Source organism: Macrotis lagotis, chromosome 3, assembly GCF_037893015.1.
Source record: "Macrotis lagotis isolate mMagLag1 chromosome 3, bilby.v1.9.chrom.fasta, whole genome shotgun sequence".
NCBI classification, from domain to species: domain Eukaryota; kingdom Metazoa; phylum Chordata; class Mammalia; order Peramelemorphia; family Peramelidae; genus Macrotis; species Macrotis lagotis.
Genome location: NC_133660.1, coordinates 245356315 through 245500493, shown reverse-complemented (window position 1 = coordinate 245500493; position 144179 = coordinate 245356315). Strand labels below are relative to the sequence as shown.

Genomic DNA, 144179 nt, shown 5'->3' with positions numbered 1-144179 from the left:
GCCCTGGAGTTCAGGAGTACCTGAGTTCAAATCTGACCTCAGACATTTAGTAATTGCCTAGCTGTGTGGCCTTGGGCAAGCCACTTAACCCCACTACCTTGCAAAAACAAAGGCAAAAAATCTCTAAACTTCTTTTATCTGTTGAGGATACACCATTCTTCTAATCATCTAGCTTTTATCAATCAATATATAGAATGCTGGACTTTGAGTCATTAAGTCCTGAGTACATTCAAAACCAGTCTCAGATACTTACTAGTTGTTTGATTGAGGACAAATTACTTAATCTCTATCTGCCTCGGTTTCCCCAACCATAAAATGGAAACTATAATAGCCTCTACCTCAAGGTATTGGAAGGATCTAAAAAGATATTTGTAAAATGCTTAGTGCAGTGATAATTAGGTGTTTAATAAATACTTCCACCTCATTACAAGATCTCAGGATTTTAATGGACTACAAACTCAGTTTGAAGCAGTATTGTCATGGAGCAACTAAAAAAGTCTCAATTCAACTACTATAGAAGTCTCCTAATTAGATTCAAATCCATCCTCTAATGAACTGTCAAAGTGACTTCCTAAAGTCCAGATCATGGGATAGTAAATTTAAAATTAAAAGTAACTTTAGAAGCCACTTAGATTAATTGCTCCATTTTATAAGTAAGGAAAATGAGTTCCAGAGAAGTTATGATCTGTCCAAGTTCACATAGTGACTTAGTCTGATCATACTCATTTCTCTGCAAAAGAAATCAGTCCCTTCCTCAAGAAGTTTCAATGATTCCCTATTGCCTCTACAACAAAAGACAAATATCTCTGTCTGGCAGTCAATGTTTTGCCACAATCTGGCTTCATACAAAATGCTTCTGGGCTTCCTTTCAAGCACAGCCTGTTCCCATTCTGTTTATCCTATTTGTCCTACCAATGGAGAAGCTGTCTAACCAAAGCACCTATCCAGTTCTACCACCTAGAATGCTGAGCTTCCTTCAATACTCAATTGTATCCACCATAAGTATCCTCTTCTCAAGTTATCATGTGTATACATGTGTGTGTTTATATAAATATACATACATGCATGTATAGCTACATATGTGTGTATGCTTATATATGTATATATGTACATATATATGCAAACATCAGTCTGGGAATATGGTATCCCTCTCTCAGCACCCAACACCCAAAGATTTGTAACTGTTTTTCATTTTGTCTTTATAACTCCAGAGTTAGACTCAGATTCTTCTACAAGATAGATGCTCAATTTATGCCAATATCCTTGCCAAGAAAACCCCAAATGGGGTCATGAAGAGTCAGACACAATTGAACACAACAAGATTGAACTAGATATAGGGAAAAATTGATCTTTGGTCATTAGTGCAGGAGCTCAGAATGATTAAAGAATTTCTTCAGGGTTCCAAGGTATATTTATACCTTAAAAGGGTACAGATACATTGGAGATTCAAAATACGTCTAGTTCACTGACCCAGCTATGTGAATTGACAGGGTAATAATGGCATTTTAAAAAACCTTTCCACACCTTTTGCAAGGTATCTTGCCAGAGTTACCTGCCAATCATTCCTTATTGAACTCCTCTACACCAGTAAAACTTCGTCATGTTTTCCTAAAGAAATCTTATGGTTTCCTTAATTATAGTTTTCACTCAGCCTCAGATAGTTCGTACCCCCTTTATTCTATACCCCCCATCCCATACCTGCTCTTACTACCTACCTACTCATCCCCAAGAACTCCTTCAAACTCATCCTGCTCTGTGAAGCTTCCTAATGTCCTCTAAACTCAAGGTAATCACAATATCACAGAACATCAGAGTCCAAAGGACTTGCAGAGGTGTTTTAGTCCAAATCATACCTAACTGGAACTCTCCTAATAAATGGTTCTCAAAACTTGCTTAAAAGACCTTTAGTGAAGGAGGAGTTAGGATTAGGGAAACACTTCCAAGGCAATTTATTGTGCTGTGGGCTCCTCTGTTTTCGGAATCCCAACAATAGCATTCATTGCAACTGTTCCCTTGGCATTTTTAAATTCATTTTTGTTCATCACTTCTTTAAGGCAAGCAAACAACAATTAACATGCACTTGCTAAAGAGCTCCTGTGTGTTGGATGAAAGAATACAAAGACAAAAGTGAAATAGTCCCTGCTTTCATGGATCTTACAAAGGTCAGAGAAGTTCATATGTTAGTATATGCAAAATCAAAACAAGATCATTTATAGGAAGACACAAGCAGTTCGGAAGATCACATAAAAGGTAGTGCTTTGTCCATAACTGGATAGTAAACTGATTGAAGTCATTGAGCTATTAGATTATCTAATAATCTTGTTTTATCATTCCATCCTACTTCCAATACTTAACCATATAGAATTTGATTATATTCAGCAATCAACAAAGATCTGCTCACTCATTGGTTGAATTGTAAAATAATCATTACAACAACATTTTTTAAGGTATCAGTCACTTAGGGAGTAGGCGCGAATGGATTAAAGTCTCCTGCTCTTATGTTGAAGAGCCTCCAGATGGATCTTAGAGAAGTGATAAGGTAAAATTGATCCTTTTGCAGGTTTGGCCTTATCTTTAATTTAGAGTGTTCTATTTTAATCAGATAGGAGCTAGGAAGCAGGATGATGGTCCAAGGGATGGAGCTGTGTCAAGCATGTGGTTTTGCTAAATCTATGCATAAAGAAGGACCTACCAAGGCCTCACAATGGAAAATTGCAAACTTCTTAATCTGAAAGAGGAAAAAGGAGAAAGTTCTAAAGTTATCTCCTCATTTTCCCTCAGCCATGTCTCTGTGCCCCTTTCCCACAGAACATTTCCCTCTATATCCATGCATAAACACAAATGAAAAGAATATAAATTATACCTTTGTGGCACATTATAGTTTTCAAGGCACTTCCATTTATCATTTGAATCTCACAAAAACAAATGAGGACAATGAGGCAACAAAATTGGCCAACCGAGAAAAAAGAAGTACAAAGCTCACTGAAGAAAATAATTCCTTAAAGATTAGACCTGGGCAAGTGAATGACTCCTTGAAGCATCAAGAATAATAAAACAAATTCAAATGTATAAAGAAATAGAAGAAAACATCAAATATCTCAGTGGAAAAACAAATGACCTGGGAAAGACTGATGAGATAATTTAAGATTTATTGGACTACCTGAAAACCATGATCTAAGAAACAGCCTCAACATCAAAATTCAAGAAATTATAATAAGAAAATGTAGACTCCAGAGAAAATGGAAAGTGAAAGAATCCAACAACCATATCCTTAAAGATATTCCAAAATTTAAACTGCCAGGAATATTCTGGCCAAATTCTAGAACTCCCAAGTCAAGAGGAAAATACTTCAAGAAGGCAGAAAGAAAGCATTCAATTATCAAAAATACTCAAGATCATATAAGATTTTAGCAGCTTCCATGTTCCACAAGGGGGGGCTTAGAATAAAATATTCCAGGAGGCAAAGGATCTAGTATTACAATCAATAATAACTTACCCAGTAAAACTGGGTATAATCCTTTGAGTGGAAAAAAATGAATATTCAATGAAATAAAGGACTTTCAAACATTCCTGATAAAAATATCCCTGCTTAATAGAAAATTTGACACTCAAGCAAAAGATCAAGAGAAGTACAAAGACATAAGCATGAAAGAGAAAATGTAAGGGACTTAATACTGAACCACTGAATTCCTATATGGGAAGATGATACATGTAACTCCTAAGAATTTAAGTATTATTAGTACGATTAAAAGGAGTCTGCATTGACAGAGGGCTTTGGTGTAAGTCAATAATATTGAGATAATCTGAAAAAAATGAAGGGGTAAGAAAGAGGAATGTACTGGGAGAAGGAAGAGAATGAAGGAGGAAAGTGATCTCACAAAACAAGGGCATTCAAAGAAAAGCTTTTAGAGAAGGCATGCTTGATTCTCATTGGAATTGAAACTGGTTCACAGAGAGAAGAGTACAAACACACACACACACACACACAGTTGGATATAAAAATCTATTTTACCTAAATGATTAATAATGGGGGGGGAGGGATAATGAAAGAGGGGTAAAGAGAGGCCAGATTAAGGAGGTAAAGTTCAGAAGAAAGCAGGTTTCTGAGGAGGGACAAGCTAAAGGAAGAGAAAGATGAGATAAACAGAAGAAAACAGATTGGGGAGGAATGCACAGTTAGTAATCATAACAGTGAATTGGAATGGGATGAATTCACCCCATAAAATGGAAGCAGAGAGTAAAATGGATTATAAATCAGAATCTAACAACCTGATTTTTAAAAGGAGAAAATGAGGCACAGAGAGTTAAACTAAAGGACTAAAGCAGAATCTATTATGCTTCACCTGGGGTAAAAAGAAAAAAAGAAAAACTAGAGATGGGGATGGAAAATGCATATAAAAGGTATAGAAATAATGAAATAATATCAATACTCAACATATATGAACCAAATGGTACAACATCCACCGGGAACATCTATCACAAATAAAACCAATGTAACCAAAATCAGAAGAAAAGCAAGAAATTGGAGGAGGGGGGAGATTTACAGCTAGTTTCTCTAATTAACATATATATACATACATATATATATATATATATATATATATATACACACACACACACACACACACATATGGAACTGAGTCAAATTTATAAAACTACAACCATTTCTCAAATGATAAATGGTCAAAGGATATGAACAGGCAGTTTTTAAAAGAAATCAAAGCTGTCAACAGTCATCAAAATGCTCTCAATTATTACTGATTAGAGAAATGCAAATTAAAACAGCACTGAAGTCTCATCTCACATTTATCAGATTGGCTTACAAGACAGAAAAGGGAAATGTCAAATGCTACAGGGATGCACAATTGCTGCAGTTATGAACTAGTCCAACCATTCTTCAGAAAAGTTTGGAACTAGACCAATAAGGCTATAAAACTGTGCATATTAGTTAATCTAGAAATACTTTTCATGGGCTGATATGTGAAGATTGAAGAAAAAAATTGTATCAACTCTTTGCGATGGCAGCAAAATGGAAATTGAGGGGCTACCCATCAATTGGGGAATGGCTGAAAAAACTATGGCATATGATTGGCATAGAATATATTGTTCTAGTAAAAAATGATGATCAGGATGGTTTCATGAAAAAATCTGGACTAATATGAACTATTGCAGAATGAAATGAGCAGAACCAGAAGATGATTGTACATAATTACAGGAATAGTACAGGAATACTACAATGATGATCAACTGAAACTCTTAGCTACAAATATTCAAGACCGTTCCAAAGGACTCATGATAAAAAATGCTATCCAACTCCAGAGAGAAATCGTGAACTCTGAGTACAAATTAAAGTATAATTTTTCACTTTATTTTTCTTGCTTTTTTACAAATAGCTAAGTATATATATATATATATATATATATATATATATATTATATATATATAGCATGATTTCACATATATAATTTATATTGCTTCTCTTCTCATGGAGTGGGGAATGGATTCAAGTAAGACATATAACTTGAGAGTCAAATTTTTAATGATATTAAAAATAAATAAATGATAATTTTTAAATAATCAATTATGAATCTACCACCAATGATGATAGATTCAAAAACCATTTTAAAGGGCTCTCCTCAGATCTCCACTCCTCCCTTGTACTTCAGCTATAAAAATTCTTTGTAGACCTTCCCAAATTGACTCCTTTTGAACTCAGGGATACCAGAATTTAATAAATACAGCTCCATTAACTTCATCAACCTTCCTCAGGCTTCCTAGTTCTAAACTGAGTAGGTATCATCATTTTTCATGTGTTGTCATTCAGCAATATCTCATAGTATCCATTTCATTTAGATTTCCATGAACTTTCTCTAGTTTTGTTATAGGATCACAGATTAAAATTCAAAGAAGTCTTAGATGCCTCTCATTTTCCAAGACAGGACACTGAAGCCCAAAGTTAGGTGACTTTCTTAAGATCTCACAGTTATTAAGTATCTGAGGTAGGATTCAAATTCAGGTATTACTGATTCTAATCCAGTACCCTAGTCACTACACTATGTTACCTTTCACTTTTGTTTGCCATACAAGTTTTTATTGTTACTGAATAGTTTCACTTATATCTGACTTTCTGACTCCCCACTTGGAATATTCTTGGCCAAGATACTGAAATGGTTTGCCTTTTCTTCTCAGGTTAATTTTACAAATTAGGAAACTGAGGCAGTTAAATGACTGGCCCAGGGTCACAAAACCAGTACCTGTCTGAGACCAGATTTGAAATCAAGAAGGTGAGTCTTCCTGACTCCAGACCTGGCACTCTATCCACTCTGCCCCTTAGCTAAGTAGCAGAACTAGGATTTAAACCCAAGTCTTCTGATTACAAAATGAGCTCTCTGTGCATTGCCCCATGCTGTCTTTAGTCTCCAAATACATGTACTGTTTACCACCACTGTACCCTAAATTCCCTTGGATCCCACTCACAGATTTCCCTATCCCCACATACTGGCACATACTTTCTCTTTTCCTCCTTCCTTGTACTTACCTTCTCAAGATTACAGTTAAAAAAAGAGGAAAAAGTGAATAATTCAGACATGACAGGAATAAACACTTAGAGCTCACAGAATAAAGGACATCCATGGAATGCATGCGCCACTTGGCTAGAGGGATATTGGGAACACTGAGATGATATGGGGTTGAAATATGGGCCTCTGAGGTAATCAGCTGATAAATGAAGGAAACTTGAACCCTCCAAGCATAAAAATAGGTAGAATTTCGTGAGTGATGATCAGAGTTTTTTAAGATGAATTTTCCCTACCCCAATTCTTTTTGCTTTTTAAATATGATCCATTATTTTAAAAGGTTTTAGGAATGTTTGGTAAGGAAATTCTCTCTGTAACACAGATTAGCATCTGCTCCACAATTACATAGCCTTAGAAAGTTATAATCAGGAGAGGTTAAGTGATTTCAGTTCACTTTTAAGCTAGAACAAGATCAATTTACTGGGGTGAAATATATTCTAATTTAAGTACAATTTTGCTTTGCTTTTCATTCTAACTCTCCCAAAAGTTCTGAGAACCATAAAACACACACACACACACACACACACACACACACACACACCAGATGTCAATTAGAATGGGGAGGCAAGGAGAATAATCTGCCATGTTTTCTTTGTAGTATATCAATCTTAGGGTGATGATGTGTGATGAGTAAGAGATATGTAAAGGTACTTTGTAGCTTTTTCAGTTATGCCTAACTGCTACTGTGACCCTCTTTTGGATGATGGTCTTACTTAATAGATACATGTAGTCTTTTAAGATGAATTCCAATGGAACACAGTACCAGAGACCCAAACAACCATAAACAGACTATGAATAGTGAATCACGGTGTGAAACTTTTTAAATGAATTACTTCAGAGATTTAATTTCCCCCAAAAAATGTCACAATAATAACTGTTTTATCTTTTTTACACCATAATTATGACTTGGAGCCTTGCTTTTCTTATTTCATCCAGGCTCACCACAACTCATGAATAAAATATGACAAGTTTGATAGCATCCATTGCAGTGGGTTCATCCGTAGCAGCAGACGTGCTCAGGATGCAAAAAAGCTTTGGGGCTGGATGGCTCTTTGTTTCTCCATGGGGCTTTTATTTAAATAGAACTGCCACATGTGCTTTCCAACTCTCTTCTTCCCATCCCCCAACACGACTACTCTAAATACCTTCTGCCTTTTCTGGCAGATTGATGGTTTTTTTTTAAATTAAGACGTGTCCAAATTATCAGAAAAAAAATTTTTTAAAAAAGAACCAATCTGAAAGCCAGAGTAGAGATCCATTAAGACATTCAAAGACAGAGCTACAGTCACAGAACAACAGGCAAATGTGTAGTTAAGAGAGTATTTTACATCCTAATATGAAAACGTGCTCATTCACACCTGGTGACCAGTGTTAATGAGACTGGAGAAGTCTATTTCTAGAATCCTCCTTTCCCCCAAAAGCCAGTATGACCTTTTGAAGTTTGATCTAAACACCATCAGCAGCAGCAGTTCTTTTTAAGGAAAGTCCATGAGAAGAAAGGAAGACTAATGGGGTTCAACCCAGCCATTGGCATTTATCAAACAAAGAGAGCTGTCTGCCTTCACGTCTCCAGGATTCATTTTAAAAGCCAATCCATGAGCATCTTGTGCCTTCTCAAACACTAACCCAGCTGGTGAGTGGTCCTTCCCCCAAATAAATCCAGATGTTGTTTACCCCAGAGTTTGAATTCCAAAACATGTGTGAAATTAAGTGGCAACAGGACAAAAAGAAGTAATTCACTTTTGCTATTTCAGCAACTGAGAACTTGACTGAAAAGTTAAAAGTTCTGATTTTGATCTATGATGGAGAACAGTACTGGCCTAAGAAGTCTGTCAGATTATTCTGATGATGGGTTTCATTACAGGAACATGACAAGCAGATCCAAGAGCCTACATGAGATGGAGACATCCAAAAATGACTCTCACACTCCTCATGAAAAAGATGCCTGATCACTAAAATGCAGAAGCCTGAACAGATGCCATTGTTTACACTTGCTGACTACAGATGTGCAGTCTCTATTATTTAGGGAAAGTGCAAAGTTGCTTATGAATTTTTCCCTACTGCCCGCCCTACTCCAAATCTGAAAAAAAAAATTGATTTTCCCATATCCTCCAGCCAACATGTCTAAGGAACAGGGGAGGGACTGGCTGTGACTCCAGAGTCATCATTTCTGAAGCTCAGTGCTTTGTCACCTTGTCTTACCTTGAGTTATGTTAGATTAAACAGTCACATGCCACAAACCGACACAACATGGCACGATGCTACCAAACAGAGTAGTTAAGTTACAAAAGTGTAAAATAAAAACTCCTCTTCTCCCCGCCCTCCCCACTACCACCACCACCACCACCACTCACACACCAGACGTGCTAGCAGTTTGGATGGTGAAATAAGTCTGAATTTTTGGCAGACAAACAAGACAGCAGCTTGAATACTTGTGGGAAAAAAAGAGCTAATTTTCATTCCCTGGGGATGGTGCAAGATAGCAGCTTTTCTCTCTCCAAGAAGCTGCCCATTTGGAGTTGCTACTCAAGGCCTGCTTTCCATCAGCTCAGATTTTCAAAGTGGCAAAAAGGGGGTGTGGGGGGAATTTAAATTTTTTAAAGAGACACTGTCAGATCTGACTGCAAACTAAAACTGGGTTTCTAAAGGAATGTTAGATTAAAACACAATGAAAGAATTCAGGAGCTAACTCCAATTACTCTTTCATTAAGGGAGCTCTCAAATCTGAGAAGAAGCTACACTAATATAGAAATTTTGAAGTTTTATCTGTCCCATCCCTCCCCACTCTAGAAGATACTCCCCACTCAACTTTTACAATCACTTTGTCTGACTCTCAGAACTCCATTTGAGGCTTTCTTAGCAAAGTTACTGGAGTCATCTGCCATTTCCTTCTCCAGTCCATTTTACAGATGAAGAAACTGAGGCAAACAGGGTGAAGTGATTAGGATTACACAGGTAATTAGTGACTAAGGCCAGATTTGAACTCAGGAAGATTAATTTTCCTGACTCACTTTATTCACTTTGCCATCTAATTGGCCCCTTAGGATCCTGCCCTCCCTTCAAAGTTAAGATTAAGCACAGAGCATTCTTGTGATCCTTCCTGATAGATCTACAAGCTTCTAGAGCCTCTCTCCCACCAAAAATTAACTTGCATTAATTTTGTGTGTACTTTACATATACTTGCATATGTATGTTATCTCCCCCGATTAGAAGGAAAACTTAAGAGTAAGGATTATTTCTCTATCAGAGTTTATCTGTTTCTAGCTATAATAGCTACTTAATAAATTCTTGATGGATTTACTAGATCTCTAAGCAGACTGACCCTTCCCTACCTTGCCTCCCTCTGATTGATTTTCCAGGAGGGACTTCAAAAATCAGCACTCACTTCCTCCTCACTTCCCAACCCCAAGTCATCTTGGGTCTCAGCATAGTTTAGGAGATTAAGTTGTACACACACACACACACACACACACACACAATATCAACAGCAGCATGGGGCCATAATTTTCCCAAGTCATTCCATCAATCTGATCAGAAGATAGTGATACAGAAGGTCCAGTAAAAAACAATCTCTACTCAGAATTTTAACTGCTTTATTCATTGCTTATATAGTCTAATCCTCTAATAGCTAATGAAGGGAATGTCAAAATTTCTCCATCCAAATGTTAGTTCTTTTCTATCAGCAGCATTTTTAAGAAGACTGTCTGAACTACAAGGACATAGCCAAGTCTTTTTCCTCCCACAAAATACCTTAAAATTCAATGATTACACCCATTCACTGAAGCTCCCAAATTGATCACAGCCCTATAAGCAGAAAGGACCCCAATCTACATTTTTTGATGGAAAACAGACTTGGAAGTTCATTATTCACTCTAAATGAAAAATTATAAATGAAACTATACTCAAAGGAAAAGAGGAGTTTCATTATATGTAATGGGGATATGTTACAAGTATTCTCAGTAGGATCGGGGGATCAGATATTCAAGAACAAAGGACAAACATCATCAGTGTAAAACAAGGATGCCTATTATCATCACTATTATCAATATTGTTTTAGAGATGTTAGCTTTAGCAATAAGAGAAGAAAAAGAAGTTGAAGGAATTAGAATAGTCAATGAATAAAACTCTCATTCTTTACAGGTGATATGATATATTTAGAGAATCCTAAAAAAAAATCAACCAAAATGATCAGCTACTTGAAACAATTACCAACTTTAGCAAAATTGCAAGATATAAAATAACCTCAAATAATTCATCAATGTTTCTATGTATGACCAATAAAGTCCAAGAGCAAGAGATAGAAATTCCATGTAAAGTAACTGTAGACAAGATAAAATATTTGGGAGTCTACCTGCCAAAACAAATGAGAAACTATATGAAAACAATTACAAAATGCTTTTCACATAAAAGAGATTTAAATAATTTGACAATTATCAATTACTCAGGGAAAGGCTGAGCTGACATAACAAAAAGGACCATTCTACCTAAAATTATTTATTTAATGGTATACTAATAAACTAAAAAAAACTAACAAAATTCAGGTAGGAGGAACAAAAGGACAAGAATATCAAGAGAATTCATGAAAACAATGCAAAGGAAAGTGGCATACCATACCAGATCTAAAATTATTTTATAAGGTGTCAATCATCAAAACTAGTGGTAGTGTCTAAGAAATAGAGTGGTGGATCAGGGAAAGATTAGATGCAAAAGAAATTAGTAGTAAATGACTATAGAAGTCTACTATTTGTTAAGCCCAAAGATTCTAGCTTCTGGGATAAGAACTGGGATAAAAACTGTTGGAAAAACAGGAAGAGAGGTATGCCATTAGGTATCCCTTCTCCCTCCCACCTCCTAGTATGTATTACCTGAAGATGCTTCAACGAGTTTGAGGGGCCTCCTTTCAAAGATGAGTTATTTGAAGCAAAGAAAATTATTAGGAATGGTTCCTAGTGGTGAGACTGTCTATTTTAAGAATAAGAAGTTAAAGAAAATACCATGTGATAGGAGTATTTTCTTAGAATATTGAATAACTATTACCTCCCATTTATATTCTACATAACATATGTTTATAGTTGGCTGCATACTATCTCCCTTATTAAAATATAAACTCCTTGAGGACAGGTATAATTTTTTTACCTTTCTTTGCATCCCAGAGCAGAGTTCTGTTTGCTGTTGTTTTTAGTCTGTTTTTTCCAGTTACATCTAACTCTTTGTTTTTAATGATGTTAAATAGGAACATACCTTCTCTCAACAATTTGAAAAACATATTTTTATAATTCTAAATTTATAGCACTTACTTCAGACAAAAGAATAGTTTAGATGTGGGGTGAGGAATTATAAGTTCATTACAACTTTGTAACTGATTTTTTAGGTTCTGTATTAAGAAAAGCAAGGTATCCAGAAAGAGAAAGGGGACATTCCCAATGTATTCTGCCTCATCAGACCTCATCTTGAGTGCTGTCTTCAGAAAGCTATTGATAGGGGCAGCTAGGTGGTGCAGTGGATAAAGCACTGGCCCTGGAGTCAGGAGTACCTGGGTTCAAATCCTGTCTCAGACACTTAATAATTACCTAGCTGTGTGACCCTGGGCAAGCCACTTAACCCCATTTGCCTTGCAAAAACCTAAAAAAAAAGCTATTGATGAGGACAAGGGAGAACATAAAAAAATTGAAGAAATGGGAAATTTAGCCTTAAAAAAAGATGAGATTCGAGGAAGACATAATGATTAGCATAAGCTTATTGAGACCGGGAAGAAACTGAATTTTTTTTTAACCAGAACATTGGGGGGGGGGGTCAGACTTGCAATTTCACTGATTTGTGGAATTCTTGATGAAGGAATTCCCAGTTCTGCAATTAAAACTTAAAGAGATGCCAAGAGAATGAGGGGGGGTCTTAACATATAGTGGCGCTAGAACTCAGATTTTTCTCATTCCCAAACCATTGTCTATATTCAAAATCATGCTTCCCCTTACTTGGTATAAAGTTGGTGCTAAAGAGATGCTGATTAAATTTGAATGAACAGTTTTTATGGGAGAGGAGTGAGAATTGAACTGTTTGTCCCTATCGGATAAGATTAGAAGTGGGTATATACAAACATATATTTCAATGGTCTCTTCACAAATAGAATATAATGTCCTTCTTTATTTTTTTTAGTTTTTTTTTCTTTTGCAAGGCAATGGGGTTAAGTGGTTTGCCCAAGGCCACATGGCTAGGTAATTATTAAGTGTCTGAGGCCATATTTGAACTCAGGGCCGGTGCTCTATCCACTGCGCCACCTAGCCGCCCCTTATAATGTCCTTGACAAGGATGCTATGGGGGTCTTTATTTGTATCCTTAATGACTACGGGTGATTAAGAAATACTTATTTGTTAGTAACAAAGTCAAACATTCATTGCAATCACTAACACAAAACCATTGTAGCAACACATTTTATAACCATCCTCTACCTAGTTAATACAAACCATCCAAAGTCCTCGTGATCCCAAGAGCAAGTTTCCTTTAAAGCTTCAACTTGTTTACTGAACCAAGGACAGTTACCTTTTTAGGGCTGTCAATGCTCTGAGGAAGCTAGAAGTCATTTCTGCACACCAATGGCTCGATTCAAGAGCAGGTACATGCTGTCACAAGCTTCTCATTAAGAGCAAAACAGTCATGAGCATCCACATTTGGGTTTTCCAATCATTTGAATCATGTCTAACTGTGTTGGTACCTCACAGAGAAGAGCAACTTGGGGATTATGCTACTGTCAGTCCTCATCTGGGTTGATCCAGAGTATGTGGAGCATATTTTTGCCCAGATCTGAAACAATAGGATGCACCTCATAGAGAGAAGAAAGGTGTAAAATTGGGTGTCACTGAAGCTCCCCAAATTCAGTTCAGGTCTCTATCTACTCCGTGGATCACAAGTGACTCCAAATCGGGACTGACAATACAAAGGTTAAATAATCCTCAAACTCCAGGTGTTTAGATCCTACTGGGAAAGCAATACATTCATAGATGGGCAGGGAGAAAGTGGGGGGGGAGTAGACTAACCACTAAGGAATCAGAAAAGACCTTTAGAAGGAAGTTGGATTTGACCTGAGACTTGAAGGAAACCTGAACAAGAAACAGGCAGAGTTGAGAATAAAAAACATTCTAGTAGAATAAGGGAACCCTGAAAAAAAGTTCAACCCATCTCTCATTCTTCACATTTTAAATGCTAATAAGGAATTAGAAGTGCCTAATAAGGCACCTCATCCAGGAAATAAAAAAATATTCTCAATTATATGTTTGCATCCTCCCACATTTCAAAATGAATGGATGAGGAGAGTGACTTCAAATTCAGTGACTTCAACATATATTCTAGGTTTTCCCTTTTAATACTCTCAAATCTCTTTCATGTGCCCCATATAACTCTTTTATATCCAAGATTCATGTTGAACTAAGCTCCATTACAATAGAATCTTAGTGTTTAGGATTAAAATTAACTGTATTTGGGAACTTTGGACTTTTTCTAGGACACTTTCATAATTCCCCACTTTGAGTAATTGCTGAACTTTCTTTCCAAAATCTAATCCTTTGTCTATAAATCAAGTACCCCCTCTTGGGAGCACTTTAAAAATTGAGGGGAGGTCAGTTCTCCCATTTATGTTTACAGAATGGCTGGGTGGAACTTCCATTATCCTTAATGGCAATTACCAACTAGAATCCCACTGCGAATCGATTGGGCAAAGAGCCCCCATGGCTTTCACTTTCCCCATCACCAGCAAAAGCTTTGTCAACTGGGATGACAGGAATGTTCAAGAGCTTTTAGCATTCCCCACAGTTCCACTGACTGCCTTTGAGCTCCCACCACCTTCACCCATACTAAAAATGTAAATATAGGCAGACAAGAAGTGCTGCTGAGAAGACATAAAAAGCAAGTGAGCATCACAGAAAATAAAGAACCAAAATTCTCTTCTATTCTCTTACAGGGATATTGGAATGACCCAGGAGCATTTGCGCCCTTAAAAGCAAATGGACGATATCTTATCCCCACCCTAAACCCTTCTGAAAAGAAACTTGATGGTATCTAAGAAAGTCCACTCTACCAGAGGGATCTGGTTACCTATAGGTCCTACCCAGGAATCCCAGCAAGTCTTGCAATTGTATGTTAAGATATAAGATACTGGTTTTCTTGAGGAGAGTCCTGGTCTCACCTGCCTCCACCCTAGTAAGGGAAAAGAGAACTTACTAGGTAGAACACCAGTATCCTTTAGGATGTGGTGAACTTTAGGGGATGAGAGAAAAGGCAAGATACTATCAATAGTAACATACAAAAAACACTCCAACCATAAAGCATGATATAAATGTTAACTATCATTAAGGTTAGAGATCAGGTCTGAATTATTATTACATCCCTGGTATAGGGAACTAGGGCAGCCAGGTAACACAATGGAAAGAGCATAGGGCCTGGAGTCAGAAAGACCCTCATTCAAATCCAGACTCAGACACTATGTGAACTTGGAAAGTTACAAGTCCATTTGCTTCAGCTTCCTCCTCTATAAAATGACCTGAAGAAGGAAATGACAAACCACTTCAGCATCTTTGCCAAGCAAACTCCAAATGGGGTCATGGAGCGTCAGACATGGCAACCAAATGAATATAGGGAACTCGGAGATAAGAAAGCTCCCTCTATTAAAAAAGGTCAGAACATTCATTACAGCTTTAGAGTCTTAGAGAGTTGTCTAGAGAAGTGAAAAGGTTTAAGTGATTTGGTCAAGATTATACAGCCTATATGTGTATTAGAGGATGAATGTGAATCCAAGTCTTCCTGGTCTTGAGGCTGGCTTTCTATGCACTAAAATCTGCTGTTACCTTTTATACAATAGTGCCTTCTTCTCTTTTTGTGAGACTCAATAGTCCCAGTAATAATGTGCGCAACCAGAGTAAGGAGGGCCCGAGTTAAAATCTTGCCTCAGATTTACAAGCCTTCCTGGTTAAAAGGACAAATTACTTAACCTCTCCCCCAACTCAATTTCTTCATCTGAAAAATGGAAATAATGATAGCATCTCTTTCACAAGGTTGTTAGAAAGATCCAATGAGATGCTATATGTATTTTGCAAATTATGAAGCCATAGGTCAATCTGAGGTATGAAATCTATAAAAGTAGGTTCTCCAATTGCAGAGTTTTCTATCTACCATTTCTTATTACTATTCGTCTATTATTATTGAAGTAATTGATAAACCAGAGAATATCCAGAAGGTGGTAGCCAAGATGGCAAAAGATCTTCAAATCATGTCACTTGAGAATCAGTAGGAAGCAGGCATATTTAGGAAAACTGATCCAGCAGGCAATGGAATAGCAGAGTTCAAATATTAGAAATACTGACACATGGGAAGCAGAATAGACATATTCCATTTGGGCCCAGAAGGAGAATAAGCAGAAGAGGGTGGTGTTGCAAAGTACCAAATTTAGACTTGATAGGAAGAAAATCTTGGTAATAGCAGTTGCTCAAGAGTAGAGATGGCAGTCTTGAGAGTTGGTAGCTTCCTTACCACTTGACATAACTGACAAGAAGATGAATGACCAAGTAAGCTATGGTGAGGAGTTTGTTCAGGAGAGCATAAGACTAGATGATCCCTGAAGCATCTCCCACCTCTAAATACTGGGATCCTAGGACAAAGTAGCAGCACAAAATTGCTGTATTGTTACTGTTTGTCCTTCATTCTTTAAGAGGACCTTGACATCAGGGAGGTGATGCCATGACATGCAACTGAAGGAGATTTAAGTAAGAGAGGGTTGAGCAAAAAGCTAACAGTTTACTTTCTTCTCCAGAGCCACCTGGGTCCAGTGAAAAGATATGGATTAGGATGTCTAGAGATGGCTGTGGATTCAGTGGGAATTATGGATTAAAATAGCCAATAGTCAATCAGTGTCCTGAGGGGTAAATAAGGTTCTCTTTCCCAGGGCAAACAATGTTTCAGGAAACATTTTGACTTAGACTGGGATAAGGTATAAAATTACATAGACTAATAATATGGAACAAAACAGTATCAAAGAAAATTTTATTGTGTTCATCCTCCATTGGCACCATGTTTCATTTTTCCAGTGACTGTACAGATTGACCTTTTGAATTATCTGACCAAGTATTTAGAACATCTGCCCCAACTGAGTTTAATGAGCAGAAGTTACTATGGCAAGAATCCAACTTAACATGAGAGCACAAAGGGTATAAAATGAAAGTAGCACAAGATGGCATCCCTCTTTCTGGCATAACTATAGATTACATGCTCCCAGACACTCCCACTTTACCAAATATTGGTGATGACTCTTTCACAACATGGACCCAAGATAATTTACTACAGACCCTTCCTTCTCCTCCCCAATGATGTGGGAGCAAAAAGGGAGAAGGAAATAATGAAACAAGAGCAGGACTTCAACTATTTTAATATCATGAGTTTATTCGGCAGGTTGGTAAAATCCATGTACCCAGTTTTAGAATAATGCTTATAAAAGCCTCAAAGTAATACATAAGAATTCAAAGAAAACAAATTTATCAAATTTTTAAAAATCAGTTTACACTTTAAACCAGGTTAAGAGTTATGATTTAGAGGGTACAAGTCTAAGAAGATGGACTCATCTTAGCACTGCAATAACAGGATGTATTTGGAATGAAGCAGGTAATATAGCACCCTAAACCCACCCCTTCTCTAAATCTCACCATCACCATCACAATAATAATAATAATAATAATGATAATTTTTATTATCACTAGGTTCAAACATTGTGTCAACCACTTTAAAAGTATTATCTCAATTTATTCTCACACTACTCTGGGAGGTAAGTCCATCCCTATTTTACAGTTGAGAAAACGAAAGGAGATAGCAGTTAAGTGACTTGCCCAGGTCACAGTCAATAAATGTCTAAGGCTAAGTTTGAATTCAGGTCTTCCTGACTCAGTGACCAGTTCTCTATTCACTTCACCACCTAACAGTCTGAAAGCAGTCAGTCCTTCATTGAGGTAGATGGCCCACTGAACATTGCCTCCATTAGAAACTGAGTGAGCATTTTCTTCCTCCAAAAATGTTAGTCATTCCTCATCAAAAAGGCATTTCCCCATTTTGGCTAAGCATTAAGGTAATGACTAGACCAAATCAACAAACTGCTTAAGCTTTTTTAAGAAAAAATTAGTATATTACTCAAATTGATGGCCACTTTTAATCCAGCTAATTCTGAAAAATGGAATCCCTGAACTACTGTCAAATCATTGTGAGATGGAGCAGTCTAAACAGCATAACTTAATTAGGAGTAATAGTGACAAAAACAGGTCTTCATAGTATAGTAGAAGTGTCCTTTAGGTTCAAATCCTGTCTTCAACCAAGGATTACCACATATATGACCTTAGGAAAATCATTTAAACTTCCCTGTTTTGGGGGTGACTAGGTGGCACAGTAGATAGAGCACTAGCTCTGGAGTCAGGAGGATCTGAGTTCAAATCCTCAGACACTTAATAATTACCTAGCTGTGTGGCCTTGGGCAAGTCACTTAACCCCATTGCCTTGCAAAAACCTAAAATAAGTAAATACTTGATAAATTGAAAGAATAAACTTCCCTGTTTCTCATTTCCCTCTCCAATAAAATGAGATAATTAGACTAGAGAGCTTTAAGATCCCTTTCAGCTCTGATTCAGTAACTTTATGATGCTATAGAGCCCTTAGACATTTAACCTGGTTCAGTCGCCACCTAGTTCATTTCTAATCAGCAGTAAAGGTACCAGTCACCTGAGTCAAACAGCACCAAGTAGCCAATAATCGCACTAGAGTCTCTGTTCTCTATCATGTTGTGGGTAAAAGTAAACTATAGGAATTCTTAGCATAGTTATGTCAGTTCTAGCCAAATTGGATCACAGGAATAAGAAATACAAAGAAATCACAGGAGCCTCCTAGCACAACACTCTCATTTTACAGATGGGGGAAAGTGATGCTCTTAGAGGTGATTTTCCTAAGACTAAACAGAGTCAAAAGTTTCAGTAGAGAGAATAGTGTTCTGATCCCAAATTCAGATTTTTCACCCACCTTGTTTAATGTTTTCTAAATCAACCCTTTCAATTATTTTAAAAATATGTGGATACAGAATTATATAGATTTGGTTTAGTTACTGTTGTACATAGCTCATAATTGTAAATACTCAGCCCAGAGTGATTAAAGTAGCTTTTATTAATAAACTTCTCTTCAGAAGAGGGTCATTTCTCCTAGTGAGAAAGGCAGAAAATTGTGACAATGTCCAGTCTAATATGCAGTTTGAAAGACTTGTTCCTTCCCTTTGTGCCAATCACTGGTCAGGGTTACAATTTAATTAATACATTCATCCCATACCACTCTCTAATAATATGCTTTCCCTACCCTGGTCATTATGCTAATGAGCACAGAAGAAGATGTAGTAATACATCACTTGTGAAGGACAAAGACCCTAGGTTAACTCAGAACCACAGAAGCAGACCTGATCTAATCTCAGGTCTGATCAGGTTGGATCAATTCTTTTGCCTTATACTCACATAGCTTTAGGTAGGTACCAACAACCACAAGCAGACTCCTGTCTTTGTAATGTGGATGGAAAGATAGATAGATAGATAGATAGATAGATAGATAGATAGATAGATAATTAGATTAATGATTGATCAACTGGACTGATGATTGATTGATTATATAGATTGATGGTTGAATGATAGATGGATTAGAAAGATGGATAGACAGATGGACGGATGGATGACAGACAGAAAGACCAACAAGTGGACAGGCAAACAGATGGACAGACAAATAGATTGATTTAAATTAATAATCTCCTCTTACATTCTGTGGAAGTCAAACATCCTGCATTCCTTACAGTTACTCAATCTTTTTAAGGGGAAGATAAATCAAGGCTATTTAGAGTCCTACTGATTAACAAACAAATTAGTTAAGAATCAAGTTTATGAACCTCATAGGAAGAAGCAATACTCCTTCACCCTCTCCATGCTAAAGACATAACAAAATTATCAGTATAAGGATAAGAGACTCCCACCAGATTCAAGAGACCTCCTTTAGAAATAATCTAGTGTTGTTTCTCAACAAACACTTAAGAACCTATGTACCTAAGAATTATACTGAGTGTTAAGGATCCACAAAGACAAAAAGTATTTGGTACTTGTCCTCAAGGAGTTTACCCTCCATTGGGGGAGAAAACATGTACAAAAGTGCATCTACAAAATAAATGCAGGGTAAGAAAAGACATAATACAGAAGGGTTATGCCAAAAGTTTTTAAGTTGACCTTTGAAGGAAACTCACTTATGAAAGGCATAGCTTAGGAAGGAGTTCATTCCAAGCTTAAAGCAATTTTAATTACAAATGAAAGATTGCAATTCTATTATCTTCCAGCCCAAGTCCCCAGCATCTTCTGGATTGTGTCCAGCTAATCAATTTAATGATGGGAAACAGGAGGTGACAAGTCTCATCAAACAGGAGCACAGACCTCAGGCTGCACCCTGAGACCCCCCCTACCTCAGCATTTTTGCAATCATCAATTATACTTGAGGTTGTAGAGACACCAACTCCCATTAGGCCAGGCACAAGTTTCTAGGTTCACCAGTTTCTACAATCCTGAATAATCAGTGATCCAGGGACTCTTGATAAGGAGGTTCAATCAACTGGGCTATTCCTTAAGGGAGAAACAATAGTCCCTTGAAGTCCTAGAGGCCAGGGTCAAGGTCATGTTTTCTCAGGTTCTATGGATTCTTTGAGTCCCTGAGCCTCCAAAAACCACCTCCCTGGAAGACAGACAGTCTACCTTCACCCCATCAGGGTGGGGAAAGCATATTATTTGAGAGTGGTATGGGGTGAATGTATCAATTAGACTATAACCTTGACCAGTGATTGGCACAAAGGGAAGGGACAAGTCTTTCGAACTGCATATTAGACTGGACATTATCTGTCACTAAGATATGGATAAATGTTTTTTATTCTCTTGGTCTTAGAATTTAAGCTTCTGGAAGGTAGAAATTGTTACTTTTCTTTCTTTTAGCACACTGACTGATACTTAGAGTATTGTTGACTGACTGACTGGTTGTTGACAATAAATGTACTGGTGGGTTTCCCATTTTGGATGTGGACATTGAATGATGTAACCTAGTCCCGAAATAATAGAACCTTTGTGGAAGTTTGAATGAATAGCCTATATGGTTTAGTGTTCTTCTACATGTCATGTATGACTGCTTGCTGGCCAAGTATCACTGGATCATAGATTTAGAACTAAAAGAGACTTTAGAAGGAATTAGGAAATTCAACAGGTAGAAGCAACCTTTTCTCTATTTTAGCCTTTTACCTTATTTAACAGTAATGATAATGAAGAGATACTGTGATATAATGGGAAGTGTAACAGACTGGGCAGACTTGACTCTGTGACTAGCGTAAGTCATTTAACTGATGAGGTAAGTTTTTTCCATCCATGAAGTGCGAATAATCATTTGCTTCCTGACCACCTCATGGTTACTATAAGAATAAAATTGTGTGTGAAAGCTTTCTGTGGTATGAGAAAATCAAATATCGATTTAGTATTCCGTATCTGGCTCATTCTATAATTGATTCTATTCTGCAATTGCCTGAACCATGTTTCTTTGTCTTTGAGTTAAGTTCAGAAGTTCAGTTTTCCTCTCTAAGTTCAATTTAAAAGTTGTTTCCCTATAAATCATTTAAACTGAAAGAAAACAGTTATCTCCATACTATAAGTGCAATTACCCTTGTACAATTAGGAAAAAAGTCTTTTATCAGTGGGATTAATATCAGGAATTCTAAACTTGTTCTATATTAGGAACTATCAAGAAACTATCAGGGGCAGCTAGGTGGCACAGTGGATAAAGCACCGGCCCTGGAGTCAGGAGTACCTGGGTTCAAATCCGGTCTCAGACACTTAATTAATTACCTAGCTGTGTGGCCTTGGGCAAGCCACTTAACCCCATTTGCCTTGCAAAAACCTAAAAAATAAAAATAAATAAAAAAGAAACTATCAGAATAATTGAACATATCAATAAAAAAACTAAAAGAAATCATGATTATCTTTATAGATACAAAAAAGACTCTTCATAAAATATAATTCCCAAGTCTATTACAAATATTGGTGCACAAAAGGATGAATGGAGTTTTTCTTAAAGATGACAAATATAATATCTAAAACCATCAGCAAGCATTATTTGTAAAAGAGATAAGCTAAAAACCTTTCCAATAAGATCAGGGATGAAGCAAGGATGCCCATTATCATTGCTATTATTCAATATTGGACTAGAAATGTTAACTATAGCAAAAAAAGAGAAGAAAAGGGAATTAGAATTGGCAATGGGGAAAGAAAATATCACTCTTTGCAGATTATATGATTATATAATTAGAGAACTTAAGAGAATCCAAATAAAAAGCTACTGAAAATAACATTTGAAAAGTTGCAAGATATAATATAAACCCACCAAAATCATAAATATTTCTATATATTACCAACAAAGTCCAGCAGCAAGAGATAAAAAAGAAAAATTTTATTTAAAATAACTGTAAACAATAAAAATATTTAGGAGTCAAACTGCCACAATAAACCCAGATCTATACAAATTACATTTTGTGATACAATTTACAAACATAAATTTATAATTTGTATTATAAAAATAAAAAATACAACACAAATCTAGATTTAGATGAATATCATACACCATATGCCAAGAGAAGATCAAAATTGGTCCATGATTTATATAAAAGAGTAATTAGGGAGCATGGAATAGTTTACCTATAAGATCTATAGAAAAGGGAAGAATTTATAATCAAACAAGAGATATGGAGGATTATGAGTTGTAAAACACACAATTTTGATTATGTTAAATTAAAAAGGGTTTGTGCAAACAAAACCAATGCAACCAAGATTAGAAGGAAAGCAGAAAGCTGGTAGGGGGTGGAGGAATTTATCTAATTCTCTGATAAAGACCTCAATTCTTAAACATATAGAGAATTGAATCAAATTTATAAGTCATTCTTCAAATGAGAAATGGTCAAAGGATAGGAGCAAGCATTTTCAGATTTAGAAATCAAAGCTATCTATAGTTATCTGAAAAACTGCTCTAAAACAGTTTAGAGAAATGCAAATTAAAACAACTCTGAGGTACCTCCTCAACCCTAAAAAACTGGTTAATATGGAAGTATGGGAATATGATTAATGTTGGAAGGAATGTAGGAAAATTAAAACATTAATGCAGTATAGTGTTGTGAACTGATTCACATTCTGGAGAGCAATTTGCAATTATATTCAAAGGGCAATAATTTGATCCAGTAATAGCACTACTGGGTCCATATCTCAAAGATAATTATTTAAAAGGTAGAGGGTGGGAGGGAAGACCTATCTGTACAAAAATATCTACAGTAGCTCTTTTTGTGATTGCAAAGAATAGGAAATTGAGGGGATATTCAAAGATTGGGGAATGACTGAACAGGATGTGGTATATGATTATAATGAAATACTCTTGTGCTATAAGAAATCTCAAGAAGGTGGATTTCAGAAAGACCTGGAAATACTTACATGAACTGATACAGAGTGAAGTGAGCAGAATCAGAAGAACATGGTATACAGTAGAATCATATTGTATGATGATGAACCATAGATGAATTAACTATTCTCAGTAATATAATTATCCAAATAAAATCCCAAATAACTCATGATTTAAAAAAATGCCATATACCTGCAGAGAAAAAAAACTGAGTCTAAATGCAAATTAAAGCATATTTTTTTATTTTATGGGTTTTTATCAGTCTTTCTTCACAATATGACTAAAATGGTCATATATTTTACATGATTACATATATATAACCTACATGGGTAGATTTGTATAAGAGGGCAGGAGAGGTAGAAAAGGGAGGGAGAAAATTTGGATCTCAAAATTTTTAGAAATATTGTTTTAAAAAATTTTTAATGTAATTGAAAAAATAAAATTCAAAAAAATTAAGAAGAAATTTGTTATCCTTGAAGGATATAGGCAGATGATTGACAGTCTAGTCTGTTATCTCTGAAATGCTGACTGTCTTTCAAGAAAGGTTTTTTGGGGGTGGGGTGTAGAGCCAAGATGACCATGTGATGGCAGGAATTCCCAGAAACTCATTCCCCCAAAACTCCAAAAACATCAAATTATGACTCTAACAGAAATTTGGAGGGGTAGAACCCACAGAAGGACTGAGTGATATAATTTCCCAGTCCAAGACAACTTAGAAGTTCTTCAGAAAAGGTCTGTTTCACCAGGACCCTGGGTCAGAAAGAATCCAAGCTGCAGCACAACACAGCCCAGGGATCACCAGGAACAGCTTGAAGGGGTAGGGAGAGAACTCTGCCACACCAGAGTGAGTTCAGAGCAAGCACTGGCCTCACAGCAGCCCTGCATTGAGAACCTGCAGCGGGAATCAGGGAAGCCAGCCTGCACTTCCAGAATGCAGCCCACAGATGGTAAGGGGGGTCAGGGGGAACTGCAGGGGTCTCTCTGCTCTCCCTGGGGAAGGACTCTGCTGTTTTTCCCACACTCAGATCCAGGTTACAGTTTGGGCTTCCCTACTATGATAGACAAAGCAGGGATCCTCCTCAAAGCTCCAGGGCAGAGAGGAAGGCCTGTGGTCATCCACATATCAAATCACAGGCAAAAAAGCAGTCAGAGCCATAAGACCTTGGAGGAATTAAGGTCCCAAAGGGCTGTCCCCAAAAACCCCCCAAAGACACGGAAGTGTAGTAAATCAGTCATAGGCTGAGGAAATGAGCAAACAAAAGAAAAAGAAAATTCTGACCATCGAAAATTACTTTGGTCCCATGGAAGATTCACAAGATGACAAACTCGAAGTTTCTGCATCCAAAGCCTCAAAGAAAAATAGAAAATGGGCTCAGGCTATGGATAAGCTCCAAAAAAAGACTTTGAAAAGCAACTAAGGGAGGTAGAGGAAAAATTGGAAGGAGAAATGAGAGCAATGCAGATAAATCATGAAAACCAAATAAGCAGCTTGGTGAAAGAAATACAAAAAATACTGACGAAAATAATATGTTAAAAACCAGTTTAGGCCAAATGGAAAAAGCAACACAAAAAGCTAATAATGAGAAGAATGCCTTAAAAAGCAGAATTGGCCATCTGGAAAAGGAGATAAAAAAGCTCTCTGAAGAAAACAATTCCTTCAAATGCAGAATGGAACTAAAGAAAGCCAATTACTTTGTGTGAAATCAGGAAGAAATAAAATTATACCAAAATAAAATTAGAAGAAAATGTGAAATATCTCAATGGAAAAACAACTGGCCTTGAAAACAGATCCAAGAGAGATAATTTCAAAATTATTGGGCTACCTGAAAGTCATAACCAGGAAAAGAGCCTAGACTTCATTTTTCAAGAAATAATACAGCAAAATTGCCCTGAGATTCTAGGAGCAGAGGGTAAAATAGAAATTAAGGTAATTCACCAATCACCTCCTGAAAGAGATCCCAAAAGAAAAATTTCCAGGAATATTATAGCCAAATTTCAAAACTGCCAAGTCAAAGAGAAAATACTAAAAGCTGCCAGAAACAAACAATTCAACAACTGTGGCTCTATAGTCAGGATTACACAGGATCTGGTAGCAAATACATTAAGGACTTGTAGGGCTTAGAATATGATATTCTGGAAGGCAAAAGATCTTGGTCTACTACTGAGAATCAACTGCTCAGCAAAATAGAACATCCTCTTTCAGGGAAAAAGATGGACTTTCAATGAAAGAGGGACTTTTAGACTTTCCTACTGAAACAAACTAGAGCTGAACAGAAAGTTTGATCTCCAAGTACAGGACTCAGGTGAGCCATAGAGGGGGTGACTGAGAAGGACTAATTATGAGGAACTTATGATGTTTAATTGTTTGTATTCCTGCATTGGAAGAAGATACTGATAACTCATATGAACTTTCTCATTTATAAGAGCAGTTAGAAGGAGCATATGAAGACAAAGAACAGGAAGGAGGTGATATAATGGTATAATATAGTAATAAGATGGAGTCAATGGGTAATTAAAGAAAGTACTAGGAGGAAGGGAAAGGAAAGAAAGAAGGGGCTAAGATATTTCACATAAGAGTCAAGATAAAGCTTTTACAATGGAGTGGAATGGGGGAAGGCAAGAGGGAATGAGTGAGTCTTCATTCTTATCAGAACTGGCTCAGAGAGGAAATAACATACACACTTAATAGGGTATAGAAATCTATCTTACCCTAGAGAAAAAATTAAAGGAAAGGGATGGGATAAGGGGGAATGTGGAGAGGGAAGGGGGCATAGGTGATATAAGAGAGGGAAGATCATGGGAGAGGGTACTCAGATACAATACACTTCTGAACAGGAACAGGATGGAAGGAGAGAGAGAATAGAATAAATGAGAGTGGGAGGGGAAATACAGCTAGTAATAGCAACTGTGTGGAAAATATTGAAGTAACTTCTTTGGTGGATTTATGATAAAGAAGGCAACTCATCCCAGAGATAGAACCACTGGAATCTGAACACACACTAAAGTACACTTTTTTCTCTCTCTCACTTTTCTTGAAGTTTCTCATCCTTCAGGGACCGGGGTGGGGGGGGGGTATGTTTACTCTCACAACAAGATTATTATAATAATATAAAAGAAATAAACCAAAAAATGAAAAAAGAAAGGTTTGCCTGTTATCACTATAACACTAATTAGCCCTCCAAGCAGACATCAATAATGAACTTCCCAAAGCAACAAGATGTCACTACTCTTTCACTTCAAACTTCCAGTCAATCATCTCATTTTCCATGACCTATGGCACATTAAACTTTGTAACCAATCATATTGTTGTCCATCTCTATGCATGCTGTTGTTTGTTTTGTTCTTCTTAAAAAACTATACAATGTCTAGTGAGACCTACTTTATCAACTTTTAGATTACTAAGGAACTGAAATTACTAATACTGAGTATTAAGTAGAATTTAAACCAAGGTCTTCCTGACTCTGAGTCCAGTGCCCAAAATTGCTTCTCTAAATCCCCCATGGGTGACCTAGGGGCATTGATACATAGGAAATGAAGTACCTAACATGCTGTTCTACCTGATGACACCCTTTCCCAAATCCTAACTGCTGTTAGAAGAGAAGTACCTTCAAGATAGAAAAACTAACTGCTTTCTTTGGTTGTCAGTTAGTATCAGAAGCGGCGGGGGGGGGGGGGTGGCATAATATGTCAATATTCAGAGATACTTTACATAATATCTGGAGAATTACATTGTCCTGAGAGGGAAAAATTGTTATTTTTCTCATATTTAAAAATGTGACATGATTGTAGATGCATAACTTATATCAGATTACTCACTATCATGAAAAAGGAAGAGGGGAAAAAAGAGGTAGAAAAATGTGGAGCTCAAAAACTCACAAAAAGATAAATTTTGAAAACTTTGTGTATAACTGAAAAAAGAGGACCAAAATTTATGAATACCTTGATTGACCAAAACTTATTAATTGATTCAGTGCAGATTTTTGTTTTGGTTTAGTTTGCAATTTTGTCAATAAAATTAAGACAATAGAAATAGGATGCATAAATAATTTATTTCAAAGTTACAATAATTTTTTTTTAGATTTTTCAAGGCAATGGGGTTAAGTGGCTTGCCCAAGGCCACATGCCTAGGTAATTATTAAGTGTCTGAGGCTGGATTTGAACTCAGGTACTCCTGACTCCAAGGCCAGTGCTCTTATCCACCGCGCCACCTAGCTGCCCCTATAATAAAATTTTAATAGTAATTGATGTACCTGAATTTCTCCATAAATCCCAGGTTTCCCTATTTTCAATGGAATAATCGATAAATATCATCTTTGGTCCAGGCTGGTAATCCAGAAGATCAAGTTCATGAAGGCTCAAAAAAGAAAACTTTGAGAGGTGCTCATGGTTAAATATAGCCCATTCCTTTATATTCTCAGTAAATCTAGAGGTCAATTGGCTGGAACTATATAACCCAGCATAGACATCCAAGTCTCTCTCTGAAGACCTTCAGTGATGGAGGTACTTTATAAAAGCTCATTGTTATGTTGGGGAGTTTTCTTATATGTGGAGATAGAATCTGCCTGTCTAGACCTTCTACCAATTATTCTTCCTCATCCCTTCTGAGACTACACAGAAGGAATAAATCTAATCCTTGCATATGGCGGACCTTCAATTACTTGAAAACAGTTATCTCCCCTTCTCCACCAAATCTTTTCTACTTCAGACTAAGCATCCCCAATTTCCTTTAATAGATCATTCTATGAAATGAACACTCACCCCTACTAGTGTCCCCCCTCTTTGAGTGTGTTCCAGGTTGACAATATTCTTCCTAAAATGTGTTGCTCAAAGCTGAAAGCAATATTTCAGACATAGTCTAATCAGCAGAGAGTTCAATGGGTTTAACACCTCCCTCCTTCTGAACATTATCCCTCTCTTACAATCACATCACTTTTTTCCAGCTGCTATTTATCTCACTGTTGTGTCCTTTTAAATTTGCAGTTCATTGGAACTCCCCAGATATTTTTCACATGTGCCACTGTCTAGCAACACTTTTATGATCTTGTACTTGTACAATTGATGTTTTTAGCCTAAATATAGAACTTCATTTTTTCCAGCTATGGTTCTATATATCTATATAGAGAAATAGATCGATAGATAGATAGATAGATAGATAGATCGATAGATAGATCGATAGATAGATAGATCGATAGATAGATAGATAGATGGATAGATAGATAGATGGATGGATGGATGGATGGATGGATAGAGAGAGACAGACACAGAGATATAATCTAATTCAATTCAGTCCATCATTGTAGCAAGTTCTTTCTTTGTGGACTCTTTTATCTGATGTGTTACTTATCCCTCTCAGCTTTTCTTAATTCCAAATTTGATCAATATGCCATCTATGCTTTTATCAGAAACATTAGTTTAAATGCTGATTCGTTTGATATCTAAGACAAGGCCCTGGGGACTTCCCTCTGGTCCATAGTGTATCAATGACCTTCAGGTTTGGTCAGTCAACTAGTTGTGACTGTCTTACTTCCTAGAATACATTTCTCTCTTTAATCTACAAGGACAGAATTAAATATTCTGTCAAATGCAATGCTGAAATACAGACATATTAAAATGATCAAATTTATCTCCTCTATCAGTCTCAAAATTTGTAAGGAGGACAAAAATTTATGAATACCTTCATTGACCAAAGTTTATCAATTGATTCAGTGTAGATTTTTGTTTTGGTTTAGTTTGGGATTTTGTCGATAAAATTAAGAATAGAAATAGGATGCATGAATAATTTATTTCAAAGTTATAATAAAATTTTAACAGTAATTGATGTACCTGAATTTCTCCACAAATCCCAGGTTTCCCTATTTTCAATAAATATCATCTTTGGTCCAGGCTGGTGATCCAGAAGATCAAGTTCATGAAAGCTCAAGAAAGAAAACTTTGAGAGATGCTCATGGTTAAATATAACCCATTCCTTTATATTCTCAGTAAATCTAGAGATCAATTGACTGGAACTATATAACCCAGCATTTGCCTGAGAATTGAAAAGGTCACCTTCTGTTTCCAGTACTGGCAGATACCATGCCTAGACCAGAAATATACCCTAACCAGGCTTTGAGCCAAAACTCTGCTCCCTCCCCAAAAGCTGTCTTACTGAAAAGTGTTTAGCAGAGGATTTGCTTCCCATAGCCTTTCTGATGGGAGGTCAGCTTAGTTCCAGGAGCCCTACACCTAGACAGTGGAATCTTCTCATTGACCAGACAAGAGATGAATGACTAACCAGTAAGAATCTGAAAAAAAAAAAAGAATTCATCTAGCTTTTCATTTTTCCCATCAAAATCTTAGTGCAATCCATTAAAAATAAAAGTAGTAAACTGAAAATCTACTACAACAATGGCATCTGGAATCTCTTAACTTGATCTCTAATCCAATAGAATAGTTGTTCAGGGTTAGTAATATTCAGTAATATTCAGGGCTAGCAATTTTCCAAGAAATATACCTTGGTCCAAATGCAAAAAAAGCTATAATTGGAGGATAGAATTCCAAAGCCAGCTTTGAGTTCTTAAAATTGACTGGAAAGGGCAGCCAAAGTGGACAACCTACAGAGCAACTGATCCAAGGATATGAACCTTCATATCCTTCCTTTAAAAATAATCTTGCTAGAATTTCAACCTCATCATTTAATAATGTAACATCTCAGTATTTATCTCAAAATAATCGAAGACATTTATGTAGCACTTTTAAGGTTTCGAGTCTCATAACAAATCTGTGAGGTATACAGTATTAACTAGAACACACCCCTCTCATCATCATCATCATCATTATCATCATCACTGCAATAACCTCCTAATGGGTGACCCTGCATTCTTCCTCTCCCTTCTCCAATCATCCTCCCCATGCCTGCCAAATCAATAATGCCAAAAAAATTCTAACCATGGCATTCTCCTACTCCCAAAACTTCAGTGGCTCCCTATTACCTCCTTATTGTCAAACAAATTCATTCTCAGTTGACTCCAAACCACTTTTGTATGCTCATTGCTTGACTGTTCCATCCCTATACTCTTCATTTCAGCCAGACTAGCTCATTTTCAGTTCTTATTTATTGAAGTGTCCTTCTTGAGAATGGGGGAAGGGAGGGGTTAACTTCAATATTTCTGCCCTTACAACCTAGCACAGTCTGCCCACGTAATAGTTGCTTATCAAATACTTGCTGATTTATTGATATCCTAGACTGATCTTTGAGTGACATTGAGGAAAGGCATGATAGGAACAACACCCAAGTCTCATAGGGAAGAAAGAGTCATTATTAACCCTCAACAAACTGGAAGCTCTGATTTTCCAGGAATAATGAAACTTCACTGTGTTATAAGTACTGCAAGCTTATTCCCCATAGCTGTTAACCAGAATAATCTGAACCAATAAAGAAAAACACAATCCTGAAAAAAATATGGTAGTCGAGGTTAGAAAATGCAGCACAGTCTTTATGAAAATTGACTGGGTTATAAGGTTTGGTTCCTGCAACCTCCCTATAGACCTCTAGAGATGTATAAATTCACCATTTCAAGAATTACTGAACTATAGTCTCTTTGATACATACTGAGTAGATCTGAGCTATCTTCCAATACCTACACAGTTCTAGTTCTCTGAAAAAGTAGACAAATGACTATTTGAGAAAGAAAAGTAAGAGTTCCTGAGAACCAAAAAGACTGGCCTAACCACAGCCAAGTTACCTCTACCTTCCACTAAAGCCCCCTTAGCTTTGTAGGATATAGCCATCACCAGGTCTTCTATCTAGTGGTTTTTCCTGTGATAACACCCAAAGACTTTATAGTGGAGATCAGAGATAGAAGATATGTTTTCATCTGGATGAAAATAATGGAGGAACTGGTCCATAAGGGCCTTTATAACACCTACTATGTACCTGACAGGTATCAACCAATGTGAAGGTAAAGTGAAATCTATTCTCAAAATACATGATGGAGATACCTTTCCCCTCTCCTCTTCCAAGTAGTGACAAGATGCCTTTTAATTTATAACTAAGCCAGAATTGCATCTAGATATCAAAAAAATTATGCAGATTAAATCTCTCTTTGTGGGTGGTGAGGGCCAAACTGCCAAAGACCTCCAGATTCAGGGAAAGGTACTAGAAACAAATGAAGCAACCACCTGCTGCCTGCCAATAACTTCCTTGTATGCCCACTCAGATGTCATGTGAACATGAGCTCATGTGCCACTGTCTTCTATTTCTGCTGTATTTTTTCCTGATTTTAGTAAAATTGATACTAAAGACAAAATGGATCACATTACTTATGACTGAATTTCAAAAGAATCATCCAAGTTTTCCTCAGAAACCAGAGCTAATAGCAGCAGTAACAAAGTAACAAATCAGTCCATCTCATTCATGAATAACCCTGACAGCCAAGACACCATGTTCTATAAGCATAGAAATACCCTGTCCATCAGTCATGTCACATTTAGAAGTGAATCTGGTGGAGAAAATATTTTGAAGAAACCACTTAACAGATGAGCCTACTCTCTGCAGGAACTTAGATGATAAGAGAAAAGTGTGCTCCTAGTTTTGTCACATTTTAAACCTGGATCTTTACTATTCTTTCTCAGTAATTGATAAATGATAATAATTGGTTATTTTTTTAGAGAAAAATTAATCAATTGATTGATTTTAGGAAAACACACTAGGTGGGAGTTCATGAACAAGAAAGTACTAGAAATCAATAGCTTTAAAAAAAAGGCAGACCCTCAAGGTTACCTCTAGAATTCTAAGGATAGTGAGGTTGAAAATATTTTTAGGGAGCAGCTAGGTGGCACAGTGGATAGGGCAATAGCCCTGGAGTCAGGAGTATCTGAGTTCAAGTCTGGCCTCAGACACTTAATAATTACCTAGCTGTGTGGCCTTGGGCAAGCCACTTAACCCCATTTGCCTTGCAAAAAACTAAAAAAAATAACTTGCTAATCTAAATGTGCATTGAAAAAATGAGGCACAATATCACAAAATAGTAATAATAATAATAATAGAAATAACTTACATTCAGATAATTTAAGGTTTACAAAGCACTTTAAATGTATTATTTCATGAAGTTCTCCTGAACCCCTCTCCAGTATATCCTGATCTTTAAACAGAACATGACTAAAACTGAAAAATTCAGTATTATTGTAAAAGTCATCTTCTTATGGAAAGTCATGCCAACATGCTTGAAGCATGAGCATACTTCCCACATAAGATGACCGATGCAAAAAAGTATATAGTCTAGGAAAATGAATTGCTAATAATCAGAGCCATATTCCAACCTAATCCAAAACAGAAGGCAATGATACTCTGCTGTATTCTGGAAATTCAGATACAAAATGAAAAAAAAAATGTTCATACAAGTTAAGATGTTTATAATATACAAAAATATAGTTGTGTGGTTGTTCAGGCATGTTTAATTCTATGTGACCCCAACGACTTTGTTCATGGGATTTGGGGGCAAAGATACTGTAGTAGTTAGCCTTTTCTTTGTCTGGTGTGTTCTCTTTTTATATCTGAGAAACTGGAGTACAGCACGTTTAAGTGACTTGTCCAGTCACTTTTATAGCTAATAAGTGTCTGAGGCTAGATTTGAGCTAACATTTTCCTGATTTCAGGCTCAATGTTTTGTCCACTATCCCACCTCCTACAGAAATATAGTGTAAAGGTTTCTGTTGTTAGGATGTTGTTGCTCTTTTAGGAGAATATCAACAATTAAATAAATATAAAATAATTGGATAAGGGAAGATGACTTTAGAGACCCATAAGAGTAGATGCATGAGCTGAGGTTTAAAGAAAACCAGAGATTCTCAAACACAGAGAGGGAGAGAGCATGCATTTCAAGCTGGTGGGACGCTGCCAGTGCAGAAACAGAAACAGAAGAGATGGAAAGCCAAGTTTGGAGAACACCAGTGAGCACTTGAAGCCCTCTGGTGCCCTCTCAAGGTAGGGTAGTAAGTACTCCATCACCACCCACAGTGACCTTTACAACACACAACACTTTAAGGCAGGTGCAGTCACTCCATCAATGCCACAGCTGCCGAGTGCTATTTTTCAGTTGATTTAACTTTACTATGACTTATGCTTTCAGACATCATAATCTGCAAGCAAATTTTTTGTCAAGAAACCACAAATTTGGACAACTGATGGATCCTTAGCCCTGGCAGACTTCTCTACAATTATAAACTTTGCAGCCTCTGAAATTCAAATAGAGGTTTGTGGAGTATATTGTTTTAAGGAGCAGGGCAACAGAAGAGAAAAGAATACTGACTTTGGTCTGTGAGAAATCTGTTTCAAATCCAGCCTCAGTCACAACTTGTCTGAACTTGGATAGCCCCTTACTCTTCTCCCAGTGGTCCAGGTGAGGGTTGGAAATGTGCTCTGAGGTCCTTTCTGGCTCCAGATGCATGATCCAAAGTTCACCTGCAAATCAGAGTCTGGCATGCCTATCCCAAGACCCAACTGTCTACTCCAATAATGCCTACACCAAGTTCCACACCTCTGCTCAATTGGACATCCCTCCTAACAAGCTCTGATAAAACATGTTTCATCTCATCCATGACAACCCTGCATCAGATCACTGAAGGATAATTCAGGATTTTGCATATGGTCACATCCAACAGTTTTGTGGTCAGCTGCCAATATAGTCAGTCACATGAAGAACAAGCTCTGACAAAGGCCAAAAGGATTATGGTAACCCTTGCCTTCTCCCCCCTTTTATCCCTCATAGTGATAACATCAATATCAAAATTCACCGATCTCTGGTACTAGGGTTTTGATACAAATTTGTGGGATATAGATCATAAAATCATACATTTAGCTGACTGAGACATCAGAGGTCAGTTAGTATAACTTCAGGTGATGACACTGAATCCCGAAAAGGTTACATGACTAAGTGACTTGATTTCATTCAAAGAGAAAGATGAAAACCCAGGTCTTAGAACTTCATGAGCCAGTATTCTTTCCACTAGATTATAATGGCTCCCTAGGTGGTGTCCTGATCAACTGGCTCATTTCTTCTCCTGTGCCATGCTATCCACCATTACCAAGGCTACACACTTGTTCCTGAAGGAAAATTTCTCACTCTCCAACCTTCATTCCTGTATTACTTTCAATACAAGTTCCAGCTGTAACCTATCGTTCCCAGCCTCACTTATCAAAACCCTTTGGGTTTTCCCCAGCCTTCAGGTGAAGAAGCTACATCTTTCTTCCCCCTAAAACCAATGGTCAGAAAAAGAACAAAAAATGACTCCTGGGAATGTAACTTTCAGTGCTAATCATCCTATAATCTATTCATGTTATGCTAATTTGGCTATATGATAAATTTTGTTATGATAGTTATGATAACTTAGGCCATCTATCCTCCTAGAATGAATCATCCTATAAAGGCTATGGCTTCTACCCTTAATTTTGAACTTTTTGGTTTAGTTCATCAGCATATAAAATCCTGATTCCAAAAAAAAATTCTCTCCAATTAACCTGAAATGTACGGTCACAAAGAATTTCCTGGGGCATTGAGACCTACTTAAGGTTACATGGCCAGGGTATGTCAGAGGTAATGTTTGAATCCAGATCTCCCCAATTCCAACACTGGGCTTCTATAACTAGTGCACCATAAGCCTCCTCAATCCTGAACTTGCCCTGTTCAATATAGTTCCCCAGTCAATGACTACTGGGGTTGAGTATGGGTTCAGAGAAACAAAATAGGAATTCTGTTGACACGAATTACTTCCAACCCAATGAAGACACAAAATGGTGAATGGTTGGGAGGTAGCTGCCACTGCAAGTTGCTCTCACTCCAGGAGCCATTAAATACAGAGACACAAATCTAAATTTCTTCTTATCTCCTCCAAACCAAAAACTTCCCCATCACTCAGGAAGGGAGTCCAATGACCTACAGACTGGAAGTACCTTCCTTATTTCATATCCACCAAGCATTTTACCAGTCAGTGTTACAAAAGAATTACATCAACCCTGAAACTCACTCTCCAAACTTTCATCCATCATTCCTAATGAGAAGATCAGGATGAATAATTAATAACTGATATTTATTTGGCACTTCAAATTTTGTAGTGGGCTTTCTATATATTATCTCATTTAAGCCCCGTAGCAGTCCTGTGAAATAAGTAATACAAATACTATTCACATTTTACAAACAGGAAAACTGAATCTAAAAATGGTTAAGTGACTTGCCTAGGGGGCACAGGTAATAAATGTCAGAGGTATGATGTTAGATTTCTATTCCTAAAAAACATCCCTAGGAGACAACACATGATGCAAACCCTTTTGAACTAGTAAAGACCTTTTCCCAAGGCCATTTCACTAAAGTTACAGCCTCAAGGTCCAATGAAGCATTACAGGGGAAAGGATGTAGTACCTGAGCTCAGAACTTTACCAAAGTGGAATGAAAGCTCCCTGAGGCTAAGGACCTTTTTTTTCTTCAAACCTTTGTTGACTATTACCTTACTCACAGAAGATATTCGATTAATGCTTATTGAGTTGAATAGATGTAAATCAAAAGAATGAATGGCAGAATTGGACATGACTATTAGGCATTATCAACAGGTCAGCTGAAGGTAAGAGAAGAAAATATAGCCAGTATAAAAGTCCAAAGACTGAGTCAGATAACCAATCTACCCCTGCAGCACCCCCCATCTTGCCTCCTAAGTACTTGTCTACATGCTGTCTGCCCCATTATATTAAAAGATTCTTGTCTTTTGCCTCTTTATGTATCCCACCTGCTCTTAGCACAGTGCCTCACATGCAACAGGAACTTCAATGTTTATGGATTTCTGGGTCATTTTTACTGATAATAGATCCTCTTTCCCCAGAGGGAGATGACTTGCCCAGCTCTCTTAATGAGTCAACTATGATGTCTCCTTTGCATGGGCTATAAGCATTTCATTTCTGGATTCCCTTACAAGAATATGTCTTTATTATACAACACAAATGTGTCCCTTTTATCTATTTTCTTCCTATTGGAAAATGTGTGCCTTTTTATAACTATATTCTAGTAATGTCATATCCTTTCTATCAAGTCTCATTGTTATTTATGAGATCATATATACATAATATATGTATGTGTATACATACATATATGAAGTTGCCTCATTTATCTTGTTTATTATGCAACCCCTATATATTTGTACCTGTATAGACAACTGAGACCATGGTTTTCATTTCCAACCCCATCCTTAAATTCTGTCTCCCAAAAAAGTCTTGATATTCTTCTTTCTATGCTATAACCTCATAGATTCTGGGAGATCTGACTTATGGAAATAAGTGTGTGTGTGTGCGTGTGTGTGCGTGCTCATGTGTGCGCATGTGTGCGTGTGTGCATGTGTGCATGTGTGTGAGAGAGAGAGAGAGAGAAATATGGAGGGATAAAAAGAAGGGGAAAAAGGAGGAAAAAGAAAGAATATCTTTCCACCATTCTATCTCTTTGCAACTCCTAATCAACTACTTTTATCCATCTTTCAAGACTCTAATCCAGAACAATCCACATTTACCAGCTTTTTGTAAACTCCTTCAGCAACAAACATAGGGAAGGGACTTAGGTTAAATACCATTCCAAAAGGAAAGGAACAGGATGATAACATAAAGGATAAAGTGTAATGAACCCAGTTCCTCCCTTCCCTTCAATCTTTGGCTACCTCAGTGGTCACTCTGAGCTGTTACCCTTTCCCGCCCCAAGGACTAGAACAGCAAAGAAGAGAGTATTTTCTGAGGAATTCTACTTCTTTGAGGAGCAGCCCTTTTAAAAACAGAATGTTCCAATTTGTCTCAACATTTCCATGTCTAAGTTCTCACTCTAACTGCTCCAAGAGAAATAGCTTTCTACATAAGTCCCTCCAAGCCACCTTTGGCTCAAAGGTCCTGTACCTACACAACCCTCTGTTTTACCCAACACCTAGGACATTCTGATTAATGAGTTGGTTCATGCCCATCCCTCCAATCCTGATAGCTCTGCCAATCCAAATCAGACCCATCCTTCAAGGCCCAGGTCTACTGCCACCTCTTCCATATGAAGCCTTCTCTGATAACTCTGGGCTAGAATGATCTCTCTCAGCTCTGAAGATCTAGACTACTTCGCGTCTGACTTATTTCTTTGACAACTGACAATTCTTTTGATACCTGTATATAACCTTTTCAATGTGATACCTTGCTGGCATAGTAGATGACAGGGCCTAGAATCAGAAAGACCCAAGTTTCAGCCAACTTCAGACACTTACTAGGTATGTGACCCTGGGCAAGTCATGTAATCTCTGCCAGACTCAGTTTCCTTATTTATATGATGAAAATAGTAGCCCTTGCTTCACAGAGTTATTGTATCAAGTGAGATAGTAAGTACTAACTAAATCCACTTGATATTTGATTGCAATCCACTTGATAATGTAGGTGAGAGTTGTAACCATTTTCAAATTTACGGAATCTAGGCCAAATCAAAAGCAGGCAATCTAAAAGCATTTTAAGTGCCTACTAGATGCCAACTCTATTTTAGGTGCCAAGGATAATACTACTATTGTTAATCATTTTTATTATTATTATTATTATTACTATTATTATTATTCTGCGGCAGCTAAGTAGCACAGTGGATGGAATATCAGGCCTGGAGACAAGACCAGAATTCAAATCCAGTCTCAGATACTTACTAGCTCTGTGACCCTGAGAGAATCACTTAATCTTTTTTGCCTCAGTTTCCTAACCTCTAAAATGAGGCAGAGAAGGAAATAACAAATTACCCCAGCATCTCTGCCAAGAAAACTCCAAATGGAATCACAAAGAGTCAGACACAACTGAAAATGACTGAACAATTATTGTAAGAAGCACTTTAAGGTTTGCAAAGTGTTTTGCGTGATGTCTCATCTGATCCTTGGAATTCTGTAAGGACTGTCCTGGGACATAGGTGCTATTATTATTCCCATTTTACAAATACACAAATTAAACAACAGAAGGATCAAGTGATACAATCTGGATCAAAAAAAACCTAGTAAGTATTTGAGATAGTTCTTCCTGACTCCAAATCCAGTGGCTTTTGCTACCTAGAGAAAAGAAGGGGGGGGGAGGACAAAAGAAAGAAAGGAGGAGGAAGGGATCAAAAGGAGGAATAAAGGAAGAAGGAATAAGAGAGAAAATGAGAAAAGAAATAAAAAGAGAAATAAGAGAGAGAAAGTGAAGGAGAAAGAATAAAAAAAGAGAGAAAAGAAAGAAGGAAGGAAAGAGAAAGAAAAAGATAGGAGAGAAAGGACATAATGGGGAACATGCCAAGTACCTATATAAGTTTTTCATTTAAAGTAAAAAGATATTAAATTCAGAACCAAATGAAGGATAAGCAACAAGACAACTACTCATACTGCAACTGTAAACCTCAAAAATTTCTGGAGAATTCAATAACTCAGTGGGATTAGAACTGGTCCCTAATTATTGACCCACCACTGCCCAGGAGTAACATTGACTTATTTAAACCTGAAAACAGTTTTGACAGAAATGTCATCAGGCCAAATACTGAGTTTCCAACTTCTCTGGAAGCTTTCAAAATAGAGAGACATAGCAAAGATCAAAATTGCATAGAAACAGCACAAGCGACATTATCGTTTTTAGTGCTTTGCCTGCTACTTGAATTGTCCTGAGGCATTCAGAGAACCTTAGAGAAAGATGTTGCATGGGAGCCCTTTTATTCATCTACAAAAAGCAGTTCTCTATCTATTCATCAATCTACAGAACATTAAGAATAAAGGAATAATAGGAAGAGTGACTTGTCCTTGGACCACTTCTATTTAAACCCCCATCAAAAAGATGAAAGGAATAAGTAAACTGTAATAATAGTAATAATAAATAGCAATCATGGACATTCAAGTGTGCATGTAATAGGTAATACATAGTAGTAAGTTGATGTTTTATAAGGCGCCTATCATTTGCCAAACAAAGTGCTAAGTACTAGTCAATTATTATCTCATTTTATCTTCACAGCAACCCTGGCAGGTCAGTGCTATTTATTATCCTCATTCTACAGATGAGGAAACTGAGGCAAATAGAAATTAATTGACTTGTCCAGAGTCACACAGTTAGCAAATGCCAGAAGCTAAATTTGAACTCGGATCTTTATGACTCCAGGTTCAGTACTTTGTATAATGGCACCACCTAGCAGCCTATGAGGTACTCTTTAATTTTTTTTCAAATTGCTTTACATATAATCAATAGTTTTTAACCAGCAGGATGTGACTCTGAGACCAGAGAGTTCTGATGGACACCTAGTTGGATCCAGACTTGAACAGGAGGAAAGCCTCTGGATTTTGGAAATCACCAAGTTCCTTTAATGAACCCAGGTTTCTCAGGGAATTAAAGGTCTGGTGTTTGGTTATTCTTTTGTTTTGTTTAAATTTTGTTAGTTCCAATAAAGAGATGTTTGACCTGCTTGTACATGCACAAACTACCTCAGATTGATTATGGAAGATGGAGAGAAGGGGAAAAGGGAAAAAAACTGGAAATCAAAATCTTACAAAAAAATTTTTTTTAAACCTATCCTTATGGGCAGCTAGGTGGTACAGTAAATAGAGTACCAGCCCTGGCATCAGGTGGAGCTGAGTTCAAATCCAGCCTCAGACACTTGACACTAGCTGTGTGAACTTGGGCAAGTTACCCTGTTGTATTACCAAAAAATTTTAAAAATAAAGCAAAAATAAAAACTGTAAATTGAAAATGTATAAATATTATTAGCCCTCTTTTTGCTTAATTAAATACCAAAGTCAACAAATAATCTAAATGATATTCATTTTAAGGCATTTGAAATATTATTAATATCTATGAATAACAACAATTTTTGACATTTTAAAAATCTTATCTAAATAATTCCATTCAGTAACAAATAATACTCATTGCCTCCTCTGTGCATAATTTTCTGCTAAGTGATAGGATGACAAAGACAAACAAAAGAAATATCTCTGTCTCGCCAATCAAGCATCTTATATGAAAGATGTATTTATATAATTCCTCAGACATCCAGACTAAAAACTTGCTTCTAAAATTCTCAGCTCTATACTTTGTTTTTATACAATTATGGATTCTATTGAAAATGATGTCTTTTTTTGTTTAATTCATAGAAGCCAAACCTTGCCTATCAGCTAAGATGTATCATGAGATAATTTTTATTACAAATAAAAATGGATTGATTGAAAAATAATTAATGGATGGCTGATAAATATTGTTCAGTCCTTTTATAAGCTTTCCCAGTCTAATAAGTTAGCTCCCTGAAGGAATGAGCTATCTGTAAGGGCTGCCAGTGTTTGGATCAAAAAGGGACAAAATCTTGAAGTCACACTGTATTGGGGGTACAAGGAAAGTGAAAGCTGGGAGGTGGCCAAGCTGCTAACTACAGAGCCTGGGAAGCAAGAAAATAATTAGGGTTTCCCCTGATATGGCTTGTGTCATGGTCAACAATGGATAAATGAGATTGGAGTAGTTCAATTAGAAGAAAGACCTGAGCAGTCTTCCCCCCTCCTTTCTGCTATGAAGCAGAAAAGCTGAGATTCATCTTTTTTCTTCTTCCTGCCTCCCTTCTTTCTAATTATTTAGATAGAACAGAAAGCAGCTGTATCATATATGACTACCACACTTTGAGACATTTTATGAGTCTGATTCTTTTTACAAATTAGTTTATTCCCATTGAGCTAAGTGTTCAAGGAGGGACAGACCTGCAGGGTTTTGTATTTCACAGATTATTCACATCATAAACAAATTAGAAGCCAAGGAAAAAACTACCTATCATTTCTGTGGATAGGGAAAGGTTCATGAATAAACAAAAGATAGAGATTACACAAGATAAAATGGACAATTTTAAGTATCCAAATATAATCAAATAAAAGAATATATACCAGTAACTGAAGGATAAAAAATCCTTGCAACATTTTTCTCCAACAAAAGTTTTGTGCCTAAGACATATCAGGAACTGATTCAATTTTATAAGACCATCAGTTATTCCTCAATAAATAAAGTCAAAAGACTTTAATAGATAGTTTTTTTGAGAAAGAAATCCAAATTATTTACAATCATATGAAAAATCACAAAAAATTAGAGAAACACAAATTAAATCAATTTTGAAGTTCCGAGTCACACCAATCAGCCTGGCAAAGATGACAAAATAATTCAGTGATAAATGACAAATACTGGAAAGACTGTGGGAAAACAAATACAGGTGCACTGCTGATGGAGCTGTGAATTATTGGTCAAGATAGCTGGCATACAATTTGGAACTATGCCCAGAAAGTTATCAAAGGGCAGATACCCTCTGACAGTATATACTTTAATAAGACCCAAAAAAAATCTCAGAAAGAGGAAAAGAATGTACATATACTAAAATATTTATAGCAGCTCTTTTCATGGTAGTCAAATAATATTTAGAGTGCCTTCTTCATAAGGTTGGAGTGAGGCTCCAGTGAGATCTGTGCAAACAAACTAAGGTGGTATCCTCTAATTGAGGAATAGCTAAACAATTTGCAATATATATATATATATATATATATATATATATATATGTGTGTGTGTGTGTGTGTGTGTGTGTGTGTGTGTGTGTGTATGTACATATATATAAAGAAAGAGAAATATTATTATACAGATCTCACTGGAGCCTCACTGCAATCTTATGAAGAAGACACTCTAATAATATTTAGACTATTTTTTGACTTTAGTATTTAATTAAGCAAAAAGAGGGCTAATAATATTTATTTTCAATTTACATGTAATGAGTTTTTATTTTTGTTTTTTTTTTTAATTTTTTGGTAAGGCAACAGGGTTAAGTAACTTGCCCAAGGTCACACAGTTAGTGTCAATGGGGCAGTTGGTGCAATAGATAGAGCATCAACCCTGGAGTCAGGAGGACCTGAGTTCAAATCTAGTTTGGTCTCTTGGAACTTATTAGTTGTGTGATCTTGGGCAAGTGAGTAATTGCCTCGCATTCAGGGCTTTATCCAGTCATCCTGATTCACTTCTGGTCACTGGACCCAGATGGCTCTGGAGGAGAAAGTAAGGTTGATGACTTAGCATAGCCCCCCCTCACTCAAATCCAATTCACTTAACTTGCCATGGCATCACCTTCCTGATGCTCTTGATGAAATAGACTTTCCTGTGGATTATCAAGACTTCCCTATGGTAGAGAAAGTCATGGTTTAGCTTTATGAATGATACCTTTTATGAAAAAGATGACAGATTGGTCACATATTAACCTGAGGGAATGACAAAGACAAAAAGCTCCACTAGCCCCTTGACCATATCAGGAGAAAATGAGTGAACCCATCAGCATCTTAAGTGGACTTTCCCTAGCAAACATAAGAACCAACAAGGAGAAGAGTGGCACAGGAAGGGCAAGTATAGATGATCTGCAATGTGCATTGCCGGGGTGGGGGGATGGTACTTCTGGTAGGAGCACAAAACCTTTGGAGTGTTTGCACACATCTCACTGGAGCCTCACTCCACCCTTATGAAGAAGGCACTCTAAATATTATCGCCATTTTTCAAATAATAAAAATAAACCCACAAAAGCTACTTAAGTTAATGGGAAGGATCATTGAGAGCACCTTATAAAAAAGCAGAAAATCCACATATATTCAATACATTTTATCCCACTTGCAAACCAAGTAAGCCTACCCACTGCTCAAAGGATGACATTCAGGACAATCTAATGACAAGAGCCCTGATCTGGAGTTAAAAGATCAATATTTGAATTTCATTTCTGCTATTTACTATCTGTATAACCAGGAACGGTCATTTAGGCAGCCTCAGACATTAGCTCTGTGACCCTGCAGAAATCCCTTCACCTCTGACTGCCTCCATTTCTGTAAAATGAGTATAATAATAACTTTTACCTTCCAGGGTTGTTGCAAGGATAAAATGAGATAATATTTGGGAAAATTCATTCCAAAACTTCAACCACTATGTTAATAATAATAATAATAGTTATTATTATTATTATTACTATTATTAGGTTTCACTGAGTTTCAACCTCTTTATATATAAAATGGGGAGAAAAATATAGGCCCCATAATAACAAATGGGTTAGGATAAAGATGAGATGAAAGATCATATTTTTGCAAATGCTTAGTAAACAACAAAGAAATAGATAAATATCAGAAGTTTATTATTAATGTAGTTGACACAACCTACAATGGATTGATTCATGGAAGATTTCAGAACGTGTTTTGACTTTAAGAAACGATTCCTAATGCATTCTCCCTCAAACCTGGTTCATAAGGAAATATGGCTCAAATAGCTCCCTACAAATGGACAATGAACTAGACCCAAATTTGAATAGAAGTGGAAGGAATAGACTACAATTAAGGAAAGGCAGTAAATGAACCTAAACTTTACTCTATTAAGAAAAGTTCATATTTAATCCTTAATATTCTTCCCAGAGATAGCTATCACTAGAAAGCATAGAACACCCATGTCTTGGAACAATTAAAGTTTCCAAAGGGCACTGTGGGAATAAATAGGACTACAGTACCAAGAAAACGACACAGAAGCCACAAATATTACCAGACTTGCATAGGAGAAAAGAAGCAGGCCATTCGGATAAGGAGAGTGAGGGATTTCTGTGGTGTTGTTATTTAGTTGTTTTTTCAGTTGTGTCCAACTCAACATTTGGGGTTTGCTTGGCAAAGATACTGGAATAGTTTGCCATTTTCCTCTACAATTTATTTTTCAGGAAATTAAGTGAGCTATTCAGGGTCACACAGCTAATGAGTGTCCAAGTTCAGAATTCAACTCAGTCTTCCTAATTCTAGGCCTATTGCTCTAACCACTGTACCATCTAACTGCCCTCATCTACATAATAAAGAGACCTAAAGGGGAAAAAACCCAGCCTACTCAGTAGATGATCTGTGGAAGATGCTTGGGAGAACATGTACCCCAGGATGAAAAGACACAGATAGACTGAAATCTCCAATGGTAGAAGGAATACTAGATGGGGAGTATGGTGGACTTGAGTTCAAATCCCAGTTCTGCTACTTATTAATAGAGTGACCAGAATTACAATACAAGTCCTAATTCCTCATTTGAGGAAGCTCAAAGGTCCTTCAGCTTTAAAAGCAAGGTGCCCCAAAAAGTCCCATCCTGTACTGACTTTTCTAAAATGGGGATTAAAATATTTAACCTATCAAACAAATGGATTAGTGTAAGCTTCAGAATGAGCTAAAAGATAGTGTATTTGAAAATGCTAAATAAAACACAGAGAAATACATAGATTACTGCTAATTTTACTAAATTAGCAGAATGGTGCAAAAGTCTTAGTACAGTTTTAAGCTACTGAAGCTTAAAGATGACAAAAATAGAAATATCAGTGTCAGTCAACAAATGTGTTGTTCCTAAAACTTAAAAATGCTCGAAGATTTTTTCTAAGACTTTGTACATATGACCCAATAACCTAAGATTCAACACATTTTAAGTAAGAATTTTAGGGCAGAGAGTGCCAGACTAGGAATTAGGGAGGCTTGAGTTAAAATTACACCATTGTCTGGTCCTTCGATCTCTCTGAATTCTTGTTTTTTCATCTGTAAGATTTAGAACCTAGCAAATAGGTTTATTATGAAGCTCAAATAAGTGTGTTAAGGATTTTCCAATATTATTGATGTCATTCAATCAGTTTTTTAATTGTATTCAATTCTTCATTACTACATCCGGGATTTTCTTGGCAAAGATACTGGAATGGTTTCCATTTCCCTCCCCAGATCATTTTACAGACAAGGAAACCAAGGCAAACAAGGGTTGAGTGACTTACCCAGGGTCACACAGTTAGTATCTGAGATCAGTTTTGAACTAAGAAAGATCAACCTGACCCTAAGCTTGGTGCTCTGTCTACTGTGCCACCTAACTACCCAAAAAATGTTACTTACTATTACTACCATCATCACTCCCCATCATCAACATCTCCTGATTTGTCTCTTTACGTCAAATTACCATTCATTCAGTTATCCAGCTTAGAAACTTTGGTGACATCCATTCCTTCCCACACTCAGTCATTTACTGAATCCTATCCACTGTCCCTCTAAACTCTCTCTTGAAGTCTTTCCTGAAAGAAGAGATCACTTACAGAACACCCTAGTAGCAAAAGCCCTAGATTTGGAGTTATGGGATTTTTGAGGCCATCTTATCCAGTGCTTTCATATTATGGATGCAAAAGCTGAGAATTATAGAGGTCAAATGACTTATGCCAAATTATTCAGGATTAAGACATTAAAAGGGCATCATAACTTAGGTCATGTTAGTCAATTAGTGTTCATTAAGTACTTATTTTGTGATAAGAATCCTGCCAAGACAGGGGTAGCTAGGTGGTGCAGTGAATAGAGCACCGGCCTTGGAGTCAGGAGTACCTAGGTCCAAATCTGACCTCAGACACTTAATAATTACATAACTGTGTAGCCTTGGACAAGCCACTTAACCCCATTTGCCTTGCAAAAACCTAAAAAAAAAAAACAATCCTGCCAAGAATAGAAATGGAAGTGGAAATATAGTCCCTTCCCACAAGGAATTTCATTGTAACAGGGGGAAGAAAATACATAAAGTAAGGGGAAAAGAAGATTGGGGGAGGAGAAAAAGAGGAAGGGGGAAGCATGGTGGTAGAACCTAAGTGTAGACTGAAGAGAAATGGGTCATGACTAGCCTCAGTACCCTCCTTAAATGAAAGGGAAAGTTTGCAGGAGGGGGGGGACTTCCCATGTGTGAATTCTGGGGCTGGAAGGAGGCTTTAGGATGGTAGAATTAATCCTGAATACAACCTGGAGAGGTCCCCACTCTAATTCCCACTGCTCGTTCTATTACTCCCTCATTTCCTTTCTATTGTCATTATCATCACCCCCATGGGAACCAATATACCACTTTTCTGAACTACTCCTAAGTGGATTTTTCTCCCTCAAATCCATCTTCAAATTGCAGCTGGTTTGTCTTCCTTATGCATAGATTCATTTCATGGTTTACAGATGCAAGGCAATAGAAATTCGCATGGTGGAGAAGTGAGCTGAAGTACATTACCAATAATGGCTTTCCCATAAGCGGTGGAAAAAGACTTTATATTAAAGATACCTGGGTGACCTGAAAAAGAGGTAAGCATGTAAAGCAGCTAAAATGACTGATGGCTCATTCAGGTGTTTCACTGATATTTGTCGATTATTAAAAGACTAGAAAATTCTCTGTCATAGCTAAATGGCAAGACATGCCCATTTGAACTACTTGAAATTTAGCCTCAGACACTTACTAGCTATGTGATCTTGAGCAAGTCACTTCATCCTAACTGCTCCCATTCAGGGACATCCCTAGTCATCCTGATACATATCTGGCCACTGGACCCAGAAAACTCTGGAGGAGAAAGTGAAGCTGTTGACTTAGCACAGAACCCCCCTCTCAAATCCAATTCATTTCCTTGCCATGGCATCACCTCCTTGAAGGCACAGTCTTTTTTGAGGACAAAGGACAAACATCATCATCATCATGGCAATACATGAACAATTGCACAGGATAAGAAAGCAGGATGGCAAGTTAACAAAACTGATCAATGAGGAAATAATCAATGTCAGCCAATAAACATCTATTAGGTATCTACCAGGTGTCAGAAAAAAGGCAAATATGATAAAAATAAAAACATTCTGTGTCAACAAATATGTATTAAGTTTATACTGGGGGATAAAAACAAAGGAAAAAATCAATTCCTGCTCTCAAGGAGCTCATAGTCTGTGACCAACTGTGACCAACAGAGGAAAAGACAGAGGAAAGACACTAGTTTTGAGGAGAATCACAAAAGGTTTCCCTAAAATAAATGATATTTTAGTTGGAATTAGAAGGAAGGTAGTCAAGTCAGGAGACAAAGATGAGGGAGATTGTTGTCAGAAAAGAGAAGTTTAGAGTTTATGATGTTAAGGTTAAGTACCCCAATGAGTGACTGAAGTGATATATAGAGACATGGAGGTGGAGAATCATAAGAATAAGGGATTTAAGAAACTGAGGCCAAAAATGTTGGAAGATCAACAATGGGCTTATTGAAATACCTGAGGTGATAAGAGAAGGAATGACAAATTCAGGTCCAAAATCTTGGAAAGTCCCATTTAGAACTGAAAGAGGCCTTGGAGGACCCTTTCCTTTCTGGATAAGGAAACTGATCATCATGTAGATAAAGTAATTTAACTATTCCACACAATAGCTGAGTCCGAATTCTGCTTGCTACAAATCCACTGTACCATAATACCTCTCAGATCAGGATGTGACGGGGCAAGAAAAAAGGATAGGAAAGTAGAGTCATAGAGGCTAAGGAGAAGTGGTTCCATGGTGGTGTTGGTAGAGTGAGAGTCTAGAAATAACTATAGAGAGTGAAGAATATGTTGACTTTAAGCAGTTTTGAAATGTGGTAAATGAGGAAAGTAATGACACTCATTAGAACAGTAAAGTACTCTGAAACCTAATAGCTTTCAATTATATGAGATGTTGGAAGAAGTGCATTAGGAAGAGACCCAGGATAAAGGGGAGTTTATTAATAAAGGGGCAGAGGGGTAATACCTCTCAGAGTAGATAACTTAAAGTAAGTCGCAGTTTGTATGTAGAATGGTATATTTGAATAATAGAAATTAAGAGAATAGATCAATAGTATGTCATTGGATGCTATTTGCTTTCACAGCTGAGATCCTCTTAGAATTTTACTCCATAATTTCCTGAATAGTCTGTCTACAGTAGGGTTATCAATGGAATGATCCTTGTTCTATAGGCTAGTTCTCCACAGGTGAAGGTGACATTGGAAGCAAATCTTTGAGACATAGGTCAAATATCCACCCCTTCATGAAACCTGTCCTAACCATCCCAAACTACAGATCTATATTCTTCTTAGCTCCTATAGCATGTCCTATGTATGGAAATCATTTGGAAATTGATTGATAATTCTTTGTGACATCTTTGCTCTCTCTTCTGTCATCATCCTGAATGATTCTTTTTTAAGCTTAGGGATCTTTTTCCCCAAAATATCCTATACTTAAATGTTAGAAATTACATAATACAGGACACTGGCTCTGCAGATAGAAGACCTGAGTTCCAAAGCCAACTCTGATGCTTATAACTGGGAGAACCTAAGCAATTTCCCTGGTCTTCTTTTGGACTAAATGTGTCTCAATGTATAATCCTATGATTTTATGTTTTGGCTCAGCTAGGGAATAAAACTTAAGGATAGGTCCTTATAACCTTGAAGCACTTGGTCCATTGTAATTTACTCAATAAATATCTGGCAATAGAAGTAGCATGGGTAGGGCAAGGAGGGTCATATTTGTAATAAAAAGGACCTCTGTTTGAAACTAGGATCTGCAATTTGTTACTTATATTATCTGGAGAAAATCACCTTTAAGAGCCTAACTTGCCTTAACTATAAAATGGGAAATGCCAGAACAGATGGCTCTGATGATCCTTCAGTTCTAAATCTATGATCCTATGATCTGTGCTAAGAGAATGGAGTTGGGGCAGAATAATCCAAGAATCATTCACATTTCACTTTCCATTTGGACTTTTGTTTTCCAGTAGATTTGGCTTCCCTCTTCACACTTGCTAATGTTATTAGCTGGCTCAAAGTAGTTTGCATTCTCTGAGAACTCACCAACAGGCAGAGCCAAGCATAATGCAGTCTACTGGGCAGCAGCGGGGAGCCATCTAAGGAGGAAATTTTGCTGCAGAGTCCAAAGTAGTGCATACACACACACACACACACACACACACACACACACAATTTGATGATGAAATATTTCATTGATTAAAGAGATAGGAACCTGAGAATTATCACACATTACTAGCCCCATAGTCCATCCAAGCCAGGAACCTGTTTCTAATGGCAACACCAAGCAACTGGAAGAAGAAGATTATCCTCCTACAACATCAGCTGAAAAGTTTGGGTATCGACCTACCATCTGGAGAGAGGGATGGGGTGGAGGCCAGCCACATAAACAATTTGCAGATGGGCTCATTCCATCACACTTCTGATAAAGCAAGAATTCTCTAGAATCTAGTAAAAGTCTTTAACTGATTAACCAAACTTCCCCCCCACTAACAATCTTCATAAACAAAAGTCCTTTTAAACAAGGATAGGATAGTACTTGTGTTTTAATTTTTATAGAAAGCTCCCAAGTAAGCACCTTTTCTGTAATTTATGGTGTTAGAAATTTGCTTAGAGACCTGAGAGCTTAAATGATTTACCTCAAGTCAATGAATCAGATGCAAGTCTTGAATACAAATCTTGCCAATATTGAGGTCAACAATCTATTCATACTATACCACCTTTATAACAGAGTTCTTTATAAACAAATCTTTTGTTCACGAAATTAGATCTAAGAACTGAACATGTCCTTAGAGATTATCAAGCTCCCCTAGGATTCTCAAGACCATTTAGTCCAAATCTCTCATTTTTTATAGATGAGAAACCTGAGGTCCATTATCATTAATTAACTTACTCAAGGCTACAGATAAACTAAGATCAGGGCCAAGATTTGAACCTTAATGATCTAGATATAAAGACTATGCACTTTGACTACAAAATAAGGCAGGGTAGGTGGCAGAGTAGACAGAAAGCAGGACATGGAATCAAAAAGTGTGAGTTCAGATCCAGCCTCAGATATTCCCTAGCTGCTTGACCCAGTACAAGTCAATTAATCTATTTATCTCAGTTTCCTCAACTACAAAATAGATAATAATGGCAGGATAAAATGATGTGATATTTGTAGATTTCTTAGTATTGCCTGGCACAATTTTAGTAGTAGTATGTCAGATATGGGGCTTGTACCCAGATCCTCTGACTTCATGTTCAGTCATCTGTCTACTAAACCTCAGATCCATCTTTCAAGACTCAGTTTTGAACTCATCTCCTTTAGAAAGACTTCCCTGATCACCCCAGTCAGAAATACTCTTTTCCTCCTCAATGCCAACACATAGTATTTATATCATTCATTTGGCACTTGGCATTACTAATTGACAAGGGATAAGAAGACATTGGTCTGCACCATCAGAGATGGCATATGATCACAAAGCTCAATTGAAGTATCAGAGAATAAGTCCTTCCTGACCTGCATTGTTATTCATTTATTGTGTACAAGTCAACCATACATCAAACATTTATTGAGCACTGTAATTAAATCTAATTTGTAACTAGACTGTAAATTTCTTGACAGTGCATCAGTTATTGTCTGTAGACCCTACAGCACTAGAAAAATAGAATAGAAGGGTTCTGAAGCTTACTGATGAATGAGAAATTTAGAAAGGACTTGTGCTTATCTGAGTTCTTTAAGCCTCTAGCTCTAAAAGGTAAGAGTTTCTGCTTAACATAAAACAGCCTATACATATATAAATATATATACAAAAGTTAGCATATTCTATAAAATTTCCAAAGGCACTATCAGTAACAATTGCTCCCCATGTGTAAAAGTAATTCCTGTGATAGGGTAACACAGATGGGAGTACATATAATAAGGAAGAAAGAGTTGGAGAGAAAAGGAACCCAGGCACCTGCTTCTCTCCTCCTTTCCTCTTTTGTCCTTGACTATGGGGCTTGTTAAGAAATAATAATTCTGGGGGAATTTATGGCCTCAAATAGAAGATTATAAATCACCTTCCCTGGTCTTTCTTTCTCCCATTTTACAACAGTAGAATATTTCTGAAAACCACGGTCAGCCCTGTGGGCTTGATAAGTCAATTGGGGAAAGCCTTTTGTTGGACTGCTAAGATTCCATATGTTCACCACTATAAGTTTTCCACACTTTTCTCACTTCTTGTGCTCCTCAAATCATCACATAAACAAGCAAGCTCATAATTTTACGTGTCAGGAAGAATGAATCAACACAGAAAAGAAGTGAATGGAAGACTCAATAGAGAAGACCAATGATCAGAACAAGCAATGGAGATAAGGCAGCCAATGGTTTTCTGACAAGAGAGAGCTGGAAGGGCTTCCTGCTTAGACACTGAAGGGGGTCGGGACAATTTCTCGGTACACTCCCTGTTCTCTTGAAGCCATAGGGAAGGGAAATTACTGAGATAGCCATTTCACTCAAACTAGATTCAATTCATAGGATCAGACCATACCTCTTATTACCTCACCCCAATTAGCAGTTCTAGTTTTTATGGATCTAAGTGCTAACAAGGAAACAAAATTAGGATTATTAATGTTGCTGATGTTGTCCCAAGAGTCTGTCCTGACTGTCTCTCTCTCAAATTATGGACTTCTTCCCCCTTCTTCAAGAACTCTCTATCAATCAGTCCCAACCAGCCATATACATAGCTTCCCAGAATTTCTCTCCAAAATGTCCAGTGCTGTATATTCTGGGATAACAGCCAAAGCAGGGCTACATAACAATTTTGTTATATGGCCAGATGCAATTAAGGGAGTTCTCATGATTTACTATTGTTTGAACTTTTCATCATTTGTAAACCTTTATTTCATCCTAGAGTCTCTGAAGTTATGTTACTGACATGATCTAACATCAAAAATGCAACCTTGACTTTTTTTCTCCTTTCTGTTAAATCAGAAATCCTTAACCTTTTGTACCATGGATTCCTCTGATTCTTAAGATTCTTCTTGGAATAATATTTTTAAATGAGTGAAATTTTTTAAAAATGGGATTACAAAAAAACCCACTTTCTCCACTGTGCTAGGTTGCCCTACTTCCCAAAAATAATGGCATAAGACCAAGGTCTTTTACCATAACCATCACCTTCTTCTGGATATTCTCCAACTTACCAATGTAATTTCTAAAATATGTTATCCATTACTATAGATATGGTCTTATCATAGTACTATACAGAGTGAAACCCTAGGAGCTGAAGGTCACTAGCCTGCCTAAGAAGGGGTTAACGAGTCCAGGCCAGAAAAATGGAGCAGATCAAAACTTTTGTGCTTAATAATATTGGGATTAGATCCCTAACTGAATCTTGTACTTCTATCCTGAACAAAATGGGAAGATCCAGTCTCAAAATTAATAGGATATAGCGGATTAAAAGGAATGTATAGTCAGTTGTGAAATACTTAATGAATACTCAATTCAACAATACATCAAACAGTTATTAATAACCTACTGTGTATCAAGTACTTTGCTAGGTGCTAGGGATACAAAGGAAAGAGATGCTTCGTTACTACTGGGAGAGTAAAACATTTTCAAGATAGGTAAATACAAAGAATATATATATATGAAGCAATTTCCAGAAGTAAAAAACAACAAATCAAGGAATTAGGAAAAGCCTTATAAGATGACAGCTTCACTTTAAAGGAATCTAAGAATAATGTATACTGACATGTATAATATATTTCATATATATTAAACATATACTGTCTACAATCCTAATATTTTCCAAAGAGATTGAAATGGCTACATTTGCTGTATATCAGTTTATTTTTCCACTGCCCTGCCAACATTGAATTTTAGTGTTTTAAAACTGTCTTTGATGATTTAATACCTATAAAATAATATCTCAGAGTTGTTTTAACTTGAACTTCTCTCCCTATTGGAAGGATTAAACAATTTTTCCAGCTGGCTAATTTCTGTTTCCTCCTTTACAGGCTGCCTTTGCATTTCTTTGGCCATTTATCGACTGAAGAATTCACCTCACTCTCATAAATTTCTCTTAATTCCTTACACCCTTGTGGGTGTAAGATTTTTATCTCATATTTAAGCTTCTTAAGTAACAAAAGCTAAAATAATACAGACTGTAGAATCTCAGAGCTGAAATAACATCAATGATTCAGTCTAACCTTGTAAAGCATAAATCATCTCTTTAAAAAGCATCTTCCAGCTTCTGTTTGAACAATGCAGCAACAGAGGAGTCACTACCTACCAAGACAACCCATTTCATTTTTTAAAAGTTCTAATCAATCAACATTTACTTATCATTTGTAAGTCCTTGCCTATATCAGACTAAAATCTGCCTGGCAGACAAAAGGCATTCATTCATTCATTCACTCTGGCAATGACTTCTAAAGTCAAGCAGAATTAAAGGTTAGAGAATCATAGATAGAGTTGGAAGGAGCCCCAAGAGGTCATCTAATTCAATTCTCTTCATTTTACAGATAAGAAAAATGAAACTCAGTCTATGTTCACTCAGATAAATAACAGACATAGGATTTGAACCCTCAACTACAGTGCCAGTGTTCTTTCCATTATATCACAAATGAGTTATTCTTTATTGCCTGCTGGGATAGATTGAAAAGAGAGGTCATAGAAATTTAAAAGTTTAACAAAGTGGAAGTTCCATATGTTTGAGGACACAGTAATATAATATAAGTTGATATTATTAATTTATAATTAATAAAATATATTAATATTAATATTTTTCACCAAGTAGAAGGCAGGGCTAGAGTTGGAGAAGAAAGCTATAATTTCTGGAAATGTTATTGTGCACAAAGAAGCAATATCTTCTATTTAAAAAGCCCCCCCATGCAAATGAACAGTTGTATTTACCTTGAAACAAAAATGCTTTACTGGTATTGTGTAGTCCAGAGACCTGAGTGACTCCAACAGTCGTATTTACGAGATCAAGTTCAGTGATAATATCAAGTTGAAGGTCAGGGTCCATCCCAAAGCCTACCACTGCAAAGAACAAAATGATTACTTAGCTTAAAATACAAAATCACATTGGCAATATAGAAGACTACAGTCAAGTGTGAAGAGATGACTACTATTACACTCCCAAAAGGAAAAATATCTTTTTCTCCTTATTGCTATAATTTTCTTTACTCGAGCTTTTTAAATCAGCATCCCCCCCTCCAAGCTATGAGATTCTGAGAGAGACAAGAGAGCTCCTCTGCTTCTCCACCACCAAGGATGTCCCCAGAGTGCTCCCAATTAATCAAAACTTAACTGCCTGTAACAAAGGGGATAAAGGAAGTTTTGCCTGGAGAAAGAAGCAGAAATGGAACAGAATAATAATAATGACTGTCATTTCTATAGTGCTTTCAAGTTTGCAAAGCAATTTGCATCCATTATTTCATTTAGATCTTACCACAATCCTGAGTTCTAGAAGTACAATCATCTCCAATTTTTTAGATGAAGAAGTTCAGTGACTTGCCCAAGGTCCCACCACATTCAACATCAAAGGCAGGATTTCCAAGTCTAGTGCTTAAACCCTAAACTGTTTCTTTCTCTGGGAAGACAAGTTGAACCTCCCTCATGAGCTTTTAACCAGGATGACTTCCAGTTGGAAGCCAGAGTACATACCCCAATCACTTGGACTGAGGTACTTGGGTACCATTTCCACTCCTCTTGGATCCCTAAGCCTCCATTTCAATGCAGAGGAGAGGAAGCAACAAAGAACAACTGCTTAGAATCAGGAGGTGGGAGGAAGGAAGCAAGGTGGAATAACTTGCTCCTGATTGCAAAGTGATTCCCAATTATCAAAAGGAAAAAACCAAAGAAAACCCTAATAATGTCCCCAGCACATTCTATCCAGTTGACTATGCTAAATCATTCATTAAGTCTGGGTCTACACTTAGCATCTCAATAGTGCAATTTTGGTGTCTCTGTTGGAGATGCGTTAATCAGCTTCAGCTGTCAACTTTTACTTAATGGTAATATGGAAGCTTTGAAAATTCACATTGAATTTGTCCAGTGGAGACAGAGAATGAAGGTCACTTAAAGGAGGTGAACTTTGATTAATACATTTATTTACATATCTCCTCCTCGATCCTACATATTTGGAGAAAATCATGCAAACAAAAACACCTGCTACCAGATCATTCCATACTCTCCCCCTGCCCCAAATAATTGCTGTCAGCCAAATCTCCTCTGAATAAAACCTTTTTTACAATGTTCAAATAAAGGGTTAAATTAAAGACACAGCTGGTCATTGGCTGACCTGGGAATAGGGGAAAGGATTTGAGTAATTACTCCTCTGCCCCTACCAAGCTGTTTCTAAGTTACTTCCCTCCCTATCTCTGCTTGTCTCCTATTGTAATGGGCTGGGGGGAGGGAGTGAAGGGATTTCAGTCCCCAAATACAGAGACACCAGCAGTTTTCAGGTTGGTCTTCTCCAAGTCCCAATGAGCTAATCCCCATCCCTGGAAAGGAAAGAAAATCCTAAACCATTAAATTATTTTCAAATCATTGCTTTCAATCACGAATACATATAAACTTCTTTTATATTAATATTCCCTCTAAAAGAGGGGGAATCCATGGAAGAAAAGGAGAAATGATGAAAAAATCTAGATGTCAATTAAATTTGTTATTGATCATTTTGTAACCCTGGATCAGTCACTTTATTCATGGGAGAGAATAGCAGGAAATTTATTTCAGATAGGAAATTAAGTAAATGTAGCTATTTTTTCCCAGGGTGCTTCAGTTGAATAATAGTAGTTACCAAGTGGTTATGGACTTGGATACTGAGCACACAGGTGATTGGCCTTGAGTGGGGAGGGTGCACCGATCATGCTTTCATTCTAAATACTGCATCACATCTGAATTAACTCTGTGTTATATCCCTGACTTTGTTCTGTTTCAAGAACAGACTCTTTGATCTCAGATTCAGGTCACAATGCCTAACGCCGAGTAAGCCTAGTACATAGTAGGCATTGCCTGTCCTTGAGCATCTGAGTTTGATCTTAGATCTACCACCCATTTTCTGAATTTGATATTGAGATTATTTGTTTCCCAAAAATGAAAGACTGGGTTGAACCCACATCTCTTTTCCTCCTAATTCTAGACTTTAAACTTACCTTTTAATTACTACTAATGCTCTACAGTCTTATACAAATTACCCATATCAGTTTGCCCATAAATATTTTAAAAATCAGTGGGGAAGAGGATGGAAGATATATTCAGGAGAGAACTCTAAATTTAATTTGCTATATTAGCATTATCTTTATTACTTAAGTCTAGAAAAGCAAAAAAAAATTTAAGCAATAAATCAAGCCCCACTTTTTCACCTCACCATTGCCAATTTAAGAGATATAAATGCTCACACTGGAAATTTAACAATCGTTCTCTCCAGATGCTCTGAGCTGGCTCCAGAACACCCCCTGAGAATACTCCCCTCTCCCACCCAACTCCCAACCTTTCCAATCCAATCTAATTCCTTCTTCAACCTTGTCTTGGGTGAAAATAGGGCTGAAGGGGTAGGATTCTGTGAGGAAACTGAGAGGAGAGAAAAAGATTTCAGGATTTCTCAAAAAATTTTTAATTAAAATAGTCAACTTACTGCAATATTTTAATATAATATTAATTGGATAAGAAAAAATCCAACATAGCAATTAAAGGGTGAATCCTGGTGTCAAGAAGAAGATATGAGTTTAAGCCTTACTTAGGTTATGTGCTAGCTGTGGATTCATTTGCAAGGCATTTTATCACTCACTTTCTAGTGTTCCAAACAATTCTCTAAAATTCAAACTATTGGGAAAGGTAGTATTCATAACTTATATTTTGTTACTCCATTGAATTCATAGATCTGGAGTTCCTCCCCTCCCTTAAAAAATGGGTATGGAAATCTGATCAAATAAGTTATCCATCCTAATTCATTTGGAAGATTCCATTATACATTTCAATGATTGATTAACAGAGTAATAAGTATAATCCATAGTAATAACTGTCCTTCATGTTCTAAGAGGATTATGATGTCATTTACATGATGACATGAGTGGCAAATTCAATTTATTATAGTAAAGGGAGTGCCATACAAAGATATCCTTCTCACTGCCTTTTCCAGAACTTTTTTGCCCCTTGTCCTGATCTGATGGGAAACAGGACTTCTAGTGATGTCAGGATGTTGTGGGAGTCCTTGACCTTATGAATATGGTTTTCCTGTGGTAGAGACCTAAAGCAAGTCTAGAGATAGATGAATATAAGAAGAAATGCCAACATTTCTTTGTAATTTGGGCCTCTACTCTAAAAAGACTAATGCTATCAATACCTCTTTATAACTCATAAAGGAAAAGAATACAAACTGTCAGAAAAGAATGACCACTAATGTTTTCAGCAAGAAAGAATAATTAGCAAATTCATCAGTCAAGATTCTGTTCATAAGTCAGGACCTCTTTATCTCTATCCCTGCCACAGGGTGTGAATGAGTCACAGGAGACCTGACCCATTGCAACCCACATCACCACTTCAGAGAAAACCTAGGCACCCAGCCAAGCTCACAATCTAGAAAAAGGATGAAGCTCATTCCTAAACCTTTAACAAGAATGCTGTTTTAAATGAGGAAGAATTTCACTCAGGAGAAAGCGTTCAAGTCAATAAGTGTTTATTATGAGGTTTCTATGTACAAGTACTCACACTGCTGATGCAAGAATATCCCTTGTCCTTTGCAAGAATGCTTCCAACTTATAGCCTTGAACTGGTTCCAGTCTGCCTCCAATGGGATAGGACCCCTGATCCTACCAATTTACCCAGAGTGACCTGACAAGTCCTGTCTCCTCGAGTCCAGTGAATGCAAGGAGGAGTGAATCAAGGTCAAATGCCAAATATTCACCTTGAGAATATAAGACAAAGAATTCATATGACCATTTGATTTTGGTACTCCCTGTGCATATTTTCCAGAAATCAAACCAAAAATGAACTCAGAGAATCTTCAAATCAACCTTTTTTTTTAAATAAAGAATCTTGGGAAATGTGACCTTAGCTGAAAACAATAGAGTATCTCCAGATAGAGATGATTTTCTGAAAGCAAGCAAGCTGCTCATTGCCTTGTGTCTCTTACATCTAAAAGTAGCTTCCAGAATCTCAAAACATTGTTGCTTCTTCTCTTTTCCTCCACTACCAATGTATAGAAAAAATACACGCTCTCTCCCCTGAAGGTCAATACCTTCAAAAAGTGCCCAGATGCCCTTTGAAGAAATTCCACCATGTCTTTGTTTTACTCTTTAAATGTATGATATGGATACTCTTACCAATCCTCATTCCTACTTTTGTCTCTGAAGATGGAAATTCATTTCTGATTAACAGATAACTAAATTTTTTTTTCAAAAGTATTGTTGCTAGGCATATAACAAGGTTAAAATTAGATCAATAGACATAAGAAAGGCTTTTTTAGGTGGTAACAATGTATAGAGTACTAAGTCTAGATTCATGAAGACCAGTTTCAGGTCCTAGTTGGGTGACCTTGGACAAGTCACTTAAACTCTCTTTGTCTCAGTTTCCCCAGCTGAAAAATTACCTACCTTCTAGAACTGTGTGTGTGTATTTGGTTCAAATGTGATACCAGTAAAGTGCTTGTCACAATGACTAGCACAGAATAGAGGCTTAATAATTGGGGTTTTTTTTCTTTTCTTCCTTCTATACACTAACATAGTCATGGCAGCACTTAGGTAACAAAGAAATTAAAAGAAAATCCAAACCTGTGAATTCAATGGTATAGACATTCCAAATGTGGAAACTCAATCCACCAATGTATAGTCACTTATTGTCTTAGAAAATTGCCTGTAATTTGATTACTGAATCATTAAGAGATGAGCTAGTTACCCATGGTCACACAGACAATCCATTAGGAAATGGCTAAACACTTGGTAAATGATAAGTGAATATAACAGACTATTATTGGGCTAAAAGAAACAATGAATATTAGCAGTTCAGAAAAGCATAACAGACTATTACTGTGCTAGAAAAAACAATGAATATTAGCAGTCCCCAGAAACATAAGAAGGTTTGAATAAATTGATGCAGGATAAAATAACCAGTAATAGGGAAAGATATAAAATCATTATAATAAGGAAAATTGAAGTAACAAAAAAAGAAAAAAAAATTCTTTAATTATATTGGTCAAGCTTGACCCCCCAAAGGGATTAAGAAAATGTCTCTCCATTATAAATTTGGAGGAATATAGATGCGGAATATTGCAAAAATTATCAAACATAGTTTTGCCAAACTGCCAGTTTTTTCACTACATTTTAATATTTATTACAAAAGATGGCTCACTAGGGATGTGGGGGGGATAAAAATAAATGTAATAAAAATAAAAAATATTAATGAAGATCATATTTTCAAAAGAAAATATAATATATAAAACTGTATTATAGAAAATATGATATAGCAGATTTTTTTAAAGAAAATGTAGCATAAATTGGCATAGGATAATAGTGTTGGATTGGTAACCAGAGGGAACCTGAGTTTGAATCCTGGCTGTGATGCTTATTAGCTATTTGACTTTTTTTTATGTTTTTTGCAAGGCAAATGGGGTTAAGTGGCTTGCCCAAGGCTACATAGCTAGGTCATTAGTAAATATCTGAGACTGGATTTGAACCCAGGTACTCCTGACTCCAGGGCTGGTGCTTTATCCACTGTGCCACCTAGCCGCCCCATTTAGCTGTTTGACTTTGAAGGAACCTATCACCCTCCTAGGTGTAAACTAAGATCTTTCGCAACCCCAAATCTATGATCTAATGAATTGAGGGGAAAAGAAATCAATTATGCTCCTAAACGCTTTTTTTCCCTCTTCCTTTTTATTTTCTCTAAATTGGTCCCCTACAAGATAAAATGCCTTGTGCCAAGAAGAGTACTATACAAAGCATACAATTTCACACATGGCCCAGGGAATCATGAAACCTATTAATGAGGCAGCATTTGCCTGGCCTCCTTTAAACACAGTCTGAGAGAACTAGCTTCATAAAAGAAGAGGAGGGGAGAGAGAAATGCTTTCTGCTTATAGCCTGAGTGTGGAGCCTCTGCCCTTCTCAGGAAGCCTATTAAACTCTTAAAAGTTTTCCCACTTAGTATATAACTGCTCTACAAATGTCACCAGCTGGGGGATTTGAATTACTCAGAATAAGCAATTTCCAAACAACTTGGAAGAAAAGAGTGTAAATATCCCAGAGGCCCTAGGGCCAGTCCCTAGCATTGGGAATCTCTGCCTTAATTTCCTCTGACACCTACTGCTGACCCACCTCTCTCTCACCCTGCCCCACTGGGCTGGGATGTTTCAAAATCCATTGAGTTCACTTAATCCACAAGGGCCAGGGCTCCCACCCAAATCCACTTTAATTTAACTGTCACCGTGGTCATGCTTTTCTTAGTCCAAATAGTTCAAAACAAAGGTAGACTAGTTATTTTACCTCATCTCCCACTTGAACACCTTTCTGGAAACAAATTTATTTAAGCCACTGAATTTCAACTGCACTATTAAAGGGAAATTTTACTTCCCTTCTCAGCACCTCTTCTGCCCAGCTATGTTCCTTTAGATGTCTGTTCACAGCAGATGCTCACAACTCTCTTATTCAATAATAAATTAATAACAGGTGTATGGCATCATGTACAAGATCTTCTCCCTATCAGGCAGCCCCCTGTCCTCTAGAGCAGTGGTATCAAATTCAAATAGAAATGAGGGTCACATACATAAATATCCCCAAAGACCTCATATTGACATAGTTTTAAAATATGGTGCTATTTATGTTGTATTGTATTTTATTTTGTTAAGTATTTCCCAATTACATTTTGATCTTATTGGAAATACTTCTGACCTATTTTTGAACCCTTTGCCCTAGAGCTTTGGAATGACAAAAGCACAAATGAAGTATTCCTGTAATGCAACAACCTGGGCTTGAATAATAATAACCATTTGATCCTTTCTGAAACTCAGTTTGTTGGGTTTTTTTTAATCTGGAAGATGAGAATGAGAGTCAACTTGGTTTCAAGCTCTACTTCTGATACAGACTGGTTGTGTGACCCTAGACAAGTAGCTTAACCTCTTATAGCCTAAAATTCTAAACACTCTAAATTGCAGAGTATGTGTCCATAATGAGCTCCATTGGCACTTCCCTATACCAAGAAAATGATAAAATGAGATTAAAGATAGTAGGCAACCGTTGAGCTCTTGTTCAGGCACCAACATGTTGAGTCCCTTTCTGGACTTCTTCAATCTTTCCCCAGGGGAGCATTGAAGAAGGGGAGACAAGGAAGACAACAAGGTCTCTGTTTATTGAATCAAATACCAGTGCTTAAATACCTCCCCAGTCTCTAATCCACTCCCTCTTCCATGGCATTTAGTAAGATAAGGCTCTGGTGCTCCAGGATTCCAGGTGAAGATAATTTACAGTGCTCCCATGCACAACAGTCCCTAACAGGCAACAATACGGGGTGGTGTAGTAGACACGGTGCTGGACTTAGAGGAAGAAAACCTGAGTTCAAACCCTATCTCTAACACTGAACTACCTGTATGGCTCTGGTTAATTCACTTAAAATTTTCAGCCTCAGTTTCATCTTCTGCAAAATGAAACTAATTATAGCACCTACCACCCAGCACTGTGGAGAGGATCAAATTAAATTCTATGTATAAGATGTTTTGTAGTCATTTAAGTGCAACCTAAATGTTAACAATTGTTCTCATTTCTATTACTTATTTCACTGGGTTGTTGTGAGGATCAATATGAATTTTACCATTAGTTAATTTTAACATTAATTAAAGTGCTTTGTAGACCTTTTTTTTTCTTTTTTGGAACCATTCCTGTGATTTCATCAGAGAGATCAAGAGAATCCTCTTAGTACCTGAGCACTAGAAGAGAAACTAACTTAATTACACAGTAAATAAGGATCAGGGAAAGGACTTTACTTCTTCATTCTATGATCACCCTATAACCACTTAGCTAAGCTGATCTATGTACAAACTTAAGAGGTTATATAAATGTCAGTTAGAATTATCCTCAACTCTAAGCATCCTCCCTCTTTTCCCCTTCTCCCTGGAGGAGAATCCCCACAATGTAGAAAGTCGATGTGTAAATGCTCATTATTTCTCTTGGATTCCCATGTTAATGCATGGGAGGTCTCTGGGCAAAAGTGCTAATAAAAGTGTTATTGCTATCACAGTCTTCTAAAGTTCCTAATACAATGTTTTAAACTCCTGGTTTATTTATGAATTCATCAATACGGATGTTCCCTTCAGTGATACAGATTGCATCCAATCCATATCTTCTCATCTCTTCAGTTTTTGTCTGTGTCTTACCAATATTTCAGAACAGTTGCCATGATCTCCCTATTAGACTGTGGATCTTCTTCGAGGTCCTTTGACCATAACAATACCAGAAAAAGACAGACTGTCCATCAATTCTTTCTCCAAATGTTCATGGTTACTGTCATTTTACTGAATATCACAAAATTACCTCTTTTTTATTTTCACAGTACTGACCAGTCCAAAGAACAGCATCTCTTATCTCTACTGCACATGTGTTTTGTTTTGTTTTTTATTTTTACTCTGACCTATGACTTTATTAGTTTAGGGAACTATCAGCAAAGAGAAATCCTCTAGCAATGCAGACCTTCAACTATTCTTTGATCTCTCATCTTGAAGGGGTCCTGAAAGTTTCAATGATTTGCCCAGCATCATACAGTCAATAGGTTAGGGGCAAGACTTGAACCAATGACTTCCTGACTCATACTCACTCTCTTCGTGTGGCTGCCTCACATATTCCACATTATCCTTTGAATAAATGTCATCTGAATTAACAATTCACTCCACATTTCTGTGTGGCACCTATCATTAGATCTCTCATATGTGAGTTAAGTAACTACTGTTAGCCTGGCTGCTCTGAGTCCCACTTTAATTAAAGTATGCTTGATAGGATCTATTCATTTCCACTAAAAAGAAATGATATTTGAGTAGCTCACTAAGCGAATGGCATGTTTGTTTCATCCTTGACTGTTAACAACCCAAAGAAACAATTGTTAGACCAGATAAATAAACTTTCCAAGTGGGTGTGCAATTTCAGATAAACTAATTGCTAGGCAAGCTTTTTTACCTATTGGGAAGACTGATCTATAACCCTGAGATAATGGGTTCTTTGGAAGAATTTTTTTGGAAGAAATTTTTCAAAAAACCTTACATCTCATATCCTAAAAAATTGAAAAAATCTGATCAGAATCCCTCCCTGCCCCAACTGTCACCACAGTCCCTTGTTGACTCTTTCTTTGAAAACCAAGAAACAATTTGAAAACCATGTGCAAGTAACACATAAAACCTAGCAGTTTTCCAGTGATATTCCAAACCATCAGCCCTATATGTATAACTACCATGAGACATCTAGAACTTCATCTCAGGACAGAAAATTTAGGAGAGACAGAGAAAATCACAGCATTGAGTATTCCTCTCTTGCAAGTCCTGTCCACTTGGAAGGAACCCCCTCTAAGGGCTCTTTCTGCCCTACCATGTCTCTATCCCAAGTTCAGGGACAGTTGTTCCAACTGTCAATTTCTTCCCTTTACAACAAGAGATCTTATTCCATCCTGAACTGATTTTCTTCTCCCAAGGACTACCCTTAAACACATGTGAGCCTCTACAAATCAGCCCCAACTGTAAAAATCAAATAAATTCCAGATTAACATCTTTCCGTATTTGTACTTTATTCATGTGGTTACATTTCTTTCACCAAGGCTGAATGAATCCTTAATAGACAGCTAAAGATTTACCAACACACACACACACACACACACACACACAAACATATACATTCACACAAGAAAAAACTTAAACCCCAGTGGCCAACCCCTATGATGACTCTCTCAAACTCAGACTAATCTTCAAAAAACAAATCTCTCTCTCTCTCTCTCTCTCTCTCTCTCTCTCTCTCTCTCTCTCTCTCTCTCTCTCTCTCTCTCTCTCTCTCTCTCTCTGTGTGTGTGTGTGTGTGTGTGAATTTGGTAGCACCTTAAGAACCTGAAGGCACAGCCTTCAGAAACCTAAGGTTGTTTCCAAACAATAATAAGATTTTCAGGAAAGGAAATGATAATTCACTTTTTAAGTTAGGGGTTAATTTTTCCTATTTAAGTAGTGGAGGACATGCTCTCTTTCATCAGGTAACATATATAGATGGATATTTATGGAAATGGCTCAATCTTAAGTGGTTAAGCTGGGTACTTGGTGTTTCCTATGTTCTGTTCTTGGAATACTTGGTTTCCTGGCATCTGAAAAAGTTAACTCAGTTCAAACTGAGCTCTCCCTTGGATGTCTGGGAAAGGGTGATGTCAGAAGCAAAGCCAGAGTTCTTGGGCATAGCCCCTGAGCCCTGGGTAAGGTTAGAGTTAGCCAGGCTGCCCGAGGCTTTAGGCTTAGTGCTGGTGGTTCGATTTTACAAAGAATCACCCCTCCTGGTGGGCATTGACTCAAAAGAGAGCTGAGGAAAGCCAGAATGAGCTTTGCCTTTCGAGGCTGAAGCCTGGAACCAGGGTGAGATTGGATAGGCTGACAAAACTGTACTGGAAAAAACTCTGACTCCAAAGAAGTTGTAAAGGGACTGCTTTGTGTGGGGGGGGGGGGGGGAGAATCCATTTCTCATCCTTTAGGGAAACCTTGCCTTGAATTAAGACTGAACATGAATCTTTGGACCAAGACAGTTCCTATCACTCTGGTTGGAGAAAGGAGAAAGGAAAAGATGGAATTGAGGGGAATGGGGTTAACAGAGACTGGTAAGAAGACAAGAATTCCTTCTTGTCTCTTAGAACCCAACTCTGATTCAGTCAGCAAGGTGTCATGATGGTGGGGAAGAGCTATAGGAACTTTTCTCTCCTAGAAACCTCCCCTGTCCCCCTGCAACCTTTTTTCAGTGCATCTGGGTTCCCCCAGGTGGACAAAAGAAGGGAATGAGAATCTGCGATGGTGACAAGAGAAAGAAAGGGAAGCTCATCAGACTTGTAGTTTGAGGCTGTGGAGCAGCTTGGGCTCAAGTGGGGTATAGTGAGAGTCGTTGCCTGCAAAATCACCAGGAAAGGCAGCTGAGCTTCAGAGCGACAGGAACTGAAAAGGTCCACTGGTCAGGACCACTTTGCAACTCCCTGGGAATGGGAAGAGACTTAGTTTCCCTCTCACCTACTATCCCCACTAATCAAATGGAGAGGAAAAAGCAGAACTGTTCTTTTCCTTGCTCTGCCCCACCCGTCAGCTTCAGCCTCCGGGACGCTGAGTGAAGGGAGAAGAGGGCGAAAGGCAAAGAGTGGGCTGCAAGCATTTGACAATGAGCCCGCGACTTAAAAGACGAAGTGAAGTGGAGAGTCGGGGTCATTATCCTGAACTAGAAAAGAAATCTGTTCTAAGGAGGCGGGGGAAGGGAGGTGGGGATCTTTCAGATCGCCCGGACCTTCTCCATTGCTCAGATTCTCCGATACATTTGATACATTTGCTCAAGTCGCCACTTTGCGAGTGGGGCCCCTGCTCTAATCCCCACAGCCCGGGAGGGTGGGGGCTCTTGGTTCTGCCGGTGACTGTGGGGGCGGGCTGGGATGCTTCGCCCTCTCCTAACTGCCAGCCTTGCCACTCAGCCGCTCTCAGCCCCAAGAACAGGCTCTGCGTGATCTAGTCAGGGCTCCCTTTAGACTCCAGGTTTGCTTGGATCACTGCTCCGGCGGTGCCCGCTGGGCTACCGGCTGGGAGGGCGGTGTCCAAAGAGCCTCTCAAGTTTAGGGATTGAGAAAGGAAGGAGGGGTCTGCCCATCGGGCGCCCCTGCACTGACCCCCGGGGAAGGCAGGCTACCGCTTCCACCAGCGAGTCTGTGGGGAACCTCGCCTAGTGGGAACTCCCAAAGAGCGCCCGCTCCTCTTCTCCGGCACCCACTCCTCGCCGAGTCAGGGGCTGCCTTTCCCGGCCCTGGCTCCCCTCCCCTCTCCCCCCGAGGCTGGTGGGTCAAGGAAAGAACAGGCGCCTGGCAATCCACACCGCCCCCTACCCCCGGTTAGAAGTGCTGAAATGTTGGAGAGCTCCCCGGGCGCTCGGCCCCGCTGCCCGCTCTCCCTGCCCCGGCTTCCCTCCCCACGCCCCCCTCCAGTCGCACCCCAGACTCCGCTTACCTGACCCGGCCGCGCTCAAACAGACCCACAGGACCAAGATTGCATCCATGGGCACTGGCTCCCGGTGAGTCCCCGCGGGAAGGGGCGCACAGGAAAAAAACCCAGAAATAAAGGAAGCTCCTGGAAATCTTGTGGCCCGCGCAAGTTGGCGGCGGGAAGGTGAGCAGTGGGAGCCCCCGGGGAGCCGGAGGCGGGGAGAGCAGGCAGAGCCCCGAGCCCGAGCGCCGGCGAGAGGAGACTCTGGCAGCCGGCAGCGGCCGGGGTGGTGCGTGCGGACTGCGCTGCGCTGCGCTCCGGGATCAGTCCATGCGCCGTGCCGGGAGAGGGTGCGCCGTGCCCGGGGAGGGTGCCCGGGCCTCCCTGCCCCGCCCTCCCCTGCCCTCCCACCCACCCACCCACCCCAGCCCTCTGGCGGCCCAGCAGGCGGCGGCTCCAGCCGCTCGGGATCAGAAGCCCGGGCGCTGCGGCTCCGCTCTCCTCCCGGCTTCCGAAAGGCGTTTAGGGGCTTGGCGACTCCGGCAGGTTGCGCTCCCCTCCTGAGCCTCTTGGATCCGCCTTCTTCGCCCAGCAGCGAGGAGGAGGAGGAGGAGGAGGAGGAGGAGGAGGAGGAGGAGGAGGGAGGAGGAGGGAGGATGGAGGGGCAGAGGGAGGATGGAGGTTAAGAAGGAAAAGGAGAGCAGCAAAACCTGGTGGCTTGACGCTACGTCTGCTGCTGCTTCTACTGGGCTGCTGGTGCTGCCGCCACCATCGCCTCTCTTCCAGGACTCATAGAACAACGAGTCCGGGAAGAGAAGAAAATAAATAAATAAGTGCACGCCGCCTCGTGGAGGCGGCTGAGAGCCCCTCTCTACTTTAAGCTCAAGCGCCCCGAGGCGCTCAGGTCGCCCCTGCCAGCCCTCTGCTGATCTGGAGCTAGTGGAAGTTGTTAAAGTTCATTTTACCGAAATCCAGGAGCCTCCAAAACACACTTCATTCCAGGGAATGCAATAACCTGGAACAGCAGTCGAGTCAGCCAGCCGGGCCCCTCCCCAAAGAACACCCAAGAGAACACCGGTTTTCGAAAAGAGAGGATTCGCCCTGGCAGCTTAAGGGGGGGGGGGGGAGGGCAGTAGAATAGGGAGAGCAGCGGGAGAGAGAGAAACAAACAATTGGATGCTGTCTATCCTCTTCCCATCACCACCATCTCCTGATTCCATTCATCTCTGAGCAACTTCCTTTCACCTCCTCCTGAAGACTTAACTTTGAAGAGTTTGGCATTGAAGGAAATTCCAGAAAAGGAAAATTGTGAAAGGTAAAAAGACAACGGAGCCAGTAGTCTCTTGAGCAGGATGGGGTACTGAGGCTGAGAATGGAGATATCTGAAAATCTGATCTTGCCTTTCTTCAAGCCAAACACCACTTAAAATTACGTCTACTTTTTAGTTCTCTCTAAAAAAAGAGCTATCGAGCATTTGACACTCGTGGAGAATGGGCAGCAACCCCGAATATGGCCCTAACCAGATTAAAATGTTGACTGGGAAATAATTACCAAAATAAACAAAAATACAATAAAACAGAAATAACATTACATTTCAAATCAAATCAGTTTGCAATCGGCAGGGATCCTTACTTAAAATACCATCCCTCTCACAATTAAATTAGACATCACTGTTCTAAAGAATAAAACTGAATGAATAACAAAGGGCGGGTGGGAGACCTGCAGCAAAGATGACTTGAGCATGAGAAATGGGGAACAAGTTATGATCCAAGAAAAGTTAGTTTATAAATAGTGTGCAAGTGATGTAGCTGAGGAGGGATGACAAGACCAGGACACTTCACTATTTCTCACGTAGGTTTAAAAGACTGAGAGCAAACCTCCAGCACCTTGGAGAGATACTTGATTCATGGAAGGCCAGAAGGAGCAGCCCACATAAAGAAATGTGTGGGTGTCCATATTAAGGAGATCACAGATATCTCCAAATATTGACCTTTGGAGTGGCAGCTCCCTGCCTACTTCTCAGAAACTTTATGATTTTTTCTGTTGTGATGCAGAATTTCTGAATCTCCTTATGAGAAGGGCCATACTTTTCCATGAGAAGGCAAAAGCGCATTATTCCCCATGAAGCATTTCTCTGGTCCATGGCCCTTCTCCACAGAGAATTTTGACCTTTGAGATTTCCCTGCAAGTACCATTGTTTATCTTCACTTTCATCTTCATATATATTACTTGTCTGTAACCTATTGTTTCTCTTCACTTTCACCTATATATATGCGCGTGACTGGATGCAGAGTCATGAAAACTGAAACCATAGAAAATATGATTTATACTAGATTAGTCCCTCATGATTTCAAGCTCCTGATTTAGCTCTTTTTCTCATACTTCCCTCTCTGGACCTTAGAATGATTTCCCATAACTATCCCTTATTTCCATCTTTTAACAATCTTTCTACCAAGCCCACTAGCCACCACTACAAGGGACCAACTATTGACTTTCCCTGTTCCCATTCCACATTTATTTCATCTGTATTCTGAGAGATAGTTTTGTTCTGGGCTGCCAGATTGGAGATATTTAAAAAGGAAAGTTTTTGACTACATGGTTTGGTCCTTGCCCTATTTTTCCTGTCATTTTTCCTTCTGGGTTTGTGTCCCAATTTGTGCTCCACATTTGGGTTCCCTTGGCAGGCAGAAGGGATAGTGAGCAAACAGGTTAGTTCTGGATGCTGGCAGCTTTACTAAAAGGAAGGAAAGTGAACACACAAATCACAAGGCCCAGTACACTTCAAAACTGAAGTTGGAAGATGAAGAAGTAAACTGATGTCAAGACTCAGGCCTAATCTCATTTCAACCAATTCTCCTTCCATCTCCAAGGGGATTCAACTCTGGCCCTGGGGACAGCAGACTTCACTATTTTCATTACAGAGCCAGGACTTTTTTCTTTTTGCCTGGAGGTTTGTATTTGTAAGTCTAACATTAAAATAACACCTTGCAGAAACTAGAAGGAAGAATTCCCCAGGTCCAGTTAAGTCTTCTGGAATAGAACATCAAAAACTCTAAAATATTGTGTGAGACATGTTTACTCTCTTCTCAGTATTTTTCAAATAGAACTTGATGAGAATGGGTGCCAATGACTTTAGTCATTGCAGTGATTTGCTAGAAAACTTCAAAACTCCAATGTAGCTTGAAATCTGTAATGACTCAATAGGATCGCAAAATTTGAGAGTTGGAAGGGACCTCAGAGACCCAAAAGCTGATTCAGATCTGAGAAGAAACCCCCCCAAAACATATACCATAATTGGTCATCCAATTTCTGCTTAAAACTTAAAAGGAAGGGAAAACAATCACCTATTAAAGCAGTGCATTCCACTGTGGGACAGCTTTCATTGTTAGGAACTTTTTTCTGTTATCAATCCTAAATTGGTCTCTTTTCAGCTTCTACCCAATGCTGCAGGTCTGGTTAGAAGCAGCACCAATTCTAACAGAATAAGTCTTATCTGACCTACTTCTTTCCTCAGGGTCAAGGATTTGGGTGAGACACCTGAATCTATCCATCTTAAAGTCTCTGTAATCAATAATCCCTGTGAGACTAGACTTTTAGCTTATTAGGCATGTTTCATCAGAGCAATGTAACATTGCATCTTTAATAATAGCAAAAGTTAATAAGTTATTAATCTTTCCTAGGTAGCTGGGCATTTCATTGTTTTTGGAAAGACTGATTCCCAAGAAGAGTTTTTGAATATGGGAATCAGTTGACTCCATGGAGCAAACCATGAAAATTTGCATAAAAAGAATCAGTGTTCCCTCATTTGGGTGTCCAAAGAGCTTGCATGCCAGTTTATCAAATACCATGCTCTTTATTATTTACAACTACATGAGTTCTCATTGTAGACAGTATGATGTAGAGGAAAGAGTGATGGATTTTACAATCAGAACTGAGTTTGAATCTCAACACTCAGTGATCTTGGTTAAGTCATAGTACTTCTCTTGACTTTGGTTTCCTTACCTATTAAATAAAGGGTTTAAACTATACAATTTCTAAGGTCTCTTCTAACACAAAATTCTATTATTTCATTCTATCAGGAATTTAAAGTTTTCACAGTCCTGTGCAGATTATTCTCTTCCTTGTTTCCTTATCTCTATCATCTATTCTCCATCTGGCCAACTCAAGAAAAGATACTTGGGACAACTCTAGCTACTCATTAATAGCTGTTGAACCATATTTTGGGATGCTGCTTCCCTCTGAATCATCTATAGTATCTTCATTACCATTTTGTATGGATCAGAAAATCTCAGAGGGAGATGGAGGAACATAGATATCAGAGAATAATCAATGTGAGGAAGTCTCAGAGGAGATGAGAGAATAAAGATAATAAAGATTAATAAAGATAAGGAACCAAGTAGAGGTATTGAATTTGTCAAGAAAGGTTGCTTCAATCTCTAAGACTGAAGCAAAGGAAGAGAGTAAGTGGGGAGTTTTTGATGTATGGAGGAGAGGAGAGGATGGGGCCCACATTTGACTCTATCTGTTTTCTCAATAAGGTAAAAAGTAAGGTCATCCAAGAAGGTAAAAAGGGGAGAAGTTGGTGGGTTTGTTTTTTCTTTTCAGAAGAGATTTGGAACAGTGTCAATAGGGAATATAACTGGAAGACAATCAAAGATGGTTAAAAGACATTTTATGCAATGATAGACACTCAATTAAGTTTAGATAACAATGTTAAATGACTTCTTTTAGCAGGAATTCAACTGCAGATAAAGAGAATGCAGATGGTGATGCTATCTACTGCACAATCCCTTTCTTTCTTTCTTTCTTTCTTTCTTTCTTTCTTTCCTTTCTTTGTTTTTCCAATTACATGCAAAGGTAGATTTCAACAATCATTTTTATAAGGTCCAGGGTTTCACATTTTTCTCCCTTCCCTCCCTTCCCTCCCATCTCCCTGTACAAATCAATATAATATAGGTTATAACATGTATACCTATATTAAACATATGTTCATATTAATCATGTTGTGAAAGATGGATCCAATTAAAAAGAGAAAAAACACCATAATACATAAAACAAATTTGAAAATTTGAAAATAGAAAACTTTGGCTTGCATGCAGATTCCATTATTTCTTCTCTGGATGTGGATGGCATTTTCCATCACAAGCCCTTTAGAATTTTCTTTGATTATTGTCCTGTTGAGATGACCAAATTCATCATAACTCAATGTTGTTGTTAGTGTGTACAATGCTTTTCTGGTTCTGCTTACTTCACTCAGTATCAGTTCATGTAAGGTTTTCCTGGATTTTCTGAATCCTGTCCCTCATGACTTCCTAAAGAACAACAGTACTTCATCACATTTATATACCACAATTTATTCACTCATTCCCCATTTGATGGGCATCCCCTCAATTATCAATTCTTTGCCACCATAAAAAAGTTCCTCTATTTCTTTATCAGCTATCTATCTATAGATAGATATCTATAAATCTATAACATGATGTAATATAAAAAGACATAGACTTATCAAAAGACCTGACTTCTGTTCCATTCAATTTAATAAACACTTCACAGAATCCAGTCCTCTCACTGTATGAATGAGGATATTGATGGCTAGTGAGGTTTAGCGATTTGCCCAGGATCACACAGGTAATAAGTGTCTAAAACAGACTACATTCTCAGGTCTTAATTATTTCCTATTTATTCTGTGTATAATTTGCTTTGCATCTATTTGTTTGCATGTTGTTTCCTCCCAATAATCTCCTGAAGGACAGGGAGGCTAGGACTGTCCTTTGCCCCTTTTTGTATCCCCAGTACTTAGTACAATACCTGCCAGATAGTAGGTGGGTTTTTTAATAGATTCCCAACTCTGGATCCAATGCTCTATCCACTACATCACAATGATATGCCAGACATTGTGCAAGATATAAGTATAAGACAAAAGCAAAACAGTTGCTGCCCTCAATGAATTTACAATTTACAGAGAGAAAGTAACATGTATAGAAAGAAAGGAAGGAAGGAAGGAAGGAAGGAAGGAAGGAAGGAAGGAAGGAAGGAAGGAAGGAAGAAAGAAAGAAAGAAAGAAAGAAAGAAAGAAAGAAAGAAAGAAAGAAAGAAAGAAAGAAAGAAAGAAAGAAAGAAAGAAAGAAAGAAAGAAAGAAAGAAAGAAAGAAAGAAAAAGAAAGAAATATACAAAGCGAATATAAGTAACTGAAATAGGGTATTAAAAACTGGGGGAATCAGGAAATTCTTGCTGACTGAGTAGCATTAGAGTGGATACTTGATGAAAGTTTAGGGATTCCAAAGTGGGGGAGGTAAGAAGACAAAGAAGACACAGGGTATTGACTTTACTGTTTTCTAGCTCTGATTCTGTCACTACTAGTTGTAGGACATTAGGTATGACCTTTAAACTCTCTAACTTTCCATTCTCCCATATGCAATAAAAGAATTGCACTAAATTATCTCTGAGTCCTTTCCAATTCAAAAATTCAATGTCTCCCACTCTGATTTCTTGAAACACATCATTGTATCACCTTGCTTGTTCTCATTCCCCAAACAGTGAGGAAACAAGAAAATATTGGTACTCGAGCTTTCTACAACAGTGGATCACTAAGGGCTTCTCACTTCACAAGTGGAAAGTTACAAAAAGAAAAGATTTCCCTCATTTTGACCTTCAGAGAAATTGTCAACTGTGTTCTTTAACTTCATCTGAGGGAGTTGTGTTTTGTTTTGTTTTGATTTGCTGATAGGCATCTGTGGATGTATTTGAATAGTATGTATTTAAATAAATTAAATTCAGTGACCCATTTGGTATGACCAGTTCTAATAATTACAATGTTAGTTTCATCCATGTTTTTGTCAGAATTTTAGTCCTTCATACAGAGCCATTGTAATTAGTCAAAGAAGCTTAGAATTCAATATACCTCAAGATGAAAAATAAAACATTTGAACTTCTCAGGTTTTTTGAGGGTTAAGAAAAGATGGTAAATATTGATAGGCAAACAATGATTTTCCAGCACCTCAGGTGGTAACATCAACCCATCCACCATACAAGCCCTCAGAAAAAAATCAAAGAGTTGAGAGATCTAAGTGATCTTAGAGTGCATCTATTTGAACTTTTTAATCCTATAAATGAGGAAACAGGTCTAAATAAGTGAAGGGACTTGGTTACATGATAGATTCAAGACAAGTATCCAAGTTTCTTGATATCCTTTTCAGTCCTATCTCTATTTATTCTTACTGAATAAGAGTTTTTCTTTTATTTTTCTTGTTTAAACTCTGAGACTCTTTTTTTCTTAATTAAACAAGAATATAGATTAAATTATATGATCTTTATGCTGCCCAAATCACCCACTGAGCTTCTTCCTCTCAGTTCTATCTCACGCAAGCAGCAATCATGGCTCAGACATTGCCCCCTTTTCCTCCCTCCATTAAAACTCAATGGCAGGGGTAGCTAGGTGGTACAGTGGATAGAGCACTGGCCTTGGAGTCAGGGGGACCTGAGTTCAAATCTGACCTCTGACACTTAATAATTACCTAGCTGTATGACCTTGGACAAGTCACTTTACCTCATTTCCTTAGGTGGGGGGAAACAAAAAACAAACCAAAAAAACTCAATGGAAGTCAGCATATCTGCATCCCTAGCTATTGGGGAAGCTAAGGTGCATGAGTTCCAATCTATAGTCATGCTAAAGAAAATCAAGAGAAGGAAGGAAGGAAGGAAGGAAGGAAGGAAGGAAGGAAGGAAGGAAGGAAGGAAGGAAGGAAGGGAGGGAGGGAGGAGGGAAGGAGGGGGTAAGAAGGGAGGGGGAGGGAGGGTGGGATTTGTAAATAAACATTTTTACTTCATCCAGAGTAATCCAGATAATCTCTCAGAATCCTTCGGCTCTACAGCTATGAGATATGGTTAGGTCAAAATTATTTCCTCTTAAACCTAAAATGATAGTAGTTTACTCTTCAAGTGAAGTAAACTTTCCATATTATGTCCTAGTCATTACTTTTTCTCTGGGGGGGTAGTTTTGGGTTGGCGGGGGGCTTTGCAAAGCAGTGGGGTTAAGTGACTTGCCCAAGATCACACAGCTAAGTAAGTATCAAGTGTTTGAATTCAGTTCCTCCTGACTCTATCCACTGCACCACCCAGCTTCCTCCTTGTCATTACTTCTTTAAAAAAATCATGAAGACCAATTAAGTGGAGAAGAAGCATAGTATGATGGATAAAGAGTTAGTTTTGAAGTCAGGGGGGTTGGTTCCAGTCCTGTCTCTGACATGAAATGGTAGTGTGATACTGGGCAAGATACATAGCTCTAAACAACTGAGTTTCCTCATTTGGGAGTTCTCCACATCAAAGATATCACAGATCCAGACCCTGTCTCCCATGTCTCATCCCTATTTAAAAGTTACAAAAAAAAAATAAGCCTGAGAAATATATTAGGAGAATGTAGGCCGAATTGAAGACCTAAGAATTGTTGGACATAATCAGTTTCTCAACCAATATCCCCTGCCTCCTATCTCTACTATCTACTCATTAGGATAGTGAATTATGCTTAGTTTCAAGTCTGCTGAAGGAGTTTTCTCTTCCAGTATCATTTATATGTCTACCTCGTTGGTATACGTGGATCTGATCATTAGATACCATTTCCAGGGTTAGTCAGAGTAACAGTAATAAAACTTCAGGTTTAAACAGCTGTATTTTAACCAGGTTGGTAGGGAATGAGGGAGGGTTGTCTTCCTACTTTGATCAGCCCAAGTCATTTCAATACTGGAATCGTGACCCAAAGTCAGTTCAGTATGGCAGTTTTATTCCAATACGAACAGGATCAAGCTTTGGCTCACCAGATAGCAAAGTCTTATGTCTTACTTCTAATCCTCCTGTCTAAACCATCTGAAAAGCTGATAAAGTGATAGTTAATCCAAACCAAAAGATTTTACTACTTCTCGCCAACATTCACACATATACCCTTATACCACATACACCCACACACACACACACACACACACATACTATGCTACACACAGCCCTATGAGGAAGTAATTAATAATTTAGCAAGCAACAAAGCATTCTGATGGTTAAGAATATAAACGTTTAATTGATATTTGTTTCTACAGTAGCTTGATATTTCATTTCCCCAGGAGGGTAGTTTTCCCACTGCTCTGGGTTTCCCACAGTAAAATGGATCAATCCTGCAGATACCCAAAGGCAGTTAGTTAAGTACGAATGATGTTGGGTGATGGGTTTCTAGCAGATACAACACAGTAGCCATTGTATTTTAACCACTGACATTTATTTAGTGTTTTCAGAACTCATACATTATAGGATTAATTCTAATATATAACATCATTATATAATAAGCAAATATATAATACAATAAATTGCATTTGTACACATAAATACAAAATTTGAGGTAGGGCCTCAAGAATAATGACTTCTTAAATAAACAGTATATAATATGCACTATATAAGATATATACGATGTATCATTTGTAACATAATATATTTTCTTCATGTATAGCTAATGAAAAAATATAACGACCTGATTAGGGAGCATATATTTATTTTTCACAGGCAATAGTTTCCATAAGAAGAGCCTGTATTCATGACATTACGCATGAATGTAATTACCAATTAACCTATTCAGTGATAGGTCCGTAATAAAGTGCCAAAAAAGACACAAAAGACACAAGACATTATGCATGACAGACAACAGATTCTAGTTAAACACTAATTCTTATCCTAATGATGAAATACACCTATAAGGCAAATGGTAACCTGAAGATGTATTGAAACATGGCAGGAAAATCAAACTATTGAAGTCATAAGATTCTGCTTGCTCTCCAATGACAAGTTAAACCCCAGATCAAAAATGGACTCTTTCTTTGGTTGCAGGCTGCTTTGAGATGGCAAAGACAGAGACCATGAGATAGCAGAAGCACAGGATCCTGGACCTGGAAAGTCAAATCTCAGGATCTCAAGAGGACAGAAGTTCCAATATTTCATGATAACTGACAACTCTCTTTGTAAAAAATTGGGAATCAAGGGAATCAGTTTCCCTATTCCTTCCAAGCTGGAAACCACACAAATTATGGTTGAACACATGGGGAAATCCCCCTTGCATGGCTCATCCTAGCTTTCATTGTTGGGCAGCCCACAATTAAAAGTGCCCTGATCCATGTTATGCTGCCAAAAGCAGAAACCCTGAAAAGAGGAGTAATCAAGGTCAAACTCCCATCAACAAATACACACCAGGATGATCTTGCTGTCTATGGTCATCCAAAGCAATAGCATTATACAAGTCGCCAGGAAGGGGAAGATGATCAGCGAGCAATGAGATGGAGCAAAAGGAAATTCTGACCTTGAGCATGGAAAAATCAAGTTAATTGGTAGATAGACTGAAGGAGATAGTAAGCACTGAGGCACCTCCAGATGATCCATGAAATAGAATCTAATTAAAGGTTAGCTCAAGCCAAATAAACCATTGAGTATGGACAGTCCAGTCTGGTTCAGTTAAGAGTCATTCAGTTCAACCCTTATTTTTGAAGCATAAAGTGCTGCTGCTTCTTGCTGAAACACAAGTTGGTTACATTTCTTGCATATTAAAAATACTTGGAAGACCCCAAAGCAGTTGAGATCATCCAGGATTTTGCATTGAATGTCGTTTTCATGCACAAAACAAAAAGTAGGATTTTTGAACTGATACCAGAATTTTGCCTCTTTTGAACACATAAGCATTTGACAAACACAATTCTGAACAGATTGAAAGCTACTAATTTGCATGGCTAATATCTGCATAGAAAGCCACAACACCAATAGTTACAAAATATACAATTATTCTCCTTGGAGGACCTTACAGGAGCACTGGTTTTTCACGTATGGCTTTTTGTTTTGGAATGGGTTTCTGGCATTTGTTGGTGTCACTAAAATAATTTCACCAATGGAAAATTACCAAACTCTTCTGCACAATAATAAATGAACCACATTCCCCAACAATGTTCTTCAATAAAATGGAAAACTATCAGATAGTGGAGACTCCACATGCAGTTTAGAGTGATATTGGTCATTTTAAAAAAATAATTTACTTTTCTTCCTTGAGTTGGGTGCAGGCATTTTAATGTCACAGAAATATTTCTCAGAGCTATATTCATATTAGCTGAAACAATACTAAGAACTTGAGATACACTGGACTGAAATGCCCAGAAAGAAATCTATCTTATCTAACATCCCTGAACACAAAAGACTGAAAATTGGGAACGGCTTTCACAAAGAAAGAAATGAATTTTTAAAATTAAAATTCTTCAGATTTGCAGTCCCCAAGAAAAGTCAGGATTTTCTCACCTGGCACTCACCTCTTTAAACAATTTTCAAACAAGATTTCAAAATGGCAAGAAAACAACAGATGGTCAAAGAGAAGATACATGTGTTTTCTCTTCTTGAATAGATAAAATCTAATTGATACAAGGACAGCCACTTCCAACTACACAGTTTTTGAACATATCCAATTTTTTAAAAAGTTTAACCAGCAATTAGGTCAACTTGGGGGTTTGCATAAAACAAACCAGGTAATATTGGAAAGATTTTTTTCCTTTTAATCACCAAACAATAATCAGAAGGAATTGCATTGCCATCTAAAATCAAACTCAATTTTTATCCAGAAAGGTGAGAGAAAGAGAAAGACCAAGACAAAGATACACAAAAACACAAAAACAGAATGGATAGAGACAGAGACAGAGATGACAGAGACAGACAGAGAATAGAAAAAGACAGAGACTGAGAGACAGAAAATGGGGTGAGGGGTCCCCAGAATGGGGAAGAATCATCATTCCTTTTTACATGTTGGTAATTGATTTGTGGTCTTTTCTCAAATCATTAAAATGGAAAGACTTCTCTGATTTGAAAAGTAATTAATTTTATCACCAAACAGATTCCCTCAGCTGCCCTCCCTTACCACAATGGCCACTAAAGTCATTTGTTAGGGCCTATTCTCTGTCAAATTGCACTGCAAACCAATAATAGCTTCTTCTCAATATGGCTTTTTCCAGGAAGTGAGCACACCATGCCCCTATGAAACCCAACTGGCATAGGTGAATCAACAGCATAGCTCTGTAAGGCTAAGTTGTGAGCTGATTTTGGTGAAGTTTCTGTACAAAGAGCATTATTCTGCTTCTGTGATTGACAACAAACTCTACCATAAAGTGGGGGGGTGTGGAAAGGACCTTGCAGACTATGGGGGGGGGAATAAACCAAATCCCCCCCACCCATTTTCATTTCATTTTTCACATATTACTTAGGCAGACTATAAAGTTCCATACCCATGTCAGCAAATGGCAACACTATTTGCCCTAGAAAGGAGAAAGCTCAGCAAAATGAGTAAGTATTTTATACAAAAGAAATAGGTTCTCTTGGAAAATGTGACATTAAGGTCTGGTTTGGGTTCTTGTTTTTTTAAAGGGATGAAAGCATCACATCAATAGACATATGTTTAACTGAATATATACCTGAGACCCTGTAATGTGAAAATGCAGAGACAAATAAGAAAATGATTGAAACAGTCTCTCAAAAGTAATCGATTTTAGACTTGATGCTATTATAGTGAGCCAAAAAGAAAAAAAAGAAAAGAAAAGAAAAGAAACTGAGACTAATCTACTCTAAAGTCATTGATTCTACATTATTTTGTAAGATATTTATATGGACATAAAACAGCACTACTGGTACATACTACATGAACACTGATCATTCTTAAAAAAGCTCATCTACTTATGTATAGGATATAAGGAGATAATAAAGATTACAGTTTTGCTCATCTTGGTAGACATATTTTTCTCTCTCATTATGATGCAATTACAATAAGTGCTATAAATGGGGAATTCTTAAAATTGGATTGGCTAAATGTATTCTTAAAAGCTAGAGTCTTAATTGGCTTGATCACTACTTACCTAAGCTTTATTTATCAGAAAATTCTGTAAACACAGAGACCTAAAAATGTTCTACCAGTCCAGGGACAGCATGATTACCTCCTACTAAATTCTCTATTTCTCTATATCTTTATGACCACAGTTGGCAGTTACTGTGAGTGAAAAAAGTTGAGAGTATAAATTAAGAAGTTATCAATCTTTCTTTAGGAGTTTATGTCCTATATATATAAAATATATAGACAGAGTTGGGGTAAGTCTTGTTTTTCCCAGAGGTCGAAAGAGAACAATATTTCTACAGCTTATAGAAAAGCATTTAGAAGAGAATAAATAAGAGAATACTACATAGAACCACACAGCTAAATGTCATATTAAAACTAGAACACAGAACTACTGTGAGAATAGAAAATCAGGCACAAATTATATAATGGCTTCTTGAGAAGAGAGTGCAGAAAAACCAAAAATGACCCCCAAAACCCATAGATGTGACTTCAAGGAAAAAAAAAGACAAAAGGAACAGAAATGATATTTGAGAGTTCTAGGCAGAGAATGAAAAATTAGGGGTTCAGACTTTGAGACCTTTGGTCCAAATGAAAGAGCCAGAATTCAAATTATTCATGGAAACTTGTGAAATCAACCAATTCAGTGGTGTCCAGATGTATCCACTAGATATACTTTCTGGTCATTGCCCTTTCAATTCCTTCCAAATACATTTTGTCCTGTCCTTTAATTCTCTGGAAAAACTCACTAAAATACTCATTCGACTCTCTATGCTAATACCTTCCAAATTATTGGTGGTCTCATGGCTGAGGTCACAACACCTTATGATTCTGCTTCAAGTCTACTTCAGCCACCAAAAGGAAACATGCTACATTCATCAAACCCTTCCTCCTTGTGGCCCAAATGACTGGTGGAAACAATTTTTCTAATCCTCTCCCAAAAAGTGAACAACAAGCATGCTACACAAGGGGGAAAACCCAATATATAGGACACCACTAACTCAAAGCCAACACTGCTTCAAGTGGTCTGTCTAGCGCTTCACTACAGCATGCGACAAAAAATCCTACTTTTCTAAGCAACCAGTCTCATGCACAGAAGTGAAAGGAGATGTGACAGGTGGGAGTAAAATAAGGGCATGGGAGAGAATACAAGAAAAAAAATTCATCAAATCAAGGCTGGGTTGTTTTTCCCATAAGACTAGCACTGGGTCCCCAGTTCGAAATCCTTCACTGGCAGTTTCAGTCCCAGGGAGGATGTCCCCAAAGGGTCAATCATGTTCTTGTAACGTTCTCCACGGTGTCGAGCCAAAAATGGACCCCAGTCTGGCTGAGGAGAACAGACCAATTTGAGCCTCTGAAAGAGAATCAAAAACACATCAGTCACAGGCGACAGGTCTCAGGAACTCAAGTCTCTCCTCCTTGCACCAGTTTAAGAATTCTGAAAGCATTTATTATTCGACCCACCTAGCTCATGACTTTCCCTAGGAAAGAGAAATCTCCTATGGCAAGAAGTTGTTCCACAAGATAAGGTCCAGGAATTAACTGGGCCAGGAAAGTTTAAGAGATTTACTTTAGCTCATTTGAAATTATTTACATCACCCTGCTAGCAATATTATCATGCACTGCTGCTTAGGATTTGTTTTGTGCACAAATTTTCAAGATTAATAAAAAATAAAGATCCCAGATTTTAATTAGATATTTTTCCTCCAAATAAAGAAAATTTGTAACATTCTTCCTCCCCAACTGCCAAACATGCTCTTCAGAGGACACATACTCAATTATTTCAGCTCTGGAGATTCAACAGTAGGTAGTGGCAGCATCAAAATAACTAAATTTTCTTTAACATATTTCCCAAAAGGATATAAATGACCAAATAAAGATCCTAATCCAAACCCAAAAGATATATTGTCAGTAGTGAGCAAAGATGTTAATTATTTTAGGCAACAAAATGGTTACTTCTCTCTTTGGTTCAGAGAAGTCAAGCTAAAAATAATGGGAGTTATCTAATTCTCTTACTGAAATCTTTATTGAAAATTTAATTTGATTGGAGAATTTTGTATTAAAAAAAGAAAAAAAACATATATCTGGCTATGTTGAGGGAGTAATTATATGTTTATTACCTATTAAAATGAATCTGGCTCCTCTATCAGTTACTTTAATCTCCAGTTTAATTATCAGTTTGCAACCTTTATGTCCCAAATCAACCATAATAAATGTATATAGCCAACTCATCAGATTAGGACATTGTAGGCTAAGATGGAAAATATCCATGGATAAACACTGTGCCTGTTCAAAATGAGCAGAATTTCAGAGTGATGTGTTAAGGTGATTCAGAGGGGCACAAGTACACAATTACTGGATTTCATTACATAACAGTGATCTAAAAACAGGAGTTGAAATATAGGAAATATTCCTGTTGATGAAAATGGGATTACTGATTTAATGAGAACAAGTCTCCCTCCTATCTGCCAGGGATAACTATTATATCCTAAGCAGATTGTTTTAAATTAATGAATTTCAGCTTCCAATACCCTGACTTTTTGTGCCCCATGATTGGCATTAACTTATTCTAATTCTCATATCCCAGATCCAAAAAAGCTTCTTTATTTCTAGATTTAGTAGACTGAAAAGTTAAGGACCCCAGTAATGCCAGCTCCTCGGTGCCAGTTACTCTTCTGCCTTCTAGTGACCTATATTTTCCCTTGTACTCCAATGGGCCAGTGATGATCCTCAATGATCCTAGAGGACCTAGAGGTGGTGGACAGGTATTTCTCTTACTCATACAGCATGATAAAAACCTAGTTTTCACATTATTAGTAACCTATGTTCTCATTCATTCTGAAGTGTTTCTCACATTGATAAAGGTGAACATGTCCCATTGAGTTGAAGAGGGTCCCTCCAATCTAGTCCCCTCATTTTATGACAAAAATCAAGACAGAGATTTAAAGTATCACTAAATCTGAAGGTGGATTGTTTGTAGGCTCATCTGTCCAACCAAAGTGGTTTGTGGACCCCCAAAATTGTTTAAGAGTCACTACCTGGAATAGATCCCATCCCATCTGTTCTCAGAGCCAATTGTTACCCAGAGATCCTCATCACTTTCCTACAGGGACAGTGCCAATCCCATGAATGTTAAGCCCAGTTGAAGAACAGGAAGCAAGAAGGAGAGAGAACGGTGACAGACTAATTGTGTTAAATGTATTTCTAACATCAGAAATAATGGGATAGTTCAGAAAGAAAAAGATTAGGGTGGAGGGGAAAACTATTGAGAAAAAAGGAATTTGATGTGTAGTTAAAAACTAAATACTGGGATTTAAAATGCGGATGAGGGAAGAGAAGAAGGAAACTCCAGGGAAAGAAGCAGAAGCTATGATCATTTATTCAACAGAGCTGTCACCAAGTTGAGGAATAGCATAATAATAGCTCTGCATTTGGATTGGTTGAAAACCTCCATTAGTAGAATAATACATAATAAAAATGGATTTAATAGAAAACTGTGGCAATTGTAATCACTTAATCACCAGGTCTACCTCTTGAATAAGTTTACTAAATCTTTTTTTTTCATGCATATATTTTTCTGGCTTTCCCTTGGGAGTGGAGAGCAGGGGAATAGAATACATAGAATTACCTCAATAAATTTGCCTGGAGCTAGATGCATTTTTATCACAAACATAATAGGGATCCAAATAACTGAACAGGCTAGCATCAACCATCCAAGTACCATCGACCAGTTGGGGTAGCGATAAGAGCCGTAGGTCATGGGTTCCCACTGATAAAAACTGAAGCAAAGGATAAACTGGGAAGAAAGGGAAAAGAAAACAACACATTGTTAATGTAAGCTCATCAGTAATGACTTGGAATATGTCACCCTATACACAATGGAATTAAATTAACTTTTCTTTTAATTCACCTGGCCCAAATTATTACTCATATCACCCAAGTTACTCCTTCCAAAGTTAGAACCTGAACGATACTGAAGGAGTGATTTGCCATAAAGTAGAGGTCTAAAGACTAATTCAACTGTGGTTCTTTTAATAAGCAGTGGGGAAAGGAGTGTTGGTATAACTTCCTGCCCTTACAATTGGGTGGAGGCAGAATAGTGAGTCACAGACTAAAAATCAGAAGCCCAGATTTATAACCCTGGATCTGCCAGTCATTCATTGAATCACTCCACATTTCTCAGATCCTCCCTATGCAAAATCAGAATAATTGCTCCCCTAAATATTTTTAGGGATAATAGTGGATTAAAGAAAATAGCAGCAAGAGATCCTCTAAAAATTTGATCAGGAAACACCATGAATGATCTTATTGCTGAAAACCTTCAGAGTCATTTCCTAGGGACCATAAAGCTAGGTCTCTTGCTGTATTGTATGTTTGGGAAGAGTGACCTACAACATTTTAGTCACACAATTTCCCTTCCTACTTCTTTGAAATGAAAAATATCAAAGTTTAAAGCAGATTGTGGAAAAAGTATTATCCTAAATAGAGCACACAAAAGCACTTTAAAAAGCATAAAGCTTTGTGTACATGTAAGATGCTTATATAATATCATCATCATCATCATCATCATCTTCTCTGTTATTATCATATCATTACTGGCAGGCAAAGCACACTAGTCCAAGCACTCATTCCTATGCAACACAAAAATCTAAACAAGTCTGTCCTGTAGACAACTATTTTTAATGCTTCTACAAAGAAAGAGCTCTGCTCCAAGTTCCTTTTAAACATTTGCCCCTAGAGTTATAAGCTTTATTACACAGTCTATTGGCACTATGGCCTGATGTAATTATGTTAAGTTCCTCCATTTCATTTACTATATAAATAGCAATACATCTGCTTATGTTTGTGCATAATTCAGTAACGTGATCTGACTGTGTATACAATAATTGCATACAGAATATTTATAGCCCCATAAATCCAAGGAGGCATGGATAAAAATGATCAATTTTATTTCTAGGGCTACAAAGTCATTTAAGCCATAATATTAGCCCTTCTTTCTCACTACCAATCCTGGGACACAGCAAGAACATGTAACAGTGGATGACTAGATCTTTTCACTTTCATGTCTAGGTACATAAATATCACATCATGATGAATGCTGTGAGATCATTCTTCATGTTAACTTCCTTTCTCAAAATTTAGTTTCAACAAAATCTCACCTATTGGCTATGTGATGCCAAGTTATAGAGTCAGATCCACCAACCGGTGGCCAAATCTGAGCTTGCTTCCCAGAAAAGAATGTACCGGTAAGGACATTTTATATTTACTTATACCTTCAGAAACTGTTTCTAAAATTTAGAACCACTTGAGGTCAGTGCCCTCAGAGTATAAATTCTCACTGAAAGAAGATGGTTTAGTTTTTCCTTTGCTCTCATAATTTTTTTCTTTTCCTTTTGGAATTATGCTTGCTTTTATTTTAAATTCAATTTTCTCTCCCTCCTATATCCTACCCTAAAGGAAAAACATAATTTTTGTTAACAAATATTCATCATCAACAAAAGAAATTATGACATTATTCTCATCTTTTGTAGGGTGAGTTACAGTAGGTCATTTATTTAGAGAAGTACCACGTAGATGCTTTTTTTTAATTGTTGCTGTTTTTGCAAGGCAGTGGGGGTAAGTGACTTGCCCAAGGCAACACAATTAGGTTATTATTAAGTATCTGAGGTCATATTTGAACTCAGCTCCTCCTGAATCCAGGGCCAGTGCTCTATCCTCTGTGCCACCTAATTACCCCTATAAATTTATTTCTTACCCAAGAAATACATAAAGTTCTTAGAAAGGTTGAGACTAGAACCCAGTTCCCCTTATTATTCTGTTGAGTAGTTAAGCCTACAGGAAAAATAAACAAATGCTTTTCTTCAAGGGAGAACAATCCAATACCTTTACCTGAACAATAGCAAATTCTCTTCAGGAATAGGAATGGAAAATTAAAGGGATTGGGGGTGCTTCAGTGCTTTTTTAATACAGAAAAATCCCAGATCAGTGTTAAAGGGGAGGTGGGAAGGAGTGAACCAAAGTCTTCAACTGAGCCCATTATTGAGTTCAATATGCTTCTAAATGCCGCCAAAAAAGAACTACAAAATCGTATGCAACACATCTTGGGTAAAACATGTAACTTTGTCACTTACATTAGTACAGGGAAAGTGGGTGAGGATAAAGAAACAAAAGCAAGGGATAAATCTCAATGAATGTGCACAAGTTAAAGGTATCTTCCTGGTACACACTTCTAAGTCTTTTCTTATAGGGATAAGAAAAAAAAAAGAAGAAAGAAAGAAAGAAAGAAAGAAAGAAAGAAAGAAAGAAAGAAAGAAAGAAAGAAAGAAAGGAAGGAAGGAAGGAAGGAAGGAAGGAAGGAAGGAAGGAAGGAAGGAAGGAAGGAAGGAAGGAAGGAAGGAAGGAAGGAGAGAGAGAAAGAAAAAAGAAAGAAAGAAAGAAAGAAAGAAAGAAAGAAAGAAAGAGAGAGAGAGAGAGAGAAAGAAAGAAAGAAAATGAAAAGGCTTTTATTTCAACTTCCTATACCTAAAAAAGTGTGATTTTTTAAATCAGCAGCCTAAATTCAGTTGTATCTGAAAGAGACCCCTGAGGGAAGATGGCAGGGATATAATGTCCCCAGTGTCAGTCTGGCTGGGAAGTAAAACAATCCTCTTTACTATACTATCACTGTATGGGGATAGGAAGTACACTTTGGAGATGATAGATTAATCAAATATGCCTTTGGCTCTGTGCTTCTCATCAGAAAGATAGGGATCTATAATTTACTTCTATCCCAGAGACTGATAAGACACATGTAAATGTATATACTATACTTCCTCAGAATCCAACAAACATTTCTCCAGTTCAGATGTCTCCACTCTTCCCCTTCGGCAAAGAAGTGAAAGCACATAGGCAGAATCCCATAAGGATCCTAATTTTTATTTGGGAATAATTGTCAGCAACTGAAGGGCATGTTTTCACTCCATCAATAAGGCTTAACAAGCCAATAAAATAAAAATTTAAAAATTGGGAGTGAAGGGTAAGATGAAGAGCCATAAATATGTTTGCCAAGGGTAGGCAATAGAGGCATTGCGTTTCTACTATGTAGTAATCTTCCTACAGTGAACTCAGGTCTAGTTTTAAAAGAATGAAAATGTTTCTTATACCCTTCAAAATCTCAATTCTTCAAGCAAAGGGGTTTTTTAGAATGATAGGCAGGGGGAGGGTAGGACCGCTCACCAAAATAATACTAATCACTTTCCATGTAGACTGAACCAAGGTTTTCTTCTCTTCTTGTTTCAACCTCTCAGAAAGAAGTTGAAATGCTCTGATTATGCTCTTCATGACAGCAGAAGAAAAGAAAATGCAGATTTTCTTCACAATTATCTTTTCCCTGGCTTGATTCCCTTCAGAAATACCAACTTTCAACCTTTGGCTTGAGTAGTCAACCATTCTTAGTTTGGCTTCTAGCGCCACCTTCTGGGAAGTGGGGAAATGAGCCCCGTAGCTTTCCAGAGAGCCTTAAACTAAGAGTTCATTTGTTGAGATTCAGGGAATATCAGTTTAGAGCTGAAAGGGACTTCCAAAGAGGAAGCTTGGGATCGGGGAGCTTAACTGATCTGCCCAAAGATGAGCAAAGAAAAGAATTTTAACCCAGTCAATTCTCTTTCTACTGAACCACTGTCCCTGGGATTGGGGGAGGATCTGCAATGATTTTGAGATTAAGGCGAAAGGCAGAAACCCCATGACTCGAGTCATTTTTTAACTTATTTTTCCCATGTAGGCCTATTCCACCAACACCATCCTTTTTTTAAAAAAAAGTGAAAAAGTCTTTGAAATGATTGATGTTAGTATCATAAGGTCAAATATTTCGAATTGGAAGGAATCTCAGAGTTCCCATCTCCAAAGGCCCATTTCCACTTGAAGGTCTTGAAGGAACCCACCAAGCACCCCCCTTTACAGCTAAAGGAGAATGGCTCCCTCAGTAAGTAGGAACAGAGTTCCTGGGATAAGTATATAATGTCCTCCTTTTTTCTTTAGGTTAATTCTCAAAGCTGCCATGTTCTGGTCTTTAGAAGAGAAGAATAAACAAATCCAGTATTTCCAGAGAAATCTAATTCATGAGTTGAAGCAAACCCCTGCCAATCTACGATCCTTACTGTAAGAATGGTAGGTGTTACAAATGCCCAGCAGACTTTCCAGAAAATGTTGGGCTGGAATCCAATCATCATTTCTATATCTTCACAAAATCTTTGCAGACCTGCAAACAAACAAACAGAGGCAGTCAGTGCATCAGACAAAGTAGGAAGATTGGAATCTCATTTCAGAAGCAAATTCAGACTCTTTGGCCCAAGATGGCAACTGTCTGAAACAAAGGTCATACCACTTATACAAGAGACCATCTGCCAAATGAATCTCTGTCCAGAAGATAATGGAGAATTGAAACTTTAAGTAGCTATTAAAAACATGCAGCAAATACAATTCAAGAATTTTATGCCTCAGTGACCCCTAAAAGCTCTGGGGCCATAAGTAGCACTTAGACCATATCAAAACAGTCTAATATTGGCTAAGACTTGCATATATGTTCTTCCTTTGTTTTTGACAGTCCATTAGTTTCATAGCATCAGAGACTTAGAGCTGGAAATTACTTTGGAGGTCACCTATGCCAATGCCTTCATTTTAGAAATGAAACCGAGGCTCAGAAAGAGGAAATGACTTGCCCAAAGGTCACCCAGAAGCAAGTGGCCGAGCCAAGAATGAACTCCAGACTAAATTCCATTTTTTATTTATTTCATCTAGAAAAACATCTATGAAAAGCTCATCCACTGGATACAGAAGATGATGAAATAGCCTACAGGAAACAGTTCAAAATTTATATTTAAAGTGGTTTTCTGCCCTCCCCATTAGTCAAACTAATAAAATTGGCTTTTGTGGGCCTTCATCTAGGATACATTTTTGCTTATCCTGTGGGCAGGCATAACTGTAGAGCCATCCTAAAAAAAAAAAAATTCTCCTTTATAAAATCTTTGTAACCTGAATGAGCTCCTTCCTTGGTGCAGTGAGGCACCATCCTAAGAATCATCCTAGATTAACCTAATCATAGGTTAAAGGAGACAGGGGAGAATACTGAAAAGAGTCACGGGACCTGCATTTGAATCCCTTCTCTACCACTGAAGCTTTGACAAGTTACTTCTACTCTTTGTGACTCAGTCTCCTCATCTGTAAAAGAAAGGAGGTAAGATTACATGAACTCCAAGATTCTTTACAATTCTGAATAGCTGATCTTATATGATCCTAGGACTCTACAAGTCATTCCAAAGACCTTTTCACTTAAAAAAAGATCAAATAGGCCTTACATACAAATAAAAACAATTGGAAAATGTTTTTGAAATTATGGGATTTCTGTTTTTCCCCTTAATAGCAAACTTACTGTACTAAGACACACTGGAAGAAAATCAGATTTTACCTAAGACCTAGTTCCTGCCCATAAAAAAGCTTATAGTCTACTAATCCCCCTTTGAATAATCTCTGACAATTAATACTTTCTTTACCCTCTGTCTGAATATTTCTAGTTTTTCTTTCATCTGATTTATTTTAGGACTCTTTTTTGCAAGGCAATGGGGTTAAGTGGTTTGCCCAAGGCCACACAACTAGGTAATTATTAAGTGGCGGAGGTTGGATTTGAACTCAGGTACTCCTGACTTCGGTCCAGTTCTCTAGCCACTGCACCACCTAGCCACCCCCATCTGATTTATTTTAAATGGAAAATTGATGTCCTGCAAGGAACAACAGGATGACAAAATTTGAGCTGGAGAAGACCTTAGTTAGGGGTCATCTAGGCCAACTTGGGTCTATCTGTTCAACAATCGTCAACAATGAATTTTCAATAATGCTCATTCAGTTTCCATATGAAGACCTTCAGATACCATGAAAGACCATAAGTTTACTCTTTCTCAAAGATATCTGGTCTATTTTTAAGATAAATCCAGTGTAAAGATTTTCCTTTTAAATATTAAGTATAAATCTTTCTGCAACTTTGGCCTTTTTGGGTCTGCAACTTTGCTTCTCTGAAGACAAATGAAACCAAGTTGAGTTTTCTCATATGGCAGTCAACTCATATGCTTGGAGATCACATTATGTGCCTCCTGCTAAGCCTTCTCTTCTTCAGGCAGTGTTTTGTTCTGGGGTACAATTTTGATGAATGACATTGATATACTGGAGGCTACCCAGGTTGGTGACTAGGATAGAAAAGGGGCTCAAGAGGCTGGGAAAGAGAGCACCTAGGGCCAGCTAGGTGGCACAGTGGATACAGCATCGGCCCTGGAGTCAGGAGTACCCGAGTTCAAATCTGACCTCAGACACCTAGTAATTATCTAGCTGTGTGGCCTTGAGCAAGCCACTTAACCCCATTGCTTTGCCAAACCTTAAAAAAAGAGCACCTAAATGGACATGATATCTGTCTTCAAGTACCTGAGTTAAATAAAAGAAATTACATCCCCTATCTCTCTTAGGCTGACTATCCCTGTAGAATTTTAGGCCATGGTTCCAATATATCTGATTTTTGAATCACAGGAAATCCACACTCCACTACTGAAAATACAGATATAAACATGTCAGACTATCTCTGACTTTCCTCTCTTTCTGTAGCCCCAATCTCAAGAGAATACCAATTCTAAGACAGAATACTTTCCCCAGTATTTTAATCATTTTTTTAACACACATTTCTTTATTTTTGTTCATCATCCAGTAAAGGAAAGCATAGACCATGAGAAATTGAAGAACTAAAGACTCGAGGTCAAATGACTTGCCCAGGTTCAAACAGATATCTGAGGCAGGGTTTGAACTCAAGTCTTTCTGACTCAAAGTTCAGTACTCTACTTCCAATACCATTTTGATAGAAGTTCATCTGACACTGCCCTATCACTGCAGTAATGTGAATAATTCCTGCCCTCTTCCTCCTGCCCAGGTAGGTGGTACGGTTGATAGAGTGCTGAGTCTGAAGTCAGGAAGATTTAAATTAAAACTCAGCCTCAGATACCTTCTAGCAGTGTGACCCTGGTCAAGTCATCAGTTTCTCCAATTATAAAAGAGAATAATAAGCATTTAACTGCCAGAGCTCATGTGAGGATAAAATGACATATTATTTGTAAATTATTTGGCAAATAGTATATATATATATATATATATTAAAAATGCTTCTTTCCTTTTCCTTCCCACTTTCCTCTCCAGATCTTTTGCCTATGCCCAGGTTTCTGATGCTTCCCTTTCTGAGTACCCTCAATCCCCTGAAGCTTTCTAAAACTGGGAAGAACTTCCTTAGGCCTTAATTCCCCCTTCAGTTTTCCTTTTTTTAATATTCTCTTGCCCCATTTGAACAGGAGAAGTTAAAATTCCCAACCCTGTCCAGGTTCTTCATTATTGCCCATTGAAGACCATCAGTATTTCAGCAAAGCATCTCCAAATCCTACACCACTGTCTGTCCTTCCTCAACGCAAGCCTCTCCCCATCAAATCTCATGGATAAACTGGTAGAATTGGAGTCTGGAAAACCTGAGTTCAAATCTGGCCTCAGACCCTTAATAATTACCTAGCTATGTGACCTTGGGCAAGTCACTTAACCCCATTGCCTAAAATTAACAAAAGAAAAGAAAAAAACTGGAGTCAGGAAGACCTGAGTTCAAACACTACCTCAGACTCTTAACTAGTTGTGAGATTCTAAACAAGTTACTTGGCCTCTCAGCCATAGTTTTTGTAAAATAAGGACAGTAATTAAATGTACCTCATAGAGTGATTAGAAGGATTAAATGGGATAATGCGCTTTAGATATTGTTATTATTATTTCTCTATCCCACTACCGAAGGGATCTACTGTCCGGGACATGGAATTGACTGGTAACATTAATCAGATAAACAAGTCTAATCCTTTAAAGCGGTCAAAGCACCTTACATACATTATCTCATTTCACCCCGAAAATATCCCTGTGATGAATCTGTTGTAGGTATTATTAAACTCCATGTCCATAAGGGCACTGTGATTCAAAGAGGCCAATGATGCCCCTAATAATAAGTATCCAGACTCAAAGCAATGTATTCTTTGCACCATACCATCCTGGGACAATTGAAATGATGTGGCTGAACAGTCAGTGAAAGAGATCATCTTAGATTAGTGGCAGGTTTCTCAGTGTCCCTTTCTTCCCATGATGTAGAAGAGAACACATTCCTGGAAGCCTGTTATCCTTCCTTTATTTGTTAATACATCACTAACATCCTGGCAACTCTAGCAAAACAATCTCCAACTTACCAAGCATCCATTCAGCCACATTTCACTTATCGTTACAGCTCTACAGGAGTCACCCTGCTGTGACTATGATCACTCCTGAAGCAGGGGAAGGCTTAATACAAAGTCTGCTAAAACAGCAGACCCCACAAAGTCTGCTTAAACAGCAGACCCCTGGAGTTACAATTAAGCATAGACTGAAAGGTCTAATCATCTCTTATTATCTATCTCTAGGTTCTAAAATATTCCTAGGATGCAGAGAGATAGCTGGTTGGGGTTGTTTCTTCAACTTCCTTCTTGTTCTTGCTCTAATAAAAATAATTAAATTATTACTATCTTCAAAGATGTGTAAATTACCTATCCTATGGTCCAGAACAAAATCCTCTTCCTGGTGACTTCCCCTCTTTTTGTATTGCCTCTCATCAGAATGTAGCTCCTTGAGGGCAAAGTTCAACTCACTTGTTCATCTGTACTCTCATTGCCATGCATATTTCCTGGCACAGAATAGTTGTTTAATAATGCTTATATAATTCATTAATTGAATTACTTTGCAGGGAAAAGGTAGAGTTTTGCATGTACAGAAAGGAGTAATAAGAGTTAAAGGTGAAGTAGTGTGAGTTAGTGGTAGATAGAGAGAACCTTGAGTATCAGGAAAAGTAGTTTGAACTTTACTCAATAGACAGTAAAGAAACATTGAAGGAGTTTTTTTGAGCATAGGAATGATATGAACAGATGGATGTATTTTTAAAAAGATTATTCTGCCAGCAGTATGAAAGATAGATTGAAGGGAAGAGAAAGAATGGAAGTGGGAAACCGGAAAAAAAAATATTATATGCCAGCAAAGGGAATTTTTACTAAGACAGTAGAAGTAGTAATGAAGGAGACAGATGTGAAATGCTTCAGTAATGAAAACTACTGGTTCTGGTCACTTATTTGATATGAAGGGTAAGAGAGAGAGGAGTCAAACACAACCCCAAAGTTCCAAAGTGAGTGGGTGAAGTTGTCCGTGGCAAAAAAAAAGAAAAGTCAAAAAGATAAATTGGCTTAGGGAGAAAGATAATCGGCTCAATTTTAGAGTTTGAGGTGCTGGTAGGACATATGAACAGAGATATCCCACAGATCATTGGAGTTTATCTTGAGTTCAGAGAAAGAGATTCAAGAATTGCTGGCAATAGGAGTAAATGAAACCTTAGCAGTGAATGAGATTTCTAAGTGAGAGACTGTAAAAAAAGGTCAAGGAACAAATATAGACCTTTGGAGAGCACTCACATTTGAGGGCTAGGAAGATGATTTAGAGACAAGAATGTGGAGAAGGAGCAATCTGGCATAGGAAGAGTGTATGAAACTTTAGGAGTGACTGATATTTCTAAATGAGAGACTAAAAAGCAGCAAGGACCAAAGATTGACCTTTGGGGAGCACCTACATTTGAAGGCTAGGAAGATGAGGAAGAACCAAGGACTTAGAAAAGGAGCAATTGCTGAAGTAGGAGGAGTGTGGTATCTCTGAAACTGAGAGAGGAGTGTTTCATCAGGATCATCAGGATTCTGGAGTGATTGGTGACATTTGTACCAACAGTGTCAGTGAAGTGATGAGAATGAAGGAGAATTTAAGAGGGGAAGCTAGGTGGCGCAGTGGATAGAGCACAGGCCCTGGAGTCAGGAGGACCTGAGTTCAAATTCAACCTCAAACACTTAATAATTAACTAACTTGTGTGACCTTGGGCAAGCCACTTAACCCCATTGCCTTGTAACAACAGAGAGAGAGAGAGAGAGAGAGAGAGAGAGAGAGAGAGAGAGAGAGAGAGAGAGAGAATATAAAAGTTTGAGGAGGTAGTAAGGAATTGGAGGCATTCATTTAAAGAGAATTATTTCAAGTTTAGCATTAAAGGGAAGAGATGTGATATTAGTTTCTTGGGGGGAAAAGTCTCAAGGGAAGACTTTGTTTAGGATTAAAGAAAGTTGAATATATTTGTAGACAGAGGGCAAGGAGCCAATGAAAAGATGAAAAACAAGATAAAAACAGGCATTCTTACTAGTAATAGTATCAGAATTATGCAATTAAAGCATTTGTACATTTATGAATTTTCCTTTTTCTTTCTATCCCATTATATGTCTCTTGCTTAGTAGATACTAGTGTTTTGATTAGTCATGTCTCACTCTTCATGTCCCCTTTTTAGATTTTTTTCACAGAGATATTGGAGTGGTTTTCCATTTCCTTCTCCAGTTTATAGCAACCAGGATTAAGGGACTTGCTCAAGAGCACCCAGCTAGACTCTGAGGTCAGATTTGAACCCACAAAGATGAATAACTAACTCCAGATCCAGTACACTTTCCCCTTTGCCACCTAGCTTCCCACAGGCATTATTAGTAAAACTCTTTTTCAAAGAAATAAATGAGGTAGATGTTGCTTGCAAGAATAGGATGAGAAAGAAAAAGTCAGATTTTTCCCATTAGCAAATTTGAAAGACAGGAGAAAATCCTTCTAAGAGGTGAGGGGGAGGCAACAAGAACCAGAAATGGACACCAGTGAACCATGAACCCAAATCATAATAGTAGAAAACTACTTCCTTCACTAAATTGCCCCTTTGAAGAATATAAGTAGAAATCAAGAAATACCTTTTATTTTACTTTACACTGTATAATTTTGGGGACTAGCATTGAATATCCAGAGTTTTAAAAAAAAAACTTGAAAGTCATTCTGTTTGAAAATTACCTAGATTTTCTAGTGGACACACTAAAAATTAAATGCTTTAAATATATATATATATATATATATGTATATATATACATATATATATATATATATATATATATATATATATATATATGCTTTGCTGACTCAAAGTGGAAATAGCAACCCCAAGAGAGAGTAGGTAACCCTTCTTAGTGATCTTCAAACAGGTTGAGTGACTACTTGCGAGGTAGGTTAGGAGGCGGTTCCTTTCATGCATCACTGCGATGAGATGGCTCATCTCATGATGAAGCTCCTTGAAGCCCCTTCCAGTTCTAAAAATCTAAGGTTCTGGAGGTATCCTCAATCAATAAATAATGTATTAAGCATTAATTATCCAGACATGATGCTAAGTGCTGGGGGATACAAAAAGGGGCCAAAAACAGCTCAGGTCTCAAGGAGCTTGCCCTCTAATGGGAAAGACAACATGGAAAGCAAGCTATAAGCAGGATAAATGGGAAAACACTAGAATGGAGAGACCAGGAAAATCTTCCCATAGAAGGCTGTATTTTAGTTGTGACTTCAAGGAAACCAAGGAGGTCAGTAGTCAGAATGAAGGAAAGAATTCTAAGACAGGGGAGAGCCTGAAAAAATGCCCAGAGAAGAGAAATGGAGTGTCTTGTTCATGGAACAGTGTCCCTAGATTCAAGAGAATGTGCTGGGATGTAAGGTGAAATTAGACTGGAAAGGTTATGAAGGGCTTTGATTGCCAAAGCTTTTGTATTTGATCTTGTAGGTAACTGGTGATAGGGTGGAATATGATCAGATCTGACTTTTAGGAAAATCACTTAAGTGGCTGAATGGAAAATGAATTGGAGTGGGATCAGACTAGAAGCAGGCAGGCCCACAAGAAGGCTATTTCAATAATCAGGGCATATGGGGCAGCTAGGCGGTTCAGTAGATAGAGCACCTAACCAGGAAGACCTAAGTTCAAATCTGACCTCAGATACTTAATACTTAGTTGTGTGACCTTGGATAAGTCACTTAACTCCATTGCCTTGCAAAAATAATAATAATAATAATAATAATAAAGATATGAGGTGATGAGGGCCTACACAAGAGTGGTGGTAATCACAGAGAAAAAAAGGTATGTTTCATCTTTGGACAAATTTATACACATTTTGAATCATAGGATGATGTAGATAGAATCTTAGAGATCTTCTAATCAAATGAATGTTCTTTTGTGGACCAGCAGCCAATAGGGTAAGGAAGGAGAGACACAAAAGAAACATATCACAGTGTATGTCTTCAATAAAAAAAATATGATATAGAAACAAGTTCCTAATTGAAAAAAAATACATTAATTAACTTCCTAGAAACTCTCATTAGAAGTTAATTTTCATGCATTCAGTGCAAGTTTTCTCTTTTTGACATTTAAAGTCTTTCACAACCTGGTCATAACCTACCTTTCTAGCCTTATTATACATTGTTCTCTTTTATACACTCTGTGATCCAACCCAATTGGCCTTATTACTGTTCCTCCCATATGGCACTCCATTTTCTATCTCTACCTTTGCCCTGGCTGACCTCCATATCTGGAATGCATTTCCTCCCTACTTAGAATCCCTGTTTCCCTGCCAAATTCAGCACAAACACCACCTTCTACATGAAACCTTTCCACACTATGTGCCAGTACCTCTGGTTTTCTCCAAAATAATTATCATGCATTTTTATGTGTTTTATGTAGCTGTATAGGTACACATTGTCTTCTTCTATAGACTATAAACTCCTAAAAGGTAGAAACAATTTCACTTCTGTTTCTGCATCTCCAGGCCCTAACATAGTGCCAGTGAAACAGCAGGTGCTTAATATATTCTGATTAAGTGACCATCTAGGAACAGTTTGTTCTCAAAGCCACATAGATTTTTTTTTGTTATTTGTTTGCTTGTTTGGGGGTTTTTTGAAAGGCAATGGGGTTAAGTGACTTGCCCAAGGTCACACAGCTAGGTAACAATTAAGTGTCTGAGGTCAAATTTGAACCCAGGTCCTCCTGACTCCAGGGCTGGTGTTCTATCCACAGTGCCACCTAGCGGCCCCAATCACATAAATTATTAACATATGGATATTGATTATTGGCAAAATTGGGAAGCAGATAAATATTGTCTTCATCCTCAGCCTCCCCAAACCCAATCCTCTGAATCCCTCTCCTAAAAATCCCTATGATAGTATTAACTGAGAACAAATAATAACTGACCTTCATATAGAGCTTTAAAGGCTAAAGGGTACATTAAGGGCAGATACTCTTTCTTTTCTTTTTTCTTTTTTTTTTAGGTTATTTTTTTGCAAGGTAATGGGGTTAAGTGGCTTGCCCAAGGTCACACAGCTAGGTAATTATGAAGTGTCTGAGGCCGGACCTGAACTCAGGTACTCAGGACGCCAGGGCCGGTGCTCTATCCACTGCACCACCTAGCCACCCCCTACTCTTTCTTTTCTAAGCTTTCTATCACAACCTGCACCAAAAGGCACTGCATGTAGCTGGCATTAGATAAATGTTGAATATGTCTTATCAGATACTAACACTCCTCTTTCCCCCCACATTACCTGACACTGTGCTAGGCTCATAGAAAGTATACATTAAAGGCTTTTTTCCACTGGTTTAACAATTAAAGGAAGATTTGCCTCTTTTGCCTTCTGCCTATTGTCTCCCATCAAGCAAAGCAAGGAAGATTTACCGGCTGCACACCAAATTTATACTGAAATTTGAGAGTTGTGAAAGAGCCAAAATACAAAGAAAGGAATCGGGTAGGAAGCCAGTAACATTAGAGGGGAGGGAGAAGTCCAGATTAGAGGCTTTTTTTTTTAATTAAAAATCCTGATGAGTTCAGCAAGCAGAACATGTAACGGGAGTTGAAGACAGATTTATTCTATCATAAAAGCCACAGCCTGTGTGGTGCCAACATCCTTATTATGAAAAGCATGAGGATGTGGAAGTAGATGTTCCAGGGGGTGTAAAACAAGCAATTGTTGGAGGTGGAAAAATAAATCACACCAATTTAAAAGCATTGTGATTTGGGGAAATGTGTAGATGAATTTCAAAGCGAGTATGGAACCAAGCTATTCTGCCTTTACAAAACTCCATGTCCCTTATCTGATCTCCTATTCTTCTAGTCATAAGGTCTGTGTGTTGGCTCCCAGTAAAATTCAAAGAAATTTAAAGAATGATTTCCCTTATTTAGAAGGTACCTAAAGACATGATGCTTGAATCAAACTCAGAGAGCCGAGCTTCCAACCCTGTACTGGACTTCTAGAAGCCCAGGACCCTAAAGGAATTGAATGGAATTGAATACTCAGCATATGGGGTTTTTTTTAAATACAGAGGGCAAGATGTAATAAACAGACCTGGGTCCAAATCTACCCTCTGACCCATAATATCAGGATGACCTTGGACAAATCATTTAACCTCTGCTCAAATATCTCTCAAGGATGATGGAAAGAGCAATGATCCTGGTATCAAATCATGTTTCTGTTATGTATTACTCTTTTGACCTTGCATAAGTTCTTAACTTCCTTGAGCTTTGGCTTCCTTAGCCAAAAAAATGTAAAGATGGAACTAGAGAGTCTCTGAGGTCCCTTCTGGCTCTACTTTGATTATCTTAGTTCATAAAGTATGGCACCTGGTTCTGTGTTAATGGTGGAACTGTCTATTCCCAGAATCCCAAACATACCTGAATCACAGGTGCTTCTCATAAACCCTGAATATATTAAAAATTAGAAAGAATGAGATTCCCAGAGAACCTCCATATGTACAAAAATATTTATAGCAGATCTTTTTTTGTTGGCAAAGGACTAAAAATTGAGTGTATGCCTATCAATTGGGGCATGATAGAACAAATTATGGCATAGGACTATAATGGAATACAATTGTTCTATAAGCAATGATGAGCAGACAAGTTTCAGAAAAACCTGGAGAGACTTACATCAACTGATGCTAAGTGAAGTGAGCAGAACCGGGAGAACATTGTACCCAGCAATAGCAACATCATTGGATGAGCTACTATGATAGACTTAACCATTCTCAGGAATGCAGGGATTAAAGACGATTCGAATAGATGTGATGGATAATATCATCCACTTCCAGAGAAAGAACTATGGAGGCTGAAGGTAGGCCATACTATTTTCACTTTTTTTAATTCGTTTTTTTTTGGGGGGGGGGTTCTTTCTCATAGTTTTTCTCTTTTGTTCTGTTTCTTCTTTTACAACATGAGTAATATGAAAATATGTTTAACATTATTGTGTATATACAACCTATATTAGATTGCTTGGTATTTTGAGGAGGGGGGAGGGAAGCAAGAGAGAGAGAAAAAAATTATAAAAATGAATGTTGAAAACTATTGCTATATGTAATTGTGAAAAAAATGCTATTAAAATAAAAAAGAAAGAAATTCCCTCTGTTAAGAAAGAAATACAGGGCGGCTAGGTGGCGTAGTGGATAAAGCACCGGCCCTGGAGTCAGGAGTACCTGGGTTCAAATCCGGTCTCAGACACTTAATAATTACCTAGCTGTGTGGCCTTGGGCAAGCCACTTAACCCCGGTTGCCTTGCAAAAACCTAAAAAAAAAAAATACAAATCTACAACTGGAAAAGCTGAGAGAGTCCTCAAACGCCATTTTGTCCTGCCTCTTCACTTGGCAAATAGGGAAATTTAGGTCCAAAGAGACTGCACTAAAGAAGATCACTAAAATTAGTAAATGACAAGGCAAGGACAAGAACCAAGTCACCTCAGTTCCCATACAGATCTCTCTTCATTTCAACTTGCTTGTGCTTGTTTCATTGATTCACTCAATTTAAAACAAAATTATGCAATAAGCAAATTATACTCAACAGTGCAATGTTTTTTCATTTCTAATTTTTAATATGTTTCAACAATCAATAAAACAATAAATCTACCTTCTATTGACAGCATTTTAATTTGGCCTCATCCTATTTAAGTGGCATGCCAAGATGTAATACTTTCCTGCATGATGAATATTAAAATATAAACTCCAAACTACAGTGGGATATAGTAGAAAGACAATTGGATCTATAATCTGAAGACCTAGTTGCAAATTCTACCCCTCTGTGACCTTGGGCAAGTGACTTAACCTCTCTAGGTCTCAATTGTCTCACTTGTAAAATGAGTGAGTTTGACTAGATGTTCTCTGAGGTTATCGACTACTGCTCGGTCTATGATCTTGTGATCCTATGAGCTTTATCTGGAAACATTCATTCTGTATCAGTGGGTTAGAAATCCTTTTAGGGTTCAATCTGAAATTTTTATCTAAAACAAATAGGTAGCTCCTGCTAGAGATAGCTCAATGGAGTTATAGTGTTTATAAAGAGAGGAAATACCCATACCCATTAAATCACTGATCCACAAAAATGTCCAAGTATTTCAGAGCACTCAAGGTGCAGGGACCAAAACTCTCAAGATATAAATCCTTTGGGACATAGGGAATCAACTTCCAGTTTTATATGCAAAAAGCTTTCTCATATTCTCATGCTTTAAAACTGAAGTGGAAAAAGCTTTTTACTTAATGATGCTTTTAAGCTATTAAAATAACCCTGTTTTAGCAAAGAGAAGTATGTAAATGTGTCTTTTGTGAATATTGTCAATGAGGATATAGATATCGACAGAGATAAATTAAGGCATTACCTCTCATTGGGATAGAATATCAAGTCAAGAATTTTGCCTGCCCATCCAATTACTTTGGGAAATGACAAGTTGGGTGAAAACACCTCTGAAATGCCCTTTCAGCCTGGAGAACCCATGAAAAACTCCCATGGCATGGAACCAGAAATTCTCATATCTAAGCCTAAATTTATAGTTAATTCAGTTCTATAACTTACTTTTGTCATTCTCTGCTTAAACAGAAGTTTCTTTCCTAGGACTGTGGACATTTGTTTAATTTCAAATCATTACAGGACCATTCAGTTTTGACCCCTTCATTGAAGGCAGAACAGACTTGATTAGCAAGTGACTGTAGACAAATTCACCTACATCTGGCCAGTTCTAGATGAGATCCTGCTTTATAGCTCATCCAGTCATCAATTTGGGTCACCTAAATATCCCACATAGTACCTCCCTTCCCCACTTTCCATCCCTTCCTCTAAGTACAGCAATCAAAAAACTATTTCTAAAGAGGGTAGATGTGCTGATTGCCCTATGGTTCAACTTGCCATCACTGAAACTGCCCAGACCAAAATCCCCTTCCCTGGCCATCAGTCCTTTATACACAATAGCTCCTCTTATTGGAATGTAATCTCTTTGTGAGTAAAGACTGCCTTATTAATTTTGTGTTTTTTTCCTTTGGACATAGTAGGTAATTAATAAATGCTTTTACATTCATCCACCCATTCATACAAAATCAGTATGAAATGTGGTACTATCTTAACAGCCTAAATTGTTCAGCTGCTAGGCCACCAATTCCATTAGGATCTCTATACTTACTTTTTTTTCAAAGGAGGCAATTTGTCTAAGTAATTTATCTATGTAATACTCTGTGGTCAGAGAGCAGATTCCTTTTCCAAAACTTCCAGGAGTCTAAGCCTGGGGCAGTCTTTCTATCATGACTTGGAAACCAATTAATGTCTTCTACTTTTCATGGAGTCCTTTCTTTTTTTTCATATTCATATTTCCATTTCAAAGAGTTTCTCAGGCAAAAACAAAAAAGCTCTAGAATAGCAAGCAAGGTGTTTTGAAGAGTGGCTTCATGCTACGTCTAGTTTAGAGGTGCCAGATCCAGCAAAGATGCCAAGTTGCTATTTATCTCATGTTAAAGAATGCCAGCCAGGCAGCCTTTCCTGTGGAACAGTCAGATGAAAATGCTACCTAAAACGGGATGCTCATTGTGTCTTCCAACTACCACTCTTAAGGATAATGCTAAACCTTCCAAAATAGCATTCCTGCTTCCTATCCTTTCTGTGGTTATATAGATTAATTCTCATCTTCTCTGAGATGCTGCTCTTATCTTCAGAGGATCATAGATTTAGTGCTGGAAGGGCCTTCAAAGGTGTATACAGAGGCATTAACATTTTCTCCATCACTTTCTTAAGTTTCAACAATCAATAAAACAATAAATCAAGACTTGATTTGTAGAATTTTCCAATTTATGAAATGTAAATGTTCACACTGAAATAGTCACTGGATTTCAAGAACAGTTCAAGCTAGCTCCAATATAGTCTAATATTATATTCTAATGTAATCATTTACAGTATGGAAACTGAGATCTCAGGATTGTCTTGAAGGAAGTCAACATCAAACATAGGATACAAAAGCCAGGCCCTATAACTTCCACCCTAGTATTCTCTTTTCATTGGCCCATACTGCCTCTGAGAAAATCATTTCTCCATAGGTGTAATTCATATCTTATCAGTCACAAAATCCAAGAGAAGTCTGATTTACAGTTCTGTTTGCCCTATCTGTAAAATGGGACTGGACTAGATGACTTCTGAGGGCCTTCCAGCTATGAAACTCTAAGATTTTACCTCCTCTTTTCTCCAATACACACATCTATTTCCTTAAATTTGTTTTCCTTTCTCTAGTGCCCCCAAAATGGGAATTATATTTTTTTCATTTGTTTCTCAGACATAGGACATATAACAGCACTCAACCATTCCAAACAATGTTCAGCTACTCCTTACCATATATGTAGGAAATCCCAACGAGCTCAAATATTGCAATGATAACCAGTGCATATGAGGCTGCATATGTGTCCACGAGTTGAAACATGTAAATTCCACCCTAATGGAAATGAAAGAAATTCAATAGTTATGTACACCCAATATCATGTCTCTCTTTCCAAGCACCACACTCTCTGATATGTATCTTGTGGAGAAAACCAGACTTCATCTTGGAAGGGATGCTTGATGATGCCATTCAGTCATGAAATCATAGAATCTCCAAACTCTGTGGTACCTCAGAACTTTCTGAACCAGAAGAATTCCTTTTTCAAATTCTGGCCAAGTGAGTCTCTAGCCTCTGAACCACAACTCCCTGCCCATTTTACTTTGGATCCAATTTGTTATTGCTATGTCAAGTCTAAATTAGTCTCTTTTTAGATGAGGAAATTGAAGTGCACTAAAGTTAATGACCTTCCTAAAAGGCTCCATTGGTCATAGGCAGTAGAGTTAGGCAGCAAAAACTTGAATTTGCTGACTCCAAATCTTGACCTCTTCCTCCTAGCATACATTGCAGAGTTCATTGAGAGAACCAATAAAATTGTGATAATTTGTGGCTATTGGGGCAATTAAAAAACAGGATCTTTGGTGATATTATCAAATCTAGCTCTGAAAACATTTTAGCCAACATAACAAGCACAGAGAAGTATTTAATACCTTAAACAGAAAGGATTAAGATTCAAGATGAGGAACACCATATTAATGTTACCAGACTGCTTTTCATGAGCACAATTTACTTCAAACAATAGATTACACTTTAAGCAAAGACAGTGGGAAAGTGGTGTAAAATCATCAGTGGACAGAATCATAAGAATAAATAGAAACTTGGTATATTATATTGGCCATTTTATTCATGTATAGATTGGACATTAAGGGACCTTCCAACTCAAATTCTGGAATGCTATAAAATAGAATGCCTAGAAATAGGGAGGTGATAATCCTTCTTGTTCTCTGTCCTGATCAAGCCATCTTTGGAATATTGGATTCAATTCTGGATGCCATATTTTTAGAAGGATAAAGATTAACTAGAGAATATTCATAAGCACTGACCAGTTCTTTAAAGGATGTCAAGGATTTTCCACATGAGAATCAGTTGAAGAAATTGGGGATAATTAGTCCAAAGAAGAGAAAGTTTATAAAGACTATAATGACTTTCTTCAAGTATTGAGAGGCTATCATATGGAAGAAAAGGCAAAAATTGTATGGCTCCCAGAGGACAGAAGCAAATTGTTCCAATTCTTCTATTTCAGAAAGTGGGGGCGGGAATCTCTAAATAATTAGAACTATATCACAAAACAGAATGAACTGATGCTAGAGAAATAATAGTTTCATCTTTACCAAGATCTACAAGCAAAGGTTACATAATGACTTCTGGAATATACTGTAGAGGGAATTCTCATACAAGAATTGGCTGGGCTAGAGGCTTTCTGAGGTTCCTTCCATCTCTGACATGTTGCAGTTCTCCAATTATCATTTAAATCTATAGTATCTGCATTTTTGATGATTCTTCATTTGTCCAATGGCTCCTCACTCAGACATTTATTCTCTCTTCTTAATCCCCTTATTTAATGAATTTATATTAACTTAAATTCTACTTTGTATCAAAGATTTTTCTCAAGACCCCAATTAGATTTTAATTTCCACAAGGACAGGAGTTATGTCTCCTTTAGCTTTGAATTGTCAGAAACTATCAGTGATTTACATAAAGTAAATGATTGCTAAATGGTTATTGAGTTTAATTGTTGAATTTCCTTCCAAAATATTTATGTCAAATAATGTTTCAGCTATTAAAAAACAACACTTAAATGCATTTGATAAACTTAGAATTTTAAGAGAAGTGTATGGTGGACTTTACATTAAAACAAATAATTATCCAGCAAGTTCTCTATCTGCAAGACTTCTTTGTTTCTTGGATAGGCAACTCCATTATGTGACTGCCTACCTGGCTCAAGGATACATCTATCTATTGCTGTTGGCAAAATGAAGACAAAAATTAATTTTGCCCCATAAATCCCTAATTAATTTGTATAAACCTAATTTTTATGGCAGCAGTATTTGTCTAGCAAAGTGCCAAATACATACTAAATCCATAACAATTGCATGAATAAATGAATAATGAATGAATGAATGAAGTAGAAATGTCTTCCTCTCCCAGCAAACAATTTACCTGAGTGATCATAGGAAAGCCCATGATGAAGAAACAAACACAGCATCCAAGAGTAAAGACAGGCTTATGTGTGCGCAAATACTTTGGAAACTCATCTGAGATGGAGGTAACTATGGTTTCAATGGTGGCAAACTGTGAAGGTAATAGTAAAGAAAATGTTAGTAACACAACTTAAAAAACACAATGAAAAGAGCCATTTTTCATCCTATAAAGGGAAAAAAGGAAGTTATTTCTTTTAATAATACAAAAGAACCTACTGTGATCCAATCACCCACCAGTTACAGGTAAAGAGAGTGATAATGTTTTATTACTTAGAACTTTCTCTTCCACTATCATTTCCCTCATCCTCATGGATGCACATGCTCCATTTGTTGATCCACTAGAATACTGGAAACTATTCTCTATTTATGAGATAGTTACAGATTCTTTTCTTTCTTTTGTTTTGTTTGTTTTTACATTTTCTTTGCTTTCTTCTTAAGGGAAAGAACTACTTTACACTCAAGTAGTTAAACTGATAAAACTATTTGTAAAACTATTTGTACAAAGTCATTTTTCCAAAAAAAAAAAAGTTTTATTGTGTTCTTCTGCCTGAATCATTTTCTTCCTCTCTTCCATCTTTCAACAATTTTTAGTGAAAAATTCTAGTGACAACTGAAAATATATAGAATTGATATTTGGAAACACAGACTCCCTTCCAAATTTCAGAAATCACACACAAACACACAAACACACACACACACACACACACACACACACACACACACACACACACACACACATTCCTGTACCTTCCTTGGGAAAATCATCAAGTTCCTAATTATCCTCATCCTTCTTAAACTGCTTTCAGTAACACCATCCCCACTGGGAGAAAGGACATTCTTAGCCTATATAGACCCATTAGAGACTGTACTTTGGAGGCAAGAAAACAAGATGCTCACCATGGTATCCAATCCAAGAGTCAGTAGCATCAGGAAGAAGATTATGGCCCAAAAAGGAGAGAGAGGAAGCCTGGTTAAGGCTTCAGGGTAAACCACAAAAGCAATACCTGGCCCTGGAGAAGACAAAACATAAATGACTATAGACTATAGCATGTAAAACATTACAGGATAAACCAGGAAGTGCATTCAAGCACCAGGCACAATTCAAGTTATAGTTATGACCTTTGCAAAGTCTTTTCTGGCTATTATAGCCTATAGTCATGTGCCTCAGATAGTAGATATGTGACTTTGAACAGGTCATGTAACCTCTATGCCTCAGTTTCCTCATGTGTAAAATGGGGAAATTAAATCAATTATCTTATAGAATTCTAATGAAGATAAAATGATATGGAAAGTTTGGACTGGATGACCTATAAAGACCCTTCCAAGTCTAAATCTCTACTCTTATGAAATAATTCTATTCACTTTATCTCCTGCATTGACCTTAGGAAAGTCATTTAACTAATCAATCTAGACTTCAGTGACCTTATTTGCAAAATTAATTTAGACAGAACAGTGATTCCACTATTGTCAGCATAAGTTGCATCATATCAAGACTAAGTCATAGACAAAGTCAAAGATCTATGGGACTTAGTTGCTCCTTCTTTGAACTGGGAGCAGCAGTTCTAACTTCACCCACACGCTTCAACTCTTGAGGAAATGTTTACTGTTAAGGATTTTGCAGATGTGAATTTCCTTGTTAAATACTAAAAAATAGCACATTAGGACAGGCAGAGACACGTTAATGTCTTGTGCTAGGGGATTTTCACTGAAGTAAGGCTGTGAAATAGGAATCACAGCATCTGGAAGTTTATCATTCAAACATAACAGCACTTTTTTAAAATGAAATTTTTCAAGCTGTTGGCTCTTAATGCTGTCTAGGGCCTTGGGGTATTTAAAAAATAAAGACTCGAATGGCTAAGATACTGCAGCTTTATCTATGTATTGAGCATACTATGATCCCAAATTTTAAATATTCCCAGTGTGAAATATAAAGGAAAAGTTTGAATTAAAGTATGGCACAGAATAAACAAATGCAAACCAGTCCTGATTGGAAGGCTGTTCAGTATTCTTGGAATAGAGGAGCCCATAAAGTGGGGCCATATGCTTTCCAATAATCATTTCCTGAGGATGTAAGTATAGCAAAAGAAATGTAATCTTTGATCCCAACTTGGTTTTCCAGGTACACAGAAGTCCAAGGGAGGAGTGAGACTGGGGCAGAAGATTTTCTAAAAACTTAAGCTCTGTTCATTTTCTGCTACCACTCAGATATGAATAGAAACATGATCTGAGGTTTCATTCTAATATTTACAGTCTGAGCAAAGATGAAATGCAATGTAGCCCTAAAGCAACACTGCAAAATGAAGCCTGAACCAGAGTAAAACATAATTGAAAAATATTTTAAATAAATAAAAATATAATAGGTAATATAATCATTTGATGTTTTCTAAGCCCGTAGGATACCTCAGATATGGTGCTAATGGCTCATGTTTCTATTTGAGTTTGACATCACTATCCTGGAGCACAAAGAGTTAGGAAACTTGTCCAGGGTCACAGAGCAATAATTAACTGTGCTAAGCAAAAGGGAAACAATGAAAGGCCAAAATCTAACCCTGTTCTCAAGAAATTTACTATCTAATAATGGAAATAGCATGCAAACAATTATGAACAAATAAGATAAATATGAGACAAACTGGAAGTAGTCTCAGAGGGAAGGCACCAAGATTAAGAACTAGAAAAGACTTCTTGAAGAAAGTGAAATTTTTACTAAGTTTTGAAGAAAGCCAGAAAAACTAAGAGGAGGGAGAGAAAATCCAGACAAGGGTGACAGACAGTAAAAATGTCTGGAGTCTAGAGATACAATATTGTATGTGAGGAACATTGGGGAGGATAAGGATGAGAGTCAGTGTGAAAAAGACTGGAAATTTAGGAAAGGGTCAGATTACAAAGGGTTTAATTACAAAACAGTGTATTTTTCTATTGATCCTATGGTAATTGGGAGACATGGGTAGATAAGGGATGATAGCAGTGTTGGGGGAGTGTATGAAAGAGACCGGACAAATGATGAGATATAAAACCTAAGGGAGAGTGTGAACTGAGGATAGCACCCAAGTCTCAAACCTGGATGGAGAGTGGATGGACAGCCAATGTGTTCAGAAGTAGAACATAAACTTAAGGTCTTCCCCATTCAGAAGTGGATTTTCTGTCCTCTATACCAAGCCATCTCTCTTTTTAAAAAAAAATCCATTAGGATAAACTTCATTTATCCAAAATTGTAAGAGAATAGAATGTTCTAGTTATACTTAGTCTGGTTAGGTGAGAACTATCATCCAGTAAAATGTCAGCTTTTCATTTTTCTTTTCATCCCCATCACCTATTCTTGCACATAATAGATAGCACAATAAATATTGTAATGGAAATGGTTAAAGCAAATATGGAGATTGACAAAAGTTCCAAGAACCAAAAAATAATTTAAAATATACAATAAAACAATCTGATTCTTAAATAGATTCTTAATCTCAGGAGGTCCTCTCCTAAATCATCTGAATGCACTTTGTCTTCCTAGATGGTTTTCATCGCTTCCTCCAATTCAAATCATTTAAGTACCTATCATGGATCAGGCTCTCTATTGGAGGTCCACCCAACACACTTGAACATTGGATCTGATTCTTTAAATATTTCAAGGAAGCACTCAGATTGTCAATCATTTACCACAAGACATATGACAACTAACTCAACTCCTATTTTTGGTCATGTTTGTCCTTGATGTCTTCTAGGCCACTCCTCCAGCACAAATATGTTGCACCTGACCATTAATCTGACCACATCCCTTGGGGTCACTCATCCCTTTGATTCTTCTGAGGTCACTGTTCCATGATTTCCAACCAAAGAGATCATCACTGAGAGAATATAAAGGACTAGAATTATGCAAAACAAAATTGATTCAAGGTTTGATGATAGAAGCAGTTATAATGACTCAGGGTCATGGTCCTAAACATTAAAGAACTAAGATAATAGAAGCCCATCATGGATGCATATTGACCCTATGGAATCTGACAGTTATAGTAAAAAAAAAAAACCCAAAAGCTAGTCATTTGAAATAAGTCCCTGGTAATTCTTTGCTTGTCTCATAAAAGTAGAGATCAGAATTAAGGTTCAAGGAAGAGGTGGGATGGGGAAGGAGGGGAGGGTAATTTATTTACAAAAATTTTCCAGGTTAAGATTCCCAAAAAATGGAAATTTCTTAGGTTTTTTTTTGGGGGGGAGGCTTGCAAGGCAATGGGGTTAAGTGGCTTGCCCAAGGCCACACAGCTAGGTAATTATTAAGTGTCTGAGACCAGATTTGAACCCAGGTACTCCTGACTCCAGGGCCGGTGCTTTATCCACTGCATCACCTAGCCACCCCAAAAATGGAAATTTCTAAGGGCTCTCAAATGTATTTTTTTTTGTTCAGGAATTCCTCTTCCCCAAAAGTCAGGACATCATTTAGGATTTAAAACTAAATAGAATTTCCCTGTCACTTATAGGAATTCTCAATTTAATTTATTTTATTAACTCTGAGATGAATTCCATATTCATTTAATCAAAAAATATTTACTGATATAGGTACTTTACAAATATCATTAATGAAGCTGTGTTTATTTAAGAGGATAGGGAATGGATCTATGATTTCATTACAGGTCAGTTAAAGTTATAAAAATGGATAGAGTATTGAAACTCAATAAGTCAGAGAAAAACTGACAAAGTGGGCCTTCCTTCCATCTTTGCAGAGGTGGGGAGATAAAATGTGAAATACTGGAGAAATAGGTGAAATATTAGCTCAATGAGTAGAGTATTGGATTAGAGTATCAAGAAAAATAAATTCCCATTTTTCCAAATGCTGCTTACTATGTGATCCAAGTCATTTTATCTCCCTATACCTATTTCACCATCTCTTAAATGATAGAGTTAAATTTTAATAGCCTTCAAGTTTCCTTCCAATTCTAAATCTATAATCTTGTGAAATTTTTAGAATGAACTAGAGATTTCTTTAAAAGATATGGCTAGGGGCGGCTAGATGGCGCAGTGGATAAAGCACAGGCCGTGGAGTCAGGAGTACCTGGGTTCAAATCCGACCTCAGACACTTAATAATTACCTAGCTGTGTGGCCTTGGGCAAGCCACTTAACCCCATTTGCCTTGCAAAAACCTAAAAAACAAAACAAATAAAAGATATGGCTAGGGGCAGCTAGGTGGTGCAGTGGATAAAGCACCGGCCCTGGAGTCAGGAGTACCTGAGTTCAAATCTGACCTCAGACACTTAATAATTACCTAGCTGTATGGCCTTGGGCAAGCCACTTAACCCCACTGCCTTGCAAAAAAAAAAAGATATGGCTAGTGGGTTAACATGGGTCTCTCTGGTTAAGGAATTACCTCTTTGCTATAGCTCCATCAATAATTCACAAACCTAGGTATAGTATCCTTAGATCAGCTTAAAAAAACAGGTCTACCTCATAGGTTTGTCCATCTACTCTGTTGGGATGATAATGTTCATAGCATGGTCAACTCAAGTTTTCCCAGTGAATAGAGCATTTTGTAGTGGTGTGGGCACCTAGAAAGAAAAATCCCCCCAAAGGGAAATTTAGCCCTTCCCTGAGAGTATATAAATTCCCAAGTAGGGAGGCTCCCTGGAGCTTTGTGTGGAATAGTATTCTATTCTGACAAAGATGAGCTTCCCACAGGGTTGAATTCACTCTTGGGGAGGGATAATTAAACCCTAGGGATCATCTGGCTCCTTAACTCTTTGGAGCTAAAAAGGATATTATTAGTGCACTAGAGAAGGAATTAGTAATCCCTAGGGAGCCTAGGGAAGTTAATGCAACCCCAGAGGAATTACATTCCCAGGGCTTGACTCTCAATATAGCTGAAAAATGTCTCAACTCCCTTGATAATACTCTTATGCAGTTCATCTGAGGATCCCTCCTTTGCATTGCTCCATAGAATCTATTCATTAAGATACTTCAAAATATTTTATGATGGTTAAGTGTGAATACATGGACAGTGGTCCTTTTTGTAAATAATCCTCATTCTGAATTCTTATAAGAGGTAATTCGTATCTTTGTAATGTTTGTGAAGGGCTCCTTCCTGGCAAAGAGAGAAAGCTGGGAATGAAAAGGTATTGTAGTAACCTAAGTTTCTCTCAAATACTAGACTCTGAAATTTAACATAAACAGCTTTTATATTAGATCCCCCACATGCAGGGTGATTATCCAAGCTATGTGAAGCACCAATAGTTTTGAATGGCCCAAGGCATCTCTTCATGTATTAGGGAAAAGTTACCTTACAGAATCTTGCAAAGATTTGTCCTTGAATTTTAAAAGGTAGTGTATCTTTTTACTGCCACCTTTAGAGGTTTACCCTATTAAGACAATTTGAGGAGTTGCTCAAAACTATTCCTTGCTTTGAGACCTCTTTAAAAGCTCCCTGGTGTCTTCAAACTGGATCACCTTTGCAAAGATTGACTCAATAGCTCGTCAGATGCAGAAACTTTTATATTTCATTTTCTTCAGTACCTTTCCCACTTAGTTATACAGAATATTAAGTACTGAAATCCAAATGTGGTTGTCCTACTGTCATCAAGTATGAAAATAGGCTGCTACAAATATACCAGCAAATCTATTCCATCTCCCATTTATCTGCTCTCTGTCCTCCAGTTTCAACTGTGAATACTCTCAAGATAATCTAACTTGGCTAACTCTCATGCCAAGGAATCCATCATCCACTTTACTGGGGTTTTTTTTTTTTTTGCTATTTTATATAACTTGAGACAATATCTAATTGCTTCACTCTTAGTGGACTAAAAAAAAAAAAAACATTGCAGATGACCAAGGACCATTTTACATCTTAGAAGACTCATAACTACAGGTGATCCAAAGGAAAGACAAGTTTAGGTACACCACAGCAAACTACTAAAAATAATTAGCATTCTAAATAGAAAAGGATATGATTACATGTATGTCAAGAAAAGAATGCAAATCATTTATATAGCCAAATTGAGAGTTAGTGTCCAAATTTGGACAGCCTGGGTAATTGAGTAGTGCATTGATGTCTACAAAATATAAGGTAAGCCCCCAGTGCATTTGAAGAATATATGAAAGGACATGAAAAAGAGTAAGAAAATATTAGAAGTCAATGGTACATTACAATATACGAAAGTAAAAGAAGTATGCATTCCAACATGATCAACGATATATGGCAAAATAATCAGGATCCTAGACTTTCAAGTCGGAGGACATGTACTACAATTCCTGTTCGACTTCTTACTGGAGAATCATTTAGCGTCTCTAGGATTCACTTTCTCATTTATAAAAGGAGGTAGTCATAGTAGATGGTCTTTCAAGATCCTTTCCACTCTATGATACTATCAAAGTACTCAAAGTATTTAGAGGAAAAACTAGTAAATCCTCTTTTATATTTTTAAATCTTATGCTAAGAGATTAATAGAGATTCCCTGGAAGCAAAGATTCAGAAAAACTATTAACTGACAAGCTAAGAACTCCTAATTAATTAAAGAGATATGAAGTTAAGAAAAGTGTTCTTATAAAATGGCATTAATTTAAAGAGTGGAGAGTAGAGCCAACACAGGAAAGATATACCCATTTCAGAGTTGTGTTGACAGAAATGTGTGTCATTCAGTCAATCATAAAATGCCTCCTTTACCCTTTATTCTGAGTTCAAGAAGTGGATATAATGGTCCAAAAATGCTGTCCAAGACTAATGGAGATTCCAGATTCTCAGAAATGGAAGGGGCCATCTGGTCAATGGGTGACCATGAATCCCTTGGACAATATCCCAGACAAGTGTTCATTGAAGAGGAACCCAATGAGAACCCACTACTTCCTTAAGTGAGTCATTCTATTTTGTGATAACTATGAAGGAAATTCTGATAGGATGGTGTCCTTCATCAGGATATTGGCCATAAAGTGCCCTGCCAGTCACCTCGTTCCAGAAGCCTATCCTCTGAACTGGGCTCAGACAAGCCATTCCATATGAACAAGGCTTGACAGCAAGATAGTCCAGTCAGCACACCCAGATGAATTACTGATAATGGCAAAAATGTACTTGCAATTTCCAAAAGGTCTTGAGAATTGGAGGAAAAGACTTATGGTCATATTTCCTCATTGCTTACTGCCTGGGGAGCTCCAGGCAAGGACTAGATGAGAGAAGTGCCCCATAACCATGAAACAAACCTTACTTACGACTGTCTCACTGTCTTCTTAGAGCTGGCAATCCCTTGTGCCCAGTCCTAGAAACAGACTCTCTGAGTTTCATTCCTAGTTCCAAATATTCTGACTATTTATTCCTAATTTCCCTAATTGATTAAAGAATGAAAAGTGCAATTTAAGCCACAGGCCACTGGACACAATTTCTGATATAATCCAACTCTGAATTCTTTCCTCCTGGCTGAGTAGCAGCCAAAACAATTCCTTCTTTTTCCATTCCATTGGCTATTCAATGGATTTAATAATATTTTTACTAAACACCTACTTCCAGCCCAGTTTTTCTTTATGTTTTGGAGAACAAAGCTTCAATTCTCTCTTCCTATCTATAGTAGGAACCCATAGTATTAATCTAATCTTTCCTTTTCCTATCAAACAAATAAATCATGTCAGAATTAATGCCTAAGTACCCTGATAATTTCTTTCTCAATCCCCTGTGATTTTGTAGGGATTAATTAGAATTTCTTAAGGTATCTATTTCTGAGGACTTTTCCAAAGGTAAACATTTCCAATCATCCTTTCTCCCTTTTTTCTTTCTTTTTGTTTTTGGCATGAGGTTAAGTGACTTTCCCAAGGTCATAAGCTAGTAAATGTCTGAAACTGGATTTGAATTCAGATTCTCCTGACTCCAAGCTCAGTGCTCTATCCACTGCACCAGCTAGCTGCCCTCTTTCTCCCTTTTTGCAAAGTAGTTTCCACATTTTCCTTTCTGCATTCTCTGGTACTTCTCCAAGAGAGCATGGCACACACATTAACAACAGCATTGTGAGTTGACCAATTTTAATGGATGCAGCTCCTGTCAGCATTTCAGAGAGCTAGGACAAACCTGGGAGACTTGTTATGGACAATGCTATCCACATCCAGAGGAAGAAAAAGAAAACAAAACAAAACAAAAATAAAACCCTACAGAATCTGAATGAACGCCTCATTCACTTTTTTAAATTTTCTCTTATGTATTTCTTAACTATCTCATGCTTTTCTTTCTTGTCCCTTAATCCTAATTCCTCATACCAAAAATGACTAGTCTGTATACATGTTAAACACAAAGGCGTATGTATAATATTCATCTGACTGTTCCCACTGAAGGGAGGGGATGGGTGGGAGTAAATTATGTAACTTTAAAATATGCATATGCATGTGAATGAATGTTGAAAAACTTTCATAACATGTAATTGGAAAAATAAAATATCAATAAAAAAAAGAAAGGTACCTTGGAGTTTTTAGTTTAATTTTTATATTCTATGTTTTTGCTCATTTATTTTGACTATTTATACAAATTTAAGTCCCTGGAACTTTTCTATATTCATTCAGATTCCTGTATTTTATTATAGATATTTGTAACACTAAAGGATCTATTAAGAAATGACCTGAGTTCATATCTGGGTTTTTCTATCTTAGAGAAGTCATTTCTCCTGCCACAGTTTTCCCACGTAAAATGAATTTGGTCTTGATGATCTCTAAAGCCCCTTTCAACTCTAATTCTATAACTACTTTAATTAGGTCACAAACAGGATATGGTGATAAATGTTTAACAACCATTTATCCAAAGGGAAAAAAAGTGTACTCATTAAACAAGTTTAAGGTTGACCTGAATTATTGATCCTTTTTAAGTCAAGATAACCAACAAAACAGTAAATCAGGATTTGATTTGTAGTATAAGCCAATTTTCCAAGGTTTCAATGTTCACACTGAAACCATAACAAGCTGGTCTTGTGAGCTAAAGTACTCCCCTGGACAAACATTTTAGTGAAGATAGATTTAGGTAGGGGCAGGGGTATAGGTGCTGGTAGTGGAAGAAAAGCATTAAATAAGAAGGAGCTCTTCCTCTTCATTGTTATCTGTTAAACTTTCACCTATGTACCCCTCTTTAGGTTCATTAGTCTATTTTTTGTTCAGTATTAGGCATGTCCAGCTCTTCATGAACTCCATTTAGGGTTTTCTTGGCAGAGATAGAAATACTGGAGTGATTTTGCCATTTCCTTCTCCAATTCACAGATGAGGAAAGTAAGGCAAACAGAGTTAAGTGACTTACTCAGGGTTACACCACTAGTAGGGACCTGAGACCAGATTTGTTCTCAGGAAGATGAGTCTTTCTGACTTCATTAGTCAGTTACCATTTAATGATTATTATTATCAAATAATGATAACTAAATGATTACAAAAGGAGAGAGACCTTGGGGTAGTAGAAAAATACAGGTTCTGGGAACCTGAACCTGTATTCAAATACTACTGCTGATAAAAGCTACAAGATCATAGGAAAGTCTCTCAATGTCCCAAAAACTCCTTGAGACTATAAATTAACTCCTTAAGACTATAAATTAAGCATATATTCAAGTAGAGGTAGTTTTCTAAAGAAATTAAATCACAGGTCCTAACTTCAATCAAAAAAAAAAATCTGCAAGACATATTACTATGCTTATTGGAGACACAGTATAGTAAAGAAAATCTCTCATAGAATCATAATTACAGAATTCAAAGGTCAAAAAGCAACTTAGAGATCTTCAGTCCAATCCTTTTATAGAAGAGGAAACTGAGTCTGAGGTCAAAAAAGTTTTTGAAGTCTCCCATACAATGATAGAGATAAGAACAGAACTCAGGTACATGGTTCAGAGCTCCTATGATCTTACAATAGATTCCCCATACCATCTCTTCACTTTCCCTAATTTCCCCTCGTCTCCTCTTCCCTGCCCCCTAAAAAGAAAAGGTTAAGGATACAATTTGCTAAGTATAGATTTGCCATAAATGTCATAAAAGTAAGATATTTGCATTCATGTTATGATGAGAGTTCCATAAACTCTTCTAATGCCATTACCATCATGGTTGTCCCTGAGATTGCTTTTAAAATAATCGATTAAATCTAATAAATAATCCCCCTTCTAATAAAGTAGACCTCACATTTTATTTCATCTGCTTTAAAACTAATGAAGAAAAATAAGAATGTGATGGAGGGAAAGAATCTTTTAAAGCATCCCCTTGACTAGTCTGGAAACCTTAAGGACTCAGGAAACACCAAAGAAACCAACAAAAGTAATCCAGCTCCCACTCTGATCCATGGATCTGATTCATGATCTAGTGAGGTTTCAGTTGCATTGTAGGGATATGTGTGAAGTCAATCTTAAAGCACTGTCCAAATGTAGGTTGTGTACATTACCTTGGTCAGCCACATTCTCAATGTTCACTTTGCGCTCGTTTGCCATGAAGCCAATGACAGAGAAGATGACAAAGCCCGCAAAGATGCTTGTAGCACTGTTGGTACAGGTGACAATGAGTGTGTCTCTGGAGAGAGGAGACAAGAACCATCGTGTTATACTAATCATGTAGCTGTGGGCACTGGCCCATGATCTCAAGGCTACTGCTGAGACTTACAAGTAAGGATTATGTCCTTCAGTGTACCTAAGCTAAGTGTACCAGCACCTGGAATAGTAGGCACCTAAAAATTGTTGGTTGGTTGATCACGAATTGAACATTAATCCATCCTTATTATACATATTTCTTCTCTATAGCCTATTCATATAGGGAGGGACTATATATAACCCCACCATAAAAATTGAGGGATGAGAAAGAGTACCCTAACCCCAAAATCTGCCCCACTATCTTTGTGTTAAGACACTGTCTCTAGAAAGACAGTTTAAATGTGAAGGGGATGGATATCCTGGGATGACTAATAGGACAATCTTTTTATGACTCATTATTATTTCATTTGCCCAATTTTCTTTCTTAGAGGAGAATAGAATAGGAACTGAGGGGAGGGGATACCTTAGGTAAAAGACAGCAGCAAAGGATTGGAAGATAAGTAAAGTTGGAACCAGCAAGCTTGGTTGGGTTACTACACTGGAAACTGAATAGCCAACCTCAGTTTAGGGGTCAGGGTACTGAAAGGTAGAAGAAGAACCCAAGGGAGAAGATGGGAGTAGCTGAATGGAAATTTCACCTACTTCCCAAACATCATCTTTTGCAGAAGCCCACTGTTTCCCCCAAGTGAATAGGTTTGTCTAACCTGCACTAGCTGGAAGTCTTTGATGTTGTTGTTGCTGTTGATGTTGCTGTTTATCCTTCGTTCTCAAAGAGGACCATGACATCAGGGAGGTGATGCCATGACATGCAAGTGAATTGAATTTAAGTGAGGGGGGTGCTGTGCAAAGCCACCAGCCTCACTTTCTCCTCCGGAGCCATCTGGGTCCAGTGGCCAGATATGGATCAGGATGACTGAAGATGGCCCCAGATGCAGGGGGAGGGAAGTCTTTTCTAAAATGACAGGGATCCTGTATTCCTTTGCATTTTCCATGTGCCTACAAATTTTCAAATCCTTCATTAAAAAGTAATTATAACATTATTCATCCAAACACCTTCGTTAGGGATTTAAGGCCTTCTTTAATAAAGCCTCAAATTATCTTTTCAATCTGTTCCTCTCTTCTCCCCTATAAATATATCCATTCCTGTTTAATAGATCTATTGATAGTTTTCCAAACATTTATTAGGTCTTCTTGCCTTGAAGTTTTGCTCATAACTTTTTTTTCCAATCTGGAATGTTCTAACTATTCCTTTCAGTTACTGAAATTCTTCCCAACCTTCAAATTCTAGAAATAACCCCAGTTCATTCAAGAAAACTTTCACAAAGACCCCAGCTCAAAGTGATTTTCTCTGAGTTCTGACATCTTAGTCTCCATACCACTCATTTGGCAACTTTCAAAGACAGCAATGCCTGTTATACTCAGATATTTTTCAAGTAGGCAGACAGGTCTTTTCTCTCTACCTAGACTATAAACTCAAGTACAAAGACCATATCCTAAATTTCTTGGCATTTCCCAATAGCACCAAGCCCAGAACTCTACCTGTATTAGTCTGTTGATAAATGGTGTTGAATGACTTGTCTAAAAGAATCCTCCTTTTTTGGTTAGAGAGTTGGTTGTCTATGGCATAGAATTTTGAATATATTATTAGACATAGTAATGTGTGTTGACTTGATTCTCAAAACATATTGAAATAATCCATTTCTAAGGTGATGAGGACCTACAGCAGGGTAAAACTCTATGTGAGAAGAAAAGGGACTTATAGGAGGAAACCCCCAGGAGCTGACTGTGTGGTAATCCTGACCCACCACTGATTCCCTTCCTGGCCCTAGGAAAGTCAAAAGCTCTTCAGTCAGATTCAAAGTCAGGGAATGATCCACTAACTCTTACCAAGGGTTGTGAGTCCAAGACTAGAGCTTCACCCCCTCATCTTCCTCACCTCTCCACTTCCACCTCAACCACAGCCAGGTTCCAACCTACCTGTAGCAGTTATTGTGGAATTTGTTGTAAGAGGAAAGAGTAATCAGACCTCCCCATGCAGCAGATAAAGAGAAGAAAATCTGAGTTGCAGCATCTTTCCATACCTGTGAAACAAAGGAAAGAAAAGATCAGACTAACTTTAGGGGGAAACCACTAGAATTGATGAGGGGGATTTTTCCAGGTTCACAAAATTCGAAAGGAAATGTAACAGGTGTCATATAAAGTTGAAGAAGAAACATGAATGAGTCAAATACATTGGTTTACAATTGAATCTGAGACAGAAGCTGATCTTGGAGAAAATAAATAGATTTTGCACAGAAAATGACTCCAAGTGGACTAACTTCCATCAGATGAGATCTATAAATAAAGAATCAAAGTTAGCTATCTTTTCTGGAAGTTTTTTTCTAACACCTTTAGAATAAAACCCAGTAATTTGGCAAATATATTTATTTATTATTTGGAGAGATATATAGCTTTTATAAAATCTGTGTACAAGGGGCGGCTAGGTGGCGCAGTGGATAAAGCACCGGCCTTGGAGTCAGGAGTACCTGGGTTCAAATCTGGTCTCAGACACTTAGTAATTACCTAGCCATGTGGCCTTGGGTAAGTCACTTAACCCCATTTGCCTTGCAAAAAAAAAAAAACCTAAAAAAAATCTGTGTACAAATTACTTCAACCAAAATATAGAGAAAAGCAGTTATTATTGACCTAGGATTTTCCTAACATTTCTCCTGCTTCAAGGTTTTGACTAAACCGTCTGGGAGAGTATATACTTTGGCCTAATCAACAAAGTTCTACTCTCCAATTAGATCATAAATAAGCTTCCCATTTTTTTCCTCTGTCACCTGGGGGAGAGGAATGAGTCAAATGTGTCACATAATAGGATCTGAGACTATTCTCTCTTGCACAGTCACCTTTCTACTCAGTGGTCTCACCACAAGAATTCGGTCCTCAAAAACAGCTATCCTTATCTCTGCCTTGCTCAGAGTGTACTGTATAATGGATAAGACTGGCTTAGAATCAGGAAGACCTAAGATTCAAATCCTGCCTCTGAAAAATACTGGCTCTGTGACTCATGGTGAGAATTCATTCACTATGAATGAGTCAATGAATCAATAAATGAAAGAATGAAAAATATTGGGCTTCAAACAAATCCCTAGGACATATCTATATAATTATAAACAAGTCATGATGATGGCAGTCAGTTCCCATAACAAGGTGCTCCCATTTTAATACAGCTCTTCTCAATGATGATTTTCCAATCTCCATCCCATTGTAATGTGGCTAACAAAATGTCTTGTCACCTAAATGTATAGCCTTTAATCACCCTTACAAATCATTGGAAGGATAGCAATGGGTGAGATCTGTAGACTAACACAAGTGTAGGAGAATTTCACATTTATTTCTATAGTTTTTATTAAAAAAAAAAAACACATTTCTAATATTGTTATTGTTAAGTCCTATCTATAAGTGTACTTCCACATGCATTAAATTGTTGGTGTGTTTACCTGTTCCTAAGTGACAATGGGGAGTTTACCTCAGACAAGGATATGTGAATTAATGATGGACCAAGATATTTTGCCTCTCTAAATCTCAGTTTCCTCATTGGTTAAATGAAGAGCTTGACTTATATGACCTCACAAGTCCCTCCCAAATCTAAATTTAAGATGCTATGACACCAGGGGCTCCTTAACCTCACCCCTTAGACTAACAGAATGGCACAGCCACCCTGATTGGATGGACAGGAAACTGCCAACTTTAATCCTTCCTGGAAGTGACCTGATAATATATCTAAAAGATACTTGGGTCTTGCCATTTGGACCACCACTGAACTCTAAAGACTGCTAGGCTCTCTCATCCACATTGCAGCTGAATCTTCCTATGGATGCATTTTATCCTCCAATTACAATGCAAGTTCCTTGAGAATAAAGAAAAATACTGTCTTGTAGTTAGATCCTTAGCAGGTTTGGGTTTATAATAAATTCTTAATAGATGCTTTTTCATTCATTAGAGAGAGGTGAAACTTGGGAATATATTGTCTTGTCCACTCTGAAAAGCAATGTCTGGTACTTCAATGAGGCCCAAGCACATATCTGTCAGGATGAGAATGAGACTTGCCCTGTGCCTGTTTCTTCTTATTAAATATGACAAGAATAGTGACTAGCACTGTCAATACACAATAAAGTTCCAATCTCCAGTGACAACGACAGGATAATCCTGTCCTGATTCAACAAGTGGACCAATGACCCTGGGCAGAATGCCAAAAATTCACAACAAAGGAAGCAATGGAAGATGGTCAGCTACAACTACAGGGACACTGTCCTTTGCATCATGGACTCTTGTCAGATGCCAGCACTGCAAAAGTCTGGTCCAAAGTAAAGGCCAATGAGAGTAACCTATCAACTAGGTGCATTGTGTTGGCTGACAGATGAATGGAGCATAAGCTCCTTCCTGCTGACAGCCTCCCTTCTGTAGTACTACTTCTACCATCTGAATGGTTCACCTCTTTTTTTTTTTTAGATTTTTGCATGGCAATGGGGTTAAGTGGCTTGCCCAAGGCCACACAGCTAGGTAATTATTTAGTGTCTGAGGCCAGATTTGAACTCAGGTACTCCTGACTCCAGGGCTGGTGCTCTATCCACTGCACCACCTAGCCACCCCATGAATGGTTCACTTCCATGTCAGCTGCCAAAGCACATTTGCAAAGCAAGGCTTACCAAAGATGCTATCTTCATATTTGCAATCCTAGGGATCATGCTAACTTAGATCTAGAAAAGACCTTCAATGTCATGAAGTCCAGGCCTCTAATTTTTTAGATGATTAATAAAGTGATTAGTCTGAGGTGAACAAGTAACTGAGCAAAAATTTCAAGTCCAGGTCCTCCCTCTAACTCCAATGCAATTATTTCTTATTGCATCGTAGTGAGGCACTGGACATATACCTATGTATAAATTCCATATATAACAGAAACACAGAATTAATCTTTTTTTTTCTGAAGCAAGGAAAGTCCTGTCATTTAAACAATTAAATTAAACAATTAAATCTTCATATATTTCCTTTTCTTGTACAATTGGGTTTTTGTAAACTGGGAGTTCTTAAAGTAGGAACACAGTAATGTATTATGAGCAAAGTTACAACTATGCATTCTGTGCCCACTTTAGAACATTGAGAGTAACTAATTGTTTGATCCCTTTGGAAATATAATTGCTTCATGGTTTGCTGGATACAGTTAATTTCCAACCTGTGTAACTTGGTTTCATAGACATAATCATTATTACCCTACTGACATCATGAAATAGTCTGACTATCATCAAGGGAATTTCATTTTTTATTTTAACACTATCACATAACCACATATGAGGCATGAGATTTGAAGGCAATCCATAGAACACTCAATACTCATTACTTCCTTGTTTTTAATTCCTTTTTTAATTAAAATTTTCTAATTGAATAAATCTATTTCCATGGCTACATGAAAGTGAAAATAATCAATCAACTGACATTAATTAGACACCAATTATGTACTAGATAGTATGCTGGACAGTGAAGTTATAATGACAGGAATGAAACTGTCCTCGTTCTCAAGAATGGACATCCACAATCCTCCAGATCAACCTCAAATGATTTCCCAGATTGTAATGGGAAAGAAAGCAATATGCCAAGCTGATACTAAATTGGTTCTTCCACTAAAATAACTCAGTGCCTCAGGATCTCATAGCTGGAAAATGGTAGAGGCAGGACCTAGATCCAAGTCTTCATGAGTCCAGGTTGAGTATATTCCACACTGCCCCACATTACCTTTCATAAGTGAAATAAGGAGCTTACTGTGGCATCGGTAAGTTTCTCCCATTTGGGCGTAATGAAGTACCAGATTCCTGCTCCGGCCCCTGGCAAGGTAACTCCTCGAATGAGTAGGATCACAAGCACAACATAAGGGAAAGTAGCTGTAAAGTACACCACCTAGAAAGAACAACAAACAATCTTACTCTGAATGAAATGGGTCAAGACTTTGGTGGCACATGCATTGACACAGCCAAGAATGATTCCCTTGGAGGTACAGGTAGAAAAGTTGTCAAGATAGCAAGTCTACTACTAAACCTGATGTTAGAAAGAAGAGGGAGACCTGGAATGTTCTAAAATTCTAGAGCAAGTGTCCCATGACACTTACATAGGACGTGAATAAAAAACATAAATTTTAGTTAACTATAATCTTTTTTGCAATCTTCTCTGTTTTATTTTGTGGATTTTGTGGACTTTAAAACATTATTTTACAAAGGGCTTCAATCACCTGCTGAAAGGGTCTCTGACACCAAAGCTTAAAGATTTCCTATTCTAGAGGAAAGCATTTCTTGTGTTTAGATGACTGAGGATCAGGAATATTTAAACGGGAGAGAAAACTTATCTCTTATGCAGAAAGGGGGGAAAGACAATGAATCTTCAGTCTATCGGTAATCCTGATGTCAAGAATGTGAAAGAGGCATGGACAATGTCATCACACTAACAGAGTATCCATCTATGTCACCCCCATAGCACCTACAGAATTTGAGCACTCAATCTAACTTCCATCAAGCTCTCTCCATTCTCACACTCACTACAATTCTAAATAGCAGCAGATTTAGAGTTCAGAAAATAGATGCCTAAAGAGTAGTAAAGGAAGAAAAGAAGGAAGAGATGAGTATGTATTTGTTGCCTGTATTGGTTTTTAGAAAAGTCAGTAGTCTGTTAGTCATGTCATTCCTAAGAGATCTGGGACTCTAATTACTACTAAGAACTAGGGATCTTTTTTCTTTTTTTTTTATTTTTTAGGTTTTTGCAAGGCAAATGGGGTTAAGTGGCTTGCCCAAGGCCATACAGTTACGTAATTATTAAGTGTCTGAGGCAGGATTTGAACCTAGGTACTCCTGACTCCAGGGCTGTGCTCTATCCACTGTGCCACCTAGCTACCCCGGATCTTTTTTCTTATAGTGTCAAAGTAAAGAAAGAGGAAACTTTCTTTATCAATTGAAAAGATAATGATGCTTTGGAAACTAAAAGTCAACCAATAGTTTACCAGTTTCATTCTGATTTCTTAGTAAGTATAATCAGGAGAAGAACACAGTTATATCCAAGTATAGCAGAAAAAAAACATTAAAGGAAATACAGCATGAATCAACAATGCAGTAATAGAGCCTTATTTATTTATTTCAAAGTAAACATGCTATTGGGAAGGATGAACAGAATGAGATCAGTTGGAAATGATAAGATGAACTCCATTGTGTCTTGGGCAGCTAGATGGCACAGTGGGGTAGAGTGCCAGTCCTGAAAGCAGGAAAAGCTGAGTTCAAATCCAGTCTCAGATAGTTAATAGCTGTGTGACTTGGACAAGTCATTTAACTCTAATTGCCTCACATTCAGTGCTATCTCCAGTCATTCTGATTCCTATCTGGTCACTGGATCCAGATGTCTCTGGACCAGAAAGTAAGGCTGGTGACTTAGCACAGCATCCCTTCACTCAAATCTAATTCATGAGAATGTCATGACATCTTTTCTCTAATGACACTTCTTTGAGAATGAAGGACAAGCATTATTATCATTATTGTGTCTAATTCAGGACTGAATAACTTGAGAGAGAGAGAGAGAGAGAGAGAGAGAGAGAGAGAGATAGGGAAGAGAGAAGTTAATGATGCACCAAAGATGACTAAAGAGTTGGAAAGCAAAAAACCTAAAACTGTATCAATCTGACCTAGAAAAGAGGTTGAAGAGTGACTTCAAGTTCAACCTACTTCAATGGATAGAGTATATAAGACTCACTAAGTAAAGCCTGAAATTCAACCACTACTACATAACCCTTTCTGTGTCTGGTACCTGTTAAAAGAAGTTTACAGATGATTCCTTGTGATGACCAAGCTCTATCTTCAAAACTATATAGACATTCTCCTTCTTTCAAGAGAAGAATAGTAGACTAGACTTGCTACGTGTTGCAATGTGGTTGCTTTGTCAGTTGCTCCAAGTTAAATGGCGTCAGAGCTAGAAATGATCTTTGAGATCATCTAACCCAATTTACTTATATGACAGACAAGAAAACTGAAGCCTGGAGAAAGTATGTGGTTTGGCCAAAATCATGAGTAAATAGTTAATAAATGGTAGAATCAAGATTTCAACTAAGATCTTGTGACTACAGTTCAATATTCTTTCCACTGTCCCATGTTTTTCTTTGTGATGAAATAGGGTTGAAGGTTAGAAATTATATGGGAAAAATAACCATGTTAAGACCAAAAGGCAACAATAAAAGAGGAGAATATATTTGTTTTGGAGGTTTTTTTGGTCTAAGTTAGTGGACTTTTTTGTTTATTGTAGAGCTAATTTACAAAGAATAGCCACGAAGTATTCTAAATCTCCTTAAAGGTGTCCAGGAGAAAGTAAACTCATTCTCAAGCAGAGAAGAAAAAACACAAATGTCTCTGTCATTTTGCAGTGACATTGTTCTTAGAATTTCAATCACCAAATATTTCAGCAGGTCATTCACCTCTGTTCCCAGGTACTGCATCATGATTAGAACCTTTACAACCTTGGCCAGGATAATGGATAGCAACTTGTCATTTCTTTTAAATATTTCCCATTAAAGTAATTGATTGTTGATCTCTCTTTGGAAATCCTTCCCAGACAGGCAGAGACACAAGTTAATTGCCCTGAAATAAAACACCAATCTGCACAGTTCCATTAACTATGGTCCCTGAAGGGCTAATACCAGAAACTACATAAAACTCAAGAATTCTGACCATATTCCAGGGTGGAAAGAGGAAGTGAACACAACACTCTCCTAGATAAAATCATAGGATGTCAGAGATAGAAGATACATTAACATTAACTACTCCAACTTTTGTATTTTACGTATGAAGAAACTGGAGACCAAAGGGAATATGAAATTTGGCCAATATCAAAAGTTAATGACAGAGCAAAGAGAAGAATCTGATTCCAAGTCTAATATTCTTTTGATTTACAGTCAAATGAGAATTTGGCAAATTTCCATGTTCCACCAGTTTCAAATTTCTCCCTTTCCACTACCAAGGTCAACATTTTCTAGTTAGCTCAATGTCCTTCAGTTTATCAATCAGTCAGGACATATTAATTATATTTCTTCTCAGACAAAAAGCCAAGACCTAGAAGCTCCTCTCCTTCCAATTATGCCTTTCCTAGGCCAAATGTCTCTGAATCTTGCAAGACCATTCCCACAATTGGTCTTTCCCAGTTCTCTTTTTTGGATTACCACTGAGCAAAGACTTCATTGGCTTCTGCTGAAAAGTCATTTGGCAAAAAATGATGGCCTAATAGATCCTAAAGAGGTTATGGAAACATAGATGATGTTTACTGACCCAATTAAAGGCTGAGGGTTCAAATCTTCTGATATATTAAAACTACCCCTTGGGGAAGTATAAAATCAAATCAGGAGACCTGGATTCTAGTCCCACCTGTACCAGGAACTAGGTGGATTTTTGACCCAATATGTCACTTCCTCACTCTGGGTCTCTGTTTGTTTATCTGTAAAATGAAGGAAATGAGTCATAGGATCTCTGTGCAATGGAGATAAGTTCAATAACATCTTAGAAAGTTCATCAAATCTTTTCAATGGGAAGGAAACAGGCTATCAGCAAGCCCCCAAATAGCTGAAGTGAGAAAAGTGAGTCCAAATCAAAAGAAGACTGGAGTTCTCTAGAATACAAGGACAGAGAAAGAAGATACCAAAGAAAGACCTCACAATTTTGTCTGACATTTCTTAATAAAGAGGTTGTTTGCTAGCATGCTTATTTTATATAGTCATACTTAAAACAGAGAATCTTAAACTGTGGTCCAAGGTCTCCAAAGATAGATTTCAGGGGATCTGTGAGCTTGGAAGGGAAAAATAAAGAAAAATTTACACCAAGCTCTAAATGAAATTTAGCAGTTTCCCTTCATTGTGAATATAGGCCTCAAACATAAATGACAAGACTGTCAAAATGACTATAACACAAGAACATTAATAATCTTTGCTTTAACAGATCTCCTTAAATAAGGAACAAGAATTTAGAAGCAGGAGGTCAAGAATCCCCTCTCAAAAATAAATACCATGCCATTCAAAATCCACCATTCTATTTATATGTCCTTGGCTCTTAAAGGAATTTTGGACACTCCTGTTAAATACCAGGTACTACAACTGAGCAACTAACATCCAAATTATCAATTCATATTTGATGAAGACTGGTTAACTGCAAGCTGAGATGAAGAGATGCCAGGCCAGGATTATCAAAAGAGACGTAGGTTAGGTTCTTGTCCTTCATTATTGAAGAAGACCAAAATGACATCACTAGGTTTGAGACAAATTATAGTGTGTCCGACTGTGGCTGATCAGACCAACATCCAAGCTTGGAATGCTCTACTATAGGTTGGGCACAATAGTTCATATGAACACCTGGGGTGGACACTCTAAACTTATGGATATCAAGTTTCTTTTGAGCAATGAGAAAGGTGTAACGAAATTGGAGTTGGATGGCATGAGGGGACCACTCCATCTTCTTCACAGTTCTTCACTGGCCTTATTTCTTGGTGAAAAAGGATTCATTTTTCCCCTCCCACAGTGATGTCCAAGTAACCAATTACATCCCAGAACACTTCCCTTAGTGACAACTATAGTTGCCTTACGATCAGAAAATTTGCTTTAGTAAGTAAAGAGTAACTCTTACTTTGCCTGATGTCTTGATGCCCTTAGCAAGGGAGGCATATACAATCACCCAAGCCAGGAAGAGACATACGACTAGTGGCCACCTGATCTCACCAGGGTACTCAATCCCTGCAGAAATCTTCAACACAAAATATCTGAGAATCAAAAGAAAAAAGTAAGTTAGACTACAGTCACCCAGCAGAGGAGGTTTGTAACACTCCCAGAGTCCCTGAGGGCAGAGAACTTTAGATTGATGGGTAAGTAGGATTCAATGATTTGAGCAAGGGTTTGATTTTACCCATTCAGGGGACACTCAGGATATCTTAACAGTTAAATCTAACAGTAAAACAGAACAGCAAAATTAACTAAGGAATAGAAATTCCTTGAAGACAAGAATTCTTTCCAATTGTTTTTGGACCTACAAGACTTTGAACATTTGTTCATCAGGTTGGTTAATCCCTATTTCTTCTCAGAGCTGAGTAACTCTTTCTGTGTATACATCTGTTCAAAACCATTTGAAAGTATATAACCTTCATAAGTATGGTCAAGAGAGTCTCATTTAATTTTTATTAAGTGTCTGAGGATCATAAATGTGAGTACCAATTCTTATTATCTAGTGACATATATGAGGATATGTATTGTGGATATATATCTGGATATATCCATATACATATATATATATACATATATATATATATGTGTGTGTGTGTATGTGTGTGTGTGTATGTATATAGGGAAATAAAAATGTGTAGACATCAGAACATATCCAGGGAGATGTCAATATCTTAGCATGTTAGAAATAAATTTATTTGACTAAACATTTTTAACTTATACCAATAATGTTTTCTCAATTGGGGGAAGTGGGGTGGGAAGAAAGGAGAGAATGTGGAACTCAAGGTTTTGGAAGTAAATGTTGAAACTCATTTTTTCATTTAATTAAAATAAATCAGAAATATTTTCTTGTCATTTTCCTTTTTTTTGAAATAAAAATTCTAAATAATTGGAAGAACTATTTGAGTTCACCAAAATTTTGCCCTAGTAATATTATTATCATCATCACTATGATTAATAATGATAGCATTACCAGTGGTTGTAGTTTTGGGGAGACCATCAAGGTATGTCATTTTTGACAGATAAGTGTAATAAAGGCAAGAAGTGAGAATAAGTACAAAATGAAGTTTCTTATAGCCAGCAACTAGAACCGTATGCACTGAAAAGCTATAAATCTGTAAATCACAGCTTAATGTATTGTTTTATTGTCTTTTGGCTTATATTGATGTCAATTAAATTTAAATGCATCTGCCTCTATTTGGAGAGTTGAGAGGGTTTTGATCATGTATCAGCACCACTGACAGTTGTCCCAGACTTTACTTAATCTGGATCTCAATTTGCATTTCAAAGCAGAACTTCATGACATGAGCCATAAAAGTGGTGACTTTTTTGGAATTAACTCCCCAGAATGGTTTGAAGGGAACTAGACCGTCAATCTGAGATTTCAAAGGAGTTAGAAGGAAAATTCCAACCCTAAAGATACAGTGACCTTGGGGAGAGGGTGGTCTAAAGAACAGACAGTCCTAGTTTGAGGATTTCATCTGGTTTAGAATTGATTCGGAGTCTAGGCTACATAACCAATGGTCATAGGCTATCCATGGCTTGTCACAGTATGGTATATAAAAAAAAGACTAAAATCTGTGTGGTAAAGGAAAAGCGTACTAGAGGCTGCAATCCAGAAGATGGTAGCAGAGAGCAATTTAGGAAGCACTGCAGCAAAGACACCCAGAAGATGAGAACAGCATGATGACATCACCAGTGAACCACATTGCTCTGTAGTGTCAGAGGCGTGAATCGCCGGAGCCATAGAGGGTGTCCCAAACACAACCAGGAATGGGATTCTCCATGTGTGAGGCCCTTTCATATGTGATCCATGAATATACTACACTGGTGACATAGTATCCTATGGGAGAGAATACCCAAGTAGATAAGAAATGTATATGCTCTTGATATCCAATTCACTACAGAGTTTGAATTATCTTTTGTTTTGAATTAATCTGTCTTTCCTGGTTGTCTTAGCAAACGTAAATACATCAGGAGGGTTTAAGACCTAAGACTTGGAATGGCTGCTGACCCATTGAGTGCCTCAAACTAACTTGCTATGTGTGAGAAGATTTGGAGGGATCCTTCAATTTACTCATTAATCATTATCATTCAAAGTAAAGAAAGCTCCAGGCAGCAAGCCAAAAAGGAAAACCAGCATTTTCCACTTCAATAAGGAAGATATGAGAGATGCGACTAATTGGTCATGGGACCCTGGCCTCTGATATATAGACTAGGGATCCTGGCTGACTCTGACATGGGACTGTTATAAGTTCAACTGATTTCACATGTTTTCTTTAGGGAAGGGAATTGAAAGTCCTCCAATAAATGTCCTTCTTACTTGAAATACTCTTCGCTCCCACTGACGAATGTCTTGTTGGCTTGGTTGGTGAAGTTAACCATTGTCAAGTTTGGATAGGCAGTCATACAGAAAGTTGAGTTCTTAATTTGTATTTTTGGATGATCACCAACAAAACAGGAATCTGTTTGGGAGATGAAGAGGGAAAATCAATCAATCAACAAACATTCATGAATTACCTGCCATGTGTCAAGAATATAATCAGGGACTAGGAGTGCAAAGATTAAACATTTAAAGGAAAAAAGTTTTTGCATATTATCAAGAAGTCTAAAAATAGAGATCAAATATAGTTGCCAAATACAATGATTTCAGGAAAATCTGAGTGACATCCTCTAGAATTAGAACAATTAAACCTCTTGAAAGTAACCAAAAGATTCAGAACACTGGGTTTCAAACCAATGAGAAACATAGTTTAGTAAACATTTATTAAGTACCTACTTTATTCAGAGCACTGTGCCAGTTGCTAAAAGCGATTTTAAAAAACTACATAAGGCATGGAAACCTAGGCCAAAAATTACAATACACAATAAATGAGACAAACATTAGAGAAGTACAAAACAAAGCGTTTTATCAGGTTCAAAGGTAAGTGAGTGTTACAATGAACAGGGATACGTTGGTAAATATTTTAAAAATCAAGTCTTGGGGAAAATGTATGCATAAGACATTTTTAGGTTTAATCTGAATAGTTAACATTATTTCTGTCATTTTCTTAAATCTATACAAAACAATAAAATCAAGCTTAAATCTAGAAAATAGAAGAATAAAATCGAATGCCAGATTTGTAGGTTTGTATATTTTCCAAGGATAAATACTCACACATTACATTTAACAATCAGCTCTCATTAGGCTGGTTCAAGTTACTTCTAGCACATGATGAGGAAAAATGAGGGAAGGCTTCATTTAACTTGTGGCAGGTACTTTAAAAGATAGCCAAGAATTCAATGAGAAGAAGGAAAGAATGACCTAGATCTAGGAAATGGAGTGAGGAAAACATGAAGGCAGGAAGTTACAGAATATGTTTTGTGGATAGAGAATAGTTCCAGTTTGGTTAGAAAATGATGAGTGCAGAGAAATAATTTGAGCTGAACCTACGGAAGTAGATTTAATGGTAGGGTGTGAAATACTTTGAATTCGAGACTGAGGAATCTAAACATTATTCAAGACACAACAGGGAATCATAGAAGACTTTTGAGTAAAAGAGTAATATGACCAGATCCATGTACTAGAAAGATTAATCTAGCAGAAGTATGAATTATCATCTGGAAGGGAAAGAGAATGGAAATTGAATAGATGTGTTAATAGGTGGTAGCAACAATTTAGGGAGATAGTAATAATATTAGCCTTTACTGAGGAGGTTGCTGTGGAAATGGAGAGGAAAAGACTGGTAAATCATTGTGCAATGATAATTGCCATGACTTGTTAACTATAAGCTCTGAGATGAGCTACAAGAAATTACCTTTGTTGGAAACATTTCCATTTCTATTTCCTCAACATTTCTTGAATTTATCCCGTCCTTTCCATCCAGTTACTAGATTAATTCTGATCCTCATCACCTCTTGTCTAGATTATTGCAAAAACCTCTTCATTGGTCTCCTTCCCTCAATTCCCTCCACACACCAAGTCATCCCCCAAAGTACCACCAAAGTGATTTTTTGTAAAGTACCAGTTTGACCCTATCCCTACCCTATTCGATAAATTCTAGTGACTCCCTATTAACTCAATGACCAAACACATACTCTTCTGTCTGTCTTTTAAGGTTCTTCACAACCTAGCCCCACTTCCCTTTGCATCCTCCTTTCATACTGCTTCCAGTAGTCTAGCCTTATTGACTCACCTTAGTTTTCCTTACAAACAAATCTCAATTTTCTGTTTCGATACCTTTGCTCTTGCCATCCCCTTTCACTGGAATTCCTCCCTCCTCACCTTTGCCTCTTGGAACTCCTGGCTCAAGACACAGATCAAGTCTTCTGCAACGCCCTAGTCCTGGTCTTTCTAGCCTCTAATGGCTTCCCCTCCAATAATTCATTTTTTTCTGATTCAAATATAGGTTATGTCACACTGCCCAGGGGAATAACCATGAAGTCCTTTCCAGCTCTAAATCTATGATATGTAAGATTACACAGTTTTCCATTAAAATTTGAGACCTTGAAGCTAGTGGTTGTTCTGCTTTTGCCTTTGTATACCCAGTTCCCCACTAAGTGACTGGCATATAATTGATACTTTAAATCTGGTGATTTTTTTCCTTAGTTTTTGAAGAGTTGGATTTGAGTGGGGGAGCCACTATGCTAATTCATCTACCTTATTTTCTCCTCCAGAAAAATCTGAGTCTAGTGGCCAGACCTGAACCAAATGAGTGGAGATGGCCCTGGATTCCAGGCAATCAGGGTTTAATGACTTGCCCAAAGTCACACAGTTAGTAAGTGTCAAGTGTCTGAGGCTAGATTCTAACCCCTGTCCTTCTGATTCCAAGGTCAATGCTCTATCTACTGTGCCACCCAAAGCCCAAAGAAACGAGAGTGGGTTGTCATTTCCTTTTTCAGTTTAAGAAATTGAGGTAAATAGGGTTAAGTGACTTGCTTGTGGTCAGACAGTTAGTGTCTCAGGCCAGATTTGAACTCAGGAAGATGAGTCTTCCTCTTGACACTAAGCCCAGTGCTCTATCCACTGTGCCACCTAGTTGCTATTTGGTATAGTAGAAAGTCACAGGACACTTCTTTCCTTTAATTAATCTCATTTAATCCTCACAATGACAGTTGACAACTTACTAGATGGAAGTGAAAGTGTACCCAGAGAGAGGGCTTTCTTAGCTATGAGAGGAGTCGTATTATTATTAATTATTATAATTATATAATATATAATTATCATATTAGTGACCCATTTTTACAACAAAAGAAACAGAGGTTGAGGAACTTGCCCAGAGTCACAAGAGATTCAAAAGGATTGCAAATCCAGTGTTCAGTATGTCACACTGCCCAGAGGAATAACCTTGAAGTCTTTTCCAGCTCTAATTCTATGATATGTAAGATTACCCAAAGAATGAGTGACGGGGGCGGCTAGGTGGCGCAGTGGATAAAGCACCGGCCCTGGAGTCAGGAGTACCTGGGTTCAAATCTGGTCTCAGACACTTAATAATGACCTAGCTGTGTGGCCTTGGGCAAGCCACTTAACCCCATCTTCCTTGCAAAAACCTAAAAAAAAAATTAGTGACAGAGCCAGGTCTGAAAATAAAGTCTACTGTCTCTTGATCCAGTACTATTTCCTCCTTCTAGTACAGTCTCCTAAATCTGCTTTTTCCAGTATAAAACCGAAAAAGCATGTATTAAACAATTCTCTCCTGCCATGGTTCAGTGCCTTTTTCCCCTTAGCTTCCCCATCTCCTCCTAGTTCTACTCTTCAAGCCATGAATCAAGATTTCCTTATATAGCCATGTAGTAATGACTTGCTGCCTTCCCAGTCAGCATCATCAGGGTGCTGCTAAACAGAAGGACAAGGAATTCCAGGTAGATTGATATCATAGTCATTAAATAGTTACCTCAGAAACATTTGTTCACCAATGCCCAGGTTTATAGATAGATGACTAAAACCCAACAAACGGGCATCTCTGTAATTAATGGAACAGGCAGCATTTCCATCTAAAATGATACAATGGGGAATAAGCAAATAGGGAATCCCTTCTGAACCTAGGTTGAAGCAGAGAAACAAGGGGGAGGCATTGGAAAACCGTGTGCCTGCAAGTCACTGCCTAGATTCTGTCTCTCAGGGAGAGCTGGGAGGAAGGCAAGGTCACTGCTTCTGCTGCAGTGCACCATGCTGCGGTACCACTTTCTCTCCTTTCTGTAGTATTCCCTTTCTACCACCAGAGGACAAACGAGAGCTTTCCAGTCCCTCCAACCCAGTGCTCTTTCTCCAGAGAGCTAACTTCCCAGTCTTGTTTTATGCAGCTCACCACCCCTAAACAAAGAGGAGAAACAATGATCACGTTAATTGGGAGACTGGAATTATGCTTATTGAGGCAATTTTTAATAAATGGAAGCATGCTATTTCTTAAGACTAGGGAGGAAATGAAGCGTTTAATTAAAGTTCTAATTAAAAAGAAGATATATTTATATGTTTAAATTAGGTCATGTTTCTATTAATCTTTTGAGGGCAAGGTATGCAGCTCCCTTTCTTCCAAAAAGGACTCACATTACAAGGAAATTATTCTATATTCTCAATTCAGCAAATATTGATTAAGCTTCTAGTGTGTGTTGAATACTCCTAGAGAGATGCAAAATTTGGAATCTGCCCAGTCCCAAGACCTCAAGGAGGAGTAAGACAGAAGTAAACTCCACAATAGTATAGGATGAGTACATTGCAGGGGGGGGAGACAAAATGCTACCCCAAAAGGGGAAAGGTATTGGGGGGAGACTTCCTAGAGGAGATAGCATTTGAACTGAACTTTAGAGAAAAGGAAGGTATTCAACAAGTGAAGAAAGACAGAAAGAATAGTTTAAATGAAAGGAAAGAGAGAGAAAGAGAGAGAGAGAGAGAGAGAGAGCAGTTTGCCTAAATCATCAAATGCATGGAAGAATAAAACTTATAGGGAATAAAAGGTAACATGAGACTATGAATTTGAAGGCTTTGACTGGGCAAGATAGAAAGCTTGGTCTTTGCTCAGAAAACAATAGGGAACCACTGAAGATTTTAGAGCAGTGTGCAGTTTAACTAAGATCCTTCCCATCCAATCACCAAAGGTTAGTTAGACCAGAGCAGTTATAAAAATACCTGAACTCTATATATCAAAGACCTACCAAGAACTCTGGAGCATCACAGAAAGTTGGGAAAAGATTGAGAGCTATGAAGGCTTCCAGAGAACATCTTGTAACATCCATTCGTTTTACAGATGAGAAACTGGCCCAGAGAATTTAAAGTGACTTGCCCAAGTAGTAAGAAATAGAAACAAACCTTAACCCAGATCCCCTACCTCATTCAAACCCTGACTACTACATTAAGTTTCTGTGGGAAAAGTTTATAGTCTATCAATTTTCACCCTCTTTCTCATAATTCATCTTCTGAACAACACAATTTACTTGCCATAGATGCTAAATGATTGAGTCCTTTAAGGAAAGGTTCATGTTTTAAATCACCTTGATATTCCTGTTCTCAATAGGATTCTGCAAGATATCCATAGTGTCATTGCATAGAATCATACATTTAGGGCTAAAAGTGACCTTAGAGGTCATAAATCCCCTCATTCTAGGGGCGGCTAGGTGGCGCAGTGCAGGGGCAGCTAGGTGGCTCAGTGGATAAAACACCGGCCCTGGAGTCAGGAGTACCTGGGTTCAAATCCAGTCTCAGACACTTAATAATTACTAGCTGTGTGGCCTTGGGCAAGCCACTTAACCCCATTTGCCTTGCAAAAATAAATAAATAAATAAATGAAATCCCCTCATTCTACCAAAGGGGAAACAGAAATACCACAAGGTTAAAAGAGGTACCCAAGGTCACACAGGAATAAATAGCAGAGACAATATTTAAACCCAACTCTTAAATAATAAATATATATGCATATACATACATATATATATATATATGAGAGAGATGAACTATTTTCCCATTATATATTAAGCATGCTAAGCTTGTCTTTCCACATAGACTATAAACTTAAGAGGGGGGGAGAGGAAAGGGGGAGTCAATCTTTTATTTCTTTTCTCTTTTGCTCTTCTTCATAGAACCAAGATTGAGTGATGGGCAGTACAGAAGGCAAGGCAGGAAAGTAGGCTAAGGTATCTTACCCAGGAAAAAAGGTTGCAAGCTAGGATACATTTTTAAAATGACTTATTCAACTTTGAATACAGTTTTAACACCAGAAAATCACACTTTCAATGGCTTATAGTCATTTCAAAACACTGATGATAAAGATTTATACATCCAATTAGCAGTAAAACAGAGGACCCATCCTTATCAAACAGTACCAACTTCACTAAAGCAACCTTTTCTGGAAGTCAGAGAATTTACACTTAAAAAATACTAATCAGGATTCTCAAATCTGTTTTGACCCCATGATCAAAATCATGAACTAAGGCATCTATGAAAAATAACTTTACTTCACTTATGAAATGATGAATGCTCCTGAAGTCACTGCTTCTTGAGAACCAACAGCTATTAAGATGTAGAGAGAGGTTGAGCCATTTCTACCTCCAAACTAAAGTAGAATGAGAAGCACATTCTTTTTTTTTTCCAGTAAGGCAATGTGTGTGAGTGACTTGCCCAGGGTCACCCAGTTAGAAATATCAAGTGTCTGAGCCCAGAATTGATCTCAGGTCCTTCTTACTCCAGGACCAGTAACATATTCACTATAACACTTAGCTGCCCCCACACGTTCTTCTTAAGAGAAAATATTCTGTGGTCTTTTAATACTAAATGCTTAATAGTAGGCTCTGAATTTGATCTTTAGGTTCACAATGACCACAACTCTAGCCCAGAGTCCAAATCCTGTAGTGTCTAAAAAGAAATCATCTTGATGAATCAGATATAAGACTCTCTGTTGCAAACTGGCATTTCCTTGGAATTCCTTTGGCCTCCAAGGTATAGCTGTTTATGAAATAGCCTCATAGCCTGCAGGGCAAGATTCCAGGCTAACTAATATTTCCTTTAAATCTAAAATGGCCTGAGTCCATTATTTGGTTTGATTCCTGCAGCCAAAAAACACGGAGAATATATATTCAGGCTCCCATGCCAAGGGCAGATGGCTAGGGGGGAGTGTAAGAACAGCTATAGATCAGGGTGTTTTCTGACTAGTAGTTATGGCAAGCAGATTTTTCAATTTCATGACTACAAAGAAGACTGAACACACAGTCCCTGGAAGTGCCAAGACCTCATAGTAGCTTGAGGAAAGGGCCCCCAAATACAAAAGCAGTATTTTTTTTTTTTTGGTAAAAAGAACACTAACTCTGGACTCAGATTCAAATCACATCTCAATTCATATAACTTTGGAGAGACCACTTAACCCCCTTGAGCCTCAGTTGTAAATGAGCAAGTTGGCCTAGACAACTTTTAAAATGCTTTCTAAGGTCTATGGTTATTGGACAATGATGTCTTGAGTTTGACCTCCCTGATCTTTCAATGTAAAAGCTCTCTTGAGAAATAGAAACAATTACTGGCATATTTATGTAACACTTTTCTCTAAACAATTATAAATAGGTTTTGCAAGTGCTATCATGATTTGACAGATGAAAAAAACTGAGGTTTAAAAAAGGTTTTGTGATTTTCCAAGGGCACCCAGCTATTAAAACCCAGATTTCTGAACTGTATCTTCGCCAGTGTTCTTTTAACTAAACCATACTGGTGACAAACTGTGTTTTCTTATGCAGGGGATTGGGGCCAGAAGCAGGAGAAAAAGAGTCATCTTTCCCTTCCAAATCACTCAAAGGTATAAATAATACCTCAACGATATTGAAAGGTAAGGAGGTGAGAGGAGGGTGGGAGTGGGGCCCTAGAAACAATTCTAAGTGGTCCTATCAGCTATAGGAATCCTATCAGCAACAGAAGAAGCAGTCTAAGATGGTCAAATATATAACAAGGAGATATCAGGGAATTTTCAAGAAAATAAAAGAAATTTCAAAGGAAATTGTCATTAATACTAATATATATTCATGTTAGTATCATATTCCCATCATGAATATACAAGGGTATACAAAGTATTATGCCAGGGGGTAGCTAGGTGGCACAGTGGATAGAGCACTGGCTCTGGAATCAGGAGTACCTGGGGTCAAATCCCACCTCAGACACTTAATAATTGCCTAGCTGTGTGGCCTTGTGCAAGTCACTTAACCCCACTGCTTGCAAAAAAAAAATAAAAAAATAAAATAAAATAAAAAATAAAACAAAGTACTATTCCATCCCCTTTCATGCTAGCCTCACAAAAACAACTCATATCAGCCACCTGACTTGAGATCACATATATTCAGTAGCAGAGCCAGGATTTATGTTAAGAAAAACATGTTAAAAGTATCATATCCATTAGAAAATCACACAAACCCTTCCTTCCAAAGTCAGCAAGGACTCAGAATCAGAGGAAGTGGGTTCAAATCTGAGCTCTGCTACTTAATATCTGTGTAATACTGGACAAGTAATTTAATTTGCTGGGTCTCAATTTCCTCACCTCCAAATAAGAGTGCTGGACTAAATGATCCCCATATTTGCAAATAAGTAAATTTTTTTTTATCCAGTGACTTGATGCCCAAGATCTTTCAAGTGTTAATTCAGAGATGGAAAATGAATTAAAATAATCCCCATATTTTCAGTTTCTTACTGTCCTCCCCTTAAAGACAGCTCTTTTCCTACATTTTTAACCCCAACCCTTAAACAAACAATTTTCTTTCAGGCTCAACTACTCATATCAGAAAGGGGTTCCTATATAAAGATCTTAAAAATTCAGAAATCTTCAAATATGGACTGATCCAAACTTACCTAATAAAAGTTTGGTTTTGTCTTTGCAATCTGGTGTGTTCCATGGGTTGTTGCAAGAGGCCCAAGGTAGCACAGACACAAAGGAGGCAAACAGGTAGAAAAGTGTGTAGCATATAATTACATTATAGTATATGGCTATTAGGACTGAGATGATCAGCATAGCGATGCCACAGCCTAAGGATGCAAACATAGAAGGTTAGTAATCACAAATAAATCCCAAAGATCCCATCCCCCTCCACTCTACCCTACCCCACCCCATCCCATCCCCTCCAGACATTTGCCCTCGGGGATCATCGTGGGAGAAGGGGAGGAGAACAAGGGGACATAGAGTAAAGAATCTTTTGCAGTAAAAAACTTAATAGTGGAACAAATTAAAAACAAACTATTAGGCTAGCTGGAATCTTTAGGATGTGGGTTCAGGATTGAATCACCTTCCTGATGTTGGGGACTAAGTGAAACTAAGATTTGGGAATGAGGCATCCTTCCTGGAAATTAGGAGCATGACTGAATTTGGAATGCAGTGGGGCAAGTTGGGAACTGGCATATGCCCATGGGTAGAACTCTTTGCTTTAGAGTTGATGGACTGGAGATTGACTATCCAAGGTCACTGTTACATGATACCAGATTCTGGAGCTACAATTTATAGTAACCATTCCAAAAGAAGAAGGTTGGAGAGAGACTGAGAGGTTCTTGGAGGAAGAAAAAGAAACCAAAGGGATAAGTCTGTGTCAGGGGGTGTGTGTGTGTGTGTGTGTGTGTGTAGCTCACCTTGTAAAGCAGGTATCGCTTTCCAAACAGACACAGGGCCCTGGCTAGCAAATTGCCCCAGTGACACTTCCAGAAAAAAAATGGGCAGACCGGCCAGGGCTAGCATCATCAGATAGGGAATGAGAAAAGCACCTTAGGATATTAGAGAAAGACAAGAGAAGAGAAAGTAAGAATGTGCCTATAGAACTGGGCAGGAAGAAGAGCACCTGCCCATCTTGCACCACTATACCTTAACCCTTGGAGTAGCGCTCAGATGGTTTATATCTTTGGATTCATCCATCTTATACAATATTTTAATACCCTACCTCAACTCCTTTATAAAACATATCTAATTGAATTGATTCATTATATGTCAGTTCAATTGTTGCTTTTAATGGAGTTTCAAAAATCTTAGGATAATAGATTCCAAACTAGTGTGGACTTCAAAGGATGACATTTTAATGAATAAAATCTTGGGAGTTTAAATGACTTGTCCAATGTCACTAAGGTAATATCAGAGGAAAAAATTTGAACCCACATGTTTTGGTTCAAAACCAGGTCATTCCGCTATTTCATGCTGTTTCTTGATTTGGGGTTTCGAATTAGCATTCAAAAGATCACTCTTGTTTAGGAGGACAATCTTAAATCTGAAAGTCTGGGTACTTGATTTCTAAAGTCATCTGAACACCTTGCACATTTCTGCAAAGTAGAATAGTTCATTAGTCACTAATGTCCTAAAGAGGGTTTTATTGCATGTGGGGGGATGTATTGGTTGCTTGGTTGGGTTTTGACCCGAAGGTCACTAGTGATGGTAGTGCCAGGGAAAGAGCTGTGGTAGGGGTCTGGAGTTCAATAAAACATCCAAGGCAGCCTGGCATCTTTAGCTAGAGTATCTTTCTTTCCATTCTAAAATACTTGAACTTCTAACATCTTGGTTTCTTTTGAGAATGAAAACCAAGTCAAAGTGTCTAGGCTTTTAGACTATGATTTTTTTTTTAATTTCTTTTAAACTCCACTGTTTGGAACTGTTACCCCACTGTTTGGAACTGATACCTATTAAGAGTTTACTAGAAGTTAATTGACTGTCGGATCATGGACTATGGTCGGGAGAGCATTGACATTGGGAGCTTGGTTCCGAGATCCTTGGATCCCTGTGATAACCCAATCCCAGATTAGAGAGCCAGTCTGGGAAGTCGGAGAAGGGGTACAGGCCGGAAGGGAGGGGAGTCTCAAAGACTAGGTGGTAGGTGCAGTTCTGGTTGGGCAGACTCAGAAATCTGTAATGAGCAAGCCCTGCAGTGAGCACTGACTGGGGCCCACATAGACACCCCTCTTCCACCCCAGAGATCTAAGCTCTCCTTTCCCTATAGTCTTTCAAGAAACCCCTCAGGGGCTGCAGTCCCTCTCCCCAGCCCCTGCCAAGCCAAACCCCAACCAAAGACAGCTCCGAAGGTGGCTTTCCCGAACCGCAGTGCGGAAAAACGCTGAGCATGCTTTATTCTAGGGGCTTCTCCTGCTACTTGTCCCCGCCCCCACCCCTACCGAGGCAAAAAAAAGCAAACGATTGGCTCAGCTCAGGGGCGCGCGGGAAAACAGCCAGGCCATTGTACAAGGTGGATTTAAAGGAATCTTCCGGGCATCTGATTTTAGTAGAAGTTGTGTCCAAATTTCCATTGCAGGAAAACCAGGCAAGCTAAATAGACAAATATTCCATCACTGCAAGGGAGCCCTATAGCTGGGGCCCTTCACCTTTGGGGGATCATGGACTCCTTGGGCATTTTGGTGATGAACCTTTCATAAAATCGTGTTTTAAAATACTTCAAGGAAATGCTGAATTTCTATTAGAGAAGAGGGAGGAGCGGAGCTGCAGGGATTTTTTTCACCATCCATATTTATAGTCTCTACCTTAAAAACTCCGGATCCATAGAATTACATATAAACTATCCTTGAGGAATGCTTAATTATTGGCATTCCTGCATGTCCTTATAGATCTTGGCAAAAGTTGAGTCCCTGAGTTTTATATGTTTGGGTTTTTTTCCATTTCGAATGAAGATTTCCCATTGTGAGGAATTCTTACTGTAGAAATTCCCTCAGAGATGCAGAACACAGCTCTGTAATTCAGTTATAGAGAGAGATGCTTAAGGAAATGAGAGGATAAGTGACTCACCGAAGGTCTCACTGCTACTATGCGTCAGAGGTGAAGCTTGAATCCAACTTTTCTTGACTCACTTAATCACCTTTCTGGAATTTTTTGTGCCCCTCAAAATTCTGCCAGATGTGCAACTTTTCGACAATGGGGACACACTGGCCAATCAAAGACCAGTTTCTATCCTTTCACGTTCCTAGAAGCTACCTTCATCCTCTGAGGAATCAGGACTCCAAGACTTTCTCCAAACGGAGAATTACCAAATATTGGGGGTTTTGAGAACAGCCTTTTCCCTAATGAACACCTTGAGGGTGTCCGCTGGGGAACGAGCTGCACTGGGGGCTTTAGACTTGGATCTGCATTTTAGAGCTAGCTCGAAAGTGACTTGCATTAACCCCAGGACATTGGAGATGAGATAGAATGCCCATTCCAAAGCAAGCCTCGAAAGCCTTAGCTAGAGTGAGAAATTGGGTGACCTCAAAATTTGCCACATTTTCCGGTAGACGTGGAAAGAACTAAGGACAGTCTAATGGGAGCGGGTTAAGGGAGACTTGGGAGGCCAAGAAAGCAGAAGATTGGTTCTCGACTGTTGGAGGGTGCCTCACCCCACTGAGAAAAAGTTCCCCTTTCCAAGAGTTCCTTTGACTCTCGAAAGGTGAAAACGATGAAAATCGTTTGAGGTTCTCTTTAGAGCACTGAAAAATGTTTTCTGCCGCTGTTTATATTTGGCTATGCAGTCTTCTGTATTCCAAGAGACTAGCCTCATCTCATCACCCCATTATTTATTATCAAATTGATTAATGTAGCTACTCACACCAGACAGCATGGGACCAATTCAGATCAGTCAAACAATAATAAAGTGAACTGTTACTAACTTCTCTTTGGGAGTGGGAATCTGCGGGTTATAACATTTTGATTTAACTGTGTTCTGGCGGGATAGGTTTATTTAAGAATCCTTTAGGATTACATAGCCCAGCTTCAGCCTAAATGGTCCTTGATTCGGAAAATGCCTTAGTGATAGACTGATAAGACCCAACTGCTTCCTGTGTGGGTAGGGGAGGAATGAGATAAAGAACGCTGTGGTCCCCAGGATGGTGATTATTGAAGCAAATCGACCCACGCCCCCAGCCCAAACCTCCCAGCTTAATTTCTCATGCTCAGGATTTTAATGGGTCCTACCTGGATGGGGAATCTAAATGGATTTCCCTGGTCAGTGTTCCTAGATTTCCCCGATAAGGAAACTAGCAAGAGACAGGATGGGAGTCAGAGCCTCAAGGTCTGTGGGAGCAGCCCAGCACACCTCCCCAGGTGGAGATTCAGTCCCTCCCACACCCAGCAGCCCCTACCGGAGGAAATAGAGCACAAAGTCCTACCTCCCCCATTCTGGAAGGCCAGGTACGGAAACCTCCAGACATTGCCCAGCCCCACTGCATACCCAACCATGGACAGGATGAAGTCCAGTTTGCTAGACCAGTTCCCTCGGGCTTTATTCTCATCCCCTTCATCGTCCTCCTGGAGGTGGAAAAGCACATTGGTCGGTCCCATAACCACCCAGTGTCCATTCAGCAAGCAAGCCCCTCATACTCCCCCTTTCATTCATCACCCTCCAATCCCATTCCTCCCTCTTTTATCATCCCCACCCCCCACCGATAAACCCTGACCCAAGGCAAAATGGGAAAGAAGCCCTCTCCTCCTGAATCGCTGTCTCCTCCTTTAGCCTAGGGACCTTAAATGAACAGTTTCCCTAATAGGACTGGGTGGGGGTGGGGGAGGGATGTGCTTAACTACGGTTGGAAGGAAAGGAAGAGTTGGAAGGGGTAAGGGGAAACTTTTAGAGATGGCGAAATAACCTCCAATATAATTTCAGGAAAATAGAAAGGCAGGAAAGTACATTCTGAATTGTGCAAAACCTCAGGTCTTTCCTTGAATCTGATTTTTTGGAAATGGATATCTTAAAGAATCCTTGCCCAGAATGATGAGACGGTTCTCTCAGAAACCTGCATAACAAATCAAAGTTGGGGGGGGGGCATGTCGTTAGACCGAAATTTTAGGGCTTGACCATCTTTCCCTTCAATCCAGGATATCAGTATATCCCAGAAGTCACCAGCCTGTGTTCTATGACCTTTTTCTTTTTTTGGAGTGGGTTCCAAAAGAGACCCCGTTATTTTGAACCTCTGCAAAATGTGCTAATTTACAAAGGAAGGTGCTAAGGAAAAGGCGGAAAAAGAAATTCAATGGGAAGGAATGAAGAGAAAAGGAGAAAGCAAAAATTGGAAAGAATGGGTACACAGGATTGGGGATATAGGTCTTAAATCAGGCAAAAATAAGGACTAGATATTTCTGGTGTATTTCTCTCTCTCTCTCTCTCTCTCTATTATATATGTGTGTGTGTGTGTGTGTGTGTGTGTGTGTGTCTGAGAGTGGGGAAACAGAGAGAGAGAGAGGCAAACAGGAAATGAAGCTCTGCCTTGTTCATCTAGGAAAGGAAGAAGACTTTAGAAGTAGAAAGACAAATAAAAGAGGTAGTCTTTCTGTCCATCTGCACTTTGAAAGACTCAATGGCCTTGATTCTGATTTTCAAAGGGAAGACCCAGAGTATCATAAAACATCTTTGTCCCATGGGAATTTGTTTGTTTGTTACTAAAATAAATGGAGGGAATGTGGCCTGTGCCTTTATCCTCTCTATATCGGTACAATCCCTGCTTCTTGCAGAGAAGTGATATTTAATTATCTGAGTCAGAGATGGGGAAGAGGGGGGAAGAGGGAGGAGGCCAAAGGAGCATCAAGGGGAGGAAGAAAGAAGGGATTCTCAAATGAAGGACCAGGAATTCAGGGAAGAACAGATGGTTAAGAGAATTTTAATCTCAAATCTTGCGGATAGGATCACCTGACAGTCTTTGCAATTCTCAATTTTCAAACTCCTAAATACAACAAGACCCTCAGCAGCTTTGGCCAATGACCCCAGGAACCATTTACCTGGTTAGGGTTCAGGCAGGAAAGAAGTTCAAGGGAAAATAATGGAAAGGGAAAGGAACTGAATGAAGAAAGGCATTTAACTGCCATAGGGAAGGGACAAAGGATCTACCATACTTTCCCCCAATTGTTTCAAGTGCTACTTCTAACCCCTCAGTATTTATCTACCTTATATGGGAGTAAGATTGTTGGGGGGGGGGAGGAAATGCTAATCCTTCACCACCCTGAAATTTTCAGTTCATTTAATTCATAGGTATGGGTTCCTTCTTTTTCTCCTATAAGATTCCAAGCAATGGTAGTACTGGAACAAAATTAATCCAGAATGGGGGGAGAGGGCTATACACTTAAATGAAGTGGCTCTGCTGTGGACAAAAAGACTACTGGGGCTCCATCTCATATTTTGGGGTCACCCCACCCAACGGGAGCTGGGGGCATGTCTTGAGTCATAGCAGCCTATCTGTGCCTAGCAACACTTCAGCAGATCTAAAGCCAAAGATTGGGTCCGCGTCGTTATATAGCATGGGTTGGATCCTTTGCTCCGTTTCACTGACCTGGAGGCCTAGGAGTATTCGAAGCCCCCAAATTTCCTCCAGCTGCACCCCCCAATTCACCACAGGGCAAGACTCTTCCTACTCTGATTTCAGCTTGACATTTGGCAAACCCTTATTCTCCTGGCTCTGTGCCCAATTAGCAGAAGCCGGGCAGTGAGGGACCGAGGGCAGTGAAGCCTGAAAAAGTCTTGCTGGCCTGAGGGCGTTCGGGGAGGGAGAAGCAGAAAACAAACTTACCGCTGGGGTAGAAGTAGTCGTTACACTGCCCGGCAGAACCGAAGTGATGCCGTCTGTGCCCAGCACCACAGTGCTCTGGCTCATGTTTATCCAACCTGCAGCCTGGGCACTGTTCTTCTCCAGCGTGCCCTTGCCCTGGTTTCCGCTCTCATCGCCTCCAACGCTGGCGCCTCGAAGGGCCGGAATCCTGCAGTGCTGAGCATTGCCTGGGCCCGGACCCCCTGTAGGGGGGATGGTCTGCAGGGCATGGGCCTCGATAGAATCCTGGCGGAAGGCAACATCTAGTGGCGCCCTAGCGCTGCAGATCCCAACTTTGGTCCGCTCTGACTCGTAGTTTTTGGCTTCTTCCGAAAGGAAAGTTTGGATACCATTGGAAGCCGACTTGGCAATCCTAGGAGGCTGGGAAGGGGCGGCAGGGGAAGGCTCGGGCTCCGGACTGGTCCTTGTCCCTGAGGAGCCTTCTGGGTTTCCCGAAGCCTCCAAGCTATTTGCAAGTGCCTTGTTCATATCCTTCGAACCCGAATAATCCTGAGAACACAATGTCACTTTCGAGTAAAAAAGAAAATCACAGTACTTTTGATGTGTATCTGTACACACAAATGAATATTCTCATAATTTTATAACCGCCTCCAAAATGGCTAACAAGTTACTTTGGAGTGAGAATTTCGTCTATGTGCCTATAAAGACAAGTCAATATTTTTCAATGACTACATCTCATGAATAGGCTAATATAGCTTTCCAGTTCAAGGGTGAATTCAGAGTGACAAAGCCTAAAGGATGATTTGGGGAGAAAGGGCAGTGGAAGATAGGAGTGAGAGGCGGGAGCAAATATCTCTACAGCAGTATGCTGCCGGGCTCTTTGGGTTTCTCAACACGACTGTAGGGTGCCTGCTTCCCCCATCACCAGTGTAGAAAGATTCTTTAATTTTCCGCCCCATTTCCT

The 144179-nt window shown here is 38.0% G+C and overlaps 1 protein-coding gene across 1 annotated transcript; it reads right to left on the bottom strand.

Annotated features, from left to right (window-relative positions):
* Positions 1-79893: 79893 nt before the first annotated feature.
* SLC6A5 (solute carrier family 6 member 5) lies at positions 79894-143743 on the bottom strand. The gene is made up of 15 exons (XM_074227565.1): positions 143240-143743; positions 140849-140987; positions 137351-137482; positions 136583-136756; positions 128114-128255; positions 125702-125834; positions 120831-120965; positions 117006-117109; positions 114887-115011; positions 104439-104551; positions 103501-103632; positions 101298-101397; positions 86831-86931; positions 82324-82491; positions 79894-80049 (listed from the first exon to the last, which is right to left on the bottom strand). Exons 1-15 carry the CDS (start codon positions 143741-143743, stop codon positions 79894-79896), a joined length of 2358 nt encoding a protein of 785 aa, XP_074083666.1.
* Between the last annotated feature and the right edge of the window lie 436 nt (positions 143744-144179).

Bases quoted from the DNA above. Each gene is read 5' to 3' on its own strand.
- SLC6A5 (XM_074227565.1), bottom strand. From the start codon at position 143,743: ATGAACAAGGCACTTGCAAATAGCTTGGAGGCTTCGGGAAACCCAGAA. The intron at 137,483-140,848 runs GTAGGACTTTGT...TAATATCCTAAG, and splicing joins GGCCTTCCAGAATGGGGGAG to GTGCTTTTCTCATTCCCTAT. The intron at 86,932-101,297 runs GTAAGGAGTAGC...GTTTGTTTGCAG, and splicing joins TGGGATTTCCTACATATATG to GTCTGCAAAGATTTTGTGAA.